The sequence below is a fragment of the Ictidomys tridecemlineatus genome, chromosome 8, assembly GCF_052094955.1.
Source record: "Ictidomys tridecemlineatus isolate mIctTri1 chromosome 8, mIctTri1.hap1, whole genome shotgun sequence".
NCBI classification, from domain to species: Eukaryota; Metazoa; Chordata; class Mammalia; order Rodentia; family Sciuridae; genus Ictidomys; species Ictidomys tridecemlineatus.
Window position 1 is genome coordinate 143824898 of NC_135484.1, and position 144179 is coordinate 143969076.

Below are 144179 nucleotides of genomic sequence, written 5' to 3' on the forward strand. Positions count from 1 at the left end.
AAGAAGGAAATGGAATTGCTTTTCAAAGGGTTCTGAAGAACAGAATGAGTGATGTGAAAATATTCAATAACCTGTTCACATCGCATTCCTACTTCCAGAGGGGAGGGAGGATGAGCGAAGGCTAACAGGACTTCTAAAATTTGTCCCTTCTTTAAGTGTGAGAAGGACCATTGATCAAATTAACAATGAAGGCAGGGACACAGCTCAGTGGCCAATGGCCAAGGCCTTACCCAGCAGGTGTGAGCCCCAGGTTCCCGCCCCAGCACTGGGAAGGGGAGCGGGGCACAATGGGATAATTTTTTCTTTCTTTAAAATAAAAATTTAGGAGAACATTTAACATGAAGTCTATTCTTAAACAATGGAGTCTTTGTAAATGGGTGTCTCATTTCACATAGACCAAGAATTTGTCAGTGCCCAATCTCACTCTTGCATAAATTAAATTCCTATTCATCCCTCTCCTGCACCTGTGTGCACCACAGTTTACACTAAAATGCTATACTGTACTTTATTGGAAGTTGAACATAAAAGGAGAGGCTCACTTGGCAGCCAGACTCTGAGAAGCAAGAAACGCTCCGGTTGCCGGGAGGAAGTTGCATTTGTTGTGCAACTTGTTGGTGACAGGGAGCGCCTGGCCTAATTCTGAGATATGGCACCTGTTCAGCCATTGCCTAACTCGGAGTCTTGCTCAACAAATATGAGCTCATTTGATTTTTAAGCACCGTCTCCATTCCTTTGGTCATCAGGAAGGATGAAGACACTCGGGAATAGACTGATTTAATTGATCTGACCGTGTCTCAGACTTGGAATTGGACTGCATGCCTATGAGGAAGGTCTTCAACCTCATACCTTTACAGTGGGCCACATGTTTGCCTTGTCCTATTTTTATGACCCCCTTGGCATTTATGGAAAATAGATACATACCTCTGTCTGTAACTGAGTATACACAGCACCTATATGTATTATGTAATATATGAAAAATATTTACTGAGTACACACATTGGATATAATATAAAAGTATATGTAATATGTGTATTATTATATACATTGGTCCATTTTCTGTTGCTAGAACAAAATACCTGAGATGAGACTTTATATATTTTTGTTTATCATTTCAGAGGCTGGAAATTTAAGATTGAGCGAGTAGCCTCATCTGTTGGGTTTCTGGCAAGTGGTCCCCCACCAGCCCCCTCAGCTGCTTCACAACATGGAAGAGAAGAAATGGAAAGGGAACTGGACACAGGTGGAAAAGGCCAAGTTCATGGGTGACCTTGCTTGATAACAACCTACTCTCTGGAGAATGTAACCTTGAAATGTACCCTGGTCAGGTGTAACAAACACCTGGGATACAAAATGAAAAGGTTTATTTGGACTCATAATTTTGGAGATTTCATTTCGTGATTGGTTGGCCCCATTGTGGTAAAGCAGTAGGTAGTGATGAGAGTGCACGGCAGAGGAAGCGGTGCCCAAGCCCATCCCTGACCGGTATGTGAAGGTCGCCCTGCGTGGACTGAGCAATGTTTGAGCCATTAGTCAGGGAAGCCTGGTTGGGGAACTCCCAGTAGGAATCCCCTGGTTGGAGAATGCCTAAATCACCTGGTGCCCTGTTCTAGCTCACCACTCAAGTTCAAGCATAGCCTCTCAGAGATGGGTGTGGCTTGTCCAACGCCAATCAACCTGTTTACTGCAGGACCCCTGCCACACCAAGAAGCAAGTGTGAAGCAAGACTCCGTCCATTGAAACCTCACCTCTGCCTTGGATGTATTCCCCTTAAATAAAGAATCAGGGCCCTTTTCAGTCTTTCAGTTCCAGCGCCTATCAGGACTGGAAGACCCCTCAGGTGCTCTGCTTTTTGAAAATCTGGCCTTTGGCTCTGTCTTTATTTCTTACTGGTTGTATCAGACTTCTATTTTCCCAGGCGACTCACACCTCCTGAGCAGGGCCCTGCTCTGTCAGGGCGCTGGCCACTCTGATACAAGGTGGCTTACCTTGTGGCCAAGAATGAACCAGAGAGAGAAGGAAACAAGGGGCTGGGGTCCCACTGTCCCCTTTAAGGGCTCACTCCCAAGGACCTACAGACCTCCCACCAGGACCCACCTGTTAACATTTCCACCTGGTTTCCTAAGAGGGCCAGGCCTTCAGGAGACATCCCAGATCTCAACCACAGTGAGCTCTGTTCTTGGTACCGATGGTCGTGCCAGGGTTCTGTGTTGTCTTCTGTCCAGGCCAGGGAAAGTCATGGGAAGTTCACAGCCTGTTTTGTAGCACTGTGAATTTTTATCTTTTTCTTTCATTCAAAGGTAAAGTCAAAGCAACAACAACAAGAAAACTTCAAGGACTAACCATCATTTCCATCCGTTCCTTAAAGTCAATGATGAAATAATAGTGTGCAACTAACAGCAGCCAGGAGGACACAGGGGGAAGAGGAAGGTTTACATACGACCATTTCCTCATGTTTCAGAGCTGGGATTGAAAAGATCACTTAGAGTGGCTACAACTTGGGAAGACTCCACAGAAACAACTGTGTTGAGCAGTAAGTGCCTGGGGACTAGGGGTGGAGGGAGACTTCCCTTTTCTTTATTAATTATTTTATTTGTTCTTTTTAGTCATACATGACAGTAGAATGTATTTTGACATATTCTACATATGTGGAGTACAACTTCCCATTCTTGGGTTATATATGATGTGGAGTTACACTGATTGTGTATTCATATATGAACATAGGAAAGTTATGTCCGTTCATTCTACTGTCTTTCCCATTCCCATATCCACTCCCTTCCCTTCATTCCCCTTTGTCTAATCCAATGACCTTTATTCTCTCCAACCCTTACTGTGTGTTAACATCCAGATATCAGAGAAAGCATTAGCCTTTGGTTTGGGGGGATTGGCTTATTTCACTCAGCATGATAGTCTCCAGTTCCATTTATTGGCAAATGCTGTAATTTCATTCTTCTTTATAGCTGAGTAATATTCCATTGTGTTTATGTACCACATGTTCTTTATCCATTCATCTATTGGAGAGCACCTAGGTTGGTTCCCAAGCTTAGCTATTGTGAACTAAGCTGCTATGAACATCCATCGATATGGCCATGTCACTGTAGTATGCTAATTTTTAAGTCCTTTGGGTATATGCTGAGGAATGGGATAACTGGGTAAAATGGTGGTTTTATTCTCAGTTTTTTGAGGAATTGGAGGGAGAATTTTCACTGAACATGCTTCACATGATTAGAGTTTTGAACCATCTGAATCTATTACATTAAAATAAAGTAGGAAAATTGAGGTAGATGCTTGCCCATCAAAAGAATCTGTCACAAGTCTTTGGAGCTTGTTCTTCAGAAGAAGTATTCTTTAGAAGGTAGCCATTTCCCAGAGAGCTCCAAAAATTTCCTAATATATACATAGGACAGTAATAAAAATTAGCCCCTACTGAGTATTTATAGCTCCAGAGTCCACTCTAAATACTTAGGAACTTAAATATTAAGTACTCTGATCCTCAGAATAGCTCAAGAAATAGTATAATGAAATGCACAGTATCCATAATGAATAGAGTCTATAAAATATATATGATCATAAAATGTAATTCCCATATTGAATACGATGGAACTAACGCTTGGAGAGTAAAGTAACTCATCAAATGTTAAGTGCTCTGTGCTGGGGTTGTGGCTCAGCGGTGGAGCGCTTGCCTAGCATGTGTGAGGCACCAGGTTTGATCCTAAGCACCACAAGTAAATAAGTAAAATAAAGGTATTGTGTTCATATACAACTAAAAAAAATACTTTAAAAAATGTTAAGTGTTCACATTTGGTAGAGCAGTAAAGTTAGAATTAGAACCCGGGTAATTTATATGTAAAGGTTAAGAGTCGACAAAATATACAATCTACCAAAATCTGATGGAGAAGGGAAGGACAGGTGGGAGGAAGTGAAGGTGTCTATTTTCAGAATTGCTTAGAGTGAATGGTCAAAAGATATGATGTACATGGAGGAAGGAGTGTCCATCATTTCTCTGGTGACTGAGATACCATGAAAAAGAAGCCCAGAACCAACCCCAAATTATAAAGAATGCATGAACAAAGCAAAGGAAACACTATCCATAACAATGAAATGCTTCTTTAAAAAGACATTGTGAAAATAGATAACTATGACACAGTGAATATGACATAGTTATTATTAACAAACAGAAATTGTCTAATTTCTTCCATTAAAATAGATGTCTCCTACTGCATTGCAAAGTCAGCGCAACAAGAAAACCTATAAAACAAAATGATTTGGAAAGACTGAAATGGCAAATGCTTAGAGAAATTAGGAGTCTTGCCTGACCTTATCATCCAACAAGATTAAATTAAATTTTAAAAATATTTTATGATCCCAATTAAGACATTTTTAAATGAGAAAGTAAAATCATAATTAAAAAGTTAAATACATGAATATCTGTTCTCTGGAAGACATAGATTCCAAATTGATAGAGCTTAAAATACAAAAAGTACAGGAAGAAACAGGCAGAACTACATTGTTTGCAGGAGACGTTCCTTGGCCCGTGTTGGACTGCGTATTTGCTGTGCCTACCCCTCTGCTCTTGCATCCTTCCTCGGAAGTAAAATATAATCCTTTATTCTGTTCACTTTAGGCTTCACCATGCAACCTGCTTTGGCCAAAGAATGTGAGTGACTAGGACATGTCAATGCAGGGACTATTATTTCTGGGCATAAGCTTCAACAGTGTGGTTTGACCCTGCACTCTGTCCTTGTACATTAGGGGACAGAGTAAGGTGAATACGCAAGTTTACCCAAGTGCAGGATGGGATTCTCTTCTTATTTAAAATTTTGATATTCCGTTTATCATGAATTTTTGCATTACTGATGATGTTTCAAAACACTGCATCGGGATATTATTCATCTTGATAATGAGGTTTTTTTTTTTTTTTTTAGTCACCTTAAAATTTGCAGGCAATAAAAGTATCCTGCTGTGGTCCTGGTTCCTTTCCTACATCACAAGAAGAGCATGCATGTGAAGAATGGCTACTTCTTCAGTCCTGAGTCCAAAATAAGACCTGTAGCCCAAGCAAGGAGTAAAATTAGTTGCCTAATTCAATGAGATTTGGAATTACTTTGCTTTGCAGTATGGGCTACTGGAACTGACAGCCTAAGACAGATGAATAGACAAAAATAAGTGAGATGACAGAAGACCTTTGGTAGCATAATAAAGATTGTAGATATTCACAAATTCTGACACTATGCTCTCAAAACAGAATACAGCCTTATTTTTTTGTGTACCCACTTACCCAAATTAACCATGAACTGGGCCACAAGGAAAACTTCAATAGATCCCAAAGAGTAGAAATGTTATGGTTTTTAACATTTTAATAAAATTGTAATTAGACTATCAATTGCTAACAAACATACAATCCTTTTTCTCCAAAAGCTGAAAATAAAAAAAAAAATAAATGTTCTTTGAAATAACTTCAAAATAGTTCAGTCCAAACTAAAATGATAGGGTTTCTAAACAATAATAATACAACATGTTTCTAGAACACTATGTATCAAAAGCTATAGGATATATAACTAAACACTCATTGTAAATGCAATCTTAAAAATGTATGTATGTATGTGTGCATATGCACCTACATGCTGAGGATTACTTACATACATGCTTAGGATTGAACCCAGGGTTTTGCACATACTAGGCAACCTGTAATATGCACATCAAAAACCAAAAAAAAAAAAAAAAAGAGGAGCCAAGCAGCTAATGTAAATATTGCTGAAGCAATCCAAAGAAAAGTTAAGAAAACTAATGATGATTTAAAAAGAAAAAAAATAAATTATTACAGAAAAATGGAAGACTGATAAATAGAAGACCTAGTTAATTAGAAAAAGCATAAAATGATCATTAAATATAATTAAGGTAAAGTGAAAGAAAATATAAATTCACAAAATAAGCAATATGTTGAGGAAGTTAAAAGAATCGTGAGGGGAAGATCCGCCCACACTGGCCTGCGTGGGACCAAGACTCACAGTAGGCCCAGGTTCATCCCTCCACCGGTGGGGAAACCCAACTACCCCCTTCCAACCAGCAGACTACTGCAGGAGCCCAGGCCGGCCCAGATCCACCCACACTGACTTGCACAGGACCCAGGTCCAGGGTAGGTCCAAGTTTGCTACCCCCGCCCCCCACCTGGGAGCCTAAGCCTAATCCACTTCCATCTTGGGACACTGCAGTCATGGCCACAGCCTCCCCCACACAGTAGCCTCTGACTTTTTGACAACAGACAGGGCCTAGAAGCAGCTGCATCTCAGAGCAGACATCCCAAAGAGAGTATGAGGCCCACCCTTTCAGCCCCATCTCTGTAAGACATTGCTTCCATCTTGGGACACCTCAATTATTATCAAGTTAACTCGGCTATTGCCACCATCACCTTTAGATACAGTAGCATACACTGAGGAACACTGGCAGATTTCCACAACAAGGAACCCAATCTGCATGGGTATTACAAGAATATAGGATAGAAACAGTAGTGTCTCAGATCCACACTGCAAGAAAGGAAAACACAGACAACATGAAAAATCTAGGGAGGAAAGTGCCCCAAACAAACCAGGACACTGTAATAACAGAACCCATGGACAGTGAAGTTGAGGAAATTCAGAGAAGGAGTTCAGAAGGTTCACAACTAAAATGATCTGTGAATTAAAGAATGACCTAAATGAGCAAATACAGGCAAAAATTAATCACTCCAACAAAAAGATAAGAGAGCAAATATAGGTAGCAAAAGATTACTTCAAGAAAGAGATAAAGACTCTGAATAAAATAGATGAATAGATAAAAAAATGTGGGATATATACATAATGGAATATTACTCAGCAATAAAAGAGAATAAAATCATGGCATTTGCAGGTAAATGGATGGAGTTAGAGAAGATAATGCTAAGTGAAGTTAGCCAATCCCAAATAACCAAGTGCCGAATGTTTTCTTTGATATATGAATAATAACCCTGATTCATAGTGGGATAGGAAGAGGGAGCACGGGAGGAATAGATAAAATCTAGATAGGGCAGAGGGGTGGGAGGGGAAGAGAGGGGGGCATAGGGTTAGGAATGATGGTGGAATGTGATGATCATTATTATCCAAAGTACATGTATGAAGACACAAATTGGTGTGAATATACTTTGTATACAACCAGAGTCATGAAAAATTGTGCTCTATATGTGTAATAAGAATTGTAATGCATTCCACTGTCATAAATAAATTAATTAATTAAATATTTTTTTAAAAGCAGTCAGAAATCCTTGAAATGAAGGATACAAAAAAAAAAACAAATAAAAAACTCAATAGAAAGATTACTTGGAAGAAAGAATGTCAGATAATGAAGACAAAGTATACAATCTGGAAAATAAAGTGGATCACACAGTAAAGATGGTAAGAAACCATGAACAGAACATCCAAGAATTATGGGACAGCATCAGAAGACCAAATCTAAAAGTTGTTGGGATAGAGGAAGGCAGAGAGTTTCAAACCAAAGGAATGCACAATCTCTTCAATGTGATGATATCAGAAAATTTCCCAAGCATGAAGAACGAATTGGAAAACCAAATACAAGAGGCTTACAGGACACAAATGTACAAAATTACAACAGACCTACATCAAGACACATTATAATGAAAATACCTAGCATACAGAATAAGGATGGAATCTTAACAGCTGCAAGAGAGAGGAATCAGATCACATATGGGGGAGACCAATTTTTATCTCAGCAGATTTTTCAACCCAGACCCTCAAAGCCAGGAGATCATGGAACAACATATACCAAGCCCTAAAAAGAAAACAGATTCTAAGAAAGAATCTTATATCCAGCAAAATTAAGCTTTAGGTTTGATGATAAAATAAAAACCTTCCATGATAAACAAAAGTTAAAAGAATTTACAGCTAGAAAGCCTTCATTACAGAACATCCTCAGCAAATATTCCACAAAAAAGAAATGAAAAACAATGATAAAAATCAGCAGAGGGAGGAGGTACTACACTAAAGGAAAATCTAATCAGAGGAGAAACCAAGTCACGTTAAATACCCAAAATAAACAAAAATGGCTGGGAATACAAATCATGTCTCAATAATAACACTGAATGTTAATGGCCTAAATTCACCAATCAAAAGATCCAGACTAGCAGATTGGATCCAAAAAAAAAAAAAAAAGCCCCAACAATATGCAGCCTCTAAGAGAATCATCTCATAGGAAAAGACATCCATAGACTGAAGGTGAAGGCTGGGAAAAGTCATACCACTCACATGGAATGTGGAAGCAAGCGGGGTTTCCATCTTCATATCAAATAAAGTAGATTTCAAGCTGAAGTTAATCAAAAAGGATAAAGACGGACACTACATGCTGCTCAAGAGAACCATACACCAACAAGACTTAACAATTATAAATGTATGTGCCCCAAACAATGGAGCATCTACATTCATCAGATATACTCTACTCAAGTTCAAGAGTCAAATAGACCACAACACATTAATTTTGGGTGACTTTAACATACCTCTTTCATCACTAGATAGATCTTTCAAACAAAACTGAACAAAGAAACTATAGAACTCAATAATACAATCAATAACTTAGACTTAACTGACATATATAGAATATTTCATCCTTCAACGAGCGAATATATTTTCTTCTCAGCAGCACATGGATCCTTCTCTAAAATAGACCATATATTTTAGAGAAAGTGACTCTTAGCAAAAATAAAAAAGTTGAGATACCACCCTGCATTCTATCAGATCATAAGGAATGAAATTAGAAATCAATGATAAAATAAGAAATAAAAGCAACTTGAACATCTGGAGAGTAAATAATATGCTACTGAGTGAACAATGGGTTTCAGAAGACATCAAGGAGGAGATTAAAATAATTTTAGAGGTGAATGAGAACACAGGTGCAACTTACTGAAATCTCTGGGATACCTTGAAAGCAGTTCTAAGAGGAAAGTTCATTGCATGGAGTTCATTCCTTAAAATAAGAAAAAGTCAATAAATAAATGACTTCACATTACATCTCAAAGCCTTAGAAAAAGAAGAACAAATCTAAACCAAAGCAGTAGAAGACAGGAAATAATTCAAATCAGAGCTGAAATCACTGCAATTGAAACAAAAGAAACAATTGAAAAAATTGTCAGGACAAAAAGTTGGTTCATTAAAAAATAAATAAAATTGACAGACCCTTAGCCATGCCAATGAAGAGAAAAAGAGAGAAAACTGAAATTACTAACATATGTGATGAAAAAGGAAATATGATGACAGACACTATGGTAATACAGAAGATAATTAGAAATTATTTTGAAAACTTGTACTCCAATAAAATAGAAAATATCAAAGGCATTGATAAATTTTTAGAGTCATATGATTTGCCCAAATTGAATCAGGATGATATACACAATTTAAACAGATCAATTTCAAGTGACAAAATATTAGATGCCATAAAAAATCTACCAACCAAGAAAAGCCCAGGACCAGACGGATACACAACTGAATTCTACAAGACCTTTAAAGAAGAACTAATACCAATACTCTTCAATTTATTTCAGGAAATAGAAAAAGAAGGAGCACTTCCAAATTCATTCTATGAGGCCAATGTCACCCTGATTCCAAAACTGGCAAAGACACATCAAAAAAAAAAAATACACTTCAGACCAATATCTCTAATCAACATAGATGCAAAAATTCTCAATAAAATTCTGGCAAATCAAATACAAAAACACATCAGAAAGATTGTGCACCATGATCAAGTGGGATTCATCCCAGGGATGCAAGTTTGTTTCAATAAACAGAAATCAATAAATGTAATTCATCACATCAAAAGACTTAAAGATAAGAACCATATTATCATCTCAATAGATGCAGGAAAAAAACATTTGACAAAATACAGCACCCCTTCATGTTCAAACACTAGAAAAACTAGGGATAACAGGAACATATCTCAACATCATAAAGGCTGTCTATGTTAAGCCCCAGGCCAACATCAGTCAAAATAGAGAAAAATTGAAGGCATTTCCTCTAAAACCTGGAACAAGACAGAGTTGCCATCTTTCACCACTTCTATTTAACATAGTTCTTGAAACACTGGCCAGAGCAATTAAACAGATGAAAGAAATTACAGGGATATACATAGGAAAAGAAGAACTCAAACTAGCACTATTTGCTGACAATATGATTCTATACCCAGAAGACCCAAAAAATTTCACCAAAAAAACTTCTAGAACTAGCAAATTAATTCAGCAAAGTAGCAGGAAATAAAATTAAAACTCCCAAATCAAAGTCATTTCTGTATATCAGTGACAAATCCTCTGAAAGGAACACTAGCCCATTTACAATAGCCTCAAAAAAAAAAAACTTGGGAATCAACTTAACAAAAGAGGTGAAATATCTATATAATGAAAATTACAGAACTCTAAAGAAAGAAATTAAAGAAGACTGAGAAGATGGAAAGATCTACCTTGCTCTTAGATAAACAGAATTAAAATTATCAAAATGACTATACTACCATACTACCACTATACAAATTTAAGCAATTCTGATCGAAATCCCAATGACATTCCTCATAGAAATAGAAAAAGGAGTCATGAAATTCATCTGGAAATATAAGAGACCCAGAATAGCTGAAGCAATTCTCAGCAGGAAGTGTGAAGCAGGTGGCATCACTATGCCAGACCTTAAACTATACTACAGAACAATAGTAACAAAAGCAGCATGGTATTGGCACCAAAACAGACTGGTAGACCAATGGTACAGAATAGAGACACAGAGACTAACCCACAAATTTACAATTATATTAGACAAAGGTGCCAAAAACATGCATTGGAGAAAAGATAGTCTCTTCAACAAATGGTGCTGGTAAAACTGGAAATCCATATGCAACAAAATGAAATTAAACCCCTATCTCTTACATGCACAAAACTAAACTCAAAATGGGTCAAGGACCTAGGAATAAAACCAGAGACCCTTCATCTAATAGAAGAAAAAGTAGGCCCTAATCTCCAACATGTGGGATTAGGCCCCAACTTCCTTAACAAGACTCCTATGGCACAAGAATTAAAACCAAGAATCAATAAATGGGATGGAATCAAACTAAAAAATTTCTTCTCAGCAAAAGAAACAATCTGTGAGGTAAATAGAGAGCCTACATCTTGGGAGCAAATCTTTACCCCTCACACATCAGTTATATCACTAATCTCTAGAGTATATAAAGAACTCAAAAAGCTAAGCACAAAGAACAAATAAACAAACAAACAAAAACCCAAATAACCCAATCAATAAATGGGCCAAGGACCTGAACAGACACTTCTCAGAAGATGATATCCAATCAACCAACAAATATATGAAAAAAATGTTCATCATTGCTAGCAATTAGAGAAATGCAAATCAAAACTACTGTAAGATATTATCTCACTCCAGTCAGAATGGCAGCTATTATGAAGACAAACAATAATAAGTGTTGGTGAGGATGTGGGGAAAATGGTACACTTATACATTGCTGGTGGGACTGCAAACTGGTGCAGCCAATATGGAAAGCAGTATGGAGATTTCTTGGAAAATTGGGAATGGAACCACCATTTGACCCAGCTATCCCTCTCCTTGGTCTATACCCAAAGGACTTAAAAACAGCATACTACAGGGACACAGCCACATCAATGTTTATTGCAGCACAATTCACAATAGCTAAACTGTGGAACCAACCTAGATGCCCTTCAGTAGATAAATGGATTAAAAAAATGTGGCATATATACACATGAGCAATAAAAGAGAATAAAATCATGGCATTTACAGGTAAATGGATAGAGTTAGAGAAGATAATGCTAAGTGAAGTTAGCCAATCCCAAATAACCAAATGTCGAATATTTTCTTTGATATAGGAGGCTGATTCATAGTCAGGTAGGGAGGGAGAGCATGGGAGGATTAGACAAACTCTAGATAGAGCAGAGGGGTGGGAGGAGGCATGGGGTTAGAAATGAGGGTGGAATGTTATGGTCATTATTATCCAAAGTACATGTATGAAGACATGAACTGGTGTGAAGATACTTTGTATACAACCAGAGATATGAAACTGTGCTATGTGTAATAAGAATTGTAATGCATTATAATGCATTCTGCTTTCATATATAAATTTTAAAAATTTATTTTAAAAAATCATGAGGGGCATTGATTAACACTGCAAATAATTTTAAAAATTGTATCACATAAAAGTATGTGCAAATGAAAAATTATAAAAGGAACTAAGAAGGGAAAAAAATACAAGACCAATTGCCACAGGGTGATGGAGAGTGTGATACTAAACAGAAAAAGTTGGTAAAGCGCTTCCTTCCCCAAAGCATTGAGAACAATTTCACAACTGAACTTCACCAAACATTTTTTGAAAAGATAAATCTAAATAAGAAAAGGTTCCTAATTATTTTGTATACAGCTAACACAACATCAATTGAAAAAAAGACTCACTAAATTAAATGACTCTAAAGAGAAAAAAACAGATTAATTTCACTTACAATATATATTGATGGACAAATTCTAATACTCATTTGAGACACAGAATTTAGTAGCATATTAAAAGAACATGAAGTCCTGACCAGGTGGCATTAATTCCAGGCATTCAAAGGAATTCAGTCATATGGTTGAATCTTTAGATGTTAAAAAGACATATTGAACAACCTTTCAAAATCAAAATTCCTAATTAAATAGCAATAGTTTAAATATTATTAATTTCTCCAAAGTTTATTATAAATGTTATATGATTTCAATGAAAATATAGTCAATAATGCTTTTAGAATTAGGATGCTGATTTTAAAGTTCCTCTGGAAAAATATACATTCAAGATCAATTAGAAAAAAATTAAAATGGCAAATTTAAAAGGGGGAGCTATGTTAGCTATATATTATACAGTTGAAGAAAATAAGAATAATTGGGGTAACACGTTAGACAGATAGATGGAACAGAATTGAAAGTCCAGAAAAAAGCTTAAGTCTATGTGACTTTTGTACATGACATAGCTGGTACTTTAGATTGGTGAGAAAAATGATGATTTATTCAATAAATATTCAGGAACAATTGAGTAATCATCTAAAAAAATCAGAACCTGTACCCAACTCCTGACATTAAAAAATTCCAGGTGGGGCTGGGGATGAGGCTCAAGCGGTAGCGCGCTGGCCTGGCATGCGTGCGGCCCGGGTTCGATCCCCAGCACCACATACAAAACAAAGATGTTGTGTCCACCGATAACTAAAAAATAAATATTAAAATTCTCTCTCTCTCCCTCTCTCACTCTCTCTTTAAAAAAAAAAAATTCCAGGTGGACCAAAGTTGTGAGCATAAAAAAAAAAAAAAAAAGAAAAAGGAAACCCATAACATTCCTAGAAAATTGTAGAAGATTTTAAGACATCAAGTCTGAGAGAAGATATTTTTAAAACATCAAGACTCAGATATCATGAAAGAAAATATTGATGGCATAAATGTTAAGACTTTCTGCAAAAGTATCTGTTAAAGGTAAAAGGCAATTGGCCAACTGTTAAAGATCTATCCAGCACATCTCACAAATGGTTAACTTGTTAATGATATGAAAGCGTCTATGCATCATTTTTTAAAAGATAAACTACACAAAATAAGAAGGGGCAAAAGCATAAATATTTAGAAAAGGTACTGCAAATGCTGAAAAAAATTACTTAAAATTTTAAATCACTTAAAATCAGGAAAATGCCACTTTCACCATTTAGTGCATGGCATATAGTGTTTTCTTATGTTTAGCTCAAAAACCAAATAATTTTAAAACCTAATCCCCTGTGAGGTTTGGATCATAATTCTTCTGGTGATGTTATATCAGAAGTGTGTGTATGTGTGTATGATTGTAGCAGAACATTTCCTTCTTTTTATCCTTAAAGAGTATAAATTCTTAGGGTTCAAATATATGCTTTCTCTTTTTAAGAGTTGCAATGATGGGCAGGAGCTATGTTGAGAGAGGGAGGTCCCCAGGCAGGAGATGGAATGTAAGTGGTTTGAAGCACAAGTAAAATGTCAATCTCCAAAAACCAAAGGCTGAATGTTTTCTCTGATATGCAGATGCTAATTCATAATAAGGGTGGGGGCTAGGGAAGAACAGAGGTACTTTGGATTAAGCCAGAGGGGAGTAAAGGGATGGGAGGGGGTATAGGGATCGGAAGAATAATATAATGAATCCGACATTATGACCATATGTACAACCGGTGTGATTTTACATCATGTACATCCAGAAGAATGAGAAGTTTTACTCTATTTATGTATGATGTTTCAAAATGCATTCTACTGTCATGTATAACTAATTAAAACAAAATTTTAACAAAGTAGAGGGGCAAATGGAGAGAGAGGCAACTATCTATCTGTCCTTTCATCTCAAACATCCCCCTGGTTTTCAAGATTGCAGATGAAGGTCAAATCCTATCACCAACATAGAGCTACCCCTCTACCTTTTCTAGGCTGGGGGGGATCCTTCAGCAGCCCCCAGATGGTAGCCTGATACCCTACCAGAGACACTGCCTACTGGAGAGATAAAACAGGATATATCTTTATTTCCTGGTCCCAGAAATTTCAGTTCTTAAATTCCCAAGGAGGACAACTTGGAATGATCCTGCTTTTGGTAGGTAGACTAAATACATCCAATTTCCACATTTCTATCTTTTTTTTTTTTAACATTGGCACTTTCAGAGATAGAAAATACCATTTATCTTGCTTCTTGGATGTCATGTGATGGAAATACCTCTTGACTTTAGTAGGTGTTTTGAGAAACATTTCAACATGTGAATTTTAGTGTGGCCTGTGTTTTAGAATAATATGCATATTTCTTCTTCCTCTCATATCTTTCATTTCACCTAATTTTATTTTCTTCCTCAAAAGACAACCAATAGAACTTTTTGTGTGTGTATTATCTGGGTATGAGAGAGAGAGGGAGGGAGGGAGGGAGGGAGAGATGGAGAAATGGAGAGAGAGGGGGGGATATGCACAGGAACAGGATTTGAGTAGAAATATGGGGGTGTGTCATTAGAAAAACAATCATTTCATGATGTTGTAGAGTTTTAACACTATTCTTTTAAAAATTAAATGAGCTAATATAGTGCTTGGTGCAATGCCTGGCATGACAAAGGAACTCTGTGATATTATTATATTTATTTTCAGTACTGGGGATTGAACCCAGTGATGCTCTACCACTGAGCTACCTCCCCAGTTCTTTTAATTTATTTATTTTTGAGAAAAGTTCTTGCTAAGTTGCCAAGGTTGGCTTGGAACTTGTGATCCTCCTCTCAACCTCCTTAGTAGCTAGGATTGCAGGCATATGCCACTGTGCCAGATAGTGGCACATGCTATATTTAAAAGGAGTACAAAAATTTGAAGAGATACTATGATTATTCCTATTTTGTGGCTAGTAAGGGTTGAAGCCCATGATCAAATCTTACTTCCCAGATGCGGATCCACTGAACCTACCCAGAGTTTGATACTGCTGAGAGTAGAGCAGGAAAGGTGGAGAGAGATGTCCTTGACAGTCAGTGTTTTCCTTAAAAGATCAATATCATTGAGCCTTCAAATTGATTGTAAAAGCATCCTTCTCAGCTCTCTCTATACAACAGAAAGATTATGGGTGTCTCTCACGTATAGGCAAGAAATAAACTAAGAACTGCTTGTGAATTGTCTATTGCATACTCAAGGGCACAGGGTTGAAAGGGACCTCTTAGGATTCATCTGGGATGTCCCCTGATTTCTTGCAGAAATGTGACTAAACCATTCCTGGATTTATGGTGTCTTAATTCAATATCAAAAATCTGCAAGGAAAGGCAGTCACAACTTTCATTTATGCCGCCACTCTCTAAATCAGTCAGGGTCACTCCAGGTGAATTGGGTTGGCATAAAATAATCACACAGAGACAGAAAAAAAATACCTTTTTCTTGGGTTTCAGCGATGGCTCCTCAGCCCCAGTTCCCACAAGGGAAGCAAGAGAGGCAGACAAGAGAGAGAGAAAGCACAACCGAGGTGGGGTCCACCTGCTCCCAAGCAGAAGCCAGTTGCACACCTCCATGGCTCAAGGCTAAGGGTCCTGCTCAGCTCCTTTGTGCTCAGCTCCTGTTCATTGCAACATGGGACACTTCTGTATTGACTCAGTTTTGGTTTTCTTAACTCTGGCCCTTGGGACAATGTTCAATTCTCTTAAGGATATGGGCTCCCAACATAGAGGGTATCATTTGCATTATCAAGGCAAAAGAAAATTAAATATAATTAATTACCCTAGAGAGTAGTACCTTATTAATCTTCCAATCCTACAGATAATGCCTCGCCCAGAAAATTACAGATAGTAGATGCAATAAATGCTTATTAATTTAAATTGAACTGAAAACTGGGTGAAGAGTGGTCTGGTTACCAAAGAGCATTATTTACTTAAGGCTTCTATCTCATTTCCAGTCATCAACACTTGGATTCCATCAAAAAAAAAATCATGCAAAACAAGAAAATGCTAACTTTTTAATGACATTCATTCAATCATTCATTCAACAAATATTTATGGAGCACCTTGCTGAAGCACTGTCCCAAGTTCTGAATGTTTTAAATGCATGCCACCATGTTTTGAACATCATTATGTAATCTTAGAACACCCAAAGACCACACTATAAGCTCACTAACTTTCTTATATGAGTTTCATGAGCTCCTGTTCAGATTCTGCTGTGAGCCCTTCATGTGAGTCAAATCCTGCAGTGGTACCATTAAGTAATTTCCACGTTCCCATTCAAAACTTTAAAGTTAGGGATTTAATATTGAATTGACAAAGAGTGTGGTTGCTGCAAAGAAAAATGGACTGGGAATTCAGACACTGAGTTCTAAAACAGTGTCACCTCTATCAAGTTAATTAATTCTTCAAAATCATTTTCCTGAGTGTAAAATAAAAATAACTAGAAAACCGTTAAGGTCTTTTATGTATGATATTCCATAATCCTGAAGTAACAGAACTAATTAGTTCTAAATTCGAGGAGTAAGGCAAACTCTGAGTTTTGGTTCAATTCTTATTAATGATCTCAAAATTTTCTTTTCCTGTTGTGAGATCAAAAAGAAAATACATATAAATAAATAAGAATGTGTGCATGTCATTATTATTTTTAAAGTAATCACCAAGAGCAGCAGTTGACAGGCCACTCAATCCTTTAGTGCTTTGCCAAGTATACTTGACTTTGCTATAGTATGTATTTCTTCACTGCCTTTTGTAAATTTTCTCACCAGATGTCAGAGGGACTTGAAAAAAGATGGAGTTGGAGCAGGGGTGGTCTAGTGCATATTTATGTTATTGCCAAATCTTAATTTTTAAAAGGTTTCAAACTTCAAGGAGGAGTTCAACTTGTGTAGCTGAACAGAAGGTGCTCCTCTGGCTAACCTGGACATGAAGAAAGAGCAAAACTGGGGGCGGGGGGAGAGAGAGCTAGGTTAAGTGCTGAGGGAAAAATAACAGAGACTTACACTTTGGATAGAAAGACTATGACCCAGAGTTAGAGCCCCTGAAGGCTTTGAGGATTAGGACACCTGCTGAGCCTCGCATCAATAGGTGATTACTGATCTCAGTACCTGGGGAGGCCCAAGTTCTCGCTGCAGGTAGAAAGGCCGGCTGAATGACCAAGCGGATCTATTTCTTAGTGGCTTTCACATGTATTCTGCCCGTAAGAGACTTTCCCATGTCGCAGAACTCATAGGAAAAAAACCCCTCAAATTAAGAAATCTAAATGTTGAGATATTTACACCTTTAAAAAAAGTTGCATCCAAACACCTTTCATTCGAAGGTGACCGTTCATGAACTGTCAGAGCATCGTCTCACCAAGTTTAGCAGCCCTCAGGGCGGGCCAGAGCTGCCCTACACCCAGGGCGCACAGCCCAGCCCAGCGCAGAAGCTCCAGCTCTCCCAGGGCGCCCGCCCTGGGACGGGGGCGAGGGGCGTGGAGGCGGTTCCCTTGGAGCACCCAATCGGCAGTGAGGCCCGGCGGTGGCGCCAGTGACGTAGGCCGCGCTTCCCTCCGCCCCACTGCGGGCGGACGCTCGGCGCTGTCAGCCACGGGAGCTCGAGCGCGAGGGGAGAGAGAGAAGGAGGGCTTTGGGACCCGCCGGCTGTCGCAGGACGGCGGGTCGCGGGGAGCGGGCGCAATGAGCGTGCGCAGCCGCTCCAGGGAGGGCGGGGGAGGAGGGGCCGCGATGAGCAGACGCGCGCGCGCGCGCGCGCGCACGAGAGCCCCGCCGGCGGCCGCGGGTGGAGGGGGCGGTTCCTCGAGTGTCGGCGACCCGAGGGCGTGCAGGCGGGCGGCAGGTGCCGCCGCGGCCGCCGCCGCAGCCTCCTCCCGGCCCCGCATCTCCTCGTCCTCCCGCGGCGATGAGCTGGGCCCCGTCGGGGGCTGCACCTGCTGGCTGCCCATCACCCCGGGCCTGCCGGTGTGACCTCGGCCTCGTCGCGTGTCGGGCCCCCGCGGCGCGGCGCTGCCCCTGAGAGGGAGCGGCGGCGGCCTCTCCGCCCCGAGTGCTCGCTCGGGGGCCGCGCGGGGACAGCGCCCGGCCCCCTCCCCTCCCCGGTCCGCTGTCCTCAATGTCTCCCCGGCGGGGAGGGGGCTGCCTGGGAGACACGCTGAGCGGCCCCCCCCGGAGGCTCGTTGGCGGCAGCAGCAGCGCCCAGCCCCGCGCCCCGCAGCCTCCGCCGGCGGCGGCGGCCTGGAGGAGCCGCGCACCCGCCGCCGCCCCCCGAGCCTCGCAGCCGCCGCCGCCCGGCGCCCCAGGAGAGGGCGGCGGGCGCCCCCCGGGGAAGATGAAGGCGGAGGGGGGCGACCACTCCATGATCAACCTGTCGGTGCAGCAGGTCCTGAGCCTCTGGGCCCACGGGACGGTGCTGAGGAACCTCACGGGTAATTGATGCGCCCGGGCTGGGGACGGGAGGCGGTGCCGCCCCTCGCCTGCTGCCTCCCGTCCGCGCCGCCCCACCCCCGTGCGCGCCCCTCTCGGAGCCAGCGGCCCGGGTCCTGGCGACGAAGGTGTTAATGGGATCCGCCGTGTGCGGGTTCTGGGGGCGCCGGCGCCCTACACCGTTTGCTGAAGCGTCGGGGTGCATCCGCGACCCCCGCCTCCTGCCCGGCTCCCGGAGGCTGCCCAGCCGGCGTAGTACGCGCGGAGTAGCGTTAGTGCTGAGACTTGAGCACAGTTCGCTTTTATGTCTTCACCCTCCCCCTTTCATGCACACATGCACGCACACCTCGCTTTTTGCTGTTTAGATCTTTTTCTGGTGTAGCTCTTTTTCTGGCAAATCTCAAACCTAATGCAGGACATAAATTCCCTGCTCACAATGATCCATTTGCTTCCACCGTTATTTTCCATTTTTTTTTAAGCGATAGAGATGACTAAGTAGATTATAGTGGGTCAGGGGCTGGGCCAAGGTCTAGTGCTTTTAAGCATTTTAGCTTTATCTGTCCTCTCTCCCTCTCATTTCCTTTTGTCTGTTTCTCTCCCACCAGCTTCAAGTTGCTGCTTCTGTGACATTTGATAATTTTGTATATTTCCCCTCATTCATCAAGATTATCAGGAATTGGACTTCGCTAAATTTTAACATCAATTTACATTTATTAGAATAGACATAATACAGATAATTATTTTTATCTAATGTGTAGGTTTGCTCTGTGAAGAAACTTCTGGGTTTGTTAACGTGGAAGTACTTTTGAGTTACGAATTTTAAAAAATAGATTCATTTGCAATTTGGTGAGTCCTCAGGAGCCGCTCTGCAAAGGAGAAAAGACTTAAAACCATATTCAGGATTTAATTCTCGAATATGTGTAACACTGTTAATTTCAAATGAACATTAATGTTTCAAAATACATAATGTCAAATTGGTTAATAATGTATATTACATATAAGTATCTGTGCATTTGTCTACTTTTAAAACATACAAATGTACATAGGTTTCTATATAAAAAATTCACATATTCATAGATCAAAATTTAATGGGCTTATATACCACAAGGACAACTTTAAGGGCAATAATTTCCTTGAATGTGGAAACTACATAATTAAGGAAGGTTCTGGTTTATTCATTATCCTCACTTTTAAGGTGTAGTTTAACTTTGAGCACACAGCCTTTACTTGGTGGCTACAGGTCAAGAACATGTTTTTTGTTTAGTTTAGTTTTTTGGTACTGAGAATTGAATCAGGGGCGCTTAACCACTGAGCCACATCCCCAGCTCTTTTATTTTATTTATTTATTTTTTAAAATTTTGAGACAGGGTCAAGCTAAGTTGCTTATGTCCTTGCTTAGTTGCTGAGGCTGGCCTTGAACTTGTGATCCTCCTGCCTCAGCCTCCTGAGCAGCTGGGATTACAGTCATGGGCCATGGCCCCTGGTGGAACATGTTTTTATACTTCTGAAAAATTAAATTGACGTAAAGACAATTTCATGATTTAGAGGTAGACAGCATTATCTTACTTATGGCTTTCCTTGTATTTATGCAAAATTTCATACTTCAAAAGTATCAGTTATGTTTATTAGACTGAAATAAGTAAGGACTTAACAGAAATGTGTATTTGTATATATTAATGACTAGCTTAGCTCATCATAGGGTATTTAGAGAAAGTTAGTTTTGGAAGCATGTAAATGTAACTTACCTCATGGCCAGATTCAACAGTATTTTAAAATGTAGAAGATTCTCATCCTAAATTGATTTCAATTCCACACATCGAGACCATTAGGTTCTTAATAGTTATCAAAGCAGGGTTAGCTTTAGTTATCTCCCAGTATGATCTTAATAATTGCCATTTGCTCATCGGTCATTTTCATTTTATAAAGGACACGCTGAACAATCAACACCAAGACTGAGGTGTGGGTTAGAGGAACAAGGTAACCTTTAGTAGGAAATAGCTAAGGTTTGAATATGCCACATTCTTTGTGGTCAGGGTGAAAGTGCAGAAAGAAACATGCTTTACTAGCAAGTGTAGAACCCCACATGATAGGAGCCACACATTGCTTACAGAAAGTGGCCTATAAGTGGTCATATCCCGATGGATGTGCTTCCTCATGACCTTAGTGCTAGTTTGTGTAATTTGACCATTAGTCAAGAGATTCTACCTACAGTGCCATTTCAACCCAGTCTGTTAAAAACAAGCAAGCAAACACCGCTCTTTCTAAAACAAGACAATTACAGTTTACTGAGTGCCTGCTATATACTAGGTACTTTACACTTACATTATAATATATTAGAGTATGTTTATGTATATTATTTCTAATCTTAAGAATAACTCTGTAAAGTATATTTGCAAGGAAACACGGGTAAATTAAGCTGCCCAGATCGTATAGCTAGTAAATGGTGAGCTAAGCGTTAGACCCAAGGCAGTGCCTCCGCAACTCCTCCTTTCCCCTCTACTATGCTACTTTATTTAGTTACTTCATCTTTACTCCTTCAGGCAGAATTAATTTCTTGCTTCATCTTGCTACTTCTGTTCCTTGTATATATTTTTTATTATATATTTTAATTACACTATAATTTCTATTCTTTCTAGAATATGAGCTTTTGGAGAGTAGGGCTGTTATCTTACTCGTCTTTGAGTTCTTAAATTCTAGCTTATCACAAATGCTAAATACCTGTTTATTGAATGGAATTTTAAAAATATTACTGCATGCTTACATAATTTAAACATTCTTTGTGGCATTGTTTTTCAGCTGCATCTCCTGAGTATGCAGGAATGAATATGAGATGTTTATGCAGGAATGAATAAGAGATGTTTATTACAGAGAATTGTCACATGTATCTCTAAAATACATACATGCTTGTTGAATACAGTTATTTTGTTGTGCTAGGTACTATGATTTCATGTATTGTATTTAATCTTTTCAATAATCTTTAAATGAATTATTATCAGACATTGAAGCAAAGAGTAACTTGCTTCTGTTTCATAGCTAATAAGTGAAAAAGTCATTTCTTTCAAATTACAGTGCATACGGTCATGTCAGAGAACATTTTTTATCATCATAATAAATTTGGAAATGAAACAGATAATAGAAAGGAGCATAATATAGAATCAGACTAACTTGTGTTTAAGAAATGACTGAAGGAATTACCATAAATCTGGTAATAGGTATTCTGGTTAATTAAATGCCAATATAAAAGGGAAATGTGCATTCATGTCTTTTTAAAGAATATATACACATAACAGATGTGAGATTCATCTCTTTGTATCTTATAGGCAAAGCGGCAGGCAAATATATTAACCTTTTAATCTTAGAGACTGACCTTTAGAAAGTAGCTTTGCATATGGATTACTTTGATAAAAATGAATTTAAAAAATAATGAGAACTAGAAGCATCCTAAAACGTTAGAGCTAGAGCTATTTCATTTTAGAAATACTGCAGTATCAATCTTTCCGTTTTTTAATGGCAAAGATAGGACTAGACCCAGGGTCTCCTGACTCTTAGTTCTGTGCCATACATCATCTTCACTCAAACAGGTATGAGAAATTGTGAATCTTGCAGTACTTAAAATTAGCTTGGTAAGCTGTTTGCCTCAGTGAGCTGGAGAATGTGTAAATGGAACTAGAATGTGTAAATGTATCCCCCTTATTCTGAGGGGATACATTCCAAGACCCCAATGGATACCTGAAACCACAGATAGTACCAAATTATGCATGGGATACAGGAACAAGGTAACCTGTTTCCTATACATACATATTTATGATCAAGTTTAATTTATAAGTTAATCTCTTATAATAAGTTAGGCACAGTAAGAGATTAAAAATAGTAACTAATAATAAATTAGGACAATTGTAATAATCTACTGTAATAAAATTGCCAGCAACATCACTACTCTTGAGCTTTTGGACCATTATTAAGTAAAATAAGGGTTACTTGAGCTCAAGCACTGCAGTACCATGACAGTTGATCTAATAACCAAGATGTAGTGTGAATACACTGGACAGAGGCATGACTTGTCCTGGGTGGGAAGGAGCAGGACAACACAAGGTATCATCATGCTACTCAGAACAGGGGCCAATTTAAAGCTTAGGAATTGTTAATTTCTGGCATTTCCATTTGATATTTTTGAATTGCGTTTGACCTCAGGTAACAAACTGCAGAAGATGAAACTTTGAATAAGGAGTACCACCATAATTTTTCCATTAAATAGAGAATGCTGGAAAAAGTAAGATTTTGAAAAATAATGCTTCCTAAAATTTATTACATATGTGTGTGTTAGTTTATTTATAAATGATATTTGGATGCCATCACCTTTGTAAAAGTTAGTGATCTAAATTATATATCTAGTTTTAGAAATTCTGCCAAGTTAGTCTTCTATTTCTTTTCTTAAACTATATTCAGACTGCAATGAAGGGTAAAAGGGGTGGTATATATGTCTACATTTATTTAGGTATGTAGATGTAAGATGTATACACAGATGCTCCTCAACTTCCCATTGTACATTGAAAATGCATTTAATACGGCTATCAAACACCATAATGTAGCCCAGCCTACCTTAAATGTGCTCAGAACACTTCCATTAGCCTACAGTTGTGCAAAACCATCTAACAGAAAATCTGTTTTATAAAAAAAAGTGCTGACTATCTCATATAGTTTATTATTGACAGTGGAAAACTGTGTGTATGCATATGCTTTTGTACCATCATTAAGTTGAAAAAACATAAATCATTAGCATTTGGGACTGTGTGTATGTATGTGTGTGTGTGTATATATATATATATATATATATATATATATATATATATATATATATATATATATATGCATGTGTGTGCTGGCTTATTTTATAGGATCTTCATAAATGTAAGCATTCCCTTCTGGAGTTTACAATTGCTAAGGCATTTTAGTATTAATATTCAGTGTCAGTAGAAAGGGGGAGAAAGTTGGTACCTACCACACATATTTGGAATAGTTCACACATAGCTGTGTAGCCTTCCTATAGTAGTGGTGCCTTCCTGTAGTAGTGCTCCCAAGCAGTCTTCTCTGTCACCCTGTGTTCCATCTATTTGGTTAGCTTCCTCCTCCCAAATCCTCTTTTAGAGGTCAGTTTATGTAGACAGAGTTATTTCAGTTGTCTACTGATGTTTTGTAAATGTAGCCTTAATTACATATGTTGCTTCTCATTGTGCTAGATGCCAGAAATTTACTTTTTCTGAAATTTAATTTTTAATTTTTTGTGAAAAATTCCTTACTTTTTGTGGTACAAAGCCACTTGATAAACATTTATTGCACTTGATAATACTTTATTGCATTTAACTTTTTACAGTGCTCACCTGTATATTTGAAGGAAGATGCTGTAAGTTTAAAAAATAAGAATTATCATCAGGTTTCTACTTTCTTGGTTGCCATCCATTATTTTTGAATCATGTATAAATTCATATCCTTTGGCAAAATGAATTTCAAGGTCCACATGACATTTCTTAACCTAATGCAGTTTCTAGATTAATCCTGCAAGTACTTAAGCTCTAATTTTGATTCTTTAGTAGTTAACTCTCAAAATAAAGATTTATTTATGTTTGTTTAGTGATTAAAAGGAAGGTCCAAGAAAGTAAGATAATCATGAAGAGGAATCAGAGTTACTAGAGGTGTTTTCCTATAGAAAGGAAACTTAAAATAGAAGAAGGTGGAGGAATTGGAACCAGGAGAGGAAATTGGAATTAAAAATGGCTGTGTGTTAAGAAGAGAGCCCAGAGAGTGTGGCCTTGGATTTACATAGTATCAGATGAATAGTTCTAATCATGGCTATATTTATTCAACACTCATTATGTGTCAGGTACTACATAAAGCATTTCCCATGTATCTCACTTCAAATAATTACAGTGACCGTATAATTTATTATCTTATCTCATGTTTATGATTATATAAGATGTGATAGGTTAATTATGTATTTTAATGACCCAGTATTTAGCAATAAAAATTAATCATGGACTGTACAATGGCTGTGGCAGCACATTTGGAAGAGGTCTCATTAGACTATCAAATTCCATCTAGTGACTTTGAGCTAAGTTGATTAAGCCTTGAAAGAAAAAGAGACTTTTTACAGACTTTATGCAAGAAGGAAGAATCATAGTTTTCATGGAATCCAGTTGCCTATATGATAATCTAAATCTTAGAATGTAGTCTAGGAGCATATGTATATGTACTGAACTAGGACTTGAAAAAATGAGAAAGGTTTTGAGGAATATAGATTGCTGTATCAATTAATATGGCTTATCAACATATTCCATTATTGCCCTTCATCTCTTATTCTGTCCCATGTATTTGCACATTAATTTTCAATTTTGGGGTGGGGGGACTGAGGCTATCTAGCTCAGTGGTGGAGCTTCTGCCTCACACACATGAGGCATTGGGTTCGATCCTCAGCACTACATAAAAATAAATAAAGATTGTATCCATCTACAACTTAAAAATATTTTTAACTCTTTTTTATTTTTTCATAATTCACCATGGTTGTAAATAATTAGCATATAAAGCAATTCATATGCAGGATTTCAGTACTAAGGAAGAAGAGTACTATAAGTATTATAAGTGATACGTACTTTTTTTTTTTTTTTACAAATTCTACTTTTTGTAGTTAACATTTCTCTAACTCTTTTCAGTGTGCTGGACATTGTTCCAAGAAACATTATATGTATTTTATTTGATCCTCAAGAATAATCCCATGAGGTAGGCACCATTATTACTTCTAGTTCTCCCAGTATCTGATGTTCAGAAATGCTCTTCTGGCTGGGCTCTTACAGGGTCCAGTCCTGCTGTGTGCTCTGCAGACTGGCGTGGGCTGGACGGCCAGCTTCTAGCCATGTTTGTGTGGCACTTGGCTGGAGATGGAGGGCCACACCACAGGTCTGCTCACAACACGGATTTTCCTGGAGCAAAAGACTGGAGAGAAAGTAAGGGAAAGCAATATAGAAGACCAAGCCACAGTCTTCTGTAACCTAATCTTGAAAGTGTTCTCCCCATCCCACAGTGGATCCGGTTGGTTCCGAAGACCAGCTCCAGAACCACAGGGGGCTGTGGTGGGGATCCCTGGGGGCTGCTGAAAGCTGGTCTTAACGAGGCCTGTAGGGGAAGACCAGAGACAACAGAGAAGAGGGTGAGGGGATGAAGGATCTGCAAGAAAAACAGGAACAGAAGGTGACAGAAAAAAAGTGTTTGATTGTTAGAACTGTTATATAAAATCGCATTTTCTAGCACTTTGAAGGGTTAATCTTTGTTATATCTTTTTTGATACCAGGGATTGAACCTAGGGATGCTTAATCATTTAGCCACATCCCCAGTCTGTTTTTTATTTTTTATTTTGAGACAGGATCTCACTAAATTGCTGAGGCTGTTTTTGAACTTGCAGTCCTCCTGCCTCGGCCTCCTGAGCTGCTGGGATTACAGGTGTGCACCACTGAACCCAGCAGTCCTGGTTATTTCTTCATTATGAGTCCTGTGCCAGTCTTTGTGGTAAACTCTGATGAACAAAGATGAAAATACCAATCATTGCCCATAGTTGCTCGTGGTCTAGAAGAAGCTCTCCTAACTTTCATGGCTTGTTGAATTCAGGAAGAGCCAGGCAGTGGGATTTTGATGATAACAAAAGAAGAGACAGAGAGTGGAAAAAGTACCTTTGTGTGGGGTGATAGGGACTGGAGAGGCGAATTGTTTGTGGAATGGACCACTAGTGAGTATGTGCTGCCAGGATTTCATTAGGTCTAAAGTTATCATATGCTGCTCTTGGATGCCTGTGTCTTGCAAAGAAGTTCATAGTAATGTGAAATTGGATTTTCATTACACAATAACATTCTCTTCTCTATCCCCTGTGGTGAATTACTTTTAATCTGTCTTGGCTCCTACGCCTTGCCACACATCAGAATAGCCTGGACTGGTTATACAGCTCCAGGTCCCCTGTCCTGTTTATGGAATTAAAATAAAATCTGAGAACAGGGCCTAGGAAGCTGCATTTTAAACCAGTTCTTAGATGATTTTTATATAGAGTGCCCAGGGATTTGGAATATCTGATTTTACAAAAACATTAGAAATTTTTGGTGATCAATTTGTAGCTATGTTTTTTATATAATAAAAATAATGTGGAATATTTAGTATGGCTAAAGACATTAAAATTTCAATGTTAAGTGCCCCATTTATTTCCAAAGGGTATGATAATGTAGTTTTTTTAAAAAATGACTATATTTTAACATTAGAGGATCGTGTCACACTTTATCTTTTAAAAACATTTTCTTCATGTATTAACTATTAGCCATAGAAAATTATCCCACTATATGATAGTATTTTAAAATTCTAACTGATTTAGTTTTATTAAATTTGAAGCATATGGAAGAATTAAATGTTAAAAATATTTGTGTAAATACTTACATAAGGTAGTAGTTATTGGAATTTCCCCCTCTTGGGTAACAGAGGGTCTGATAGATTTTTGTCTGCCAATAGTCTAAAGGAGTAAAGGAATATGAGTCCAGAAACAGTTTGTCCTTGACTGCTGCTAGCTAGCTTTTTTACTTTAGACAAACCACCTATTTCCCAGGCCCAACTTCTTCATCTGCAATACCATCTGATGCCCCTAATTTCCACATTGATACTAGGGGAAACTAGAAGTTCCTTTTCTTAAGGAGTTAAAAAAAAAGTTAGAAATCTTAGTAAAAGTTCAGGAAATAATTTATTCATTTGCATATAAGTTTATTTCTTTAATTTTTGATACTTGTTTTTTTAACTTTCTATATCTGGCTTATTTTATTTAATATAATATCTTTCAATTTCATCCATTTTCTGCAAACCACAAGATTTCATTCTTTTTTTTTATTAGTTACACATGACAGTAAGATGATCTTGACAATTCATACATTTGAATCAAATGGGATATAATTTCTCATTTTTCTGATTGTACAGTTTGCAGAATCACAGTGGTCATACATTCACCCATATACATACAGCAATAATAATGTCTATTTTATTCTGCTGCCCTTCCTATCCCCCTTTCCCCTCCCCTGCCCTCCCATCACATCTCTCTACCCAATCTAATGTGACATACTTCTTTTTTTTTTCTCCTCACAACATCAAACATGTATTCTGTATAACGATGAGGGTCTCCTTTCATCTTCCGTGCAATTCCCCTTCTCCCTCCCTCCTTTTTCCTCCTACCTCTCTTCCCTATTTAGTGGTAATCATCTTCTCATGCTCTTCCTCCCTATCCCATTTTGAGTCACCTCCCTTATATCAGAGAAGACATCCGGCATTTGTTTTTTAGGGATTGGCTAACTTCACTTAGTATAATCTGCTCTAGTGCCATCCATTTCCCTGCAAATGCCATGATCTTGTTATTTTTTAAGTGATGAGTAATATTCCATTGTGTATAAATGCCACATTTTTTTTATCCATTCATCAATTGAAGGACAACCAATAGGTTGGTTCCACAGTCAAGCTATTGTACATTGTGCTGCTATAAACATTGATGTGTCTGTGTCCCTGTAGTATGCTCTTTTTAGGTTTTTCCGAGAAGGGGAATAGCTGGGTCAAATGGTGGTTCCATTCCCAGCTTTCCAAGGAATCTTCATTACTGCTTTCCAAATTTGCTGCACCAATTTGCAGTACCACCAGCAATGTATGAGTCTACCTTTTTCCCGCATCCTCACCAGCACTTATTGTTGTTTGACTTCGTAATGGCTGTCATTCTTATTGGAGTGAGATGGTATCTTAGAGTAGTTTTAGTTTGCATTTCTCTGATTGCTAGAGATGGTGAGCATTTTTTTCATGTATTTGTTGATTGATTGTATATCCTCTTCTGACTTAAAGAGACCAATTTTTGATACTTCTTTTTTAAGAGGGCCTTTTTCAGACCTTTAATATGCTTATTTGTAGGGTAAGCTGTAGAACCAATAAAAATTTTAGTTTTCTGAACACCATTTAGTGGTTCTTAGAATTTAATTAGGCTTTAAATTTGGTTTGAAACCTCTGGATTTAATATCTAATGATCCCTTCCAGTTCTGAAAGTTAGTGTTTGTTTTTTAAATGCCAGTGCAGCATAATTGCTTCCTCAGGATTGGTTTCAGAATAACATTTAAGTTGTTCCTATTAGGACCTTGCTTTGCATTGCTCACTAGGTTTTCCTGATTGTGCTTTTATTTTCTGATCTACCATTCATTTATTTGGTCCCATATTTAGATTTAATTTGGGGTGTTATATTGAGAGATTCATTAAAAGTTATACTCATTGTCATTAAAAGTTCATTTTTTAGCATTCAGAATATATCCCTTGAAATATTATATCATGAAATTATGAATCATTTTATTCATTGTTCATATTTTTTAGGTCAGTATCTGATTCCAAAAAATGTGTTTTTTTCATACCCCATGTATAATTTAAGTAGCTTAAATTATATAATAATTATTAAATAATAATAATGAAAGTACTGTGTAATGGCTCTGTTATAACTTCAGAGTAGATTTATATTTTCACATTTAATTCTTATCCTTTTTAATAACTGAGTAAACTAATCAGTTATGAGGAAGAACAAATTTTAGGAATATTGTGCTATGGCTTACATGTAAAATAATTTTAAGCTATTTTTTTTAAAAAAATCCTTTAACATGATTTCTTTAAAGACAATGATATTTTGATTGTTTTAAATTAGGAAACTGCTTTTTTTAAGAACTCTCTTTTAATATTCAATTGTGGCTTTGTAATTTACAATTTGAAATTATACAATTAGTAAGCAAAGGGTAATTGAGCCTAAGTGAGTAATAAACAGTATTGTCAAAAGTTTTAAGAGGCAACATGTTAAAGCAGCTCTTGAAGGTATCTGAGTTTATTTTAAAAACTAGTGTTTTTTCCCTCAAGCTGCAGAATTATATAGCTATTAGGGCCTCCAGTATCTTTAACTTATATGTTGAATGAAGTTTCAAGTGGACAAATGCAAGAATTTAATTTTTGTGATAAAAAATAAGAAAGATACCTTTTATTTTCCCTTAATTTAACCTCCTTTGAGGTTCACTTCTTTACTAGAGTTAGGTTCCCACTGCTGTCCAGAGACTTTCTTTAGTATGATTTATGATGCAGGTCTGCTGGCAGTTGATTCTCCCAGCTTTTCCTCTTTGAAGAAGTCTTCATTTCACCTTCAGTTTTCTAAGATACTTTTGTTGGATGTAAATTTCTGGCTTTACTGCTTTTTAAAATTTTTAGTATTTTTAAAGATGTCACTATTTTCTTCTGATTTAGTTAGAATTTTCACTGCTGTGACTAAAAGACCTGACAAGAACACTTTTAAGGAGGAAAAGTTAATTTGGGGCTTACTGTTTCAGAGATCTCTGTTCACAGACAGCCAACTCCAATCCTTGAGGCTCAAGGTGAGGCAAAACTTCATGGTGAGAGAATGCCGGTCAGGAAGCAGCGAGACTCCACTCAGCAGATGCAAAATGTAAACCCCAAAGGAACACCCTTCAGTTATCACTCAGTTAATTCCCACAGGGATTAATCATTGATTGGGTTAAGACTCCATAACCTAGTCATTTCACTTCTGAATGTTCTTGCATTATCTCACACATGAACTTTTGGGGGACACCTAATATCTAAACCATGACATCTTCCGAATTGATACTTTGTACTGAGAAATGTGCTTCCTTATCTTTATTCTGATGTGTGCAGTATGTCTTTTCCTCTGAGAGCCCTCTGTATTTCCCCTTTATCGTTGGTTTTTAGTCATTTCACTTTAGTGTGTCAAGGTATGTGTTTTATGTATGTGGTTTACTTTTGTTCTGTTAGTGTTTTTCAGGTTTAATATAGTGCACTATTTCAGGATGTTTGGGGGAGAAGGGGCCGAATTATCTTGCTTTGGATTCTCAGAGACTCTTAGATATGTGGTTTGGTGTGTCTCATTATTTTTGGAAAATTTTTAGACACTGTCTCTGCAAGTATCTTCTTCTCATTCCTTCCTTTTTTCTCTTCTGGGATTCTAGTTACATAAATTATAAACCATTTCAGATTGTTCCCTAACTCTTGGGTATTCTTTCCTCCTCTTTCTCCCCTCCCTTTTTTTTCTTCTATTTTAATTTTAGTAATTTCTTTTGGTTTATCTTTAAGTTAGTGATTTTTTTGCTTACCTGTATCTCAGGTTTTTGGATTAGCCTGTTAAAAGAATTCTTCATTTCTGACCTTTTTTTTTTTAAAAAAAAAAAACTGTTTCTAGCATTTCCTTTTCACTTTTCTGGTTTCCATCTGCTGAAATTCTCCATTTGTTCCTGTGTTCCCCCATTCTCCTAGAGCCTTTAACATAGCAATGGTAGCTACTTTAAAGTCCCTATTTAGTGGTTCTACTAGTTGGGCTGTCTCAGTCAAGTTCTGTTGATTGCTTTATCTTCCAATAGTGGGCTCTTTTTCCTTTTTTTAAATGCCTCCCATAATTCTTTGTTGTTGAACATAGCACATGGTATATAGAACATTGGAGACTGAGGAACATATTATTCCTGGAAATGGGTGGCTCCTGTTAGACCAGTAGTATGAAAAGTTGATTTAACCTACTCAGGAGATGAGCTGAGTCTGAGTTTCACTGTTGCTAGGTTACCTTCAGTACACTGTGTGCTTCAGGTTCTCTAGAGGTTACTGGTGGTGCCTTATGCTTAGGATGGGAGCCGGGTGCCACGGGGTTGTAAGTTTCAGTGCTAGTGCTCTGTTGTCAGCTTCTCGCCAGCTGTATACTCCTCCCCACAGAAGGGTCTCCCACACACTGTCCTTCCCAGTGGTGGACTGCTGTTGCTTGTTACTTGTATCAGACTGTTGGGGGGCTGTCCTGGTCTTGTTTCGATCTTAGACATGCTCTGTGTACTAGAGTCTCCAGGCAGGGCCTTGCCAGCTTTCCTGCCTTCCTAGGTGACCACACTTCCCCTAGTGTTTGTGGGGGAGCTTGGGCAGGAGTTTCCCCTTCTTCCCTTAGCAGTCACCTGCCTGTTCTGAGTGGTTTTCTACTTCACCCCTAAGGACAGAGAATTTTTTCTTCTACCCTTCCCTAAACCATAGCTACAGTGGGTTTTTGCTGTGCCTTGGGTAACAGGATTTACTGTCCTCTGTTTCCAGAGGTATGTCTCCTGGGTCTCCTGCCTACCACTCAGTCTTTCCAGGGAGTGTCCATGAGTGGCCAGTAGGAAATAAGTGTGGATGTCCTTGTATCAGGTGGACTCGTTAGCCGATTTGGTCTTAAACGACAGTTGTAGTTGATTTCTTCTTATGCCCTTGTATGGTGACCATCTCCAACTCCTGTGCTGTGCCTAGGTAGCACGTTGTGTATGTCCCCTTTCTCCTTTGGGGGACATGTCCCTCTTTTGAATCTGTGTTGCTTTGTTGTCTTGCATCCTCATGATGGGATGAGGAAGAGTTATGATTCTGCGAGTTATGTCTTTCTCACTAGGAGGGAGTGATGTTCTTTGCAGCTTTCTGTATCCTCAATTCTGATTAAAATTTAAATATAATAACTTTTAATAATCATTGATTTTTAAATTTGACAATAAATAATACATTTGGGAAATTTTTGCAGATACTACAAACTTGAGATTTATTCATTTGGGCACTGGCATGAATATGTGGATGATATCCACAGATTTCTACTTGACATTTTCCTGCTTTTAGTTTCTTTATTCCCTCCTCCCAAACATTTGGACTGTATTGTAGATGGACCAAACATACTTTTCTATGCTTGTAAATCTTGGCATTATCATCTATCCAGCTGCTCTCACCAGAAATCTGGAAGGCCAGATGTGACCTCTCCCTTGCCCGTCATCCAGCATATGCCATCAGTCCTCCTGATTATTTCTCAAATTGTTTTCAATCCAAAGGTTGATGCCTAAGTCTAGGCCTTAATTTCTCTTTGGACTCTTGACATAGTCTTACTATCGCTCATCTCTTCAGTCTCACTTTCCTAAATCTACCTGAGTAATATTTGAAATGGCAAATTTGATTGTAAAATATTTTTATTTATAGATCATCTCTTTTGGTTTCCCATAACCTCCACAGTAAAGTTCATATTCTTTGGGTGCTCCCCACCCCACAGTTGCTCTGACTCCTGCACACCTCTATTCTTTGTAATCCTGTTCTCTGCAGTTTTGGCTTTGTCCCTGCCAGAGTTTTTGCAGGCACACACAGCTGCATGATTCAGATGACATGTCTTAAGAGCAGTGATTTCTCATACCTGGCTTTGCATGAGAATCCCTGGGGAACTTAAAAAAATGCCAGTGCCTAATCTGCACCCAAGACCAATTAAACCAGAGTTTCTGGGAGTAATATCGAGGCATCACCTTTTTTTTTGGAAGAGGGGTGGTGTTGGTTAATTTCTGTTTACTTTTTAAAAAATTTACTGTGACAGTGTCTCCTCTTGAGATCTTTCTTGGACCTTCCCACTCACTGAGGACTATGTATCCCATAATATCAGTGATATGCTGTGCTCTAAAAAACTGGATGCATTAGAATATAAGCCATCAGAGTATCGTTGATTAAATTACAAATGCTAACTCTTGATAAAATATAGAAGTACTGTGAGTAATTTTCAATGGGGATGGGTAGGAAAGCCTAGCCTCCAAGGACATTTATTAAGTCATCCAGACCAAGAGTCAGTAAACATTTTCTATAAATGAGTAAAATATTGTAGTTTTAGTACTAGTGTTTATTTTTAGTAAATAGCAAAAGAAAAATATTTTGGGGATTGGGGATTTAACTCAGTAGTCAATGGTAGAGCACTTGCCTGGCATATACAAGACCCTGGGTCAATCCCCAGCACTGCAAAAAATAAAAATAAAAGAAGGTTTTAGTAAATACAGCAAACATTCTTGGCTTCCTGGGCCAAGCCATATGGTCTCTGTCCCAACTACTTGATTCTACCATCCTGAAATGAAACACAGCAGGTTTTATTCCCAATAGAACTTTATGGATTTTGTGTACTTATTGGAGTTTTGTGTAGTTTTCACCTGTCATAAAATAGTATTAATTTTTTAAACTTTGCTAAATGTAAAAATCATTCTTAGGTCCAATACAGAAAAAGGTGGCTGGTCAGATATGGCTCATGGATCATACTTACTCTGCCAATCCGTGATCTAGAAGACCTTTCCAAATTATAAGTGCATCATGTACCAGAGATTCTAATAAAATCTAGAATGGAAAAATCTTGATCACCTAATTCAAACACAGAGTATTTAAAAATATAATATGATTTCTATAAGAAGGTAGGAAATTGTGAACAAACCCCAGATGTAGTCTTTTACAGGTGTGGTGTTTTCATCTTAATGCATAGAGTATGTTGAGTATATATTGAGTTTTTGCTATCAGCCTACTAATATTAGAAACACTGGGTACTCTGTGAGGATTAAAGAAAGTATTTAATTGTCTGAGATAGGTTTTGTTTTTATGACTTTAGGACATTTTAATAAGTATCTCTTATGAAACCTGGAGTAGTGATTTTCCAAAGTACTGTATATTATGACTATTTAAGAGATTTGATAAAAATTATAAATGTTTAGGTTTCACCTCCAAAGATTGTTTAATTGCATTTTAAGTAATTCTCAGGAGCAACCATTGGTCTAGTTAAGCATCTTCTCCTTTGATGGATTCAAAGATAAAGTGAAAACTAATTTTAAAAAATAATATATTAACTGGGCACAGTGGTGCATGCCTGCAGGACCATTGCAAGTTTGAAGCCAGCCTCAGCAACTTAGCAAGACCCTCTTTCAAACTGAAAAAAGAGCGAGGGATATAGCTCAGTGGTGAAGCACCCTTCGGTTCAATTCCTAGTATTGCAGAATTGATCATGATAATGAAAAAACAATATATTTGCAGTAAACATTCTTAAAGGTATTTCAAACTGGCTAAATAGGAATGTATAAAATAATATCATCCATCTGCCATCTCATCTATGAAAGTTGTTGCTAAGTCTATTTGTTTATAACAAGTAGGACTGTCCAATATCTACCATTTTTTTATTTGTTTTCATACAATATTTTTAGATATTTAGAGAAATTCATTTCTCATAACTGCATTTTTGAGAGATTTTTAAAAAGCACAGAAGATAATTGGTGAATGACTTTGTAATTGGGGCTGATGACAGTTGCAGATTGGGAGCAGAGCTATTTTTTCTAGTGTTGTTTGGAGTCTACTACCGTAATGATCCCAGGTTCCATTTTGTGTCCCCTCTTGCCATATATACCCAAGCCATGAGTCCTATTGGAACAAATGTAAAGTTAAGTGCAAGACCATGAGAGGAGGTCTTCAAGTTATTCAGGGCTCATATTTGGCTGAATTTACATGATGCAATCCATTTGGAGATAATGCTTTCAGATTCCCTTTTACTGCATATGTCAGAATGTTTTCCTGTTAACTGATATAATGTTTTAACGTTTGGCTTTAGAATGTTTTAGTACAGATATACAGGGGCAAATTCTTCAATTGATTACATTCTAGAGACAAATTGTTCAGTGAAGCCAACAGATTCAGAGAGGCTGTGGTATCCCCTCCTGTCCTGTTGTTTCTTCTCCCACTGAGGTTCATGGGTACCCCTCTTGCTCTACCCTCAGGATCCTGCAGCTCTCTTCACTTTAACTAGTCACAAGTTTCATGTGATTGCCGCTTACAAGTAGGTCCTTGGACTTGCTTACACAGAGTGGCCAAGATCTCTACAGGCCCATTCACAACAGAGTTACATTGATCTATCAGGTAATTCCCAATAATAGTAGTAATAAGAAAACTAGTGAAACTAAATATTCTCAGTAGAGTTCCGTTTTTTCCGTGATAACTACAGTGTGTCAGTATACCCCCTGGGTGTCCTGTAATTCAGTGTAATCCTGAAGCTTTCTTTAGACAGTAAGGGTCACCCTCACAGGTTGATGTGGGTCTTAGTCCCACAAGACTGCCAGTTCCAAGTCTGAACTTCCAATCCTTCTACCCTGCTTTACATAGCATTCCCATGCCCTTCTCATGGAGCTTGATCACTTGCTATAGTGGCTCCCAGAACTTAAGGGAACACTTTTTAAAACTCACTTATTATGAAGGACACGACTTGGGGAACAGCCAGATGAAAGAGGTGCACGGGGCAGGGAGTGGAGAAGTGCGAGTCATGGGCTTCTGTGCTTTCTGGGCATGCCACCCTCACAGCGCCTTCATGTGTTCAGCAACCCCCAAACTTAACAGATTTAGGAATTTTGTAGAGCTTAGCCTCCAGACCTTCCTGGAGGTGGATACTGCCAATTTTTATAATTTCATGGTCCTCCTGGTGACCAGTACCTCAGGAGGCTGTGTGGGTGCCTCAGTCACCTCACTGGCATAAACTCAAATAGAATATGAAAAAACTACTTATAAATAGCAAAAGGCACCTTTGTCAGGAAATTCCAAGGGTTTTAGAAGCTCTGTGCCAGCAAACATGTCAGAGACCAAGTATATTTTTTATTTCACCAAATAAAAGCTACCATTTTTAATGTATAGTTGTTAGGTGAATATTATGTATATTTACGTTGTTTTGCAACCAATCTCCAGACTTTTTCTTTTTATCAAAACTGAAACTCCACACCTCTTAGATCCAGTAACTCACCCTTCCTCCTGCTCTCAGCTCCTGGCATCAACCACTGCATTTTCTGTTTGTGTGAATTTGACTACTCTAGATAGTCATGCAAGTGGAATGGTGCAGTATTAGGCCTTTTGTGACTGGAGCATTTCTCTGAGTATTATGTCCTCAAGGTTCTTCCATGTTGAACCATGTGACCTTTAAAAATTGAATAATTTTTCATTATATGTATATGCCACATTTTGTTTATCCATTTGTCCATTGATGGACTCTTGGATTGCTTCCAGCACTTGGCTATTGTGAATAATGCCACTTTGAGCATGGTTGTGCCAGTATCTCCTGGAGATTCTACTTTTAGTCCTTTTGGCTATATACCCAGAAGAGGGATTGCTGTATCATATGGTAATTCTATTTTTACTTTTTTGAGGAACTGCCATACTGTTTTTTTTATAGCAGTTGCACCCATTTTAAATTCCCACCAACATTATATATTGGTACTTTAATGATAATTGGATTGGATAAAATGCATTTAACTAATTTATTTTTGTGCTCTTTATTTATTGACTTTTACGCTTACTAGTGAATGCTTAGCACAAAGAGTAGATGAGATCCATTGCATTATACAATGTGTATATACCAAGGATGATCTTCCTGGTGACAGTGAAACATTTTGAAATCAGCTCTTTTCAGTTATTAGTAATAGAAAATTTACCTTAATCAGTTTAAATAAAACAAAGGATTTTTTAAACAAAGAAACTGGGGTGTTATGTTTTAAAATAGTAATGTGACAGGACTTAAAAATTACTGAAATAAGGGACTTGGTTGTCTCTTGTTTGGAGGATCTCTTTTTCTTCCTTTATCGTGGCTTCATTGCATGATGAGGAAATTGATTTGGCTTCAGCTATTCAAGGACCATGGAGACTCTCAGTTGGTCCCAATCTTGAATTCCCAAGGGAGGAGAATCATTGGCCCAGCTTGGATTCATTGCTGGCCAAAATTGTACCTCACAAGTATGACCAGGGAGATGATTACAAGCACGCTTTTCATTCTCTTTCCCCTGGTACCTTGTTGCGTTCCAATCAATCCACAAGTTTGCCATAAATATTGATGCTCTGTTCTTGTAGATTCATCTCATTCAACCTTTCCACAAACCATGGGTGCTCACTGTTAAGTGAATTTTCTAAGATGTATTAACAGAATGGTTAATCCTTTGCTTTTCCTTTCAGAGATGTGGTACTGGATCTTCCTGTGGGCTCTCTTCTCCTCTCTGTTTGTCCATGGTGCTGCAGGAGTGTTGATGTTTGTGATGCTGCAGAGGCACAGGCAGGGAAGAGTCATCTCCGTCATTGCTGTCAGCATTGGGTTTTTGGCTTCTGTAACTGGAGCAATGATTACCAGTAAGTAGGTTTTGTTTTGTTTCAGGGCATATATTTTTTTATGTACTTATCATTTGGGTAAGTATTCTCATTGTGTTATAGATAGTTGTGCTTCACTATTTGAAGAGTCATTATGCATGGTTTTGTGGGAATTAGAAATACTCAGAAAAATTGGCACTGGGCAAAGCAGTTCAATGGTAATATTTATCTTATAGTTATTGTAGCTTCTCATTATCTAGAAAAGAAGAAAGGTAGGCACAAAAAATATGAAAGTGATAATTGTCATAAAAAATAGTGAAAGTATGGCCACTGGGTCTTTGGTGGTATCTGCCTGTGGCTGCAAAATATAATTACATTTCTTTTTAGAAGTACCTAAAGTTTTGTGACAGATCTTCTCTGGCCAGCTAGAAATTAACCACTTCAGAGTGCCCTCTAGCGACCACTATAAGTGTTCTGCGAGGCCACCTTGTGCATTCTACTTTTGTCCTCCTGAGCTTCTCTTGACACTGAACTTGGACCCCAGCTCTAACTTTGACTTCAAAATTAGTTCTGGTTTCTGCAGCTGCTAGTTGACAGAACTTGGATGTATCCAGACTCTGAAGTGCCATGCTGTTTCCTTGGTATGGCTCTGTTGGCGACTGGCTGCTTCTCTGTGCTGCCATTGATTCTGTCCCTGCTAATAGGTAATGGAGGCTTATAGCATGTTCCCTTCTGTCCTGCTTCCAGATGTTTGGGGCAGCTCATAGCTACCGCTGGATCTGTCTTTATGAGAGGCTTCTTCCTTTCAGTTGATTTTTGCCCCAGAAATAAGAGAAAGGCCTTATCTTTGTAGTTAAGGGCCTCCCTCCTTTACTTCTTTTGAAGTGGTTGCCCTCCTAGCCTTGAGAGGAAAGCCCTGCTCGTGTGTGTGTGTGTGTGTGTGTGTGTGTGTGTGTGAGTATCCTCTGGCACTGATAAGACAATCATAAAATACTCGTGGGAATTATCAGGTAGTCTCTTATCCTTTCTTCTTACTAAATGAAGAATTTTAATAAATTTGTTTTTTCTGTCTTTGTTAAGTTTTTGTTTTTGCTTTTGTTGTTTCTCATTAGCTCTAATTTTGTCACATGATGCCTCACCTATTTTTCCATACATAGGATTTCAAACAGGAACTTTGAGCCAAAGCACAGAGCATGCATAATGGGGTGGTAGGAGATTCAGCTGGAAAGAGAGAATAGAGCCAGGACCTAGAGGGCCTTAGAAAGCCAGCTGGAAAGTTTGAAGCTTTATCCTGCTGTCCATTGGAGACAAGTAGATATTTTTGAATGGGGCTGACAAGGGACATCCTAATTCAAAATTCAAAATTTGTTTGATTGCTAAATATAGAGTATATGTAAAAAACCAAGAAGAAAGTCTGGAAGGACAGAGACTTTGTCCATCTTCATCACTGCTATACCCCCAACTTTAAAAGATTAAAATCATGATAGATGTCCAAAGAGTACTGGTTAGATGGGTGGATAGAATAAGGGGGAAAAAGAAGGAAGGGAGCAGGGAAGGAGGAGGCGGAAAATTAAAGGAGAGAGAATCAAGAGGAATTACTAGTGAGCCTGTGCTCAAGATCTGAGATAGAGTAACAGCTGGGGTTGGAAAGGAAGGAGTTGATGTAAGAACTGTGACAAAGGACAAAAAATCCAAATCTGTTATTAGTCCCTGTGGAGGTATTTAGAAACACATGATGGGGGCCACCATGCCTTTGATGAGGGCTTGTGTTGTAACTGGAACCATGAGTGGAGGAGGAGGAGGAGGAACAGCTTCTCAGGAGTTGTAAGCAGTATGCACATATGTGTGCTACTGTCAAACTTCAGAGAGTGTGAAGAATGTAATTCCACTTCCATTTGTCTCTAATGATGTGTATGCACATATAACCCACTTTCAATTTAGTCAAGAATAAAATGAGCCAGTGATTTTAGAAACTGCACTGTTATATTTTAAAATCATTAAAAGTATGAAAGTCTTATAGAACTTGAAGTAAAAATTTGCGCCCACATTATCAATAAAACATTCAGATTTCTTTGGCTATTGGACTTGCAAATACTTAAATTGAGAAAACTAGTCAATATGAATATTTAGTTGTATTTTTTTCCCTAAATGCAGGTCATGAGTGCCAGCTTACTCATGTCTGTATATTCAGTTCAGCAAGCAAGTGCTGAAGATCCATATTCAATAAGACACTGAGTTTTAATCCATATCTGTTAACACTTGTTACTTCTTGGATTTTATTTCCAAAAGAGTAGCTTTTTTCATTTTAGTTAGTATTGATGGTTAATGTGGAATTGGCAAAAAAAAAATGGCTTTCTTTCAAAATAGTGCCTAATTTTAGCTGTTTATTTTAGCTATTCTAAAGGTGTAAAGAGACATCTCAGTGATGGTTGAATTTGCATTTCTCAGATTACTGATGCGGTTCAGCATCTCTTATGCTTATTTATATATTTAGATTTCCTTTTCTGCACAGTGCTTTTTAAAATTCTGTGGTTTTCTTTGGATGTTCTTATTTCCCTATTAAGTTGGATCAGGGATACTGGTCTCCTGTTGATTTTGGACTTTACAGATAACTTTCTCATTCTTTTATCAGTTACCTTTACCCACAATGTCATTTATTGAGTAGAAGGGCCTGTAATCAGCTTAAAGAGGTTATTCTCTTTTATAATTTAGGGTCTTATTTCAGAAGTTTTTGCCCCATACCAATCCTGATGTATTTACTTCTGTTAATTTTGTAGTTTCACCTTTTATATTAAGGTTTCTAATTCATCTAGAGCAGGAGTCAGCAGACACTTTCTTAAAGGGCCAGGCAGTAAATATTTTAGACTTTGTCAGCCAGTGGTGCCTGTAGCACTGTTTACCCCTACCATTTAAAGCGAAAGGAAGCATAGGCATATGGATGTAGCATCTGGTATTGCGGTCATAATCATATCCCCCTCCCCTCCATTTTGAGTGACCTTTGTCTTTGGTGTTATTTAGATTCTAGGTGGGCCTTTTCCCCTCTCACATAGTAAGTCAGTTCTTACCATCCTCTGGAAGTCTTTCATTTCTTCATTGATTTGAAGTGTCACCTTCACTGTGCATTGTGTTCTCTATGTGCAGGGTCTGTCTCCAAACTCTGTCGTTGCAACAGGGCTACATTTTTTATGCCTCTAATTTTGTCATATGTATTAGTATCTGTCAAGGATAGGGCCTTTCTTGTTACTTTTCTTTTTCAAAGTTAGTATAACTACTCAGGACCATTATTCTTTCATATAAAATTTTAATGTCTACTGAATCCCTAAAAAAGTATGTCTGTGATTTTATTAGGACTTCATTGGATGTGAAGGTTAATTTTGGAGGAATTGTCATATCAAATTATGTCACCCAAGAACGTGAATATCTCTCCATTTGTTGATATCTTCCTTGCGTTTTATTAGAGTTTAAATGTTTTATTCTAATAGGAAGGTTCCATATTTTGGAGTGAGGTAATTAATGATTACTTTTGATTTTATGGCTAATGTGCATGGTATCTTTTAAAACTACATTGTTTAGTCTTATGAAGTTTTGAAAGTTGTGCTTATGAAAGGTTAACAAAAAACTGGTATGTCACAGAGATAGATGAATAGACTGCTGGCATACTAAGAAAGTGTAAAATATAGGTATAATAGATAAAATAACTTTTTAGTAATAAAGATAAAATAAGGAATCATAAAAATAGTTTTATGAACAGCTACATATTTCTAAATATGAAATGTCAAGATTGTTATAAGGAGAAATGGAAAATATGATTAGAACAGTGATTATTTTTTAAACAATTTAAGTGGTACAGACCCTCCAGATTTAACCAGGATTTGCAGGTGAGTTCTACCAAATATTCAAGGAATAGTCAATTCATACTTTATCCAAATTTTACAGAAAAAAGGAAAAATGAAAGTTTTGCACAGATTATTTGCTGAGGCCAGCGTGAGCCAGTTGCTACTCACGATGAAAACTACATGAGAAGAGAAGAGACATGTTTAGACTCATTTGCCTTGTGAATGTTGTCTTGGATTGTGGAGAGGGTTCAGTGTCAGAATGGGTTAATTATTCCAATAAAACATTATGTATAGATAGCAACATTTGAATTTTATATAATTTTCCTATATCACAAGTATTCTGTAGATTGTTTTTTAATCCATTTACATATGTGAAAACCATTCCCAGCTTTCATGCTGCACAAAAACAGGTTTGGCCAGATTTGGCCTGTGGATTACAGGATACCCACCCCTGATCTAACTTTATGAATTGATAAATTCAGCACACTATTAAAATGAATTGTGCTCCCCTTTTTTTATTGCTGTGAGGAAATATGCTGGGCACATCCCATTGCTTTTCCGTGGAATACCCCTGCAGCAGTTTGTGCTGCTCTTTGGTGACACTCTTCACCACCAATGACTGTCCTCCCTTCCTAGGTTTACACCCTTTACTCATCTGCAGAGCGAATTTACTGTGTTGTTTTCTTTACTTCATATCCACTATGCCAGTCGGGTCTTGCCCCTTCATGCTTTGGGGATGTATTTCTAAATTTTCTGCCATTGTTCACAGTGGAAGTTCCAGACATCTATCATTTATTCTGAGCACCCTGTCTAACTTCTGTCTTTTTAATTTTTGTATATGAATTTAGCCTCATGTTTCACCAAGAAAGTGAAGTCTATGTGTATTCTTTCAACTGTCTATTGACCAGCAAAGACACCTTAGAGAGAGGGAAAACTACAGTGTATGTTGGGGAAAGCTATTTGTCAACATATATAAATGTAAAAAAGATTAATATCCAAGCTGTATTTTTAACAACAAAAAACCCCCTATGAGTTAAATCAGAAAAAAATAACCCAGTAGAAAAATGGATGAAATATTTGACAGGTGTTTCATAGGAGTAGAAATCCTCATGGCCAATAGTTTGTAAAGAAAAGCTTAATCACATTAATTGTCAGGGGATTGTAAAATAATCATAAAGATAACATCATTTCCCTACCAGATTGACAAAAGAGAAAAAGATTAAGGTATCAACACATGTACTCCTTCTATTCTTGATATGGAGTACCTGGGATTAAGTTGGTATAGCTAATTCAGGAAAGCTATTTGACATTGCCTGGTGGGGTCAAATATGCCCATCCCACCAGGGCACTGTGAAGAATGGATTGCTAAGAAATTGTTGACTGCATTTGTGGCTCAGGGGTCAAGTATGGGAGTGTTGATGAGGTTAGTGTTTGTGAGTTAAGTGTTGGGAACAGAGGTCACCAGTAGAAAAATGGAAGAGCTCTGGCACATTGATACTCAAAATTCTCTCCAACCTCAGGAAAGGAATAAACCATAGCTACATCCAAGGGAATGTATTTATTCTCTGTTAAAAGTAATGTATTTCCTGCAACTTAAAATCAAGAGTTCAGTAATCTTTTTTATTGTATAAATGTTTTTGTTTGAAAAATATGATTGAATGATACTTTGGCCTTTATCATGAAAATTTCTTGGAATTATAGGGAAGTTTAGGCAATTTAGATACTAAAATTAATTTTAAAATGTTTTAGTTATATAAATAATATGTCACTTTATTTGCCATGTTAAAAAACTATGGATAAAGTTCTTTGACTAACACTATCAAACATGTGCTCTTCTCAAAATTAATCCCTATTTTGAGTTTGATGTATTTCCCCCAGGTTCAGTTTCTGCATTATATTCAACCAACATGTGTATACATACATACATACATACATACATATGTGTATGTATGTTTGCACTAGTGGGAAGTGTTTATTGTTTTATTTTCTTTCTTGTATAACTGATTCTATGTCAGCTTATGTGTTTTTATTTTTTATTTTTAATTTTATTTTTATTGATTATTTTTAGTTATATATAATATTAGGATTCATTTTGACATAATTATGAGAGCATGGAATATAAAGTGCTACCCAGCACTTCCCTGTTGCCCCTCTCTCTGTTCCCCTCACTCTACTCTACTGATCTTTCTGAAATTCACTTATTTTTTTTTAATTAGTGTCTTGTGGATGGAGATACTTGATGTTGGGATTCATTGTGCTGCATTTATTATGTGCACATGAAAGTTCAGTCACATTCATTATTCTCTGTTACAAGTAAATGCATTTCCTGTTACTTAAAATCAAGAGTTCAGTAAACATTTTTACTGTATAAATATTTCTGTTTGAAAAATATGATTGGTATTTTGGCCATTATCATGAAAATTTCTTGGAATTATAGGGAAGTTTAGGCAAGTTAAATACTAAAATTAGACTTAAAACTGTCTTCCTTTTCCTATCCCTCCTCTGTTCCTTCAGCCCCCCTCATATTTTTCTTTTGAAATTGTGAGGTCCTTGGTGTGGACTTGGTATGGTTTATGCATCCTTGAGCTGATGAGCAGCAGTTTTGCTTTTGTTTACAGAAAGCACTGCACTGATACTTACATGCATGCACATGAATATACATGTGTGTCTGTTCTGAATTCTAATCATCTGTTTGTTTTACACTTAGCAGATATTTTTCTAGTCTTCCTTGACATCAAACCTTTATGATTTTTGGCTCTTTATTTGTAGTCTTTTTTTTTTTTCTCTACATACACAGATTTTTTTTTTTTTTTTTTTTAGTCTTAAGAGGATTTCTTTTTGGAAGGTCCTAAATATATTTACCTATATTTTGGTTTATATTTGTGGTTTATTTTGAGCATTTAGTTCTGAAATTTGTTTTGGGGAATGATGTGAAGTAGGGACCCAAATTTACTTCTTCCACATGACTACCCAGTTGTTCAACACCACTTGTAAAGATTGATCCTCTGATTGGGATTTTGACTACTAGCCCAGATTTTTGGAATACTTGTTAGGACCAGCCGCTGTTCCAGGCAATGTTATAGTAGTATTATCTCCTAAAGGTCAACCCTCACCTGCCCGCACCCCCACATTTTACAGCTGAGTGGGTGATGATTCTCCTATGTAGCATGCAGCTAAGAAGAGAAACTTGGATTTTAACCCTTGAGCCCAGCTTCAATCCCCAGGCTGTAGACCTTAGGTAAAACCAGAAAGGTTTAAATTTATCCTTTGTTTGCCATAAAAGAAAACAAACAAACAAACACCAGAGTACTATTTCTCAGGTTTATTTTGACATAATTTCTGATAAAAAAAGAAGGCAGAAGATCTTTTAAATTTTTTGAGAATTTCATCTAGTTTTAAAACTTGGGCGTATGACCAGTAGTACAACTGATTTTTATTACTTGATAAGTAAATATTGGTGTTTTATTTAATATTGAAATTACTATCAGTTGCTTCATGATTTTTCTGAATTCTTTGTTCTCTTGTACCTTAGCATAAAATAAATGGTAGAATGATTTAGAGATTTTTAACCAGATTGTCCTGCATTGAGATCCTAGCTGTTGTGCTTATGTATGTCCTTGAGTTAGTAATTAAACCTCTCTGAACCTCTGTTTTTTGCATCTTTAAATTAGGTTATAATACTGAGGGGGGGTGGTATGATATTTAAATAGGATAATATTTGTAAATTTGCTAGCAAGATACACAATATGTGGTAAATATGCTATCTTAATTTACTTTTAAACATGCATATGAAGCCCTTGGCATAGATTGGTGATTTGCTTTTCCCACTTATATCTCTTATAAAGAACTACTCTGAGGGATATAATAACTATTATTTGGGAGATTTTTAAAAAAATCTTGAGTGCATTATAGTTATGCACTAAGAGGGGGGTTCATTTTGAAATATTCTTAAATACATACTAATGAATGCATATAATTTGCTCCATTTCAATCCCCAGTATATTTGGGAGATTTTAGGTTAAGTTCAAAGAGTCAATACTTAGCTAATTGTTTTTAAATTGGCAAGTAATAATTTCATCCTTAGCTAATTTTTCTGAGTAGGTTTCTATCTTAAGTAATTGTCAATTCAATGTCTTTGAAAAATGTATTTCTATTCTTTTTCTTACGTTCCTTTGTTTAACCATCCTAGGATATGTAAACAGGTTTTTCCTAAAGAAGTAGTTTTAATACATCTCGGTCTATTATATATAATAATTTAAATGTTTCCTTCTTTATGATTTCAAAATGTGCTTTTAAAATTAGCCACTTAGGAGGCTGGGAGTATAGCTCAGTGGTAGAGCACTTGCCTGGCACATGTGAGACTAACTGGGTTCCATCCTCAGCCCCAAATAAAAATACCTAAGTAAAATAAAGGTATTATGTCCATCTAAAACTAAATTTTTTAAAAAAAATTCTTCGTCATTATATATAATATGTTAACATGAAGTACTGAATTAGGCCCTGAGTTTCTTCATAACTCTTGAGATTCTCTCATTCTGGGAAGGGTGCATAACCTAAAATATTTTCTAGAAAAGATATCAAGTTTATCTTTTACTAGTCTCCAAATAATTTTACAGTTGTGTGTTTCTTTTAAAAATTCAGTAAATTATTTTATATGGTGAAATTATTTTATATGGTGAAATGCATTGTTATATTTTATGTTACTGAAGAATGAATTAATTTTACTCAAGTAAAAAAGGGACAATTTTAAAATTTTCTTTTAAAATTTGGAAATTAAATTATGTAGTTTCTCTGCATTATCATTTATAATTATCAACATATTATGTGGCATATTTGTAGAAAGGCTGATCAGGTCTAAGCAGTTGAACGTCCAGGAGAAAGATGACGATAATGGATCATCAGTTTTTACAGTATTATGTGTATTATGGTATTATGTGTGCAGCTTAGACTGCACCTGCATGTCTTTGGGTTGGATAGAAAAGGCATCTTTTCAGTTAAGAGGTTAAATGGTTAAATGTAGTATGCTAAAGGTAGTTTTTACCAATCACCTGGAAACCCAAACAGTGTACCTCATGAGGAGAGTGAGGGGCTTTCTGCCTTGATGAAATGCGCAGGGGTCCTGTCCGGTGGAGTTAAGCAGCGCGCTTTGTCCTTCTCCCCTCTCTCCTCCAGGTGCCGCGGTGGCCGGCATCTACCGAGTGGCAGGGAAGAACATGGCCCCGCTGGAAGCGCTGGTATGGGGCGTTGGGCAGACCGTATTGACATTAATCATCTCCTTTTCAAGGATCCTCGCCACACTTTGAGGTTTCTGAGGGAATGTCTTATTTCACATAAGGAAGCAGATGTACAGATTCCCTGAAAATGGCATTGTGAAGGAGCTGTGGACCGAGCCAGTCGAAACGGAAGGAAGACAGACCTTGCGCTGTGTGGAAAGACTGCCCTCTGGCGTCCAAGTGATTGCACTACCGCACTGCACCTTACGTGCCTCCGTCCCAGGCAAGGTGCACAAGACCCATGTGAAGCCTCAAAAAAAAGCACCTTGTTTAGCTGCCAATCAGGTTAACATTGGTGTTGAAATCATTGTTCTTAACAGTGTTGTGTTAAGTTACAGGGACGTTTTGAGGAATTGATATATGTGCCAAACTTTTCTTTTTGACATTGATCATGTGACAGTTTGCAAGTGTAGATGTAGATGAGTGCTGTGAACATATTTGACATGAATTCAGGTCATGTGGTAAGATTTTGTTTTGTAATGCTGAATCCCCTATGAGTGCTAAATAACTCATTTAATATGGGAGAAATTATTTGGTTTTAATGTGGAGCGTTTCTGGGATTTAGGGCTTTTTAGGCATTACTATTTAATTTATGCGGAAAATAATAGTCTTCTTAATGGAAGATGAGCTAAACTGTTTTAAGGATTCAAAGTAGACCTGTAGGGTGCATACTTTTCACTAACTGGACACCCTTTTAATAGTTTTCCTCATGCATAAATATTTTATTTATATGAATTAAAAAAACTTTATGGGTCACACATATTGTCACTTATGTGTCATAAAAATATAATTTGAAATTTTTCTTATGAATTTTGTAAGAAAAAAGTCTGAAATGCATGTTGCATTCTTTGACCCTTCTAAAGAAAGTTTGCCTTGTATCTCATGGAGAAAACATCTTTGTCATTAGCAGCAGTGGGATTATATTACTTGTTGCATCTGTCTTGATTTTTGACAAAACAATCTTTCATTCTGGAGTATTAACTATACTGAAAGAGTGGCCTAAATTAGGCTCTGGAAATAAAAAGGCTCGTTTGTATATAAGTACCAAGTAAGTTATTTAGGAAGAATAATAAACTCTTCTTACTTTGGATATGTGGCAATGTCATGATTCTGCTAAATAAAAATTGGGGAATACAATAAATAATTTTAAAACTTGGCAGTCTTAACAAATCAGTGAAGTACATATATGTATATGTGTGTATATATTTATACACACACACACACACACACACACATATATATATATATATATATATATATATTTGAGTGATTCATTTCAGATGTTCAGTTTTTAAGTTACAATTTAAGTTTACTGGAATAAGATCACATGTATTAAAAGTGGCACTATCCTTTGTAAAGCATTTTAAGAGATTCTGTCAATACATAATTGTAAGAAGACAAGAAGTAAGAAAACACAGACCCTAGTCTGGTTGAATCTCCTAATGAGACTTTTTTGGCCAGTTGCAATTTATAAACATGCTAACTCAAAGGAGCAGCCATTATAGAGAATACAGAGAACAGTCCAGACAAAAGAGTCCCCTCGCTTCTTTATTTAAGTCAACTTTTAAAAATGTAAGTTCACTTTAGCTCCCATTCAAATTTAAGACTCCTGTTACCTATGCTACTTTTCCTCCATCAAAAAGAATATATTAATTTAATGTGAGAGTTGGGAAGGAGGATACTTTTACCTATATGGAAGCCAGTTTTAAGGGTTTACTGTCACTAGCTTAGAAATTTGTTCAGACAGCAACAACCAATTAGCAAATATTCAATCTTAAGATCTTTGAAGTAAATTTTAAAATTGATTCTTTTTATTTTGTACACGTCTACTATTAATTTATGTGTTCTTTATATTTCTAATGTTTCCTCAAATTAAATGTAGACGTAAATTTTCCAGGTCAATTTGATTTCTCCTTTTCTGTTGGACTTGAATTGTATTCTTTCTTTACTTTGGCTATCCTATCAATAATTTAAAGCATTTGTATTCTAGAGGAATTACCAATAATGTGAAAATTGTTTTAGAAGTACAGAATGAATTTTTTAAACATGGCAATTTTATGATTTAAGAAAATTATCACGGTAATATGGAGCACATGGTTCATAATCCAAAATTAGTCAGAAAATAACATGGACATTGAATATATTAATACGTGGACCAAAGAGATCTGAACTCTTGTTTGTACTCTAGAATGAAAGTATAACTCAATGGTTAATAGTTAGTCTGTAGTTGTCCTGCAGCTATCTCATTACCAAGTTGACTTACATTAAGGTTTGGGTGTATATGTGTGTGTATGTGTGTGTACTTTTAATTTGGGGGGATATTTTTGTTTCCGTTGCTGTTCTCAGTTATTCCCAGAGGGATTTTGTAGAACTGGCACTCTTTTCATGTTTTGAAATGCAGTTGAATAGTATGAATTTATGAAATTGTTTTAATAGCTATTTATATGCCAAGGTTTTTTAAAAGTGAGTAGTTTTCCTATAGAGACGAGATGTTTAATGATATGTATGTGTACACATATATATCATTATATACATATATAGAGAGCTATATATGAATACAGTCTAACTGGAAAGCTTTGTTAATGAACACTTTCATGTTCTAGTGGAGAATTTGATATATTTGTTTAGTTGAATTATCTTTTACATAGAGGATGTTTGAGATTTTTGAATTTTGGAAAAGTTTTCTTGGTTTAATAGTGCCGGAGACCCTTGTTTGGGACATGACAAAAGTCCTTATTGACATAGTTGGGTTACAATTTCTTAAGATTTGTATGTGATTTAGCAGTAAATTTTCTTTGTGACAAAGTGAAGAAGGAAGGGGTAAATCCTCTGCTGTTGACACTCCTTTATTTTAAAAATGTTCAGTAAAATATTGCTGAAAGTAAATCAATTCCCCACAGAAGGAACTCTACAAACCCAAAGTTATTTCTTAACATACTGGTTAGACATGGCCATAGATGTGTTAGCCAGGAGCCTCGTGCAAGCTACCAATTTAAAAACTTTAGAAGAAGGGAGGTACAAGTGGTCTGTCCCCTGGCATAGTTCTTTGGTCACCTAGGGTTGAGAAAGTCCTAAATGATGGCCATGTTCCCTGCTCACAGCTTAGTTTTTATTTTAGGTCATACTGCTTACCAAACAGTGTGGTAGTTTGTTTCCCCATCTCCTTTCCTCATATTTGTAGCACACATTTTCACTGCTACATTTCCAAACCCACATCACTTCTGTTTGTATTTTAAATGACAGAAAGAAATGAATTGGCCTGTATATTTTCTATTGGTGATGTAAGGAATAGGGATGATTTAAAATCAAAGAGTTTTTTGGAAAAGGTCTTGGAGCACCCTGAGGAAGATGAGGGAGTGGGCCTGCCGCATTAACATGCCCGGGCCATGCTCACGACCAGCTCATGCAGTTTTGTAAAGACTTTTTGCAGATCTAGGGTGTGTAAAATGCTGGACCAAGTGTTGTCTGCTGTACAGCAGAGATGACCAGGAGGGGATTCCTGTCCTCCAGTCCACCAAGAGCTGGCTTAGAGACAATTGCCAATCCTAAAACGTTGGGACTGTTGGCTTCCTGATTCTAGTTAGAGTCTGATCCTGTTGCCTGCGCTGTGATTCTGATTTTCCCACTTCATCCACTAAAAGAAATTTCAGTAACTGAGTTGTCATCGCCATGGTGCAGGAGAGGACTGGACTCTCAGCCAGCGACTTTGGCTTGAGTCCAGGCCCTGTAGCTTGTCGACTTTTTGATGTGAACAAATCACTTAACATCTCTGAGCTTCTGTTCATACAGTGTGAAGTGTGATCAATACTGCTTATGGTTTTGTGAGGATTATGTGAGATTATTTACAAATTCAGGCAAAGTAATATGTATTTGACAGTAAATGATCCTTAGGTAGTTGCCTGAATTTTTCTTAAATAACATTTTGCAAAACCCAGTTGCATATGTTTTATGAAATTCACCTATTTTTATTTACTTCTACATTTTACCTACATTTTTAACATGAAAACTAAAAGAAGAAAAAAAAAGTCTTTTTATAAGAGACTAGGTTATAAACCTAGTCCTTCACATTTTCTCAGATATTTATCTGAAAATGCCTCTGGGCTTCAGTGGTGGTGGGAGTGGCCAACAGGATTGAGTTACAGGTTCAGTGCCACAGGTAGAAGTGGGACAAGAGTGGAGGTTACCAGCATTTTCCCTCCGATTCACTTAGGATATTCATTAACTCTCTGTTGTATGCAAATTATTATCCTGGTTTTGGAGACAGAAAAGTGGGTAAGAGTCAGCCCTCTGTCACATATGTCCCCTTTCTTCCATGGACCACGGTGGATTGGGGTCCTGGCTGTTGTCGTTGTTTTGTTTACTGGTTGGGTTTTTTGTTGTTGTTTTTGACCATTATTTTAAATGTATGTTCATTTTACAATTCAGGAAGTAACAAGATACTAAGAGCACTTTTGGAAATATTCTCAAACTACTTCATTCTTACTATCCCCAAGTTTTCTCAGAAAGTCTCAAACAACTTCTTTAAACATCCTTATTTATTTTGTTTTCAAGATTAAGAGGAACATGCAAAAAGTCACTGAAGAAATTCTAGTAGACTTAGATTGCCGAGAAGTTTGGTGACACGTGTTGGATAGCTGGGTAAAGTCTTGTGATGATAATCAGGAGTGAGATTTTCCGTGGTTAAAATGGACGAGTCATTGAATGTCTCATTGTCTACCGTAATTTCCCATCTTTCTGAAACTCTCCAGGTAGAAGGAACATCATTTGATTAGGAGTTATGGCTTTTCAAATATGTGGTACCACTTTTTAGCAGGAGAAAGTTTAAAGATAGGAAATATTAAGGGGCCACAGGACAAACCTGTGACACGTGACTCTAGTTCCCCCCTTCTGTTAGGCTGGAGCTACCCTGTGCAAGAGTGTGTGCCGCCTGTTTACACAGCACGTGTACCTTTGTATGTGGGCTGCACTGAAGCAGCATGTGGTGCTAGGTCACCCCTCCCACTGGAGGATCTGGTGGTCACGGGCAATGCAGTGTTGTTCAGGACGTTGTTGAGTGAGTTATCTCAACACACATTTGTGAATTTGTTTGGGGCAATACTACATGAAGTATTTTCAGTAAATGTGGAGATATGCTGGTTAATTCTTGATTAAATTAGTGGTGATGCTCAAGTCTCTGAGCCGAGCTGTGAACTCTGATCCCTTCTCCCTGATTGAGGGGGTTCGTTTTGACATTCTTTACATCCCTTGAACATATGTTGAGCTTACATAATAGCCCTCCCTTGATTTTGAGAACTAATTCAGCAGTTTCTTTAAAATCTTCCTCCTTTTCCCAAACAGATGCCATATGTCATGGTTTAGACACACAAACAGTTTGTTGATGGAAGAGGAAGTGCTGGTTCAGAAGAGATTTTTCCATACCTGTGGTTATGCAACTGTTACTGAAAAATAACTGGGCAAGTCCAGACAGCATGACCTCTGCACATTTTTTTTTTTAAGATTCTATACTGTACACATATACAGTATATCACTCTTTTGTAGTAACTAGGCTGTCCCCTTTTGGGGAATTTAGGTCTTAAACCGAAACTGGAAAGTAGTGTGACAGAAAGACACAGGAAGAGTCACCGTAGTGCATGGTCACCTGAATCCCATCACTATGATGCCTTTTCTCCTAAATACATATTGTGATCACTAAAAAACATCATTTATTTTTTAGAGCCCCATTAAATGAATGTTAGCTTCAGAGTACTACTAATAATGAAAAGTTACCCCCCACCTTTTAAATTAAAGTGGGTGCACTCAATCATTAAGTCACTTTGGGATGGAACATTTTGAAGTTTTCTTCATAGACAGTAAGTCGAGGCCTTTGTTCAAGGGTAGTGAAAATGACTTCCCCTTAGTACTAGGTGAGCTGGGAGTCTGACCACTGGCCCTTTCCTGGTGTTGGTGACATCAAATGACCGTGGAGGAGCTGAAGAACATCCTGGCCCTCTTCTTAGCACACGCACCTTCTGACATGAGCTCTACGTGTTTAGATGAACAAATAGGAAAATTCACAGTGTTTTTCATTTTAGCTATGTAACTTGGTAAAATTCATCTAATTTTACTCTGAGTATTAGCCCCTGACTCCAGTCATTCTGGAATGAGGGGAGCAACTACTAAAATGTCTATTTAAATAGTAAAAGTACAATTTACCTGACAGGTATTAAGACTCACTTTCAAATTGTGCTAACTCTCAGACCACTGATGAATCATTTAGTTAAATCATAGTACCGTTCGTAAAAGCTAAATGATACCTTAGTGCCTTGAAAGTTAAGATACTCTTGCAAAGTGAATTTAGAGGTTCAGGATTGGCACCGATGAGTTGGCTTGGGGCACGTCACCTATGAATGGGAATCCAGAGTTCAGGAAGGGTGTTGTTGACATGGGCGTTGGCCACCGACTCCTTATGGTTTGGTGTGAGCCAGTAATTGAGCCATTGGCCGTGCCAGGTGACAGCTGCTTTCATTATGTTTTCATGATGTGGCATTTTCCTTCACTTTTTGCTTTTTCCAAGTATGAAATTTGGGAGGGGGGTGTAGTCAAGCAAATTAAATGTGGGATTTTAAAGTTTAGTTTTGTTGTAAACTAGAGATTCTAGTGTGAACAATGTTAGTTTTATATTGTAGTACAAGGGCAGACACTTTACGTAACCTTTAGAAATATGTTGACCATCAGGGCTTTATTTTTACTATAGAAATACTAAATGTACTGTGAAGCTTCAAGACGGGAGGGATCCACCTTGGAGGGGTAGTACACAGAACAAAAGCATATTTGACATTATGTGAACACAACTCCCCCCTTCTGTCAAGAGTATAAACTACGCTGTATGAGTATGTGTACTGCATGTTTACATAATAGTTTAATTTTGAAGGATTATTTAAAGACTATGTTTATATATAATACCTAACAAGCTGTAAATATTGTATACTATTGATTTTTAATTTTATATAAGCAATTTTTTATTTCCCAATTCATGTACAAATCCCATTGTGTATATAGCATAATTTCCTGGAAAACACAAATTTTGCAGTGAATTTTAAGTATTTTAATTGCAGAAAGCATCAAGTCAGCCTTAGAGATGTTGATCTTCATTTTAAATTATTTTTCACCACTCATTTTCTTCAAAGGGCAGCAATAAACATACGCAAGTTATTTTTGATTCTAGAAAGTTGGTCTACAGAGATCTAGGTTCCAGTTCATTGCTTTAAAGAAAAGATGCACAATTAATATCATCCAGTGTCTGATCACGGGACCCTTTCCGAGGTCCACCTGTGGCTCTCCTCTTTGTAATATACAGGGTGAACTCTGCCGACACACAAAACATCTGTTAAAAGTGAATCCAGCACTTAACTGTCATTACACAGAATTTATTGGATTAAAAATTTGTAATATACAGTATTTTAATAAAGTTTCTGTATTCAATTTCATGCACTTATATATAAATAAACCTGTCTTTAAAAGCTTTATGTAGTGTTTGACTCTTGGTGACGTACCGTCTCCACTCACCCAGGGTGCTTGGTGTCCTCCATGCCCTCTTGTCACTTTTCTGGGCCAGTTTTATGTATGGATTTTAGAGGTAGTGCTGAAAAGGTACACAATAAATCTAATGACAATGTAGGCCTCCTTTATAGATTTGCCTATGTCAACTCCTGGGCCACATAAGTATCTCGTTCTAAGAATTATTGTTTTAAGATGCATGCCATCACTTTTCATAATAATGCACAACCATTTCTTGATTACCTAACATCTTGTAAATACTTCATGTATATTCTTCAACACTAAAGGTAGTTAATTCAGGTTTCCATCCACATATTGAGGTTCAGAGAAGGTAGGAATCTTTTCAGAGCCACACAGCAAACAACTACTGAGCTGAGGATTTCCTGCTCTGTTACCTGTGTTTTTCCCCATTATTCTGAGTTGGTTTCTCCAGAATATTCTAGAAGCTCTTGTGTATAATGAGGTATACAAAGACCAGATAAAATTGTGGAGAGTTGAATTGTCAAATTTATGCATAATTTGAATTTTTGTTAGATTTTTAGGAAAGTGTTAGACCCTCAAGTAGGCCCAGAACTCATCCTACCTGAGGAGATCAGATCCAACAACCAGTGCCTGTAAACATACTCAGCCCTGATGGAATAAAAACTAGCTTAACTTTTTAAATTGTGCAAGTATAATGGAAGTAAACATGTTTTCACAAACACTGACATGGCTATCTCACATCATTACCAAATTGAAATATATTTTCTTTTTTTTCCAGGGAACATATTCATTCCATTATAAGGTTATAAAATTACTGAATATGTTTCCTCCTTAACCGTGAATCTTAAATTCTTGCACAAAATTCTTGGGATAAAAAAAAAAAATCTTGAGATCACAAGTTTTCTGTTTTGATTATTATCTTTGACTCCTGAAGTGATACTTTTGTAGTGTTTTGGTAATAGGTGAGCTGCCGTTGTGCGGGCATCACGGTTCAGATTTTACCCCCCATGCAGGATGATGATGCCTCTGTCACAGTCTTAGAGTGGCAGCTGAGCCCCTCATCAGACTTGTAAAGGAAGAATGTGTCAGGTTTGCTGAGTAGATACTGATGCCAGGAAGTGAAACCTTCATTAATTCACAGAATAGAACCTAAAAGCTTTAGGGTACAGAGAGGGAAGTAGAAAGCACCCAGGGCAGATCCTCCAGGAGTAGAAATTGGGTTTGTCTCCAGCTTCTAATGAAACCTTAGGAAGAAGAATCTATCCCATATCACCGCTCCTGTTTATTTGCTCTTAGTTTCCCACTATTTTTTGCCACCAGATATTTCTTTTGGCCAAGTTTATGAATATTCTTCAGACAGGAAATTCTGCAGACTGATTGCAAAACAGTTCCATCAGGTGAACTACTTGCAAGGCAGCGGTTCCATCACTAGATGGCACAATAGTCCTATTTTATTTCTCTCCTATTTTATTTCTTGGGCATTAGTTCTTCCCTAGGAACACAAATTAACTCTGCACTTTTGAACTCACTCCCGTAGGATGCATCTAACAATTTTTTTTTCTAAAATGTATGAGAATAAGCCAAACATGAGCAAAATTACTAATGAATCTTACTGAGGAAAGTTAAGATTCAGGGTTGTTAGCAAGTCAGAAAATCACTAGTATGATTTTTGATAAGCCATTACTCTGGCTAGATTTATGCATTTTTCTTAAATCTGTTAATGCATAATGACTTGTTACCACATTGAATAGTCATCACTTCTAGTAACAGGTACATAACCTAACAATCAGTCTTGAATAGTAGCCTGAGAGTTGATTTTAAGCTTGACCAAGCCAATCAACTTGTGTGATCTTCAGTTTTCATGTCAGGAAACAGGACAAATATCTCATGTTGCAGTAGTGAGTACCTTCTACATGTTCCACCTTGTCCTCTTGGTCTTTCCGTGTCTTGTCTGCACGAAACATAGAGGGATGATGTAGTTTTAGAATTGTCCTACATGTTTTGGTAGTAAGCCGAAATGTGTTCTGACACAGCACAGTGCGTTTTTCAGAGAGAATTTGTTTCAGATTTCAACTGTCCTCTTGAACCGTGGCCTGCTACTATTACAACAGAGCCTAACGAGGGAATTTTTTTTTAGAAACCTACCTCAGCAGGAAGGAGCCTGGTTAGAAAGCAAAATGGATAAACTTGCTCAGCTAGCAAATTCCTGGCATTCCCTAAGCCAAATATGTACAGGATGAGGAAGTAAAAACAGCCAACATAAATTAGTCCGCGGTTGGTCCTGAATCACCTGTCAACTGCATATCATCATCTGCCCCCTCAGATCCTCGTGCCAGTGAGCTTCTCTACTTTACCATTCTGTAGACAAGCTGCAGTCCAAACTCAGAGAAGAAGGGCTGATCTTTTCAGGGCCTAAGTTCCATTGCATAGTGTGGAGACAAACGAGCCCATCCATTCTGGGTCTTAAATCAGGACTGACCTTAGGACACCAGAGAAGAGGACCAAACATTTTCATGAAAGTTTTCCTGCCCCTTTCATGTTCTTTGGGAATTGGTGTCAGTGGTCAGCTCGGAAATGTGATATAAGACGACACTCTTATTACCTTTGATGTGGAAAACAGGAGATGAGTAAGGGCTGTAGTCAGGTTGAGGCCAACCACAATTTTAAGAGGCTGAGGAATTGCAAGTCCTGAGCATGCTACCTTAGTGCTGAAGGAATGGGATCCCGTCATCTTCCTGGATCTGACCCCTCGAACACACAGACCTCCCAATAGAACCATCTCTCTGTGCCAACTTCTTTTCAAATAAACATGGAAATAGATGGATGAGTCCTCCTGTCTTCTCATAAATAGAATTTGCCAGTTCAGTGGGACAGCATCAGCAAGGGCCTGTTTTCTGGGCCTTACCTAGACCAGGACCAGCTGGGCTTCATGAAGTTGATACGTGCATGTCCATTGTGCTCCTTGATCAGCCTGCAGACTTCGTACTTGAAACTTGTTTAACTTGGGGATCTGTTGCAAGGTGAATGAGAAGGGAGGAAACTTTTCAGTCTAAACCATAACTTTTGGTTCTGGTGTGTGGGGGCAAGTATCTAGAGGAAATATGTAAAGCCTGTATTATTGATAATCATTGCAGTCACATTGGCATTCAACTTTTATATCTATCGATCTATCATCTCATTTTTATCCTCATACTCTGTTCTGATTTGGAGGGAAGTAAAATGCCTTTTATTTTTCAGTGTTGGAGATCAAACCAAAGGCCTCGTGCATGCTAGGCAGATGAGTTAAGGCAGCAGCCCCCAATTTTTTTCTGAAGTATTATATTTAGGGGAGGGCAAAAAAAGGTCTTTCCTGAAAACTAGGCAGCAATTTTACAGATGTCAATTCCAAGAGCAGACCTGAGCTGGCCACAGCAACCCAGCAACCCATTGCTGGTCCTCTGATGATCCTTGGGGGCCTGAAGGAATCCATGAAAATGGAGCACTTCCTGGGTGTCCTGGGGCTAACTCAGCCTCCTGCTACAAAGCTTTGCTTTCAGTCTTTATAAAGGAGACAGGTGCAGCTCAGAGGTGGAGCACTTGCTTGGCATCTTGATGCATGAGGCCCTGAGTTTGATGCCAACACTTAAAAAAATCCAGAAAGACTGAAAAACTCAAATGTTCCCACACCAGGCCTTATTTGGGGAGACAGTTAACCTGTTTTCTTCTATCAGGAATATCTTATTTGTGAAAAATTCCATACCAGTAATGCTCAAATCAGTTGGCACGCCCCCATTTTTAATTAAGGTTGTTTTGTTTCTTTTTCAAGATCTGGCTGAACAGAGCAGACTAATTCTTTCACTCCCTGAACAACATTCTTGTCTGAATCTGGACTCGCGGTTGCTGGTTCAGCGCACACCCCCAGTTATCTGGATGGGAAAAGCTGCCAAGTCCAAGCACAGCTGTGTAAGCTTTCTCGGATATCTGAGTCCAAAACAGGCAAAGGAAAAATGGCTCACTTTTGTTATCACAGAAGTGGCACAGAGTGTTAGGGACAGTGGAGGCAAGCCTCAAGAATGTCCACCGCAGGCTTGTCGCCTGGGATGGGACTGTGGCCCCAGAGTCAGCTGGAGCAGAAACATCCACCCACCATGTCAGGAGTCATTGTCACACTAGAGACTGGACCAGCGAAGCTATTAAAAACCTGAACTGAAATTCAGAGTTACAATGGTGTCCATAAAAAAGAGCAGATCGACATTGTCAACTTCACAATAGAAGAGACAAGAGGCTGAGATAATATATTGATAAAAAAGAAAAAGAATTTGAACCACTTTACACATACCAGTTGCTATTCAAAAAATATTCCTATCTCAGATGCAGATAAACTTTGACTTCCCTTACTGTTTCTGGAAGTGCTCAAGGATTTCTTTAATTGCAACATAGATGAAGAATTAAGACAGGAATACAGTAAAATTTTTTCCCCCAAAGAACTGTCCCCAAAATGAACAAAATAAGCCCTCAAAATAGGTTCTGTCAGGAAAGCAGGGCTTTCTCCTAAGCTAAAGTGTGAACAATCAAGCTGAAAATTAGTAAAAATTGATTTCTTCTTAAATATAGATTCTGGAAAATACCAGATGTCAACTTGAAAAAAAGGATCAAATCATTGATCAGGATTCCAGATCTGTAATGGACTCCTCAAGAACTCTTTGGCTCTCTCAGCTGTTTTGAATGGAATCTGGTCTCATTTTTTCGTTGTTGTTCAAAACTGCCCAAACTGCTACCTTTTTAACATAATGAAAACTGCTAAAGTAAGGCTCCTACCTCTCTCTAAAATGTTCCCACTTTTAAGCCACAAAGAAATGTGGGTCAGACTAAATGCAAATAACATTTTTTTTTTAAATATATTCCAAAGAACACTAGAGGGAGAAAGGCTCTTGAGAAAAAGAATCCCCTGTCCAAAAAAGTTTGGTGACTCTTGCCTCTGTATTCCTGTCTTAGTCACAATTCACACATGGCATATTAAACACTTCAGAGTTTGGCACTCTGAGTTAAGACTCTATTGGGCTTTGTTTAATTTCTTGAATTCTCTGAAAAATGTCAATAGCAATAAGGAAAATCTCCCTAACTCATTCTGGGGTTCTCTGGAAAGCATTTGCAATCATATTCTCAAAGTGCCACTGCTGTCCCCACCCCAAAAGTCTCTGGGCTGCCACACTAAACCTGAAGCAGGGTTTTGGTTTCTAATTTCTCAGGGCCCAGTGCCGCTCCTTGATAGCCCTCCCGGGTCAGCATCCTGCCTGGACCCTGGACTCTGGTACCTTCTATGCTTGGCAAATCTAGGCCTGGAATTTCCTAACTTGCGTGTCCTTCTGAGACTTCCTGGATCCAAGCCCTGTGGCTGGCACTCTTTATTCATGTCCAAACCTGGTAGTCTGTGATAGGGGACCCTCCTGACACCCAAGGTTGCATCTGGCAAATGTCAAATAAGGGGTTCAGATTAGATGTGAGGACATTTCAATGAAGGGGCAAGTCCCTGGGGGCTGGAACATCAGGGACGGCTGCCCACATGACTTGGCCACAGGACAGGCTTTGGAAGATGAGTTTATAGAAGCAGGGGGCCCCATTGAAGAGGAAGAGCACATGGCTGTCTTCTTCAGGTGACCGAGCAACAGAAACCCATGTATGGGGTTCAACACGGGCAAAGGGAGTTATAGATAAGAGATGCCGATGCGAGCAATTGTTGAAGGTAGGATGTAAAGGTAAGCAGGGATCAGATATAAGAGCCTAGGGAACTAGGAGAATGAGCTTGAGTTTTATTTATAGGCAGAAGAAAACCATTGAAACTTTTTGAGAAAGAAAAGTATACCTCTATCACAAATTAAAGGGAAGGTGAGGGATCGGGTAGGGTCTTAGTCCATTTCCTGTTACTATCATAAAATCACTGAGACCAAGTCCCTTAGAAAGAAGAGAAGTTTATTTGGCTCATGGTTCTGGAGTCTGGGAAAGCTGATGATTCAGAACTGGCATCTGGTGAGGGCCTTCCTGTGGCATCTTGACGTAGCAGAGGGTGTCACATGGTGAGACAGAGCAAGTGCGTCAACTCAGGTCCTTTTCTCAGAAGGCCACTAACGCTACCACAAGTCTCACCCTCATGACCTCATCATCCATCCCTAATGACTTTCCAAAGCACAGAGATCACTAATATGTGAATTTGGGGATTAAGTTTCAACACATGGACTTTTTCATTTCAGTGTCTGTTCTAGGTCTTCAAGAGAAGGCTCAAAGACTTCCCAGTCAGAATCCTCAACCCACTTACTGGCTGGCTGACCTATTTTGTGTGTGTAGGGGTGTGGGGGTACCAGGGATTGAACTCAGGGGCACTCTACCACTGAGCCATGTCCCCAGCCATTTTTTTTTGTTGTTGTTGTATTTTATTTAGAGGCAGGGTCTCACTGAGTTGCTTAGCACCTCTCTGTTGCTAAGGCTGACTTTGAACTCTCCATCCTCCTGCCTGAGCCTCCTGACCCCTGCCCTGGCTGAATGATCTTGAGAACTTCATCTCCTTGAAGCTCAATTTGCTCAAGTAGGAAATGGTTTCAAAGCCTCAGCAGGTTGCTGGAGGCTTGACCAAGACAAAACTGGGAAAAACTGTGATCCTGGAATTGAACAGGGCTACAAATATACTTACTGCTGCTGAGAGCTCTAGTATGCTCTGTGAACAGTGTCATATCCCAAAAGATGAGCTACCTGGTCATCAGCCGGTCTTTTCCAGACCCCCTGAGCGCCCTCTGCCCTGATGGCACAGGATGGAGAAAATGGCGCTCTTCAAGTAGTTCTTTGGAACTGAAGTTGCCCTTGATTTGGTGGCTACTGGGGCCTTATCTCTCCTTTCTTCATTCACAGTAGCATTAGCTGCTGTCAGGGACACCAGGTGCCACCTGGGCTGACTCCAGGAGTATTGACTTCCTGAAACCCAATCTGTCCAATTATCTGCTGGTGCAAAAAAGTGGGTCAGATGGAGGTGAAACCAATTGACCCCAAACTGTCAGTTTTTGCCTAAAGCCTCCAAACAAAACTTCCCTTTGTAGCCTCTCTCTTCCTTTTCAAGTTAGTTAATTGGGAGAGGGAAGGCCTGATGGGAATTCTCTGCAATGTCTCTTATCTGAACATTACCTGGGGCCCAAGGTGTTACAAAAGAAGTAAAAATAAACTGACGTGAAGGGAGAGCTTATTTTAAACTGCAAGACGATTAGCAAGTGGTCACTACAAACCCAAATCGTATTGATGTCCCTCCATCTCTGGTTTCTGTCCTACCCTCTCTCTCTTGTGGATTTGACCTTCTCTGTCTCTGGACGGAGGACATTGTCTCACTCTCTCCTCGTGTGATAGTGCCTCCGGTGTGTGTCACCCTGTGTGTCACCCGGGAGAGACTTGAGTCAAGGGGAAAGAGGCCAGTGGACCAGGAAGGAAGGTGGGGACAGTGAGAGAAAAGAGGGAATGTTGATGGGTTGGTTCATCGTTGGGGTCAAGTCTCAAAGGACGAAGTCAGGAGGAAGGAAGAACTCGTTGGCTGATAGACTCCTCATGGTCCATTTTTACCTACAGGCCCAAACAAAAAGTCCCTTTGTAGCTTCCAGTGTCACAGAACAGGGGGAGGTAAGAGGGAGCGTGGCTGGGGGTAAACAGGTGGTATCAACACACAAAAGTGACACGGTGTTATTAGGAGATTATGACGCACACTGGACGCACTCATGGAGAGGACCGACCTGTCCCAAGGCAAGAGCCATGAGCCAGAGTGTTGGTGGAGAAGCTGTTGGCTCCTGTGCCTGTCCACGGGGCTTCCTGGTCTAAAGTGACAGTGAGACTTCTCCCAAGAGCCTTTCTCCCCGACTCTACGTCTTGCACGCCTCAGAAGCCCAATGCCTGCCAAGGCCTTTAAACTTGAGCCTCCCTCCTGATGAACTGCATCCACTGCAAGATCTTGGATCGTCCACGTCCACCTGATGAGAGTGGGACTATCAGAAAGTCTTCCTGGATTTATAAATATGTACTTAGAGGCTTCCAGAGCTAAAGCAATAAGCAAACTAAACTAAAAAAAAATATCTAAACCAATAAATAATTTAGGGAGCAAATAATTCATTCTTAATATTAAATTGGTGGGAAAGTTCTCATGATCATCTCTGCAATGAGTAAAACATTTTTCTTTGTTTTATTAAAGACATAAAATAGCTAAAGCTGCACTATTGGGATACACTGTGGCCATATTTTATGAATCATAGATTAGATTATCGTGTTGTATCAACATTAAATTTCCTGAATTTGAGAAGCCTTATCCTCAGGCAAACATTGGTGTATTCAGCAATAAAGGAGAGTCATGTATGTGACCTACTTTCCAATGGTTTAGGAGAATGCAAATATCTGTCTATCCGTTCATGTAGCTACAGAGAAGTATAAAGCAAACATGGCCTGATGTTAAAATTGTGTTTATCTTTGTAAAAGAGTATACCAGAGCTCTTTGTATTACGTTAGCATGTAACTACATACAATAACTTTAAATTATTTCAAATAAAATATTAAATATATATGTACACCCACATTTATAATATAGTTCCAGTTGGTATTTAGAGTTAAAAAAAATCTAAGTAAGCTCATTGATTCTAGCACAGGTATTATTTGAAATCTCAGGAAGTATTTGAATGACTGCCTTCTATAAATGTGGGAGTCTTGAGGTAGATTCCTGGGTTCCCTGTGGCGAGCAAAACTTAGTTACCATCTCTCCCTGTGCCACCTAATAGTTATGAAGTGAGAGCAAATGAGAGCTCCCTCTCTGGGCCTCTGCAAGATTTAAGCTAAGTAGCTCATTTGCAAATTGCTGAAGACAACCAGCAGATTATTTTTACAATAAAAACTCCTGTGTGGACAGATCTTCAAGAACTCAGGATTCTGATGAGTGTCCTCATGTAGACATAGTCTGAAAGGTGACTTCTGGGGAGTCAGAAGTGCTCTGCAGTGCAGATTTTTTTTTCTTTTTGAATTAACTTTTTCAAAAATGACAAATAAAAAATGATACATATTTATGGTGTACAGCATGATGCTTTGATTAACACACCATTACTTCATGTGTATTTGTAGCAAGAATAATTTTTCTACTTTCTCTTCAAGTATACATGGTTACTAACTAAAGTCACTATGTTTTATGTTCTTCCTATAAAACAGGACTTTTATAGCCTTTGACCAACATCTCAGCAAGACCCCCTTGCCTCTGTCGCCAACCCCTGGGGACCATATTCTGCTTCTCCCTGTTCTTTTTCAGATTCTGCATATAAGTAAGAGCATGTGGCACTTGAATTTCTGTGCCGTACTTCACTCACGTGATGTCCTCCATGTAGTCGTAAATGTCAGATGGATATCCTCCTTTTGTTTAAGGCTGGATACTATTCCATGTTGTTATGGTTTCGATATGAGCTGCTCCCCAAAGCCCATGTGTTATCTAAAATTCTATGCAAGAATTTTCAGAGGTGCAATGGTTAGATTAGGAGAGCCTTACCCTAATTAGTGAATTAAACCACTGATCAGGACTGACTGGGTGGTACCTGTAGGAAGGCAAGGGGACTGGAGGAGGTAGATCACTGGGGTTTATATGTGTCCCTCGTGAGTGGAGCTCTCTCGGCTTCCTGCTGTCATGTCCTGAGCTGCTCTCCTCCTCCACACCCTTCCACCATGATGTCTGCCTCACCTCGGGCCCAGAGCCGTGGAGTTGGCCCTCTATGGATTGAGTCCTCTGAAACTGTGAGCCAAAATAAACTTTTCCTCCTCTAATTGTTCCTGTCAGGTCTTTTGGTCACAGTGATGGAAAAGCTGATAATACAGTGGTGAACATTTCCACATTTTCTTCAGCCATTCCTCCATCGGTGGGTACTTAGGTCGTTCCCATGTCTGTCTATCAGGAATGACTGGTGCTGCAGCCAACATGGTCTCTCCAACAGACGTGGGAGAGCTGGATCACGTGGTACTTCTACTTGTAGCTTTCTGAGGAGCCTCCATTCTGTTTTCCATCATAGATGTGGCGACTTACATTCCCACCCACCATGCCCAGTGGTTTCCTTCTGACACATGGAGAATTCTCATCCAACCCAGTCTCCGGAGAGGGTTGGAGCCTTCAGCAATACCTGCTCCTCTCTGCCTTGGCCTACAAAACTGTCTCCTCTCTCCTTTCTCTTCCCATCTTTTCTCATTTTCTTCTTTCATCTCCTGTTTCTTCTTTTTAAGTTTTGACCTGTCAAGAGTAAATGAGCTAATCTTTTATGGGGGAGGGAGTACCAGGGATTGAACTCAGAGGCACTCGACCTCTGAGCCACATCCCCAGCCCTATTTTATATTTTATTTAGAGACAGGGTCTTTGGCGCTAGCCAAGGACCCTGCTGTCGGTTCAGTGAGAATCCCCTGCTCTCTCTTGATGTCTCCTCTTCCTCATTTCCTGTTCAGTTTCCCACGCTCACTCTGCTCCTTGGTCACAAATCTGCACTGACTTTGCAACTTCTCTGGTTGAACTCTCTCTCTCTTCCTCTAATCGGTAGCCCCACTGAGTGGATTCAATATAGCTTTCCTGGCCCTTTTAGCAAATGTTATAATAATTTTTTTTTCTTTAATAGTACGCTTTAGGTTCTAATGTTGATTTTAACAGAGATAATAAGACTGATCATGGCCTGGAGATACTTAAGAATCCAACAGGAAGAGGGATGCGCCATGGAAAGACAGGCATGCAAATAAATAAATAAGTACTGAAAGAGCAGCAGGGGTCAGTTGCTTTGAGAATCCAGAAGACAGAACCATTCTCTTGAGCATGTAAACTCTGTGCTGTGCGATAGTTTGGACCTGGAATGTCCTTCAAAGGTCCATGTGTTAAAGCCTGGTCTCGGGCCTGTGGCACTACTGTGAGGTGGTAGAACCTATAAGGGGTGGAGCCTGGTGGGAGGAAGTTAGGTCTTTGGGGGTGGGGCATGTCCTTAAAGGGTAGCTCTTACCCTTTCCTGTCTCTCTCTTTGCTTCAGGGATGCCTAGAGGTGAGTGACCTTCTCCATAGTGTGCACCCTGCCATAATGTCTATGCTGCCACAGATCCCAAGGCAACTGAATCAAATACCCATGGACTGAATCCCCTAAAACCATGAGCCAAAGCACATGCACCTTTCTCTTGTTAAGTTTCTTTATCTTGGGTATTTTTTGCCTGATAGAGGAAGGGATATTCCTGGAAGACAACACTGAGTAGGAATCTTCCATGTCTTAACCCAGATTAGTGATTTGCCAAGTAGAAATTCCAGGCACCATTTTGGGACACCCTCAAAGGACACTGCATGGTTGGTGCAGATCCTCCAGGCCTATCCGTGGGCAGTTGGGTGCTCTACTGAGCCTGGGGGATCTTGCCCAAGGGAGAGTCATTCCAATAACACACATGCCACAGTGCTTGGCCTTACTAGCATAAGGGGAGTTACTAAAAAAGAACTTGGACTCTTTAACTTCAAATCTCAAAGAAATGCTTGACTCTTCCTTTAAAAATAAAATCACTCTTTTGGTTCTTCTGAAAGTCACTGATAAGACCAAAGGGGGTAAGGCAAAGAAGACAAACATTGGCACTGGTGTCTGGAAAATGAATCCCTGCGGGTGGAAAAATGCTTCCCTCATTTCTTCCGGGCAAGACTGGAAGCAAAGGATTCATGCAGAAAAGCCCATGGAAAATCCGAGCAACACATTTTTAGCTGGTTGACCTTTCCGTAAGAGTAGCATCTCCTTTAAAAGGAAAAATGATCAAAAGAATGTTGTGACTAATATTTGGAAGAGAGGCAGGAGGGGGAGCAGGTCAGAGGTTAGGATAACCCAAGCTGGTGTTGTACGTTTTGGGGGCCTTGGTGCCCCCCGCTGGTCTCTCTGAACTGATGTTATGGGGACTTGCTCTTGGGTAACCAAGTCCCCACCAGTTGGAACATGTCTGGGGAGCCATTTCTGGATTCCCCAAATAGTCCCACAGAGCTCCCTCCCTTTCCTCCCTCCTTCCTCTCTCTTTTCCTTCCTCTTTCCCCCCCTATTCCCATCTCTCTTTCCCTCTTAGCTCTCCTCTCACCTTCTAGAACTCGAACTTTATTCCATCCCACCTGGGCAGAGTACTCTGCCAGAAAAAACCCAGAGCTGATTCTATTCTGTGTTCTTCAACATTCCCTGATGGTAGATTCTTTCTCAACATAGTCTATTGTCCCCCAAACGGAGTCAACTGCAAGTGACGTCCTGGAGAGGGCAGGGTCTGGTTGCTTTGGGTTTCTTTCTACCTCCTCTTTTTTGTAGGCTTTATCTCAATTTTTTTTCCCTTTCCACTCTAAAATCCCAAATACCCCGGGTCTTGTAGCTGGAAATTCGTAGTACAGCAGTGTGTTTTTTTCTGTTTTCCAAAATGACCTGTTCCAGGGATCTTCCATGGCTCCCATTCCCTGGCTTAGCTGACAGGGGTTGAATTTTTAGGAATAAGCGCAGTGTGGAGGAAATCCACCGACCTGGGTCAGCCAACCTCCCTTACTGCGTTACTCTCCCCCTTTTGATTACCTTCTGCCCCGATTATTACTGAAGTATGATTGGCAAATAGAAATTATATACGTTTAAGGTGTTCAACCTAAAATTCCAACGCACAGACACAGTGTGAAATGATTACTACCGGGAAGCTAGCCTATCACCCCATCACGCACCCGGTTACCACTTCTTCCCTCTTGGTCTCAGGGCAGACGTCTTAATGGTGGAATAAGCAATTGGAGCAGCACATCCTCAATTATCCCCACCTTGTAGGGAATTTCCTGCCCTTCCTTTCCATCAGGCTGCCTCCAGCCATGCCAGGGTCATGACCCCATGGCTGGATGGGGGCAGGGCAGTAGGGTTGAACGCTGGACAGGGGAGGTCTGTCAGATCACCAAGAAGAGATGGGGAGCCCGTGGCCATCTCTGCACGGGACAATCCAGTGGTCCAATTTTGCTGCTTGGGACAATTCTTGGAATGGACACAAAAGTCCACTTGCCAGAAAGTCTTGTTGAGTTCACAAGATGGCTCCCCCAGATGCTCAAGGCTGTGCTGTTGAAAGCCCCCGGGGACTGACCACAGGCTGTTATTTCAAGAGTTCTGAAGTCCAGGTCTCCTGTCCATAGTAATGTCTTTCCTGTTTAACCAGAAAGTGATTCCCAAACCCTTTTCACTCCTGCAAGACTCAGAGCTGCCTCTCCTGCCTCCAAGGAGTGGTGTTTTCCACTTCCTCTTAGATAGAGGCCAATGCCCGCTTTGTCTCCGACCTTGACCTTGAGTCCTTTGCAATTTCCATGGACCTTGTCTCATCTTTTGCGTGCTTTCTTGCTTGTGTGGATGCTCCTCGCCTTGTAAAGGAGTTACACCCACCGCAAGTGGAAAATGTCATAAGGTGGAAATGCACTTGGTACACCTGACCCACAGAACACCCCGGCTGAGCCCCAGCGTGCACTGCGGAGGGCCAGCCGTTTCCCAGAGACAGGATCAGACGGCACCTTGCTTGCCAAGGGAAAGAACCCAATTTGAACCTACAGCCCAGTTTCTGCTGAGTGTGTGATGCTTTCACACCTTCGTAAAGTCAAAAACCCAGCCGAGCCATGGTAAGTGGGGCCATACGAGTTGTGGATCTCTCCTGGATGGTGTCACACCTCCGTAAACTTCTACCCTGGAAAAGAAGTCCACAACCATCCTTCCTTTGAGCTGCCGCCACATCCCGGTTCTCCTTCCCAGAAGCTGGAACTTCTAGAAGTACAGTCTCCACATTCACAAAGGTCTCCTCCTCTCTCACCCTGATTCCTGCCACCGTGGCCATCTGGTAATGAGTCCAAAACACCGCCTCTGGATCCTGATCCTCATCCTCCTGCCCCTCCTTAGCATCCCCTTCTAGAAGCTTCCTGTTTTGCAAATTTTGTTGGCACTTCTCTGCCTTCATTTTTCTCCTGCTCTTGAGCTCACCCTGTTTACTGTGTCCTCGTATCCCCCTCCTCTCGCCCTTCCTCTCCTGGTCTAGGATCCCTTTCCTCTGCGTATGCTCTTGTATTATTATTATTTTTCTCTGTTACTGACTCATCTGTCGCTTCTGTGAATAACAAGTCAGTGGTGAGTCTAGACCTCATCTCTTCCAAACTCCCCATTCTCTTCCCTCTCCCTCCCTCCCTTCCTTCTTTTGATAATGCTGCTTTGAACCCAGGTGTACCGGTCTCTCAGTAAGTCCCCCCCCCCCAGTCCTGGGGCCTATATGCCCAGAGATGGAATTGTTGGATCATATAGTAATTGTTTTTGTTTTTTAAAGAAACTTCTAGACTGCTTTCCAGAGCAGTGGGACCACTTCACATTCCGACCAGCAGAGTACAAAGATTTCAATATCTCCATATCCTTATCTATACTTGCTACCTATTTTTTTTAAAATCGTGATCACCCTAATAGATGCGAGGAGGTTCCATGTTCTCCTTTTGAAACTTTTATGTTCATTTAAAATTAGCAGTGATTTTGGGATCCTTATTACTTAAGATAAAACCAGACATACCCATTCGAATGAAGTCAGTGTTTGTCTTAAAAAACAAAAGCTATGAAGAACCAGGCCCTAAAGTAGTGGTAATATCACCAAGCATAACTCCACTACCCGCTCCCCATTGATGGCTGGTTCTCAAGGAACCCACAGCTGCACCCCTGGAAGTGGGGACTTGGTGGGCAGCTCCCAGCCCACTGGTATCCATTGGGTCTGGTAGGCGCATTTCCGGTGGACACACTGACTTGTTGTTTGACATTGAGGATGTCAGTCCTGCCTAGGACTTGTTCCTCCCATGTAGTTCAAAATCCATAATCAAACCCTGAAACCCACATTCACGGAGTAAATTCCTCTTATATTACTTCAGACTCCAAGAGAGGATCTGGGCCAGTAGCCTGGGCCAGGGCTACCCTAAAAGACTTTTCACTTGGTTTGTTCAGTAAGAATCCCTTCCTCAATAGACTGCTCATGAGGTAAAGAAACCCACTCCCCACTGTTGTTCTATGCCCCCCTCACAACAGGAGTCAAGTCTTCCTTCTTTGTGCTGCCATAGAACTTTATTGAGTCTGTAATTACATGTTGTTATTATTATTATTATTATTATTGTTATTGTTATTATTATTCTTCAACATTCTGTCCTTTCTTAGAGTTATTTGCGGTGTATCTTTATCATTGCAATGACTTTAGTGATGGCCACAAATTCTTGCATGGTACAGGCCTAAGATACAGGTTCCCTGAATTCCCCTAACCTGACCACGGTGGCAGGCAGTGCTGGCTGGATTGCATCCTGCACCCGTCTCAGCTCCCTACAACATCGAGCAACTCCGAGGACACCCACGTTGCGTTCTGTCAGCAGCAGCCATGTAGCTAGTGACTCCCTTCTGGTACCAGGCAACGGTGACCAGGGCCCGGAAGCTAGTCCTGCCATTTAGAAATGACAGAATTGCTTCTTGGGGTCTCTTTGCTCTAAAGTCACATGCAGGGATTAGGCCTTTCCACAGAGGGATCTCAGAAGCAGAAGTTCTTTTATTGGAAGAGAAAATGGCGATGGGAGATCTAGTTTTCCTTCTGAAATCTTTTTCAACAATCTGAAATAATTTCCTGATGGCCTCCCTGAGGCTGAGGCATAAGAAGCCTCCAGGTCCCCATGAGTGTCTGCTTGTCCACGGTGCTATTGGGACTGTTAGTAGTGGCCAGGCCTTAAGTTTGCAAAGTCTTGGCTGCTCCATCCAGGGAGTTGGTGGAGAGACATTTGGATGAGGATTTTGCCCTGGAGAGCTGGGCCAAAGCACCTGTAACTGATCAAGATGGCAGCAGATAGAGTAAGAGAAGTAACAGCAAAACCAAGAAGTTGCCCTCCTAAGTTGAAGCCAGGCCCAGCCTCTTTTGGGGGGTTGGACAGGTTGTGGTGCAGCTGTCAATCATGAGTCCAAGTCTCAGCTCCAGGACGCCACCCAGTGGTAAGAGTGGGTAACACCACTGCTTTCTCAGAGGGTAGCCATGACAGTTTTTATTTGAGGTGGGAAATTTAGTCCCCTGGAAAAAGTGGTAACCCCGCGAGGATATAAATCAGTAGACAAGGTGGAGCAGGAGGGGACATGGGAAGTGGAGAGGACAGATGGCTCAGGAGCTGTGCTGTGGGTGCTTCACTTGATTTCTGTCATGGTTAGAGGCAGGAAGCCCTGGCTTCTTTACACTCACTAAACTTTGCCTTGCTTTAGAAGTTTTATCACATGTAGCTAAAAGACTCTGTGGGAGAACAGAATGGTTTAAAACTCCATTCTGCTTCTGAGCCTTCAGCAATGGATTTGGGTCCATTCTAGAACTTTCCATTTGGAACATCGTATTAAGCAATGCATCAACTTTATGTTAGGGGCTTGGAATGTATCAGACTACAAAGAGCTCACCACTGGAAAGCTACAGACAGGGCTTCTGTATCCAAAGCTAAGCATGGAACCACCACCTCCGGGAACCCGAGGGCAGAATGACAACAGCCAAACCCAGGTCTCCTTTGGAGTCCTGCAGTCCAGGGGCAGGACTCACTCAAGGGTCACCTCCTACCCTTGGCCTGGCTGCTCCAAGGCTGGGGTTCAGGGGGAGCCCTGGGAGCCCTGGGAAGGATCGCTACACTCATGTTTTGTTTCCCTCACTCAAGTCTGGGCACTTATGGACACCATTGGTTTGAAAACAAAGGAAAAACTCTATCTGTTGTGAGTTCCTTGTGAGCCTGACTCAGGTGCCTGACATGGGTTGGCTTGATTTCTGGGAGGCCTGGAGCTGCACGTTCTCCCCAGGGGCGAACGCTTGGTATAGACAGCAACAGCCCACAGGGCTGCCAGGAACAGCACGGTGGCTGGCTTTGCTTTCTTTGGAGCCACATTCCTGCAGAGATAAATATACAGAAAGATGCTGCGTCAGCACCAGGGCTCCAGGAGAACAAAAGGGTTATCATGTGCAGTGGCTGAAAATAGAATTTGACGCTATCAGGACCAGGGAAGCAGCAGAGGCCTCCGGGGAACAATCTGCAAAGAAAACCTGAGCCTCCCAGGAAAGCAAGCTCTGGGTAGAGCGGGGTGGAACCCAATCTGCAAAATCCATTGTTGAGGAAAACCACCGAGCAGCAGAGACAGGGGAGGCCACTACTCTCAAGTTTTTGCAAGGTAGCCTAAGTAAGGCAATTTGTAAAACAAAATCGTCATAAAAAAAAAAGCCAACTTTGTTTCTTACTAAGATTACACACACACAAAGCCACAAATACTAACCATGTTACTTAAATTGGCATTTTTTTCTCAAGAGCTGCCCTGGGCTTAATGCAGTGTAGCTGGGTCAAGGTGGGAGGGTAGATGGTTCTTGGAAATGAGCCATGCTAACCTTTTGTGCAGGAAGACTGCAGAATAGCAGCTATGTGGTGATTGTTTTTTAAAGTGGGATCTGGTACATTAATTTTACATTCAAGTCTCTTTTTGTAAAGCACATACTCTCCTCTAACTCCTTTGGATTTTTTTTTTTTTTTGGCAAGCTTGCTAAGATTCAATGCACCGAGTCAAGGCCGATGGCTTGCCCGGAGTGCTAGCTGACGTGGTATCTCTGTTCCTTGCAGATCAAGCACCTAATGAAAACTGGGCTGGGGAAAGGTCGACTGCTCCTTTCAGACTCCATGTCAATGGGTAGTTAACCTTTGAGTCAACCCAGTCTGTACCCTTTGCAGGCTCCTCCACCCACCCTCTTTAATTAGAGTACATCTTGTTTACAGGGCACAGAGCTGGTGCCTTAGAAGATCCAGTTGGCCACCTGCCCTCCCGTAACCAAGACAGCCGACTGAACTTTGTGAAGAATGGGTCAGCTGTACGTGGAGCCAGTTGGATGAAAAAATTAAGGGCAGGAAGCTGCCCTTTAAGACCCCTCAGCCTTCTGATTAAAGTAATAATTAGGTTGTTATGTCTATTAGGAAGGCCTTCGGGTTGGCCTGCTAACTTTGCCAAACAAACGTCCTTAGCTCCAGATTCCAGCCCAGTACCTCTTCACCTGTGTGCCAGGTTCACATGCTGTGATCAGCGCCCATCGCAAGCAAAATGGTTTAAATGTTAAACACGCTTGTCATCTACCTGCTTCTGCTTAGTGTCCCCAACGGGAAGTAGGGCTTCTTCATTCTGGGCTTGGCTTTGAAAACCAGAAATGACCTTCCTCCTCAAATTCTATTCCAGGTTTGATTTCAGGCCATCTCTGATTATAAAATTGGTGTGTATCGACTTCTTTTGTGGCAGCTGGTGAGGGTGTGGAGTTTTGATTTAAGGAGGAGTGGTTCTCATTCTTGACAGGATACATTTCTTAAGGATAAATACACATGGTCGCACGTCCCACCCCTGGCCACAATGCCAACAGTGATCCTCACGTGTGCACGTGTCTTTGTGACAGATGAAGATCTGCATCTACAAGTCCGTCTCGTTCAGAGAACCCAAGGATTGTTCAAAGTTCTCACTGGCCACTTGCCTTCCTGAAACAGAGGTGAGCTATGCAGCTCTGCCCTGACTCTCTCTCTCTCCAGGCTTTCCTGCATGGTTTTGACCTTAACCTCTTTCTCTCCATCCTTCCTTGGTCCAAGTCCAGAGCCTCTCTCTTGTTAGCCATGAGGCCAGCATCGTCAGGAGGTCTGATGTGGTGTGAATTCCTGCCCCTGAGGAGATGGACAGCAAAATGCACATAACCTGAGAAGCAAGAGCACTGGAAGATTCTGGAGAGCTCTCCGTCTGCAATGTGAAGTCTGGCACCCTCAGCGTCTGGCTTCAGAGGTGTCTCAGGGTGGAGATGCCCTGGCGTGTACAGGAGCTCTTGCCTGTTTTGTCCCCAGTGGTCCAAGGTCTCCTGTCTGTCCTGTGGCAGTCTATTTGTTCAATACCCCTGGAGCCTTCTTCTTTCACAACTTAGTTATGTGTCTGAATTTGAGCCATCTATCTTCCAGAAAGTACCCTGTCAATCCCAACTCAATCTTCAATTTAGGTCCATACTCACCAGAAGTTGGTGTCCTGTAAATATCTGGTATTTTTTTTTTTTTAATGTGATGCTGAGGATCGAACTCAGGACCTCTCTACCACTGAAGCCCGCCACCCCGCCTTGTGGTGTTCTTGAATTTTGGAAATGAAGGCAGATGTGTTTATTCTTTCAAAATAATTTTGAGTATCTAGTATGTACTAGTCACCTGTGTTCTGGATTATAGAAGGAAACAGTAATGAAACATTGTTACCTTCGAAATTTACATTAAAAGGGAGAGAGGGAGATGAGGGGGCTGGATTGTAAACATTGAACAATAGATAAATTGCAAGGTACATTAGATGTTAAAAGTGCCATGGAAAAAAGCGCAGTAGGAACTGAGGATCCAGCATGTAGTTGAGGCTGCTGAGGGAGGATTGCAATCAAATTTTCAATTGCTATTTTACTGCATCAGGGAGAAAACTGACAAATGAGAGTTTCTATTCTTTTTTTTTTCTTTTTTTGGTATTGGGCATTGAACTCGGGGGTGCCTAACCAAAGAGCCCCATCCTTAGCCCCTTTTTTATTTTATTTTGAGACAGTGTCTTGATAAGTTACTGAGAGCCTTGCTAAATTGCTGTGGCTAACTATGAACTTGTGATTCTCCTGCTTTCGGCCTCCTGAATCACTGGGATTACAGGCCCAAGAGAGAGTTTCTATTCTTAAGAATGGGTGTTACCAGTAAACAAATGTTAGGAGATGTATGTATACACACACACACACCCCTACATGTATATATAAATAATACGTACATATATATCCTAACATTTATAGATAATATCATACATTTATGTGTATGTATATATACACATATAAACACACATCCATCATCTCGCAGAATGATAGTCTGTAGATATTTGTATTTATATTTACTTGTGAAATAATATTAAGAATGATTTTATAATTAGATACATTATATGATTATAGAATAATCATACATATACTGTGTGTATGTGTGTATGTTTGTACAAATATGTTACAATTAAAAACTGCTGGGGATACAGCTCAGGTGGTAGAGTGGTTGCCTTGCATGCACAAGGCCCTGGGTTCAATCCCGGGCACCACAAAAAAACAAACAAACAAAAAAAACTTGCTGAAACTGTCTGTGCCTCAAAGCATCTTGATCTGCCCTTCAGGTCAGGTGGCTGTTCAGGAAATCCCTAGTTCCCCAGATGGTCTTTCTGTTCATTCAGGAAGGACTTTCTAACCTGACCCACTTACATCTCTGGGTGACGTGGATCACCAAGCTTCTCCCTGTGTCTGACCTGTCCATCAGGCCTCACGCTGGAGCATGCTGGCCATCAGCCTGCGTGGCTATGGGGGGGTGGGCAGCGCACGGCTGGAGCAGGCCCTGGCACGAGGTGTGGCGGGGCAGGTAGCTGTCCCCCATGGAGGGAGGGCATTGCCTGGCGACTTCCCCGCACACTATTCCTGTGCTGAAGCCCAAGTCTGAACCCTGGCTTCTGGTTTCTTTGAAAATCCTTGGTGCACAAATAAGCAAATGAGGGACAAGGAACGTCCAGTCATTGTTTGAGGAGTTTCTGGAATTTGGAGCATTGTGATGCTGGTTGTTTGGAAAAGCGCTGGGTTGCCTGTTTATCATACAGCCCAGGCACATGCATGACTTCCTGGGGGACGGGCCGGCATTCTTGGTCCCCTTGGCGTCTCTTGCCCAGCAAGGTTCATTCAGGGCGTCTTCCCAGCATCCTGTCTGGGAATAACCTTCTTTTCTCCACTTACTAAGCTCTCGAGTCCTTATTGAAATGACCTCCTGCACAGGAAGGCCCGCCGTGGCGCCTGGCAAGAGAAAACAGCCCTGGTTTCTAGGAAGTCTCTCTCTCTCTCTCTCTCTCTCTCTCTCTCTCTCTCACACACACACACACACACACATACACACACACACACACTGTCAAAGGCCAAGTGTTCTTCCGAAGGCCTAGTACAGAAGACCAGCAGACATTTCAGCAACGTTCAAAACAGAGGCAGAGACGGGCACAGGACACATGGGTGTCACAAGTGGCGTCTGCAGTGGCCACAGCAAGCCAAAGTGGGCCTGAGGGGAAAAGAAGGGCAAGCCCAGGTCTCCGTGTAGACATGGGGCAGATAGCTGTCCCCCACAGAGGAAAGGCATCTCCTGCTTGCAGGCTGAAAAATTATTCACTGAGATGTCTGCAAAGCCAGTGGCACTTAGAAGAAAAATAATTGTGGAATTTATGTAAAAAGAATTTTGCTCCATCTCCAGTGCAGAAAAACGAATGGCTGTCATGTTCTCAAGCGGTCAGAACATTTTTTTTTCATTTTTCTAAAGGATACCAGTTGTTTTTAAACAAATTTCATTTTGCACTGGGCTCCACAAAACATATAGCTGGCCCTGCTGGTGATAAACACAGATTTCTGTGCAAACACACAATAGCCTTGGCAATGGATGTGGACAGCTTGTGTCCACTGGGGCTCACAGCACGTTTACATAGAACTTCATGTTAATGGTTGTTTTTGTTTGGATTCCCTCAGAGATGCACCTTGGGATAAGGAATCAAATCAGGAGGATTATCTCTGAAGCCAAGAGGGGAGCAAGCAAAGCAGGTGAGGAAGGGAAGACAGTCAACAGCCATGTGCCACAAAGGTGTCACCCCTGTGGGGAAGGGAGCTCCTTCCTGCTGAGGAAATCATCCGGGGAGGCAGTGTTATCCCAGATTACCCCAGACCCAGAACAGGGAAGCTGGAGCATTTGCCGGCTCTTGATGGTCAGTTACTCCTGGAGATATTAATTCTCTGCCATTTCTAGTGTGGTCTGCTCCTGGTTACTATGGCCAGAAGGAAACACCCTAAGAAGAGAATCCCAGGTATAGAGAGGGTACCAACAGCACCTATAACATCAGTCAGGCTGAAGATACGTGTTAAAATTATTAGCGAGACCCTGGAAAGCCGGGTGACAAGATGCACAAAGAAGAATAAATGATTTCTCTGCCTGGATGAAGTGTCACAGGAACACTCTAAAGAGGCACTCACAGAGGTGTCTTGAGATCCAAGTCTTCCACTTGGATTTATAGAAATTGTAGGTAATTGGAAATCTATTTGAACATGAAATGAACTCAGGCAGTTACCACACGAAATATGTACAATCGGCAGGCTCATAGCAAATCCTCATACTCTGCTTTCTGTAAATGCATGTACACTCAATGTATAATGTTTGTAAAATCATATTGATTTATTCAATCTTATGTAAAGGCAGATATTACTTTGAATACATTTAAGAATTTATGTCAAGTAAGCAAAATGTTAGAGTGTGTATACCTGTACTTATTTTTTTTTAAGATCAGGTGACTTTTACTATTTTTATTCTTCTTTCTCTCTCTCTCTCTGCAGATTAAACCCAGGCACTTACCCACTGAGTCACATCTGTAGCCCTTTTTATATTCTATTTAGGGACAGGGTCCTGCTGAGTTGCCTAGTGCTTCACTAAGTTGCTGAGGCTGGCTTTGAACTCTCCATCCTCCTGCCTCAGCCTCATGAGCAGCTGGGATTACAGGAGTGCACCACCACACCCAGCTTTTTACCCCATTTTCGCTGTTGTGTTATGTTGGTGTTGGGCCCGAGTCTTGATTTTATCATATATGTGAGCTAATAAGTTAGTTTGTCACTGTTTCATAAAAGCTTGAAGAAGCCATGAGGCTCTTGGGTCAGAGGAAAAGGCCTCTATTACAGTCATTTGTAGCATGTTGTCTCCACCAGAGCAATACTCTGTGTTTGTACTCTTTAGATGCCACTCAGTCAGTGAGCTTGTGTTGCAACTAAGGAGCACGGGCATTGGGGAAACCATTGCTTTTATAACAAGCAGTAAGCAAGCCTGTTCAAAGTTCCCAGCTACATACATGATCTCATGAGATTTCCTGGTTAAAAGAATGGCCTGACCTTGTCATATTGGCACACCAAGCTAGCCAATCAAGATATTAAAGCATCTATTGTAAATACAACCCACACATTTAAAAAGATACAAGAAAATATGAAAATATTAAGACCAAATATTAAATTTACATATTGTTCAAAAGGCAGAATCAGCTGTTTATATATGAAAAATACATTGAGAAAAAATTACAGTGGTTGACAGATTAGAAGCTGTGAAGAAAAATATGGATGAACTTGAGGACCTTCAATAAAAATCATCCAGAAGGAAACACAGAGAATAAAAGATGACTGGGGTGGGTAGGAGTGAGCTGTGGGATGAGCACAGGTGGCCTTATGTACTGTGAAAGCCATTGGTGAGAGGTCAGGAGCATTGGGAAGGCAGACCAAGTGCAGTGATGTGAAGTAGGGTTACTAGAGCAAGGTACTGGAAGAAGTAGGGGTGACGGGGGAGCAGAATCAGGACCTCGTGAGCCTAAATAGAGACTCTGGGCATATTAGAAAAAGCACCCATTTGGAAACACTAAGAAAATGTGCTTTAAAAACATGAAAAAAAATTCTTAAGAAGGGACTTGTGGACTCAGGCAAGTGGACTCAGGGCTGTGCACAGTATCCTTCACCCCAAACCCTGGCATCTTTGGGCAGAGCCCAGCCTACAGAACCGCAGTGTAGTGGTCTTGAGGAGAGACAACCAATAGGAGGCACTAACTGGAGAATACGGATGATGCAAGGCATGACAAGGAGTGAAATCATCCCAGGGGGCAGGAGGAGTCGCAGAGAGGGGCTGCAGGAGAAATGCATGCATCGTCCCAGGCAGAGATGATGTCCCTCCTCTCCTGCCTTCCTTAGCCCATCACTTGTGGACTCTTGGCTTTCACAATTCATGCAGAAGGAGGCACACCTGCAATGGTCACCACAGAATCGCAGGCTGAATTGTGTCCAAAATTTGTATGTTAAGTCTGGACTCCCAGGGCTCCAGAAAGTGACTCTACTAGGAGACAGAGATTACTTTAAGACAGTAATTAAGTTATAATGAAGGCACATGGGTAGGTCCAATCCCACCTGACTGGTGTCCTCATAAGAAGAGGAAATGAGGACAGACACACACACAGAGGGAAGACTGTGTGAAGATGCCATCTCCTAGGGAGGCCTCAGGAGAAACCCACCTGCCCACACCTTGAGGTCAGGCCTCACTCTCCAGAATGGAAAGAATTTCTGTTGTTTTTAGCCGTGCAGCCTATACTTTGAGATTGGGAAGGCTTGGCAGGGATGCCACACAATACTTTTTTTATGGCACCTCTACCAAACAAATGTACATGATGAGGAAATTTTACATGGGACAACTGCGCAGCTAGGTTCCTTGCTAGATGGGCCCCGGAAGAAAAGAGTGATATTAAGCAAAAATGGAAGGGATTCTGTCTATAAGCTTGGCTCAAAAAGGGTTCTGAAGGCCAGCTCTGCCACTTCATAGATTTGTGACCCCAGGTAAATTGATTTCCAGGTGTCCACTTGTCCTTGACTGCAAAATGAGCTTCAAATGGAGTGTACATTGTAGAGGTGCCACCAGGACTCAGTGAGATAGCACGGTGCTTGACATAAGCTAAGTGCTCAAGGTATTAGCTCATCTCCTTGTTCTCTTGTACGCAACCTGAGCTCCTCCAACGCTAGCATTGTGTTTTCTTCTATCTTTGAAATAAACTAGAAGCATTTATTAAGTGTGAACCTCTTACTTGAAAGAATCAAGATGTGGGGAAGTTGAAGTCTAGTTAGGCCAGGTTGCTTAAAGGATTCTTTTAAAGCCTTCCTCCATTGATGTATGGAGTGGCAAATGGATGTCCAATCCACTGGTACAAGGACTATTAGAATAAAGTCTTCTCCCAAATTACTTCCTAATAATCGTGTGAGGCAGGACTATCACTAATAGCATTTTATATATTAGGAAAATATGACCCAGGAAATGCTGGAGCATGCAAAGATACCCAGAATTAGGTGCAAAGTCGGTTCCAGAATCCAGTGACATTTTATGACTATTGGATAGGCAGATACTGATTAAATAAGTTCTTAATAAGTGATGCTGGAGATGATGTCCGTGCCCTATGGGTAGATGGTATTACAAAGGGTGTTTTCAAATGTCACTCTTTTTGTGTCGGGTGGGAGACATCCATGTCAGCCATGATCTAAGGGCTTGGCTCAGCATGGGTTTGGGGGTCAGACGATCAGGAGTTTGGCTCTGGCTCTGCTACTAACTGGCTAGATGATTTTGGGCACTTGGCTGCTCCTGAATTGTGAATTGAAGAGATTGTACCTAATGATTTCTCAAATCTATTAAAAACTGCTTCTGCAAAACAGAACTTCCGAGACTAATAAGAACGCAGAGGCATATGGAGATAGAGATCTCCCCCACTGTGGTCTGAGTCCCCACCACGGACAATGCCTTTCAATGGCTGGAAATGCAGGGAAGCAACTGTACAGATAATGGTGGGGAGGTGGGGCAAGTCCTTCTTTAAGTCTTGGTTACAGGAACAGTGTACTGGGGACTTAAAGGAATCCAACTTGCACCCTTAGGATTAGAAAGTACAAATTCTACAAGAACTCCCTGGCGACAGAACAGAGAGTCCTAGAACAAAGCCTGTTTTGATCCTTTGTCTTGGTTTGGGGTGATACCATATCTACAGCAGAAACCACGGTGCTTGTATTGTTTGTGTGCCAGGAATAAAACAGGAAAACACAACCAAGTGGTTTGGTTAGTTTTGGCACGCACAATGCAGGTTGGGAAATGCCCTTGGATTCTGGCTGATCACCTAGCATTTAATTTTTTAATAAGTGTGTTGCTTTCAAAATACCAGAGGTTGTAAGAGTGGTTGTAAAGAATTGAACATCCTGGTATTTGGAACAAACATTCCAGCTGGTTGGCATCAGAGCCTTTACTGTAATATCACTGATAATAGCAATGACCACAACAAGAGCCCATGTCGGGTCCCTGGGGATTCCCCCAAGGAAGACTTTCCATTTATGGTTAAAAAAATAATAATAAAAAAATAAAAAGAGTGAAGAAGCTGGGATTTGATGTTAAAAACTTGACAACTTGTGCTTGTAATGTTGGAATCACTGGTCCTCAAAGTGGCCCTGGGACCATGATGATCTGGTTTTGGAGTTCACTGTGTGATCTTGAGTTGACCTTGGATCTAGCTTTGGGATGCTTCTGCTTTACTGATTTCAAGTTCACTTTGTTGTGGGGCTTCTATATTCTATATTCTGATCATTAAGTCACAAGGTGCTATTGTTTGGATCATGACTACCCCCAAAGACCCATGTGCTATGGGAGCTAGAACCATTAGGAGATGGGACCTAGTGGAAGGAGGTTAAATCATTGGAGGCATGCCCTTGAAGGGGACATTGGGACACTGGACCTTTCCTGTCTGTTTGCTCTCCAGCCACTATGAGGTGAGGCAGAGGTGGAGCAAAGCTTTTCTACCACATGTCCCCCACCATGACGTGCAGCCTCACCAAAGGCCCAAATCCACAAGGTCATGGGTTATGCATTAGAACCTCTGAAGATGTCAACCAAAATATACCTTTCTTCTTTTTTTTTTCTGGTAAATACATTTGCTTTATTTTTTAACTTTTTAATTATTATTTGTTCTAATTAGTTATACACAACAGCAGAAAGCATTTCCACTCATTGTACACAAATGGAGCATATCTTTTTATTTCTCTGGATGTACATGATGCAGAGTCACATCATTTGTACAATCATCCATGTACACAGGGTAATGGTGTCCATCTCGTTCCGCCATTTTTCTACCCCATACCCCTTCTCCCCCGCTCAGTGCCCTCTGCCCAATCCAAACTTCCTCCACTCCCCCCTACCTGCCTTATGGATCACCATCCACATATCAGAGAAAACATTTGGCCTTTGGTCTTGGGATTGGCTTACTTCACTTAGCAAGTTATTCTCCAGCTCTATCCATTTACCTGCAAATACCATAATTTCATTCTTCTTTAAGGCTGACATATTCCATTGTGTATGAACACCACAGTTTCTTTATCCATTCATCTATTGAAGGGCGTCTAGGTTGGTTCCACAGTTTAGCTATTGTGAATTGAGCTGCTATAAACATTGATGTGGCTGCGTCCCTGTAGTATGATGATTTGTGTGTAATGAGGAGTGGGATAGCTGGGTCAAATGGTGGTTCCAACTTTTTCTAAGGAAACTCCATACTGTTTTCCACAGTGGTTGCACCAATTTGTAGTCCCACCAGCAGTGTATGAGTGTGCCTTTTCCCCCACATCCTCTCCAACACTTTTCATTGCTTGAATTCTTGATAAGTGCCATTCTGACTGGAGTGAGATGAAATCTTAGAGTAGTTTTTATTTGCATTTCTCTAATTGCTAGAGATGTTGAACATTTTTCATATATTAGTTGATCAGTTGCATATCTTCTGTGAAGTGTCTGTTCAGTTCCTTAGCCCATTTATTGATTGGGTTATTTTTCTTTCTTTCTTTCTTTATTGGTGTTAAGTTTTTTGGGTTCTTTACATATCCTGAAGATTAGTGCTCTGATGTGTGGTGAAGATTTTCTTCTATTCTGTAGATAGCCATCTTTTAAAGTTGATTATTTCAAGTATTTTGTTATAGTAATGGAAAGGTAACATGGGAAGCATGATTTGATACCTGGTTTAACAGTGTCCTGGGCCCAGTGTAGCTCAAAGACCAGCTGCATCGGCACCCCTCAGGGGCTTGTGAGAAATGGCCCATCCTAAACTTACCTTATCAGAACCTGTATGTTACAAGACCCGAGGGTGATGCATAGGCACTTTTCAGTTTGAGAAGCTCTGTAGTAGAGCGCCTCAGTGGCCACTCTAACAGGTACAACTGGGAGATAAATCGGCCCAGGACAGTTTGGTTATAAGAAGAAAGAGGAAAGGACTTAATTTTAAAAATCTGGTTATAATCAGAAGTTTTCTGTTTGATAGTAGTACTACTTTTCAACCCAAAGGAAAGTTTCATTTTCCAAAAGTAAATAAATAAATAAAGTATGGGATTAATTTTCTCTCTCTCTCTCTCTCTCTCTCTCTCTCTCTCACACACACACACACACACACACACACACACACAGCAGAGAAGAAAAAAGCAATAAAAATCACCCTTATCTCACCCCTTGGAAATATATGATAAAAGAAGTCCCCAGTTTTCTAACCACCCCTCACTTAAAATTACCAATGTTACGTACATCCTACTCAAAATACTCGTCTGTTTGTGTATCTACAAACACAGTAAAATCCTTCTTTATCATCGTTTTTGGGAATGCTTTCTAAGCTGGCACAAGGAAAGAGTGTTGGATGGAGCCCTCTGAAAGGCCCCTCCCATTTAAGCCTTTAGCTGTTCTGTTTGAAATGCATTTTGCATTAAGAAAGGGGAAAAGAGGCCCCATGCAGAGGGACAAGGCGAAGGAGACAGGAGCCGGGTTCCAGTGGAAAGCGGCTCCCTCTGCTTCTCTTTCTGCTCTCTTCACCTCTCTCACCAGCTCTGGCTTCGAAGAACACATGAGACTCCCTCCAATGACCCCTGCCCTTCTGGCGTTTGCAGGTGGTGGCAGGGCTGGAGATCAGAGAGGCTCAGGCCATCTTCCTGGTGAGGTCACCAGGGAGCTCCAGTCCCTGCCAAGGAGGGGTTCTATCTCACCGAGTGGTTTCACATGTCTTTTTTTTTAATTGCTTTTATTTTTAAAATACATGACAGTGGAATGCATCACAATTCGTATCTCACATACAGAGCACAGTTTTTCATATCTCTGTATATAAAGTATGTTCACACCCATTCATGTCTTCATACATGTACTTTGGATAACGATGATCATCACGTTCCACCATCCTCGCTAACCCCCCGCCCCCTCCCTTCCTCTCCCACCCCTCTGCATTCTAAGCTGGAGCTTTCATTCCTTCTTGGAAGATTTAGGCCATAATTCAGTTGAGGTCATTGTTTTTCCAATTCTTCTCCAGTATTTATTTGAAAAACTCTTCATTTAACTTTCCTGATTAAATGTGATTGCTCTGAACTTTTCTAAACACAACACACACACACACACACACACACACACACACACACACACATACAAAAAAAAAATCTTATCTGAGAAAGTGACACAGTCACAGGCCAGGGAGACTGTTATCTTTCCTTCTTACACATAGGGTTTAGAGAGAAAGAATTTCTCCTTTTTGGGACTCACAGCCCAGTTTTCATGATTGGCCTTTGTAATGGTTTGCTATTGCTCCTTTTGCAAATTATCCCATACTTGGTGGCTTTAAATAATTTGTTATAGTTTTGCAACTCAGAAGTCCAAATCTTATCTGATGCACTGGATTAACTCCAGGTACTCTCTGTGTGCAGAGGTGCAGGGGTTCCGTGGCTCGTGGCTGCATAACTCCTACTCCAACCTCTGCCTCCCTCTTCACATTCCCGTCTCTGATTCCGATTCTCCTCCCTGTCCCTCTTTGGACCATATTGATTGCCGTGGACTCGCCAATAACCCAGGATAATCTAGGGATAATCTCAGTAGCCTCTCTATCTAAGGATTCTCCACTCAATCACATGGATAAAGTCCCCTTTGCCATTTAAAGTGACCTAGTCCTAGATCCTTGGGATTAGGACTTGGGCATCTGGAGAGGGCCATCTTTCCACAGCTGACAAGGCCAAAATACTACAGTTGTGCCCCTTGAGCACATCTCACCAGCTAAGGGAGAGTTTATGGATTGTCTCCAGGTTAAGCTGCTTGAATTCGCAGCACAGAACAATTCCCAGACTCCTTGGAGAGGGGAAGGCAGAGTGGTGCTTTTTTCAAAGAGCTTACGGATGTGTTTTGACAAGCAGCCAGTCAAATGAAGGAGTGAGGAGGCAGAAAAGTGGGATGGGGGAGGCTGAAACCAAAAGAATAAGGAAATATAATATATACTATAATGAACAATATAATGTACATCTATCATACAAACACAATAATCATCTCAGACTCTCCACTCCATTCCACATGCCAAGCACAGCGCAGGACCCTCTGCAGACATCATTTCATTTAATCTGCACAAAAAAAGTCAGCAAAACGGGCATGGGCGTCTTTATTTTAAAGATGAGGAAACTGGATTCTATCACCATGATGAGCTCTTCGTCCACTCTTGTGGGGTCTCAGGGGTCACCTTGCACAAGGCCCTGTCAGCAGAGAGGATGCTGTTTTCTGAATGTGGTTTCTAATAACTAGAATTATTTTCCCTGAAGAAAGTGCTCATAGCCTTCCCGGAAGCCCCTGCTGTTGGTAAATTTGGCCTTGCCCTAGAGCATAGGTAGAAGGAGTCTGGCTTCCTTAGAGAGGATGGTGTTTATCTTACTTTCCTTCCCCACTTAATGGACCAATGATCTGTAGAATCTGCTTGACTTTGTCAGAACAGAAGCCATAGAGTGTCTTAATGGTGGGCATTCTGGATCCTGTTGGAAATTACATTCATATTTGATTAACATTTATTGAATACTTGTCATGAGCTATAGGCTGAGCAGGGTTCCTGGTAAACAGCTCAATAAGCGTTTGGTGGAAATGGGGCGACCCTAGGACATGTGCTCAGGTAATTCGATGGTCAAGTGGCTTATGGTGATGAGGAGACCTGATGGAAGGTCTGACTCTCTCCATTATTCTTTAACCAGTGCCTTCAAGAAACAGATGACTGGTCCTTCTTGGTTTGCAGTAATTCCCTATCATTGGAAGTTGTTTCAAAATATGTGTCTGTCTGTTGTCAGCCTGGGTCCTTCTGTTACAAATACAGAGAGAAGAAAAGATAAAAGAAAACCCAAATGCAGGAATTGAAACTGATTGCAGCTCCTCTTTATATTGCTCGATGGCACCCAACTAGGAGTGTTAGAGCCAGGCTGAGCTGGCCCAGGGAACCAATTGACTTTCCAATTCCCTGTTCAATGACAGTAGGGCCATAGCTTGATATTGGCCATAGAACTATTCACACCATGAAAATCTGTAAACATTACCATTTAGGGCATATTTTTCCCCTTCTAAAAAAGCCAGTTTATCCGCCTACCAGTGTCCCCAGTACATATACTTTGTGCGAGTGGTACCATAAATGATTAAAATAAGTATTCAATTGGAAAAAATTGATATTTGTTAACATAGTTAAGGAATGCTCACAGAGGAAACATAGAAAATCATAGATCCGGGTGTTGGAAGAGACAGTAGACATTAACCAGAGTATGTGTCCATTTGGCAGATCAGGAAACTGAATCGGTCCCGATCAGAAGAGCTCTGTACCTTCCTCCTTAGATCCAATCCAGATCAACCTGGAGATGCCTTTCTGCGTTCTTCCCTAATGGCACAATACTTGGGATTTAAAAGTGGGTGTCCCAGAACAGGGCATTCAGAACTTCATTGCAGAGGTCAGGGGGAGCAGAGGGGGGCACTAAACCCAGGATGCAGGGGTTAGGGTGGACATGCCGGGGATGGTTTGCCTCTACCTGTCCTTGTAACAACTAAACAAGGAAAATGATTGCTATTTTTCACCAATCCTTTTTTCATTCCAAACCACTTTTGCATACCAAGCATGGTGATTCTCAGGCCCAGAGATGGGGTCAACTACTGGCCATTATAGGACTCTGAGCTGCAGAAGCTCCCAGGGCACATGTATGGGCACAGTCTCTCAGAAAAAAATCCAGGACAGAGGAGGGTGTCTTCACTGTGCCAGTGTTGTTCAGGAAATCCTCTTTCCATGGCTAACCAGATCAAATGAATTAATTTGTTTTAAAAAAAATTAATAGAAGCAGAAAATCTACCAGAAAACAGCCCGTGAGAAGGTAGGTTTTTGTAATTAGTGCCTAGAGAAGAACATCCAGATTGTTTCTTCTCTCGACATTCCCCTGCTCAGTTCTTCCTGCTCTGCTTTGCTGGCCTCCACCCCACACTGAGCCTGTTGAAGCATGAAGCTGGGGAGGTCGAGCATCTCATATGGACCAAATCCCGGATGTCACTTTCCTTCTCCAGCCCACAAGCCAGTGAACCGTGCAGGGCAAAGGTTGGAATTATAGTCCTTGGCTATTGTTTTGTGTTTCTGAGCGCTCTCTTCTTTCTCCACATCTCGCTGGCCTGCATATGCAACACCCCCGCCCCGCCAATACCAAATCTTACAACAATTCTTGCAAAAATAAACGAGCTTGTAATTAATAGCTTTCATATGAACTCTGGCATTTTCCAGAAGCTAAGTTCTTGTGTTCAACAACCTAAGGGGATGTTGGTTCGTTGTACAGTTGTCCCTTGGTATCTGACAGTGAGGATTGGTTCCCGGATCTCCAAGGATATTAAAATCCTTGGATGCTCAAGGGCCTTATATTAAATGTGGCTAATACATGCCCTCTCATTAATATCAGGCTGTTAATGCTGTCTTTAAATCTTTTCTAGATTACTCATAATGCCTAATACAATATAAATGCTATGTAAAATGTTGTTATCCTGTATTTATTAGGGAATAATGACAAGAAAAAAAAAGTCCTAACATGTTCTATGCAAGTGAAATTCTTTTTTTTTTTTTTAGCATTTTAGATCTGCATTTGAGGATGCATGACTTGAAGACACAGAGGGCTGATGGTTATCATACAGCAGCACCTGCAAATGGGGTTTCTGCTCTTAGGGGACCCCCCCATAGCAATGGCTATAGATGAGTATAGCAGATATTTCTAATATTTTTTTTTTAAATCAGCCTTTCCTCTCTCCCTCCTTCTGCAAACTTCCCAGCCATGGCTTTCAGGAATAAAATTAGCTCATTCTTGATCTCTCAGAGATCTTGAGTGTTGAGAAGGGGAAATCGGCAGCAGAACCCATCAGGCAAAGGAGTGTAGAGGTCAGAGGCAGGGAGACTGTGGGGATTCCCACCGCCCGAAGCATGGGCTGCCTGTGATCATGGTGGCCTGAAGATGGGGAGATAGGAGAGGCATGCAGAGGGAAAGACGGGAAGGATTTTGCCACCGGTTGCTACTGTTTTAGAGATTCAAGAAGAAGGAAGAACTGAGCATGATTCCAGAGGTTGGAGCCTGAGCCCTGGAAGAACATGAGTACTAAAGTCAGGTCATTAAAAGGCAGATTCCCTGTTTCTAAAATCTGCTCTGCAAGCTGCTTCTCAGGTCGAGGACCTGACCTAAAATGACCTTGAAGGCCAGAATAATGGAGAGCCTGGAATTAGAGGCTCTCCAGGGAGAGCCCAGTTACAACTCATCGGAAGGCACTCCCTTACTCTCGGATGTTTAAATTTGTTTGCTATAAGTCTACTGGGGAGACAGACTTGAGAGTTTCTCCTGTCTCCTTATCAGTCAGCCTATAATGAAGCTCTTTTTTGCAAAAAAATTGGTGTCATGGTATGGACTTCTTTGCCCACTGGTCATGAGCCCTAGCTACGAGTCAGTTCTGTGATGCTTAACCATGGTTCTCAACTTGGTTGAATCGAGAGATGCCTAGAAGATTGTAAAGCACACTTCTGGATGTGTCTGTGAGGATGTTTCCAGAGACAATTGACATTGGGTCAGCAGACTGAGCAAGGAAGACCTGTCTTGAATGGGGGCAGCCGTGTCCAGTAAGTAAGGAGCCAAATGGAGCACAGAGCGCAAGAGAGAAGCTCACACATGTGCCTGTGCTCCGTTCTTCTTTCTGTTGTCGTTGTCCATGGACATCAGACTCTAGAGTCTTTTGCTTTTGAATGTGGACTTGCATAGAGAGTCTACAGCAGCTTATAAGCCTTCAGACTCCAAGTGGGGCTGCATCATTGCTCCCTCTTATTCCAGCTTCCAGCTTCTTGGGCTGAGAAGCTACTGGTTTTTCCAGGTCTCCAGCCTGCAAATGGCCATTGTGGCTCTGCGGATTAATCAGTCTTAAAATTACACACACACATACAACACACACTCACTCACAATATTGGTTATCTGCCATGTTCCTCTGGAAATCCCTAATACAAGTACTACTGGCAGAAGTGGAGAGAAATAAAATACCACTGGGGCGAGAATGACTAAACGTGGATTTGGTGGCACCAGCCCACAGTAGTTGTCTTCCTAAAAAGAAATAGCAATTAAGCATTAACCTGTTGCAGGCGAATGTGCTGAAGGCTGAAGAAAGCAAAACACAAAGGCTTTGTCCCCACTTTCCCTCTACGTGTTATCATTGTTGACAGGTTACTATTACTGTGCATTTATAGCTTCTTGGAACAGAGCAGGATTCTCATCAGCTACTCTATAAGACTCTGTAGCAGAATGAGACCATGTGGGGACTCCCAGTTTCAGGTGGGGAATTGCTATGATTTGGATCTGAAACACCCCACAAAGGTCCAGGTGATGAAGAACTTGTCCTTGGTGTAGAGATGTTCAGACGAGGGGCTTTGGGAAGTGATTGGCTCATAGGGCTCCAACCTGATCGGTGGATTCATGCATTTAATGGATTAACAATTGGAATGGCCCCAGGGAGCGGTGGCAACTGCAGGCAGGTGGAGCTTGGTAGGAGAAGGTAGGTCACTGGGGGTGTGCTTGTATCTTGTCCCTGGCCCCTTTCTCCCCCTCTCTCCTCTCTCGTCTTCTCTTCCTGGCTGCCATGAGCTGAGAAGCTTTCTTCTACCACACCCTTCATGACTCTCAGCAGGCTGACTGTGCGTCAGGGGCTACTATAACAAAGTGCCACAGCCTGGGAGTTTTAAACCACAGAAATGTTTTCCCTCATGGTGGTGGAGGCTGGCCAACCAAGATCAAGGTGTGGACGGGTTGCTTTCTTCAGAGGCTTCTCTCTTGGACTTGTGGGTGGCTGTCTTTCTCCCTCTGTCTTCACAGGGTCTTCCCTCCATACACGTCTATATTCAAATGTTCTCTTCTTACACAGCCATCTGGGTGAAATCCTACCCAGATAACCTGATTTTACCTGATTAGTCTCCTTGAAGACCCTGTATCCCAATACAGCCACATTTTGAGGTACTTGGGGGTGAGGATGTCAACATAAGGATTTGAAGAGATATAATTCAGTCCATAACAGGCTGTTCCCGGATTGCTCTCCTTGACAGGGTATATTTTGAGGGATGCTTTCTAACTGGAACCGCCCCCCCCCATTCCAATCTGAGGAAGGCCAAGGCATGGACATGAGGAGTGAGCATCTGAGCTAGTTACAAAGATCCCCTGACCAGGAGGAAAACCCACTGTGGCATGGGCAGGCCCCCGTCCCCCGGCCTAGGGTTCTGTCTCCTTTGTCTCTTGAGAGCTGCGGACATTCTGTTTTTCCCCTTATACAAATGAAGCGATGGGTGTGATGTGATGTGTTGTGTCTCCTGAGAAGAGCCACTGGCCCTGGGACTTCCCACAGTGCATGGGACCCCTGGGGGCACCCTTCCTGCCTACATATAGGGTCTTAAGGGCTTCTCCATCTCTTTCTGGGTCTCTGGAGCAGAGTCCTTCCCTCTCCCATCACCGACATCCGAGTTGCCCATTGATTCCTCTTCAGCCAATATTCTCTGCTATTTAACATAAGAGGAGAAAAAAAATCTGATTGATTGAAAGAGCCAGCGTTTCTAGTGGTGACCAGTCATTTCTCTTTAGCATGACCACAAAATCTTTCTCCGAGAACCTCCTGGACTCCTTTCTGAGACAAGGATCTTTCTTTCCTCTGGAATATCTTCCCTGCATCAAAGCTCAGGGACTTCTCAGGGCTGGACGCCTGGACTTTCAGATGCAGCTCTCCTCCAATCATACTTTCTAAGTTCAAGTCCTTGGCTCTAAGCTTTTCTCAGAATTCACAGATCTTTATAACACTCTTCCATTTCTTTTTTACACCTCTTCCCTAGAGCCACCCAGAGTTCTCAGTCTCCCTGGGTGGCATGGAATCCCAACTCATGGTTCCATGACTCAGACAAATGTTGTTTCAAAGTCATTTTATCCAAAGTCTAATTTGACTTTGATTACCCCAGTCCTAAACAGAGCCCATCTGGTCGTGAGTACACCTCTGGTCAGAGAAGGGTGGGCCAGCACGCAGTAGAGAGAGTGTGTATACACAGGGAATATTTTCCTTTTGGAAGGATAGGTCCCATGAGCTTACTAGATCTTTTTTATTTGTTTTCAAATTCCAATATTCATGCCTGAATTGCTGACAAAAACGGATCTTTTCCAGGAGGGTTGGCAGCAATGTTTAACAGTGTTTAAAAAATCAGACAATAGGTTGTTAACATTTAAGCCAAGTGGTAAAGGTTGAAAGAACCCACGGTAGGCCAGCAACTCACTTCAGTCCTTTCTTACCAAGCTAGTATGGGGTGCTGCTTAAGCTCAGGCTTGGTGTCGGTGCTATTTTTACAAAAGTATTTTTTAATTTATTGCTTAAGGAGGATAAAACTATTTCCTCTTAAAATTGAGATCGCCTTAATGTGAGCATGTTCGACTGCAGGCTGAGGATTGCCTTTCTTCCATGTGTAATCAGGACAATGTTTTGCAGGTTGGCTTCCCTGGAAGAAGAATTTGAGGTGGAGATTTGCCTGAGAGGTTGACTAGGGGATGCTCTTAGGATCTACACCTGTGGGGACAGAGGAAGAAGTTGGGATGCAATAAAGTCACCACAAAACCTCAGCTGACAGCTTGGGAGGCTGAGGCAGGTGGATAGTGAATTCAAAGCCAGCCTCAGCAAATGGAGAGGTCCTAAGTAACTCAGGGAGACCCTGTCTCTAAATAAAATACAAAAAGGGCTGGGGATGTGGCTCAGTGATTAAGCGCCTCTTGGTTCAATCTTGTAACAACAACAACAAACAAGAACAACCAAAAAACCGCTCAGCTGACCCCAAGGGGATGATCCTTCAGATATCCAAGGTGGCGGAGGGGACCAGGCATATACATATGGTGCCTTGGCAGCTATTGGACTTGTGCTATTGGCCCAGGAGGGTGAGTGACCTTGAATGAGTTCTTATTAGCAAAGCTAGTTCCCAAGAAGACTGAGAGCATCACTGGGCATTGCATTTTTTTATTTTTGAGGGGGAATCCGGGTAGTAGCACAGTATTTATGACATTTTCCTATGTCTATGGAGGATTATTGAGGAATTTGTAGATTTAAATACAAATGATAAAATATAGTTGTACCCTATGCATGAGAGGTTGGTCCCCTGAAGATAATTCCAGTCTGCCATATCTGTGGAGGCTCAAGTCCTTCCTATAAAATAATGTAGTTTTTGTAAGCAACCTATGCACATACTTTTATTTGCTTTATGTCATCTCTAGATTACTTACATTACCTAATACAAAATACAGGCAAACGTTTGCTATCTTGTATTGTTTAGGGAATAATAAGAAGAAAAAAAGAAGTCTGCACATATTCATTACAGGCACAATTTTTTCAAATATTTGCAAGGTACAGTTGGTTAAATCCCAGATGCAACACCTGTAGAAATGGCTGGCTGACTGTAATGGCAGAATCAGGAACACAAATAATAGAAAACTTGACTACAGTGGATTAAACCCAGAATGCTTTATTTTGTGCTATGCAGGCGCACAGGAATGCTACCCAGCTCCTCGTGTTTGTTTCCTTGTGACTGAATGCTTGCTTCCTATTTCTAGGTAGGAATGAGAGGAAGAGCAAGTGCTTTATCCTGGTGAGTGTAGTTTTTATTTTGAGATGGGACATCCTTCTTGGGGACATCCTTCTATCTACAGCTTAATGGCTAGCCTGGGTGCACATTGCCAGCCACTCCTACCTAAGAAGGAAGATGAGAAGTCCAGTAATTTTAGCCAGGTCCTTTGTTTCCCCAGCAGAGTCTGATTCTGCTAATCAGGAAGAAGGGAAGCATGGTTACCATGGTTACTCTGCAATCAGCAGAGTCAGTCTGCATCCCGGGATACAGGTGGAGCTCTAAGAATCCAGTGATGGAAGTTCCACAACCTCAACTCCTTTTCTCTTCCTCCCTTCCTCCTTCCCTTCCTTCAAACACATTGACTCCGCACCTATTTAATTGGATAAGAGTGTAAAGGAGAGGAAGTTGCCAAAGGTGACTCCTAGACATTGCCTTTGGTGAGCCAGTGTTGCTGGTCCCCAAGGAGGAGGAGGAGGAGGAGAAGCTCCTGGCTGGCTACTGCAGAGAGTAGGTCCTGAGAGACAGGCAGGTGGAGATGCCCCCAGAATCCTGTCGATGACAACAATGAGACGGGAGAAGGAAGTTTGGGGCTAGAGATACAGATGGTGAAGCCCTCATCCGTATGCTTGGGCAAGATGTCAGAAATATGAGAAGAAGGCCAAGAACTAGCAGAGAACCTTCTCTTCGTTAAATTGAATCCCACCTTTGCTGTGCACGAAGAGGGGGTCGCTCCCTTCTCTTTAGGGCTTTCATCTCTCTCCCGCCCACTTGACACTCGCCGTAGACTTCCTAATAGAATTGCAGGTTAATTTCCCTCCAGCTCAGGCTGGCCCCGTGGTTATGGGAGACCTGGATACTTGACGGATCCGCGTCCACGCGGCCCTTGAGCTTTTTTTCCTGTGCCTCCACCTCTCTCAGTGTTCTCTGAGGTCTGTTTATTGTATCTCAATAAAAAAAAATGGTGGAGGGCAAGGGTGGGATTCAGGAAAAGTGGAGAGAGCAAGGGAGGGGTCCAAAGAACTCCACCAAGTGTCTGGACAGGACTCTGAAATAGATGCTGAGATAGAGGCTCCATGGCCTGAGCACACAGTGACTCAGGACGGAGGAAGTTGGGTGAAGAGGCTGTGGAACCAGAAAGGATCATGTGGGCCCAATCATGGGGATGATTTGTGACTAGAGTGATCTCTGGGCAGCCCCAGGACCCCGTTTTCCAGGTCAAAACCAAAAAGGAACAGGACATAATTTGAAACCCTGCCACATTAAGGGTTGGGAGGCAGGAGGAGAGGAAGTGCACTGGGTGTCCTTGGTGCATCCTGTTAAGATTGTTCTAGAAACTAGGGCAAGGCACACAGGTGGGAGATGAAGGTGCTCTTCAGGGGAAGTGGTCACAGCCTTTCCTGAAGCTGTTGATGTTCCTGCATCCTTCATGGCCTCGTCTGCTGTTTCTGGAACCTTCTCCTTGCACCTCTGCCTTTTGGAGGGCTGGGAGGATCCCTCAGTAACCACAGACCCTCTGGGTCCCCAAGAGAAAATTAAAACTTCCCTTTTTTGCAAAGGTGTGGATCAATACCCAGGTTCCGGGCCTAGAGAGCCTTGAGTGTCCCTCTTGGGGAACTTTAGAATGTGACCTTGTTTGGAATAAGCATCTTTACAGATGTGATTCAGGGGAGGATTTCCAAGTGAGGTCGCCCTGACTAAGGATGGACCCCTGAGGGGGTGTCATGATACAAAACAGAAAAGGAGGGATTCACAGCAGCCCAGGGAGAAGAACGTAAGTGAGGATGAGGAGGAGGGAGGAGTGTCTGTGGACTGGGGAACACCAAAGATTTCTGGAAGCCACTAGGAGCTAAGAGAGAGGCATGGGACACGTTCCCCCCTACAGCTCCCGGAAGAACCAAGTCTGCTGACACCTTGATTTCACAATGTGGCTTCCAGAACTGTGAGAATTTCTGGTTTTTAAGACACCAGGTTGGTGGTAATTTGTTGCAGAAGCCCCAAGAAATGAACGCAGGACTGGACCTAAAAAAATTCCTCATTTTTTAATCATGTATTAGGCCTGTGTGTCCTCTGAAGCCGCTCATGGGGAACACCATGAACCCCCCACTCGAATATCCTGAGTTCCCGTGGTAACTGACTTTGTCCATTTCCTCTGTTGCAGGTCTGATTTGTAAAAACAGGTCTCCTGGAGGCCGTCCTAACAGCCCTAGGGAGGTGGGCACTCAGATGGCCATCGAGGATGGCATCTGCGACCCATAATAAACCAATTTATAGGCTTCAAAGTGCTCTCTCATATTTTATTCTCACGACAACTCAATAAGGAGACAGGCTGAGAACAGTTACTTACTTTACCCAGGGGAAAATGGAGGCTTGGAGAAGGGGAACTATCTTACTTCTCCCATTATCTGCTAGTACCTTTATGATAAAATTGGCGGGGATCAAGTGATTTCTCTCCCCTGCATCAGATAAGGGAGTATTTGGAAACAAATCTGAGAAATATTGACTCGTGATGGCTTTGGGAAGTGGGAGCTTGTTCACCCCACAAAGTAATAGCTGGAGGAGGCCAGAGTAGGGTCGGTGTTCTGTTTTCCACTGTGTTCACTTAGCACACGAGGCTCTCCTGACCTGCCAACCCTTGATTTCCAGTGTGGCGCTGGGCCTCCAGGCTGCACAGAAGAGAGACAGGGAGTGGCCAAGGGGCAGCAGAGTGTGAGACTTCCTCTCTGCACTTTATTCTTAGATGGCGCCTCTTCCCAATGACTTCTGCCTGCATATCACCGTGAGAATTGTGTCCCCTGAAAGATTGCATCCCTGCGGACTCAAGTCGAGGAGGATGGGGTGGATCCTGGTGGATGGACAGCCACGTGTCTCAGCCCTATTCCAAATGTTGGCTAAACATGGAAAAGGAAGTTCCTCTACACCTGTAAAGATGGCTAATACTTGGTGCAGCCAATTTGGAAACCAGTATGGAGATTCCTTGGAAAGCTGGGAATGGAACCACCATTTGACCCAGCTATCCCTCTCCTTGGTCTATACCCAAAGGACTTAAAAACAGCATACTACAGGGACACAGCCACCTCAATGTTTACAGCAGCACAAGTCACCATAGTTAAACTGTGGAGCCAACCTAGAATGTCAGGAAGGCCTCCTGATTGGAAAACTCACCAGCGTCAGTGTTGCGGTATCCTTTTCTCCCTAGTTGGCAGTCAGTGAATTCATTTACTCATTTAAAAAGTGTTAGTGTGTATGCTTGAGGTTTACCATCTGGTATCGTGAGTCTCACATAGCACAATGGCTAGTACAGTGGAGTGGATTAACAAATCCGACATCTCATAGAGTTACCTGTTTTATGACCAGACCCGCTGAGGTCTACGCATTTAACAAAAATCCCTGATACGATACAATTTTATTCACTTTAGTCTTCGTACATTTAGATCACTTATTCTGTATATCTGGCATTTTGTATCTCTTCATCTATGTCTCCCTATTTCCTTCCTAATAGTCACCTGCTTCATTCTTTGTATGTATTTGAGCTTTTCTTTTTCTTTAAAAATTCCACGTCTAAGTGAGGTCATGCAGTGTTGCTTTCTGTCTTATTTCACTTAGCGCCACACAATGCTAGTTAATTTGTGGCAAATGGAAGGGTCTCTTTTTTAAAGTTTGTATCATATTCCACTGTGTATATGTACCACATTTTCTTATCTATTCATCCACAGGTGGGCATTTAGGTTGTATCCACACCTCAGCTCTTAGGAATAATACTACAATGGACATGGGATTATTAACATTAAAATTAATAATTTTCCAATCAAGAGGCCTTCCCTGATATTCTAGGTTGGCTCCACAGTTTAGCTATTGTGAATCGTGCTGCTATAAACATTGATGTGGCTGTGTCCCTGCAGTATGTTGTTTTTAGGTCCTTTGGGTATAAAATCATTGCAGCACAATTCACAATAGCTAAACTATGGAGCCAACCTAGATGTCCTTCAGTGGGTGAATGGATAAAAAAAAATGTGGCATTTATACACAATGGAATATTACTCAGCAATAAAAAAGAATAAGATCATGGCATTTGCAGATAAATGGATGGGGCATTAGAGCAGATAATGCTAAGTGAAGTTAGCCAATCCCCCCAAAAAAACAAATGCCGAATGTCTTCTCTGATATGAGGGGGTGACTCAAAATGGGGTCGGGAGGGAGAAAAAGGGAGGAAGATTACCTCTGGATAGGGAATAGGGGTGGGAGGGAAAGGGAAGGAGAAGGGGAATAGCATGGATGGTGGAAGGAGACCCTCATCATTACACAAAATACATGTATGAAGATGTGAATTTGGTGTCAGCATACCTTATATACCATCAGAGAGATGATAAATGGTGGTATAAAGGCGAATAAGAATGGTAATGCAAGATAAATAAATAAATTCTATGGAAAAAAGATGGCTAATACTAAAAAAGAGGCAGCAAGAGTTGGCAAGGGTGCAGAGAAAGAGGACCCTAATGCATTGTTCGAGAGATTATAGGTTGGCATAGCCACGGCGGGAAACTGTAGGGTGGGTCCTGAGGAAATTAAAAATAGAATTCCTGTATCATCTAGCAACCCTTTTTCTGGGTATATACCCAAAGGAGATGAAATCAGTTATTTTCATTTCACTTGGTGAAGTCTTAAGGAGAGCCGTTAACTTATTGTGAAGAATATGAATGAGTCCCGGTAAGTATAATGATGATGACGTTGAAAAGAGTCATCACTATCGACTTGCTCATGAGGCTCTTTCTCCTAAACTTCAGCAACACGGTTATGTTAGGTAGAAACAATCAATACGGCCTTGTCCATTAATGTGCGATGTTTGAACCTTTGACATTTTTTTTTTCAGTAGGGAGAGAGAAAGCATTAAGGGCAAATATTTTTGACATGTTGTTTAAAAATTAATATCTTCTGACTTCAGCTCATTACAACAACAAAATGTCATCGGCAAACTATTTTGTTTTCAAAATACACCCATTTCTGTAATTTGCTTTGCTGTGAAAATTTCAGATACCAAACTGAAACAACTAGAGAAAGTTTGACTTCCAAAAATAACACTGCGTCTTTCCGGAGACCCATGGGAACAGGCAGAGGATGATTTGGTGGGGTGCATATTCCTGTCCCTGCTAGTGTCAACCTGCCATCCTGCCTTGGTGCTTCGTGGATGACCAAGTTATGGGCTATGGGTGGGTCTCAGCTCTTACCCTTGAAGAGAGACCACTTCTTGGTGGGCTTGCTGGGGAGGCATGAGATTTTGGCTTAGTTGAAGGAACCTGGATTCTGCAAAGACTTACATATGCATTTTTGTAAATCCCGTTTACAAAAATGACCTTCATCTGACCTCCATCTTCTGAGATGCCACCGGCATCTGCCTCCCCCGCCCCCACCTGTGGCCCCGGGCATGGGGGCATTTCTTTCCTTCATGGTGTCTATACCCCTCTGGGCAGCAAACTCCCTGGGTCAGAAGAGGCAGCCAGTCCCCTACAGTTGGATTTTGGATGCTTCACTCTTGACAGGCCTGCACAGGCAGCTGCTCTAAGAAGGGTGTTGATGGAGGAGCCCCAGGTGGGGCAAATCAGTGCCACTCAAGGATCAGAAAAGAGGCTAAATATGTATCTTTTAACATGAAATGAAGTGTCCTTGGGAAAACTTCTTTGAAACCCCAAACTAGAAGTGGATTATCCTGTCCCTGGGCTCCCAGACATCCTGACCCCGGTGAGCTCATTCAGACCTGGTTCATTAAGATAACAGCGCAGATCCTGTGTCCTTTATCTGGAATGCTTTGGACCAGCAGAGTTTCAGATTTCAGATTTTTTCTCAATCTTGAACTAATTGCAAACGCATCATGAGGATAGGAGCCAAGTCTGAACATCATAAAATTTTTTAAATTTATGTTTCGTATACACCTTCCACAATAATCTGAAAGTAGTTTTATACAATGTTTTAAATAATTTTGTTCATCAAACAAAGTTTTGTGGTGTGGAAGTTTCCTCTTGCGGCATCTTGTGGACACTCAAAAAAGTTGTCAGACTTTAGATTTTGGATTAGGGATGCTCAATTTGTGTGTGCTTATAGTTTCATCCCTGTGCGTTCCTTAATTATGTTATCTTTTATCCCCTCCACGTCCACGACCATCCTTCTCAATCTCTCTCTCTCTCTCTCTCTCTCTCCCTCCCTTCCTCCTTCTCTCCTCCTCAAACAGGTGAGTTAGAAAAAAGGATGAGGATAATATGGTGTCTCTCTGGAGAGGCCCTCGTCATGGGGCTCTCCTTGTAGGACTGTCTTCCTTCACAGAGGGGTTGGGGGGCAGCACCAGCTTCCTGAGTGGCATCTCCAGGTGATGATGGACAGCAGGGAGCCTGCCATCTGCCACCCCATCCTCACTCAACATCTCCCCCTTAAACCTGCATCCATTTGGGTGTGAGAGTTTTTTCAGGTTTGAGTCCTGCTTTTAGATATAAATCCTCTGTCTTGGTTAACAACTAATGCCTTAGCAGGATATTTAAAGGAATGAGATATTAGACACCAAAAAGACGGAGGTCAGAGAAGGAGGAGAGGCTGCTGTATCAGTTCCAGGAGCCTGTCCTGGGTGGCTTCTTGGATCTGGGGGGTCAGGCTCAGAGCCCCCAGAGCTTCCAATCCTGGCAGACGCAGCCCTCAGCACCCCCTGAGAGCAGGCCTGGGGCTGGGAAAGTCATGGAGGTCAACACACAGAACCTAGAGCATCATGTTGGGCTCTTCTGGTGGACCCAGCAGTAGGTGACACTCAGTGACCAACTGACATCACTGCGCATGCGTCTCTGAGCAAGCCCAGCTCAGAGCACAGTGGGGAGCAGGGGCCCTCACTTGCCCAGGGAGAAGTCCAGCCAAGAAATCATCAAGTCGTTCAAAGCCAAGCTCCTGGTGATTCAGACCATGAATATCACTTTGTGCGGATCCCACTATCCTTCCTGGGTCACCAGGGTGCCCAGGCAGGCCAGCGCATTCTGGGAGCCTGGGCTGGGAAGCAGGAAGCTATGATCAGAGGGCTCAAGTTTGAGTAGAGGAAATTGAGTTCTGGCCTGCTCACCTCCTCACATACCGTCCACACCAACTCAATTACCTTGTGGTCAAACACTGTGACCAGCCACCATCGGTGTCGGGCTAACCTGTCTCTGAATTTTGTTTGATTATGACTCTGAGTCGGCTTGGGTCCTATTTTCTCCTCACGGAGCATAGTCTTTCAACAATCAAAACAGAAACTCTGAAAAATAACCTGTAACAATATACGTTAGCGACAACGGTAACTTCATCCCAGGCTGGAGCTGCTGGGTTATTTTGAGTGCCACCTACACACTTTATTTATATTTCTGTAAAAACTGGCATCAACCCTCCTCCATAGGATTTCCATGAGAATTAAATGAGATAATTGACTTGGAATGCTGGGCTTGGCACACAGCTAGCCTTTGTTAGACCATAGTCGACGCTAAATTAATAATTGTTTCGTATAATTACTAATCAAAAAAAAACCCCAGCAATATGTCCAAGGCGGGCACAGCGCAAGAAGGGGCCAGCTGGGGGATTTCTGAGTTGAAGTAAGATTTTCCTGATGAAGTCAGATGGGACTGGCTTGTCCCTTTCAGGGATTTCGAGGGGTATCAACTCAGCCAGCTGATAAGACGTCCCACTCCTAGGCAGGCCACTCTTTTCTTTCAAGGTGTGTGCAGTTTTCTTCTTCATGTTTGGGGAAACTGAAACATAGCAGCCACTCTTGATTTTCTGGACAAAGCTCACCCTCTTATCCATCCCCAGCATCCCTAACCCTTCCCAGAGGGGAGTATCTTCTGAAATCCCTGTTCTCATAGACAGGGTGGCTCTTGCCTGGACAGCAGATAATTTCAGAGTCCCCCCCAGCAGAGAGGTACCAAGAGGGCTTCTGTGGGCCTCGGCCAGGTGAAAGGAATGTCAGGCCAAGCTCAGGCAGGAGCCAACAGGGCCCCTTCATAGACAGGTGTCTGCCTTGCCCAGTGGGCTGGAATGGTGGGTGGTGACCTGCTCTCTCGCTGGCTGCCCCCTGCAAAGCCCTGAGCCACAGCAAGCAGATGAGTGTGGCCAGCAAGCCTCGCAGGTCCTCCAGCTACTGAGAAAGCCTGTCTGGGCTTGAAGGCATTAGGCCAAGGTGAAACCTTTGGCTTTGAACCCGTCTGCCTGTGGCTATTCAGGTGATTCTGGCCTATCTGTGTCCTTGGGCACAGTCAGTCTTCTGCTCCCAGCCTCGATCTGCACCTGCAAATTCAACCAACCATGGATCAAAAATATTTGAAAAAATTTGCACCTGCACTAAACTTGTACAGGCTATTTTCTGGTCATAAACTGTTCGGTATAATCACCATTTACATAACATTTACATTGTAGTAGGGGCTACAAAGTTAGCGAGAGGCGATTTGAAGTACACGGGAGCCTGTGCCCATATTCCACGTGATGTGCATATATCCTACTTTATGCATCTGGAGATTCGGGTATGGGTGCAGTTTTAGAACAACCCCCCTATGGATACTGAGGGATGACCAAACATGCTCCTAAACAGAGAAGCTGGAAGTAGTTTAATTAAAGCATAAATCTGTGTCTTCATTAGAAATGAAGATGAAAATAGAAGACAGGGGCATTAACAATCCTTTCTGCTTTGGCCTCAGCAGGGACAGCTCAGGTCCACAAGTCGGTCCTAGGCTGAGCTGAGCAGGTGAGTGCGACCTATTTGGATCACTAATTTGACCATGGCGTGGCTCATTTCCTCTTTCCCTCAATTATCATTTTTTCTACTAGTCTCTATTAATTGCCAATTGCATGTCCAGCACTGTGCTAGGCGCCGTGGCTGCTGGACCCTGTGACTCGCCTCAGAAACTTCCCTCAGAAACCTAGATTCCTCCCTTTCTTTTAAAAATCAATTTCAAAGTGGAGAATGAAAGAAGTGTCTGGTTTTCCCATGTGACTGACAAGCCAGTAATAAAGAAAGATCTCCAAGAACAATCCCAAAAATAATGTGGGCAATGGCAACGTGGCGACTCCTTTGAAGGACAACACTTATTTGGAAACAGGTGTGTTTGTGAATAGGTGAAATGAAAGCCACACCTTGTACAGGCCAAATCTCATCGCTCTGGGGACCAGGAGGGACTCTGAATGAGCTGGAAACTTCATTGGTGGGACACTGATTCAGTCTCTAACGAGCTGATCATTAGCTGGTGCTAAGCAATATTTGGTCACATATTTTTCATTGTAATTAGGACTAGGCTTACACTTAATTTATGTAACAGTTTTCAATGTAGTCTTTCCTGGATCAGGGATACATTGAGACAGAAACAATGTATTAGCCTTTTCCCCCTGAACACTGGATGTGGTGTCTGGCAGGGATACCACGTGTCTGTTGAATTTGTAAAATAAAGCACCTAGGCAGAGATGGTGCCCGTTGAACTCATTTTCCACAGGAACTTTAAAATGAACAGGTTTATTTTTATTAGAAATTCAAACTGAATTTTCGATTCAAATGAACTTCAGAAATATGTCGGAAAGCCCCCTAAGTAAAAAGAAGAAAATAATCATAAAACAGCTGCCGTCCTGGGTTTCCCTCCGGTGCCCACGTGCAGGTGTCTGTGTCACCCACGTGCCTAGGTGATGGTGTCCTTGGGTCTCAGGTCGAGTGTCGGGGAACTTGGAAGGGCTTGGCTGTGGGTGGTGGGCGAGGCTTGCCAAGGCCTGTCTGCAGGAGGAGCCACCCAGGTGTGGGCTGCAAATACCCTGAAGGAAGAAGACAGGCTGCAGCATGCGTTGGGCCCACCCACGGAGTGTTAGGTGTAGAGAGTGGGTGCTCCAGGCCCGGGGTGCGCGGCTTCCTCAGTTTACCTCCTGCCCAGCTTCTCGCTGTGCTCCTGTTTCCTGGGCCCCCTGGAGCAGGACTAATGGGGAGCCTGAAGAAGTCACTCCCAGGCGTATTTGAAGGTGACTGCGGAGGGTTGGGAGTCTCAAACAGCAAAAGGACTCAAAGCCAGACATTTTAGCTACTATCATTAAAGTGACTCCATTTCTCCCCCGACGCCGGGAGGTTTAGGTGCTGTAGGCCTGTTGTGTCTGAGTGTCTGCGTGAGCGTGTGGAAAGTGTTTGCTTTGAACCAGATGAGCTCAGGTTGTACTTTTCACCTCGTAAACTGGCTTTCACAGCATATGGGGGACTCTTTCAGTTTCAACCCTACCCCCTGAGAGCGTTGTGTCAGTCCCCCAGGATCCGAAACCCCACAGTGGGAACCGTGGGTGAGTTGCTTCACTCTTTCAGCCTCCAGTCTCTCCTCTGTGAGTTAGAGCTGGTAGGAAATGTTCTCTGGGGCCTTTTTCCACTAGAAGCCCCCCCCCTTCTCCAACCCCCTCCTCACACCTCTGTTGACCCCTTCTCCAACCCCGTCCTCACCCTCTGAGCCTCTGCCCGGTGCCCTCCGTTGACCGACGGCAACTCTTCCTTGGGACCTTGGTCAGAGGGACAGTTGCCAAAATGTTGGCAGTCCTGCTGCCTCCGCAAGGAATGAAAATAGGGTGTTGTTTGGAAAGAAAGAGAGGAGGAGGAGGAGGAGGAGAGTAATTAAAGATAATTATGGAAATAACAAGCTAGAAAGAAACGCCAAGAGGAGAACAATCCAGCCCCCATCACTGGGTGGGAGAGGGGGTTATCCTGGTTTGGAAGTCCCAGTTCCCTGGAGAGGTTTGGGGGTGACCAGGGAGGGTCAGAGAGCAGCCCCGAGGTTTCATTTTTAAGCCACAGTAGTTTAATCATTAACTGCTCAGAGAACCGAGGACAAGGACAGAATAATATTTATACAGCAGCTGAGCAAACCCCATGATTCTAGCTGGTTCCTCCTCAGCCATGGCTGCTTCCAGAATTCCATTCCCCGGGCTGGAGGGAAGAGGGTTTTGTTTCAGCCATAAATGAATGAAAAGTACACTGAACACAACCTGCTGGAGTGTACTCTGCACTCACGAAGAGCTCACTGAAGTCTGACTGCTGCCGGGGCCAAGGTGCATTCTGAGAGAGGAAGGATGACATCAGCCACCTACTCCTGGTGGTGGAACCTTCTCTTGAGGACAGAGGACAGGTGGATGGTACAGGAACCCAGAGGACGGGGTTCTGCGAGCCCCAGTGCACCCTCCCCCACAACACGGCCCGCGACCCTCTGGGGAAGCCCTTGGCCTTGATCACGCAGTTAATTTCAAACACTCACAGAGTCCAACCAGTCCTCTCGCACACTCAGAAGCACCCATTGAGCACCGATGGTATGCATGTTTGGAGCTTAAAACAAAAACTAAATACAGAAGGTCTGCCACTCTTGCTGGTGTCTCACTCAACTGTGCTTCTGTGTCTGAGGCTGCTTGGCCCCGTGGTGGCTCCCAGAAGAGGAGGGCAGGTGCTGGGGGTTTGCACTTTCCTGCTCCCTTCACGGAACCTGCCTGATTCCTTTTGCCTGCCGCCTTTAGACGTAGGATGAACTTCATGGCTCCCCCATGGACAAGGGGAAGATGGAGTCCAAGAATCGTGAATCTGGTCCTAACAGCCTGGGATACATATGTGGGCGTGTGTCTATAGGTCCATGTGTGTGTGCCTGCATGCGTGTGGATATGCCTGTACATGTGTGTGTGGATGTGCCTGTGCCTGTGCCTGTGTGTGCATGTGTGTACATGTATGGTGAGTATGTGTGGGCCTGGTTTAGTATGTATGTGTGCACGTGTGTGTGTGTGTGTGTGTGTGTGTGTGTGTGTGTGTGTGTGCCTGCCTGTCACAGCCTGGGAACGCTTTTTGGGGGGAATGCTCTTGTCACTTGGTCGCTTCCTGAGCCCTTTCCCTATTTCCGGTAGAGGAAACTTCCATTTTCCTCTTGCTTGACCTTATTTTTTCCATATGGAATGCTTCTCTAAACCTTCATAAACTGGGTCATTGGCAGTGAGCTTTTGCTGACCCCTTTGAACTCATAGTTGGGTAGAGAGAATTGTAAATTCCAACAGCATTAAAAAAAAAAAAGAAGAAGAAGAAATCCTGAGCTTCTTCCAAACCTTTCCCTCTCTATATAACCATATACTTATTGGAAATAAATGAAAATCCAAATTAACAATTGTTCACCGGAAACAATAATCAAAATGAAGACCAATATCATTTTTTTAATCTTTTGCTTTGAGACAGGGTCTCACTAAGTTGTTTAGAGCCTCGATAAGTTGCTGAGGCTGGCAATGAACTTGTGATCCTCCTGCCTCAGCCTCCTGAGCCACAGGGATTACAGGTGTGTGCCACATGCCCAGCAAGATCACCTGTCTTTGTTGTTTTCCAGATCGTTTTTTTTGTTGTTGTTGTTTTGTTTTGTTAGAAAGACCCCTATGTGACTGTGACTTTGAAAGAGGACAGAGTTCCGTTCAGTTCTGTCTTAGGAGTGACACGGGAAAGTGACAGTGTTGATCTCCATCTAGCACTCCTTCCTAGAAAACATTGCCTGTGGGGTTGAGTAGGAACCCAGAGGAACAGAAAAGAGACAGAACTGCAGCCCCCAGGGGACAAGGGGCAGAAAAGGCCAAGTAACCTCCAGGCAGGGGCCAGAATTCTCCAGCTAATTACTTTACAGCTCCTCCCTTGGCCTTTATTGGATTCCGGGTGCAGTTAAAATGATCAGGGACATTTTGACAGAGTTGCCCTTTTTCTGCAGAGACATTTCAGGCTAGGAATCAGAGACAGAAAGTGACAGTTGTAGCATCACTCACCAACTAATAGCACAGCACACAAGCAGTCACGGGTGATTGGCAGCCTATCCCCCATTCCCTCAAATCCTCAGGACTCAGCAGAACCTCAGGACCCAGCAGATCCTCACTTGATGAATAGCTCGTGGGTGGAGGTAGGCCAAGGGCGGCTGCCTCGGATCTTGCATTTTCTCTATTTTTTTTTGATTCTAGAGAGTGCCCATGAAACAAGCCAGGACTGTAAGATGCTTCGATCATGTGTTCCATCTATGAAAATGTGTTCGTATCCTCTCCTTTTACACCAAGACGGACCCAGTTGAGATGGCTGCTCCTGGGGGGGGGGGAGAGGATTTGCTTCATTTTTATCTCACTTTGTGATCTAGAGGCAGGAGAATGTGTTCTGCTGTTGTAGAGGCCCATCCGGTCTGACCCTTAAGGCCCCTTCCCATTACTCAGAGCAGAGAACAGCAGGAGCGAGTGGAAATACATTGTGTTAGCAGAAGGAGATTGATGAGAGCTTAAGATCTATTTGCAGATTGATAATATTCCTCTGAAAATCCTTGCGCTAGGAATAAAATACAGTTTCCCCTGTTGTGACCTGTTTTGGTAGAATCGTAGCAGGTCGTGGCTGGAAGACACCTTAGAAAACCAACAAATCCCTCATTTGAAAATGAGAAAAATAAAGACTGGAGAGGTTAAGCCCAAGGTCATAGAGCTAATTAGTGGGTCTCCAGAGAGAAAAAAAAAAGGGGGGCTCCCTTTTCTTTTTAAGGAGGTCTCAATGGCTCCGTTTCACGGGGGGACATTATAAGTGCTTTTATGTGGGAATATTGGAACTTTTTAGTAGAAAAGGAATTCTTTCAAATGTGAAGCCAATTTCCTCCTTGCCAAGAAATTAAAAAAAAAATAACAGCAATGAGTTAGGACATCTGTCTATCATTGGAAATTTGGGAGGCAAATATTTTCACAAAACCTAAATGTTCGAACAAACATGAGTAGCAGCAAATATGGTCTCGACTCCAGCGGAGCCATGAAAACTTGGACAGAGAAGCAAGGGGAAATGGAAATGGGGGGTGAACAGGAAATACAGGGCTCTGGGGTTCTTGCACAGATTATGTGCTAAGCGAAGGTCATGCAGAATCAGGTCTTTTTAAAGACATGAACACTTTGCACCGCTCCCATAATCACTGATTTCTTGGAAAGCAGAGAATCTTATAAGTCTCTCCTTTGGATTGTAGGTTCCTAGTTGAAGAATTCGCAGAGCTGGATGAAGAATTGTGGCAACTCCCGTGAAGAGCCCTCCCTGCTCCTTCCCTGCGGGGTTGGCATGGGCTCAGAATTGTCAGGTGCCTGAGTTGGACCTTCATGTGCCTACGGAGCTTCGAGTGAGAGGCCTTGATTAGGCAAGTGGGTTCTTGGATCAGAAAAGGTTGTGTATGGGAAAAATGCCAATCTAGGAGCAGGAACAGCAAGAGCCAGTGGCCTGAAGGAAGACAAAGATGGGGTGAGAGAAGGAACAGAGGGGTCTAGACCTGGGTGTGATCCTGGTGTGTGTTTGCTGGGGATACATGGGAAGGAGCCAGTAAGAACAGGTAAATTGGACTTTGAGTCTTTAAGCACTTTTCAGTGTGATCTTTTGGTTCTTTTGGTGCATCCCCATCCCCCCTGCCAAAATACCATGAGCTCAGGGTGGCCAGGAGGACCTGTCCCAGAGCAGAGGGCCATGGGAGCCCTAAGAAAAACCAATGTCATCTGACTGTTCCTCTCTCTGTGGTGTAACTGTACCCTGCGGGCATCGAAAGAGACCCGATTTCTCCCTGCTTTTTAGGGAAAAAAAGTTGCACTCTTTGTAGAAAGAGAGGCATGATATTTTTAGTTGTTGATGGGCACAATACCTTTATTTAGTTTATTTTCACGTGATGCTGAGGATGGAACCCAGGGCCTCACATGTGCTAGGCAAGCGCTCTAACCCTGAGCCACGACCCCAGCCCAGAGAGGCAGGATTCTTCACCACCCCTTGCCTAGATATGGGAAGATCATCTTGGGTCCCCTAAAAATTTAGAGTGAGCAAACTAAATTCCCAGGCTGATGGGAAACACTAGGTGGCTTTCACACTTGACTTGAGGAGGCTGAAAATATGGCTTCTTGTTTTAGGCAGCTTCTTCACCACTGTGATTAAAAGACCTGACCCGACCGATTGTAGGGGAGGAGAAGTTTATTTAGGGTCTCTCAGTTTCAGAGGTCTCAGTCTTTAGACAGCTGGCTCCATCCTTTGGGGATCAAGGTCAGGCAGAACATCATGGCGGAAGAGTGTGGTGGTGGGAAGTGGTTCACATGATGATTAGGAAGGAGAGAGGGAGAGAGAGAGAGAGAGAGAGAGAGAGAGAGAGAGAGAGAGAGAGAGAGAGAGAATCTCCACTTTCCAGATACAAAATATAGGCACCCAAAGCTACGCTCCCCAATACCCACCTTCTCCAGCTACACCCCACCTGCCTTCAGTTAGCACCAAGTTAATCCCATCAGAGGATCCATTCACTGATTGGGTTAAGACTCATAACTCACTTGTTTCTCCTTTAAACTTTCTTTCATTGGCTCACATATGAGCTTTTGGGGGGACACCTCCCATCTAAACCATAACACTCCCTAAATCGGGGCACTGTCTTTGGAATTCCACCATCAGAGATGTGTTGCTCATTAGCATCCCTGACAGCCCAAACAGAGAAGCTTTCTTTTAGAATCTGAAATACTGCTGGGGATAAAGAACGCATCAAATCACTATCACATCAGCGTGACTTGACTCACGGGTTCCGAGACACAGGGCTGTGGGACAGCTCTGCGTGAGGCTGGAGGGGATGGAAAACTAGGAGGTTAAAAGCAAGAGGAAGACTTAAGAGAAGAACAGACTCCCAGGACAAGGTCCATTGATTTCCCGTCACTGCAGAAGGCAGCCCTGGGAAGCAGTGCCATTTGTCTGGTTCTGATAAAACGCAGAAGGACACGAGCAGACTCAGGAAGCACTGCAGTCTGTATTTCCATTAAACAGAGTCACTTTGCATTCATAGGGTAATCAAAATTTTCCAGTGTGCTTCCATAATCCATACTTCACTTCCGTCCCTACCCTGCCAAGTGCTTTCATGGAGTTTATGAAGATGAAATTCAGCTGCTTGGGAGGTTAACTGGTTCCCTAAAGCCAGAGGTCCTCTGACTGCCCGATGCACTCCTAGGTGATCTAAGGATGAAATAGGAGCGGTGGGGTAAGGATGGGAGGCCCCCAAAACTTTCTACAATAATATTTAAGCTTTATTTTGTGCAGGTTCAAATGTGCGTATTTGGAGGGGGGATATTGAGGATTGAACCCAGAGGTGCTTAACCTCTGAGCCCCACCCTCAGCCCTTTCTGTTGTTTATTTTGAGACAGGGTCTCACTAAGTTGTTTAGGACCTTGCTAAGTTACTGAGGCTGGCTTTGAACTTGTGATCCTCCTGCCTCAGCCTCCCAAGCTGCTGGGATTACGGGCCTGCATCACCCCACCTGGCACCAATATGCATTTTTTTAATTGAAACTATTTACTACATTCCCAAAGTGGTTCTGCAACCACAGAAACTTAAGACCTTAGGACTTTTCAGTGCATAACTAGAGAGGTATGGAAAAAATTCACCAAGCACGATTCTTTTGGGAAGAGATGTGAGCTCATGATCGGGGTGGGACATGCAGGCTGGAGTGGCAGTGCCTGCACTCCAACACTGTTTATGGCCATGGTTGGGCAGCAGGACATCCCTAGATGGACATGACCGTCCATCTTCATGATCTAATGATGACCCTTTCTGGAGATTCTCCAAATACTCACCTGTCTAGCTGGAACAGTGCCAGCATATTGTCACACGTAAGCCTAACTTTAAGAAAAGTCAATCAAAAATCATTTAAAAGATAAATGTGGGGTGGAGCAATTATTTACACAATAAGGCAAAGTATTTTTTGCAATCATTCTAAGTATAAAGTGTTTATCTAAGGGCTTCTTGTTCCTGTAACTTAGAACGACCTGAATATCTATATGTGGTGATGTTCTGCGTTACTTTGGCTTAGGTCAACCCCAAGTGTCAATCAAGAATGCCCCCCACCAGGAGGTGGTCAGTGGCCAGCCAGATTGTATCAGTAAAGCCAGACACATGTTTTACAAGCCTTCTTCTTCTTCTTCTTCTTTTTTTGACTATTGTTCATATCAACACTGAGTCTTTGTTTGATAAAACTAGTATCTTGCTAGTTCTTATTGATGAAATTAAATTCAAGATGTGTAGATTAAAGCTCAGAGCCGCTCCATTTCCTGGAATAAATCAGGACCTAGATATCCACTCAACCATGGACCGGCTCCCTTTAGGGATATTTTCTTATCTTGAGCCCCAGTTAGTCCTCTGTATGGCCATTGTTTCAAGAGGTGAGATAATGCAGATTACAATGTCTGAATTTTGCCCAGGAATGTCACTATGTCTACAGTGAGCAAGTCTTTGACAGGAAATGCTTGGAACACCTAATGGGACAGAGCACCAAAAGCTGGGACCTCATCAAGTTTACAGAATCCATTGAACTGTTTGAGTCTGCTTTTTTTTTTTTTAAAAATGAATGTTTATCAAATTTGGTCTGGGGTGTGATTTCATTATAACTTGCTAGTAAGGTGGTAGAAGAAAATGAATTGTTGCCCCTTATATTTTCTCGAAGGCCACTGTGATCTATCAAGTCAGAGCAAACCTCACCAATCTCCAGAAGTAGCTCATGACCAAACCGAATTAAATAATTTGCAATAATGCTATTTTTTGGGGGGGAGGGTGTACATGGAATGTAGAATTTAACTACGTGGATGGAGATATTTTTATTACTCCAAAGGTAGCCAGAGCCAAAAGGCTACTGTGGGAAAGGATTTAGTGAAATGAGAAATAAGAGAAAGGGGAGAAAGAAAGGAGGAAGGAAAAGACAGAGGAGAAGTGAAGGTCCTGGGAGGTCTTTAGAGAGTGGCTGAAGATCTGACCTCAGTACTGGGTGGGGAGACCAGAGGGATGGGGAGACCAGAGGGATGGGGACCTCACCCCTCGAAGGAAGCAAGGAAAATGGAGGAGAGAAGTGCACACCTTCCCCACTGAAGAGTTCCAGAAAGAAGGTGATGTCATTATTTCTTCATTTAAGAAATGCTTCAATATCTACCTCGAGAAATATTCTAACTGAATTGTAAGTAGAGATCGATCATCGTGTTTATGAAATTTTTCTACCTCCATTTCCAGAAATCTCTTTGAGAACTGCACCATTTAACTTAGCCAGGTGGGGCAGAGCTTTTCAGACGTTTCCCAAGTTCCACTTTCAGTAAAGGTAATCAATAGATCTTTATTTCATGCCTATTCTGGTGGTGCTGGGTAAGGAGGGGGATGGCGCAGACCCAGGAGACTCGGTTCTGACCTTGAGAACCAGTTGCAGATGCTTATTTCGTAGGATTAAGTAATTAACCACCCAGTGTGAGATTTTATGCTCATTATTATTGCTAGCGTTGAACGTGCCCCATCCCTGAAGTTTATATATTGTAAACAATCCTCAGATTCACCTGTTGACGGTGTTTGGAGGTGAGGCCCTGTGGGAGATAATTAGATGAGGTCCTGAGTGGGGGGCTACCCGGATGGCACTAGTGGCCTCAGAAGAAGAGTAAGAGTGACCCAAGTTGGCATGCTTGCTCTGTCTTGCATTCAGTGTCCTCTGTCATTTTACGATGCAGCGTGAGGTCCTCACCCAATGCGGAGAAGGTGCCAGAGTCATGTTCTTGGAACTTCCCAGCTTCCAAAGCAGAAGCCAGATGAACTTCCACTCTTTATAGATTACCCAGTCTCAGGTATGTTGTTACGACAACAGAAAATGGACTAAGACAGTCATGATTATAATAGGACTCAGAGAAAGGTAATATCAGTATAGGTAAGTGTGAAGACTTCGAGGTCACATCTGGGTCAAAGCTGCATTCTAAAGGCATACATATTTTTTTTCTTTTTTAAAAAATTTTTAATTTGTTTTAATTAGTTACACATGACAGTACATTTTTTTTTTCAATGTAGAAAGGTGATCTTTGGATCAGAGCCAAGAGGCTGAGGAGGGGAAGAGCTGAAGCCAGCAGTTGCTACGTGAGTGCAGCCATGCACTCATACATGTGAGGTCTTGGGAGACAGGGCTATGTCTTCCACCCCAGACCAGTCGTGGCTAGATTCCATGTGTCCGTAGGCCTCTGACCCAGACTTTATTTGATAGACCCCATACTCACTGCCATTAAGTCAAAAAAAGGTCAAAACAACAATAAAATTCACATCCAGAACAGTATCCATTCATAGGCCAGACCTCACCTGCAGGTCGGTGTTGTCTTGGGCCAGGACGTACCACTAATGGGCTCCCATCACCCAGGAAGGGCACTGAGAAATAAGAACTAGCTTGGGAGGGGAGGAGGACTGAGGCGACCTGGGGTTCTCTGAAGAGGCTTCCTGGGTCCCCCCATGGCCCCAGAGAGCCTGGTTCCCAGAGGTCAGAGGGCCGATCTCAGCACCAGACCCACCCAACTCCACACGGGGAAGAGGCTGTTATCAGCACATCAACAAACCAAACTCATTTAAAACACTTTGCTCTCATTGAAATCAAACACAATTCACTTATTATTTTAACTACCCTGCGGAGTCTGTGGTTGAACTCTAAATACCAAGGAGAAGAATATGATAACTTTTGGAGCATTCACACAACGCTCAGTCCCTTTTATCAGCACAATTGTTTTGGAGGTCACTGTTTTCTGAAAGAATGGAGGGTGGGAAGGTCCTTCAAGGTCCACCCTCCTCCTTTGACAGGTGAGGACACAGAGGCTGGACACCAAAGGGACTGACTCCGTGACTTGGCAATTTTGAGTAGGGTCAACATTAGGACAGGACTGCAAAGATTCTGGGTTTGACTTCCACCATTGTGTAATTAAATTTGCCAACAAATGGAAAACCCAGTTAGCCTCATAGTCAATTTTAAGTATTCAATGAGTACTCAACTGACCTCAGAGTTTTTAAAAAAGTTGTGTTGAGATATAATTAACATAATATGTAATTTACCCATTTGTAGCATATAGGACAATGGCCTTTGATATAGCCACAGGGTTGTGTGTCACCCCAGAGGGAAACTCTGCAGGGCTGCCTCTCTCAGCATCCCCATCTGGCCATTTCTGCCCTGCTTTGGAGAAATATGCATTCAAGATGCTTTACCCCTTTTTTTCCTAAGCAACCACTTCTTTCTGTCTGTCTTGGCAATTTTCTAATTCTGGACATTTTATAGACTCAAATCATATTATATATATGGACCTTTGTGACAGGCTTTTTTCAAAGTTTACCCATGTTGTGGCATATATTGGTGCTTTTTTTGGAGGGGTTACTGATTAATACTGTATTGTGCTGATTTTTTCACATTTTACTTTCCCATTTCATCAGTTGACTGGCATTGTGTTCTTTCAGAATTCTGATTATTATGAATAACCCAGCTATTCTCTCTTGTGTGGGCATATGGTTTTATATCTCTTGGGATACATACCTAGAAATGGAAGTACTGGATTTGTTTTGCCACTGAGACACCCCCATTCCTTTTCTTTTTTTATTTTGAAATGGGGTCTTGCTAAGTACCTGAGGCTGGCCTTGAACTGGTGAACCTCCTGCCTCAGCCTCCTGAGTTGCTGGGATTACAAGCATGTGCCACCATGCCTGGCTAGATCATATATTTGACTGGACTAGGAATAGCCAATCTATTTTCTAAAGTACCTATATCATTTTGCATCTCCATCAGGAGTGTGATAGGATTCTGATTTCTGAGGAGAAATTCTTGCTGACAGTTGTTATTTTCTAGCCTCGTTGTGAGTGACCCAGTCTCTTAACATGGTTTTGATTTGCATGTTCTCAGTGGTAATGACACTGAACATCTTTTTATATGCTTGTACCTCTTCTTTGGAGGAAAGTCTATTCTGATTCTTGACCATTCTCTGCTCAATTTATTTGTCTTGACTTTTGACAGCTCCCGACGTATTTTAGATCCAAGTCCCTCAGGCGATGCATGATTTGCAAAACTTTTTTCCCATTTTTGTAATTATTGTTACACAATTGATCAAGGAAACAAAACTATACTTTCTCAATGGTATCTTTTAAAGCATCTACATTTTAAATTTTAATAACCTCATGGGTTTCTAAATGGTGAATTATTTTTTTCTCTGTCTCTGGGTCATCGACAGACATTAACATACATGTGATGATGTATATCACACACGTATATGTGAATTGATCTAAACGAGGTTGTTTCAGCTAGATATTATGAGAAAAGGTGCATAAAGCTGTAACATTGAAGAAAACAGTAAAAAGTAGGCTTTGGTGGTGGGCGACATCTGAAGGTTTTTGCAGTCTGATATCATCTGCAAATCGCTCTGCTTGCCTCCTACAGAAGGTACCTACTCAGTGTCATTGTGAGAAGAGCATATCCTTAAGGAACAGGATTGTAAATAGAGACAATCATGGGAGGCTGTGGTTTATACTTTTCTGCATGCTCGTGCCCAGAGTAAATAGAACTCCCTTAGCAATAACTGTGTATTAATGAAACCACATGTCAATTTATTGCACATATAAAACAAAGAACTCTGTGAATGTGTATTTGTGTATGAGTGAGCAGGTCCATTTCACTTGTGGATGAAGCCAGAGTTCTAAGTTGTTATCATCCTAGCCTGAGTAGAACAAAGTTGTTTTTCCTTCTTATTTTCCTGGTCTTTCTCCCTTTACCTCCCCCCCAAAACCCTGCCACTTCCCATCTAAACACAGGAATAGACTAATCAGGGAAATATGCAGTGCTGTTTAGTAAAGGGGTCAAATCCATTTGGATGGAATTCCAGGCTCAACATGCTAACAATGGCAGGAAACTGGGTCTTGGAGCTGGCTGGTCTCAGAGCTGTTGAGAGATGGATTGTTGAGAGAGCCAGCCCTGGGGTATGCTACTTTGGCGCGCTGCTTTGTGTTTGGAATGCCGAGTTGGTTCCAGACACAATGAGGGGTCTGTCTGTCCACACAGGAGAAGTTGTAATTACAGGAACAGAAGTTAAATCACTGCTCTTAATTGCTAATGATTCCAGAGTGGTCCATATACATCTCTACTAATTTGTCCTCTGGGTTTTATAGAGACAGACCGGATTTTTAATTTCACGTGTTTGGTGATGAGGGGAGCCGGCCTCCCATCTTAGATCCACCCTGAGCTGCCATTCCCTGAAGATGGCGCCAAGGGTCCTTGCTCCTTCAAGTTCATACCTTCCTGGACTCATTGTCCTGCTGGGTTTTGATGACTCAGGCTGGCAGGTGGGGTCCCTGCTGCTGCTAAGAAGACAGGGATTTCAAAGCATTTCTGACTTTGGCGTCCTCCAACCTTGTCTTGTTGTTGTTTCATGTGGCGATCATAACATCCTGCAGAGAGGTCTGCTTGTGTACAGCACTAAGGAGCCGTTTCCTAATTGGGACAGAAGGCTGACATCTGGCATCATGTTCTGGAAAAGGCAGCTACAACCAATCAGTGTTTACAGCCAAGTGGTGCTGCCAAGTGGGGATTCTTTTTCTTGTGGACTAGGACCTCTGTCTCTTTGTCAGTCCGGAAGCACCCTGGGAAAACTCCTCATTTGGGATGGCTTGACCCATCCTTCATTCACACAGTCACTCATTCATTCAACAAGTGTCATTTGAGGGCCTGCTACCTTTTTTTAAAAATTTTTTTAATTTCAATTTTATTTATTTGTTTGTTCTAATCAGTCATACATACCAGTAGAAAGCTCTCCGATTCATGGTATACAAATGGAGCAGAATCTTTCACTTCTCTGGTTGTGCATGAAGTAGAGTCACACCATTGGTGCAATCATACATGTACTTAGGGTAATGATATCTGTGACCACCCCCAGGTGGAGAGGGCCTCCTATCTTGCCAGGTGTTATCGTAGGGATGGGATGAAAGGCGATATCAGGAAAGGTCCCCTCCAGGAGCTGGTAGACTCTGCAGGGACCATAACAGATGCATCAAATAAAGCAGGCTGACGGCGTTCACGGCAGAATCACACACTTGTTATGGGAGCTGCAGATGAGAGGGATGAAAACCCTTCTCAGGAAGAGCCACCCACCTTCCATTGTATATCACTGGCCAGAGTCAAGCTCTGGGTCAGTACTGAACCAGTCCCTGGCAAGCTGGCACGGGCCACCTCTTAGGTCAACCAGACCTGCTCCACAGGCAGCTCTCCTCGAAGCACAGAGAAAAGGAGAGAGTGTGGGGCATTGGGTTAAAATCTGGGTTGTGTTTGATGTGGGGACAGCAGGAGGGTGGAGGACGGGTGTCGATCAGGGGCCGAGGGAAGGCAGGGGAATGGGCAGCAGGTGCCGCAGGATCAGGGAGAAGCGATGATGCCTGAGACCCAAGAGGAGGTGGTCACCTGGGAGAGGAGGGCACACTTCTGGGAACTGCAGGGAGAATGGATGACAGCAAATTCCTAAACACTTGTGAGCCCTCTGAGGATCTGGTGCCAGCAGGTTTACGCTAATGTCAAGCCTGATGATGTGCCCTGCTGGTGTCAATGTGACCTCGGTGGCAGGGAAGCTGGCTGACCAGTCCTTTGTGAGGGCCACACAGTCCTTGATTGGGGTTTGCAAAACAGAGATCTCTAACCACACCACATGGGAGGAGGAAGACCAAGAAGCAACATTTATCAGTTGCCGGCCACCTGTGTCACGGGCCATGCCAGATGCTTCCATAATAGGTGACCTTCTGAGGTCCCTGAAGCTGGTGGGAAACCCGAGATGCTCCGCGCATGGCTCAGAGTCCCGACCCTGGAAAACGCTGGCTCTCGGATTCCAGCCTGGATTTGTGTGAGTCCCCGCACCAGGTGCTGCCTTCCACGTTGCCATATTTGGTCCACGTGTGAAGGGCTGTGATCCCCAGCTTCCTCTTTCCTGGAATCCGTCCCTGGCCTCTGTTTGTGCAGCTGAAGGAGACACTCAGGACCTCATGCCTGACAGTTTTGGGAGCTGACAGCAGAACATTTAAGGCATGACATCAAGTGGCTTTCCTCAAGGTCATTTCCTGCCAGTGGTCTCTGCAAAGATCACATTCCTTAAGGATGTGTGTGGCAGGAAACAGACCTTATTCTGTGAGAGATGCCTGGGGCAGCTGTAGTAGGCAGGCTTGTGTGTGTGAGTGTGTGTATGTGTGTGTGTGTGTGTGTGTGTGTGTGTGTCTGCATCCCCCACCGCATGCTTTGCAGATGAACACACTCCCCACACTTGGCTAAAAACAAATCAGGTCTGCTAAGAGCTGCATGACTCACGCTTGAACCATCTTCACCCCAAGACAATACTTCTCATTTTAAAGGCAAATGCTGAGCTCAACAGCTACTGAGGTTAGGCTGCCAGGTGACTGGGGGAATCGGTGCGTCTTAATTTGGCTTGTTGGAAGCAGCACCTGCTCCCTGCTAGATGCAGAACTTACTTAAGTGGACCCTCACTGTCTCTGCCTCTTTATTACTGCTCAGATCTCCTAAGGGAATCTCTGCTTTGGTGAACTGTAAATGCCAAGAAAAGCTATCTGGGGACAGGAACTGATGAATCAGGGAGTCCTGATGTCATATGTGGGTTTCCTCCTTTATCACCACACAGTGGTGGGCAGTTCCTCCACCTGAGCATCAGTCTACTCTTCTGTGAAATGGACAGAGCACACTATCTTGGAGAGTGTTGATGGGATTAGGAGGTGCTGTTTGCACAGTGCCTGGTCCAAAGTAGATGCCCAACAACCCAGAGGTCAATCTTCCTCTGAGCTGAGCTATTTTATCCCTTCATTTCAACATAACTTGGATTTACATCTTTGGAGGAGGAAGACGTTCAGTTTTGCATAGTAGATTAATTTGCCACCTCTCCTGTCACCTGCCCAGTTTTGTATCACCCTATTGGAGGGTGCTAATTTGTGGAGAGGAAGAATCAGGGAACAGGAGACCTCAACTCTGTCTAGTTCTGCTCTGACACCGATACAGGACCACAGTGGTTATCATCTAAATGCTAGGGGCCTCCATTCATGTGTCTGTAAAAAGAAAGTTTTGAACAAAATAATCTTTGATCCCTGCAAGATCTTGCTGGGCTATTTCTGGGGGCATCTCTGTCTGCAGTACTGCTTTGAATTTGGGTGATGAATCAGTTAATGCGTGGAATACTAACTACCCCTTTGCCAACTCAGGTAGATTTTTTTTTTCTGTATAAGCTGATAGGTAGAACTGTGTTTCCTATGATTGGTAAAGAGGACCAGCACTCTAAGGCCTTTGCTATAAATTTTCCTCCAGGGCATGAACAGACAGGGCTGACTCCCAAAAGAGACCTCCATACTTCCAGAAGATTCATTATTTTTTTTTCTTTCTTGTTCTTAAGACACATTGCTTGTGAATGTGGAGAGTCTTGCATGCAGCTGATTTATAAAGGGGTAGATTTCTCTGAAGCGTAATTTCTGTTTATGTGAGCCAGTTAAAATTGATGTCTTAGCATGAGCTTGTGAAGAGGTTAAATATCAATTCCTCTTGCTTTTCTCACACTCAGGAATAGTAGGTTAAGAAGTTCAATTCTAGTTCATAAAAACATCAGAGGGACTAACTGGGGTCTAATCATGTTTTACTCACGGGTATGGGGGATGTGGGACTTTTCTGAAGATAAAAGCTACCCAACTGGATCAGAGCGCATTGTGGGCCCACGTTTTGAATGTGAGAAACGTTCCCAACTTTCTTAGAATCCGAGTACAGTACATTCAGAAGGGGCTTAGAAGATTTCTGAGCAATTTACTTCCCCTTTTCTTGTGCCCAAAGAATTATTTATAGTTCCGACCCTTCTTTTAGCTCTAAAGTGAACTCTGCATAAAATATATCACCCTAGAGACACTTCTCACAGAAAGCCACCTGTTCGGGAAAACAAACATCCCCATGTGGAGTGGCAAAGATCAGAGACAGGCCTGGGTTTTTCAATGAGAAAACAAGGGATTTCAATTCTCTATATTCTTAGAAAAGTACCAATTAGTCACATCAGTGTTTTCCATAGTCAATTCAGCACCGGAGGCTTTTAGAGTCAGAATTCTTAGAAGTTGGTGTAAGTCTTGCCAGCAGATGGCAGCAAATGTTTTCATTCGAAAAACAGCACTGCTGAAGGGAAATCTCCTCCGCAGCCTCTCTCCAATTCAAACAAGCCTTTCAAGTGAGTGTTGCTGGTTCATTCACCCAAATTCAGGAAACGTATGCCTTTCTTATTTGGTAGCTCTTTGGCAGTACACTGTGGTAGTTCAGGGTGAGTTATTTCCTTGAAGTTTGCTAAAAGGGAAGTGTGGATGAAATTAAAGACTGGAAAGAAAGCCCTCTTAGAGTCCTGCAGCCTAATTAAAACCCAGCCCACAGACTCTTGCATGGGCCCCTTCTGGGCCTGCAGCACACAGGATACTGAGACAAAGGACAGCAAGAGGCCGGATGGCTTAATCCCCGCCCCCACCCCTTTTTATTTTTTTAATCACTTTCTGCACAGTTTTTTTGGGGGTCAGATTCCCCAAATCTGCTTTTTACGGTATGGTTTAAATTCTATTCTGTTTTAAAAAGAGAGCATTACAAAGTGACCTAGGGGACCCAGGCACTGTCTTGGGACCCATTCATAGTTTCAGACGTGTGTTCACAGGAATTATTATTATTATTTTTTCTATCTCTGCTCACGTCACCGGAAGAAAATGTTGCCCCACTAAATGTCCTGAAAAATATTAGCCAATTGGTGCCAAATTTCAACGTTTATAAGACTTTTGAAAGAGTAAAATGGTATGTGCATGTTATCTATTCATTCATTCCATGAATATTTGCTTAGTATCCACCACGCTGGGGTTGTACCCAGGAGCCAGAGATACAGTGGAGAAGGAAAACATGTGGACCCAGCTCTTGGGGTCCCATGGGCAGTGGGGGACATCTGTCTAGGAGAAGAACAGGATATTCATCAAGCCACCCACAGGAACATACAGCAGCAACTGAGGTAGGTGCTTTGGAGGAACAAAACATGGTCCCCGATGATGTCGAGCCAATGAAATTGACCTAAGTTCAAGGATTGATGGGGATAGGCAGGGTTTCCTAAGAATTACCTTTGAGCTTAGATTTGAAGGTTGGGGAGGAACAGATTAGCCAAAAAAGTAGGAGGAGTGTTCAGAACAGTGAGTAGCATGTTCGAAGGCCCTGAGACAGGAGGCAGAATGAGGGTTTGATGTAAGAGAAATGAAAAGGAACTCAGATGCTGTTATATGAGTAAAAATTCACGTAACTTATGATTTTTGCACTCAGAAGGCCAACAACACACACATATGCACATACAAGCCCATCAAAACTGCTAATCACTGACTCCAACGAATCCCCTGGTTTTATAAGTAGTTCGTGGTACTACCAGTGTTCAAATATTTCCAGAAACTTTGGGTACTGTCCTTTCCCCGTACAGCAACCCATGTAAATGGTTACAAGCACCTCTGGAGGAGGCTAAGAGAAAAAAATCTCACAGCATATTCTTCATAGAAGGCTCCGTAAGCATTATTTTGCCTTTTACGGGAATACTGGTGTGTGAACAGAGCAGCATTTAGAAATGGCCCCAGCTCTCCAATGGATACGTGTTGATCCTCCCTGCCCTGAGAATATGAAACCTGAAATGTCCCCAAACCAGCAACTTTCCAAGCACCAACATGACAATATTAGTGGAAAACTTCACATGGTTTCATACATAAAATTATTTTTAAATCTTGTATGAAATTACCTTCAGGCTATGGGTATAAGGCATCTATGAAACAAATGAATTTTATCTTTAGATTTGGGCTCCATACCCAAAATATCTCGTTATGTATATGCAGATAGTTCATCATCTGAAATTCCTGAATCAGAAAGTTCTGATCTCAAGCATTTTGGATAAAGGGCACCCCACCTGCAACGGCCTCCATCACCCATCTGAAGCTTTTGCAGTTATGTGCACCAAGCTGCGCAAGGATCCCCACCATCAGTTTACCACACTCCCAGATCCCTGCAGGTCAATCCACTCTGATGAGCCCTAATGTCTATTAAGGGATGCGTTTGTTCTAGTGTATGCTGAGGTAGCTACTTGTTCTTTGTCACCTCGGGAGCTTCCCGTGTTCACTGTTATTAAATGGTCCTTTTCAATGGTAGCATCTTGTACCAGGGTCCACAACCCATGGAGAATAGCCACTCTGTGCCTCTGCAAGTTACTGGCATTTCCCTCCCCCATGTATATCCCAGACCCTGATGACGGACACGGGGCGGAATCTATAGGCACAGCCCTGTTTCTCAGCACCTCCAGTTCTTTCCTTATGTTGAAATTCTCCATTTCTGGCATCTCAACTTTCCCTAGACTGCACTTTGGAAGGAGCCCAGGTCTTCTTGGGCCAGCAAGTGAGTTCTCAGGACCCCTCTCACTGTTCAAGCGAGCACTCTAGATCCCACAGGGTGGGGAAGAGTACCCACGGTTGTCCTGGTCAACACGACGTTCCTCCTTGATCAAGGGTCCCCAGCACTCCTTCCCTGGCACAATCCCACATCTTTGTCCGTACAATTAAGTACAGTCCTGGGAGTCTTCAGGTGGGTGCATCTTGCTGTGGGTCTGACTTTGTGGCCTCCTCCTCTCCTGGGCCATGCTGGGGTCTGAGGATGGGCGTGTATGGGTGAGCAACGGGGCTGGATGAGGATGGAACATGAAGGGAATCTATTGCCTCTTTCAAGGTGATTAAAGGCCACTGGAGAAGGCAGTGTCCTCGGGTCAGACCTGCAAAGCCTACTTGGACAAGGAGGGGGTAGATGCTGAGTAGGTGTGGGAGGCTTAGCATGGGTGGATGGTGGGGACATGGAGGTCTCTAGGTCCTCTCCCGTATTCCCATTCCAGTTTTCCTTTTCTTTCTTTCTTTCTTTCTTTCTTTCTTTCTTTCTTTCTTTCTTTCTTTCTTTCTTTCTTTCTTTCTTTCTTTCTTTCTTTCTTTCTTTCTTTCTTTCTCTCTCTCTCTCTCTCTCTCTCTCTCTCTCTTTCTTTCTTTCTTTCTTTCTTTCCTCCTTCCTTCCTTCCTTCCTTCCTTCCTTCCTTCCTTCCTTCCTTCCTTCCTTCCTTCCTTCCTTCCTTCCTTCCTTCCTTCCTTCGATTAATGTCCTAACATCTACAAAAGACATATCATGCGGCCATCAGTTCAACTATAATGACATTTGATAGCTTCAGACCAAGCTTCACCCCTCGTTTCCAGCCACCTCAGCCTCATTCTTTTGGCATATGTCAGAGAAATCCAAGATGGAAGTCCACGACTCACGCTCTTCATGTGTCTTTCAAAGTGCTATAGTTTGGATTTTGAATGTCCCGCTAAGACGTGGTCACCCCCCTGCTGTTGGGAGGTGGTGGAACTTTTAGGGACTAGAGGAAGGAAGTCAGGACGCTGGGGAAGTGTCCTGGAAGGGATATTTGGACACTGGTCTCTCTCCTCCCTCTGTCTCTGTCCCTCTAGTCTCTCTCTCTCTCTCTCTCTCTCTCTCATCTATCTGTCTATCTATCTATCTACCTATCTATCTGTCATCTATCTCTGCTTCCTGGACACCCGAGGTGAGCAGGTTATCCCCACCGTGAGCTCCCCACCTAGATGTTCTGCCTTGCCACAGGATCAAAGGAAACATCAACTGACCCATGGACTGAAACCATGAGTCAAAACAAACATTTCCTTCTTTTAAGTTGATTATCTCAGTATTTTGTTAGAGTGACAGAAAGCTAACGCACAAGGTCAATACCCCAAACACACCCCTAAGCCCTTTTTACTTTAATGCACACACACCAGAGTTCAAACTGCCTGCATTTGCATCTCTTTTGCTCTGGCTTCCAGAGCCCTCTCTGCTCATGCATAGCTGACCAGATGGGCAGGGAAGCTCTACCACTGGGGCACCTGCTTAGCCAATAACTGGTGCAGGGGAAATCTGGCTGCTTTGTCTTGTCCCTGGGGTGGGACAATTCTGAGGTCCATGTTTACTTGTTTCCCTAGGGTGCCTCCTGCAATGGAGCTCAGTTGCCCGCCGTGGTGACTTGCTGGCTCATGCACATTTTACTGGCTTCCTTCTCCTCCCTGTTTCACTTCTCCACTCGCCAGCTGGTGTGTGCTGGGACCACCTTCTTTTTTTTAATTTATTTTTCATTTTTTTATTTTTATCTTTATTTTTTTAATTGGTTGTTCAAAACATTACAAAGCTTTTGACATATCATGTTTCATACATTAGATTCAAGTGGGTTATGAACCCCCATTTTTACCCCAAATACAGATTGCAGAATCACATCTGTTACACATCCACATTTTTACATAATGCCCCATTAGTAACTGTTGTATTCTGCTCCCTTTCCTATCCTCTACTATCCCCCCTCCCCTCCCCTCCCATCTTGTCTCTCTACCCCATCTACTGTATTTCATTTCTCTCCTTGTTTATTTACCCATTCCCCTCGCAACCTCTTATGTGTGATTTTGTATAACAATGAGCGTCTCCCTCCATTACCATGCAATTTCCCTTTTCTCTCCCTTTCCCTCCCACCTAGTGTATCTGTTTAATGTTGATCTTTCCTTCCTGCTCTTCCTCCCTGCTCTGATCTTGGTTGTTCTCATTATATCAAAGAAGACATTTGGTATTTGTTTTTTAGGGATTGGCTAGTTTCACTAAGCATAATCTGCTCTAGTGCCATCCATTTCCCTGCAAAATCCATGATTTTGTCATTTTTTAGTGCTGCGTAATATTCCATGGTGTATAAATGCCACATTTTTTTATCCATTCATCTATTGAAGGGCATCTGGGTTGGTTCCACAGTCTAGCAATTGTGAATTGTGCCGCTATGAACATCAAAATGGCGATATTACCAAAAGTTCTCTATAGGTTTAATGCAATCCCAATCAAAATCCCAACGGCATTTCTTGTAGAAATAGATAAAGCAACCATGAAATTCATATGGAAAAATAAAAGACCCAGAATAGCAAAAGCAATTCTAAGCAGGAAGCGTGGGACCACCTTCTAAACAAACCACTTGCACTTCAATATTTGTCTCAGGGTCTGCTTCTAGGCAAGTCCTGATGAAGAAAGAGCCTTATTGGAAGAATTTCAGGTAGCTCACAATGCATGATGATCCAGACTGTAAAACTGGGATGGGGAGTCGACGCTGGGGAACAAGGTATGCAGACATTATTAGTCCATGCACACATCTGGTTGAGATGCCCTGCTGGACACCAGTCTTCTAGACCACACATCCTCAACAGGCCAGATATCACCCCAAGGGGTCAAAATTGGTTCTTAGGAGGGGGAGAATCCTATTTTTTAATTCTGTTTCAAGCATGAATATTCGTACAACATAGGAACAGATATTCAGTACAGTAGATCTGTCTTCTTAAAATTTCACGCGAAGCAATTAGGGAGAAAATGTCAAAAAAGTGTCTTTCAAAGGGCAATAATGGAAAAAGGTTTAGAAACACGGCTCTAAACATGACTTGATGAATTCAAAGTCACTTCTCCTTAATGCTGCCGCCTTGAATTCTAATTTTAGCACCACTCAGGATCCTGGTCTGATGGGGACATCTGATTGGTAGAGCACAAGTCACATGACCTATTCCCAGATGCAGGGTGGAGAGAATGGGAGCCAGAGCTCCTTCTCCTCACATTGTGGCTGGCAGAGTCAAGCTTCCCTGAGGGACTCACAAAATAGGCAAGTTCACCATGGAAGTTCTGAAGGAGGAATAGAAGGCAGGCAGTCCCCAGGTGTCAACCGGTCATCTCTGAGCAGTTGTGTGCCTTGGGGAGTTTGGTGGCTCTCTCTTGGGAATCACTAGAACTACTTCCTTCCAAAACGGAGGATTCAGTCAGAGGTTCTTATGGGGAGACATCAAATATGGTCTTGGATTATAAAAGTTTACCAGAAGTTGTATGAACTATTTATCAGGACAGCTCTTAAAATAAGAGACCCTCCGTCTGGCTGGGTGCTTTTTAAGTGAAATATGGGAGATAAGAAAACTGTACTTTCCAGTGTCCTTTAAAATTCAGAATTTTAAGTCCATGTACATATGGTCATCTCTTGGTATCTATCTGTAGGAACTGGTTCTGAGGATACCATGCTGAGGATGATGCAGAAGACCTTTATATTATATGCATAGTTTTTGCGTATAACCTATACACAATCTCTGGTACACTTTAAATAAATTCAATACTACTTATATCTAACATAATGTAAACTCTCAGTAAATAGTTGTTTTACTGTATTACTTAATAAAGAGAAAAAGTCTACAGGTTGAGGGTCAGATACAGTTGTTTTTTCCTGGTTGTATTTTTAAAATATATTCTTGGATTTGATTTGCTATTTGTTAAGGATGTTTTATTTTATGTCATGAAGAATGTGGGTCTGTGGTTTTCATTTTCTGTATTTTCTTTCTCTGATTTTGCTATCAGGATAATGCTGTCCTCAGAAAAGGAGGTGAAAAATATTTTGTCAAAAACTTTTTTTATGTAAAAGCTTTTTTTTAAAAAAAAACATTCAATTTAATTAATAGATATAAGGCTACCATAATTATTTAGTTGTTCTTGAGTGAGTTTTGGTAGTTTGTGTCCTATAAGAAAAACTCAGCTCTATGCCAGAGTGTGTCCTGAGGCTTGTCATTGAATCACAGAAGCTGAGACAAAAAAAAAAAAAAAAAAAAAAAAAAAAAAAAAAAATTTCCCTAGATTGGAATTCAACTAAGTGAGTAAAATAGATTTTTCAAAAGTTTGGGGTTTGGCCTTTCAAAGTCATTAGTGAAATTTTATAATACAGTTTCTAATTAACTTTCTTAGATCAACCTGGTGTTTTTGTAGCTCTTCTTTTTGTTGCTGGAGCTGATCCTCAAGGTCATATTAATTTCAATAAATGCAAATACCCTGTAAATATAAACCTATTGTCGCTTAAGAATCATCTTATGGAGATAAGGATGGGCAGAGTACAGATTAAATATTGACACCTGTGTGAGTTTTCAGTAATTGATCACAGCACAATCAGGTGCCTGCTCTGTTGAGAAGCCCAGGACTGGCCTTTGTTTCCAGGTGAAGTTCTCTTCCCATCTGGGAGTCAAAGCCCTGCACGTTGAGCCCGGAGTCCCAGAACTCATGTGTTCCCCAACTGGCAACCACCCCGAGCCCATCTAGACTTCTGCCTGGGTACTTTGTTTATCCTTCCACTTCTACCTTCTTTGACGCATTTATTCAGCAAATATTTAAGTGCCTTCTGTTTACCTGGTGTGAGGTTACTATGGAAACCAAGTTGTCTATGGTTCGTGTCCATAGCTCCTGGGAGCAGAAGTCACTAGGTCAACACACGTCATTGTGGAACCATGAGCTGTGGGAAAAAGAAATTACAGAGTCATGCGAAGGCTATGTAAAAAGAGCTGGACCCAGATTGCAGCTTAGAGGGGACATCTCTAAGCCAAGACCTGAAGGGTCTGTGCAGAAAGAGTCTGAGGAAGAGAGAACAGTGTGAGACCCTGGGATGGAGCCCTGAGGCACAGGAAAGAGACAGCAGCAGAGCAGGGGACAAGGATCATGCCACCCCTCATGATTTTTAGCATTCAGGTAATAAACAACTAAGGGGGAACCACACAGCTTTACATATTCTGGGACAGCACACAAATCAAAAATTAATTTTATTTAAAAATAATATATGAAACTAAAAATATGGCATCAAAGACTATCAAATATCTGGGCACAATATAGCAAAATATATCTAAAACCTCTGCGTAGAGAGTTGTAGAGCAATCCTGATAGAAACTTTTAAGTCTCAATTCACACCCATAGATTGGAAGACTCAATGTTATAAAGAAGGTAAATTTCCCCAAACTCAACTAATGATTCAATGAAATTTCCAAGTGGCCAATGAATCTGCGAAAAGGTGCTCAGCCTCATAGCATTCCTGGAACCAGGACCACAAGATGCACGATGGACCCTCGAGCAACAGCACTGTGGTAGACAATTTGTGGCACTCAGCTCTGAGGGCACGTCCCAATGACATAAGGACCTCCCGCTAAGTCCCACCCCTTAAAGACTATCCCATAGCACCACTCTGGGGACCACATCTGCAACTACAATCGACTTTTTGAGTACACTCAAACCACACCCAACCCACAGCAATGACCAATGAAGTCTATTCCTGGGGTGCACAGGTGTCAAAATTTGAAAAACAGTCGGTATAATCCTCCACATTGAAAGGTTAAGGAAGAAAAATCATGAGTGTATCAACCAATATAGAAAAAATGCTTGACATTTTCCAACACTCATGCATGATCAGCCAATAGGAGCAGAAAAGAACTTTATTAGTTTTAGACCCATTGAGGTTTGGGTGCTTTGAAGGTAGCTAAATAGAACTATTGAGTCAACTATCTGGAACTCAGATTTATGTATTCAAAGGGCAGAACATAGAAATGGGATTTAATGCCACTGGGCGAGCCTACGTTAGGGAAAGAATAATGAGTAGAAAAATGGAGGTCTCAGGATCAAGTCTTAATAAATCCTAATATTTAATAGCTGGTTAGGGAAGGGCGTGGTGGGCAGAGGGTTTTGAGGAGGAATTGTCAGGGGAACAGGAGAAAAGTCAGAAATTGTGGTATCAGGGGAGCTGAGGGAGGAAAGAATTCAAGGAAGCAGTTCTCAGCACTCCCTGGTCTGAGAAGCCCAGTCGGATCAGAACTTACAGCAGCTGCTGGGTTTCATGATATGGACATTATTAGTGGCCTTATTGAGTGCCCTTCTCGGCCTCATGCAGTAGTGGAGTAGATTAAGGCACCAGTGGAAGGGAAGACAGTGGAGAGGATGAATATGTTGAATTTTTCCTGAAGTTTAGTTGTGAAGAGACAGAAGGGGCTACAAAGGAAGATTTTCATCCGTTTCTCATTTGTTTTGAGCTAGAAGAGATTTAAAATGCATAAATGACAATGAAGGAGGATTGACAACACAAAATTAAAAGGAGGCCATGCAGCAACTGAGAAGCTGGTAAGCCACAGGGTCCAGAGCACCTGGAGGCAGCAGGTGAGCTTTCCCAGCTAGAGGAGGCATCTCTCCTTCCGCAGTGGCTAAATTTTGGCTGTAATGGTTAATTGTGGTAATTGCTTTGACCCTGTGCTATGCGTTTGAATAGCATTCTTCCCTTGAATGACAATATGCTAAAGTTAGAAGAGATGTCAGGCATCACCTGGCTCCACTGTCCACTTCTGCAAATTATCAAGCTGAGGCTTGGAGGGGATGATGTTGTGTTGGAAGTTGGCTTCAACCTCTAGGACTCCTTTCATTCATCGCCAGCAGGTCACTGAGCATCCTTGAACCTCGGTGTCCTCATGTGCGTGGACCATAATTGTTTGGGACCATAACCTGCTTTTTTGGTTGCTACGACTTTGTAAAGACAATTTTGCTTCTCTGGTCACCAGCCTTCCTGCTTGCAGCCTGTAGACCTTCTATGTAAAACTGGTCCAGCTACTTCATTGCAATAGAATGGTTGAAGTACAAGCAGTGCACTTGAAATATAAGCAGGTGACTGGTTTTTAGGTGACTGTTTTAAAAGGATAGGTCACTCACTTTGACTTGGGAAGACCGGCCTTGATACCCAGGAGTTTGGCTAAGACTTACTCTTAAGTGGCCCAAATGACATTCAGGTCCTTTGGATCCCCTTGGCAGGACAGGGGCCTGTTCTGTGTGTGCCTCTGTTGTGTCTGCTGAACCCAGTGGTGGCAATCCTATGCTTCCAATTGCCATAGATCCATGAATCAATTCTATTTTGTCATTTGCATAGAAATGATCTCCTTCTCTTTGATGGATTTATCTCTTTGGGGTTTTGCTTATTTATTTGTCTTAGGGATGTTTTAAACATTTGCACCAGAATAATTTCAGATTCATCACAAGTTGTAAAAATAGTTTTTAAAAAACCATTCATATGCTACTCTTTTCCCCGTGTCTACAAATGTAGTCACAATACAATCATCAGACTTTATTCAAATTTTGCCACATGTCACACCAATGTTCTTTTTGTGATCGAGAATCCAAATCAGTATCCTCCAATTGCATTCCTTGCGTTTAGTTGCATGGCTTCAATCTGGGAGTCACGTTTTCCTTCTGGTGATCTGGACATTTCTGTCATTTTTTGCCTCTCAATTTGAATTTGACTGATGTTTCCCTGTGATCAAACTTAGGTTCTGCATTCTCCTCCCTTGTAAGCACTGGTTTTCGAGAGTTTGTGAGCTACTCATTCATCATAAACCCATGCTGCTTTTGAAAAGCACATTCATTTACAGAAAAGGACCTTCTTTTGACTCCACATATGGAGCTAAAACATAATCATCAGTGCAACAAATAGAACACTTATGACTCACCTCCAGGGTCTTCATGAAATAAATCTTAAGGCACAATGATCTTTAAGTGTTATATTATTTAATATGGTACTTAAAACAGCCGAGTTCCTGAAAGTGTCAGTTCTAAATGCCTATTGTCATCCATCATTAATTCGATAAGAACACAGCTAAATAATCAAAAAGTAATGCTTAGACCAAGTACTGAATCAACCAACATTCCTATAGACCAGAGCCACCCATAAACAACTTCACGGGATAATAGCTCCTTCTGTCAAATGCACTAGCAATCAGTCATAGGGCATTTGTGAGGATCTGACCCTAGAAGATCTTCGACTGGAGGCTGAGTACCATCATGAATTTGCTCAGAATGGATAGGGAAAGCTGACGACAGGAAAAAAAAAAATTCTTTCAAGTTTTTAGTTCAAATGCCACAGGAAAACTGCAAATTGGCCAGCAATTAGAAGCACAGTTCCAATCTTTCCACTTAATTCTGTTACCTTAGTCAAGGAACTTACCCCCCTTCATTTATTCATTTTGACAAGCCATGGAATGTTTTCTATGTGCTCATCTCTATGCCAGGCACTGGGCATCTTATGATGAGTCAAACATATCAGGAGTTTATTTACCTAAAGGGAGAAAGAACACTGTCGAAATAAATAGTATGATCAAGAGTCTTTGGCAGAGGGGAGTCAGGGTTCTGATAAAAGACCAGTGTGGCCGGGTGACAGAAAAGGGACAAACAGAATATTAGCTGCAGCTGTGGGGTAGGGAAGGGTAACCAAGGACACCACCGTAGGCATCTGGAGAGTTCTGTTTGATCCCCACAGTAGGAGAATGGCACTGATGGGTGCTGTTATGGTTTGGATATGAGGCATCCCCCACAAGCTCTGAGAGCTGTAACCTCATCAGTCTGTCCTGCTTTGAATGCACCAACCGAGGGTAACTATAGGCAGGGTGTGTGTGGCTGGAGGAGGTGGCTCACTGGGGGCCTGCCCTGAAAGGGTGCATCTTCCCTGTGTCCTTTCCCCTGCTGCCTGCTACCTGGTCACCATGAGGTGAGCAGCTCTCCTCGGCACAGCCCTTCCGCCATGATGTTCTGCCTCACCTTAGGCATAAGGTGATGGGATTGTCAAATGTGAACTAAATTTCTGAAAATATGACCTTAAAACAAACTTTCCCTCCTCCACGTTGTTCTTATTGGGTATTTTGGTCACCATGACACAAGGCTGACTAACACAGGTGCAGAGCACTGAAGCCATATAATCAGATCTGGGTTTTTGCAAGATCACTCTACACAATGAAGAGAACAGGTTAGAAGTAGGTGTACCAGTTATCCGGTAGCTCAGGCCAGAAATGATACCAAAGTGAGCTAGGGTGGTGTATGGAAGTAGACGAATTTGAAGAGAGGCGTTAGCATTTCCATAGGATCTAGATCAGACTGCTACTTTTCACCCACTTAGTCCTGTGACCTTTAAAACTTGCTGTACCTCTCTATGCCTCAATTTCCTCATCTGCAAAATGGTCTAAAATGGGGTTGGGGCTGTGGCTCGGTGGTAGAACCCTTGCCTGGCATATGTAAGGCACTGGGTTCAATCCTCAGCACCACATAAAAATAAATAAATCAAATAAAGGTATTATGTCTATTTACAACTAAAAATATTTTTTAAAAAATCCAACTTTAAAAAAAATTGTCCAGAATGATGGTTCTTGTGTCATAGAGTTATTGAAAAGAATAAATTAACAGAAGTAATTAGAAAGGTGTTTGGTACATAATGATTATACACGTGGCATGTATATGATATATATGCATATATATGTGTAGGTACATATGTAAAGATACATATACCCATATAAACTTACATGCTTTGCAATTAAGATATGCAAAAGATAAAACTGACAGGACTGGGAGATAAATTGAATAAGGTTAGGAAGAGGGAGATGTGTATCTGCCTGTCCTTTTTATTTGCAAGCCATAGATCCTACTTCCTGCCAAAATAAAGTTAGAGAAGCTAAATTTACCTTCCTTCCTGAAACAGTTTTAAAAATGGACAAAATATATGAAGGAACATATTTCAGGATTTTTGGATGTTGGGCAATGAAGGACAGTTGTCACTAAGAGATGGGGAAAAATAAGGGGGGGCTGTCTAAATGTCCCCAAGCTTGCTGTCTTGAGAGGTTTTCTAGGCTCAGTGCAGAGAAGATGAACCCAGGAGGAGCTCATTGGACACCTGAGTGGGTGGAGCCTCCAGGTAGTTCCAGGTAGGTGGAGATTTCAGGGGAGAGACCCAGAGAGGAGAGAATTACCCAGAATGATCATGGAGATGTGCACAGTTCCCCTCCAGCATTCAGCTGTGTGCTGAGCAGCACCCAAGCATGAGGCAACTGCCTGAGGCCAAAGACGGAATCCCTGAGGGTTACAGAGTGGTTAGAGGGAAAGCATCTGCACACACAGGCGGAGAGAGGTGCCGTGCCCCGTGGAAAGTATCCCAATGAAACTCAGGAACGATCAAAAGACAACGACGAGAACATGCTGATCTGTGGGACCATGCCAAGCCCCCACAATACACTTAGGAAATGAGAGAAGAAATAAAGGAAAGAAAAAATAATACTTGAAGAGGCAAAGGGTGAAGATTGCCCAACTATAACGCAGACCTTCCATTCAGGTGTCCAAGATGCCCAGCCAGCCCTGGGCACAAGAAACACAAGCCTCATCAAAATCAAAGTGTTCAAATTAATGACAAGGGGAAAAATCATAAAAACAGAGAAAAGGGCCATTTTTACAAAGGAGCAGAGAATGAGTGACAGCAAATCTCCTATTAGAAATGATGTGATCAAAGTGGGGGAAAATTGTTTTCAAGTGATAAAATGAATAAAAGCAAATGTGTCAGCCTGGCCCTCGGCACCCCGTGAAAACGTCAATCCAACATGAACGTGAGGGCTGGCGAGGAGCTCAGAGGTGGAGCGCTTGCCCGGCTTGGGCAGGGCCCTGGGTTTGACTCCTGCATGTATGCACTTTGATATATCATATATAGGTGGGATATAATTTCTCATTTTTCTGAGTGCACATGTTGCAGAATCACATTGGTCATGCAGTCACATATATACACAAAGTAATAATGTCTGTTTCCTTCTACTATCTTTCCTATCCCCACATCCCCTCCCCTCCCCTCCCCTCCCCTCCCTTCACTTCTCTCTACCTAATCTAAGGTAACACTATTCTTCTCTAGTGCCCCCGCCCCCGCACCCCACCTTATTGCGAATTAGCATCCGCATATTAGAGAAAACATTCGGCCTTTGGTTTTTTGGGATTGGCTTATTTTGCTTAGCATGATATTCTCCAACTCCAGCCATTTACTAGCAAATGCCATAATTTCACTCTTCTTTAAAGCTGAGTAATATTCCATTGAGTATAAATACTGCATTTTCTTTATCCATTCATCTATTGAGGGATACCTAGGTTTGTTCTATAGTTTAGCTCTTGTGAATTAAGCTTCTATAAACATTGCCGTGGCTGCATTACTGTAGTGTGCTGATTTTAAGTCCTTTGGGTATAAAACGAGGAGTGGGATAGCTGGGTCAATGGTGGTTCCTTTCCCAGTTCAGAAAGGGTACTTATGTTTACATGTTTCATATTTTTTCTTACTCTTAAATGTCTCTTAAAAGATTCGCAGTGGACTCTGGGTTTTATCCCATATGTAAAAGGAAAATGTATGGTGATCTGCATAAAGCCTGAGAGAGATCAAAGGAAAATGTCATATGACAGGTGTGTGTGAAGGGGCCATAGCATTACCACACAGAAGACTGTGAAGTTAAAGATATACATTATGTATATGCAGAACTGCTAACAAAAAGATCTAGCTCAGAAGCCAACAATGGAGAAGAGTAGAATCGTAAAAATGCTCAGTAAGTACAAAAGAACACAGAAAAAGACGAACTACATAAGAAAGAACAGAGAGAAAACAAATAACAAAATGATAGTTTTAAAACTAACCACATCAGTTATAAATGATCACATTTGATGTATGAATACCTCAATTAAAAGACATAAATTGTCAAATTTTACAGGGTGTGTGAAAATCCACATTTAATACAATGATTCAAACATGGAAAAGATATACCATGCTAATATTAAATAAAAGAAAGCATCAGTGACAATATCAGATAAAGTAGATTTTAAAGCAAAGAATATTACAATGAATAAAAGTCATTTTGTAATGAAAAAGTGTCAATTTATCAAGAAGGTATCACAACCTTAAACGTTTTTGCACCATTCAATCAAGTTTCCAAATCTATAAACAAGGAGAAATAGACAAATCCACATTTTCAGTCATAGATTTCAATACCCATCTCAACATTTGATGGAACAAGATGGAAAATTTGCAAAAAAATAGAAAGTTCAAGAACCACAATCAGCAACTTGACATAATTAGCATTTTTAGTGCACACTGAGCAACAGCATGGTATTTTTTTTTTCAATGAGTGTGGAATGTCTACTAAGACAGACCATATTCTGGGCTACTAAATGAGTGGTAATGAGCTTAAAATGATTCAAATTATGCAAAGACATATAATTCGACCTCAGTAGAATTAAATTAGAAATCAAAGTAAAGACATCTGAGAAATGCCTAAATTTAGGAAACAAATAATACTTCTGAATCTCCTATGAGACAAAGGAGAAATCAAAAGGGAAATCAGAGATTCCATAAACATGAACAAAAATGAAAGTGAAATATATTTAAAATGTTTAGAATGACACTAGAGTAGTAGTTGAAGAGAAATTGATAGCCGCCAATGTTTACCCAGAATAAATGCAAGCACGTGCCCATACAAAGACATGCACAGGACTCTTCAGAACAGCTTTCTCCAGAATAGCCCAAGCCTTTCTCATGAATAGCCTAAGTTGAGAGATCTTTACTTGCTTTAAAGCTAGAGTATTCAAAATTGGCATAGAGATTAACAAACAGCTCAATGGAACAGAATAGGGAATTCAGCAAAGGGTCCGTAGTATTTTGGCATCTGATCCTTGGTAAAGGCACAAAGGCTTAATGGTGTAAGTCAACGGAATATCCAAGCATGTGTACACACATAACTCACAATCCATATCCATTAACTCAAAATGGATCTTGGGGCCAAATATAAAAACTAAGACTACAAAACTTTTTAAAAGAAAACAGGAAAGCTGGGTGTGGTGACGCACACCTGTAAGCTCAGCAACTCCGGAGGCTGAGGCAGGAGAATCTCAACTTCAAGGCCAGCTTCAGCAACTTAGCAAGGCAGACCCTAAGCAACTTAGTGAGATCTCGATTCAAAATAAAACATAAAAAGGACTGGGCTGGGATGTTGCTCAGTGGTTACATACCCTTGGGTTAAATAGAAGAAGGGGGAGGAGGAGGAGGAGGAGGAGGAGGAGGAGGAGGAGGAGGAGGAGGAGGAGGAGGAGGAAGAGGAGAAAGGAAAGAAGAAAGCATAGGAGAAACTCTTTCAGATCTTGAGTTAGTCAATGATTTCTTGTATGTGATTCTAAAAGAAGTCTATGGCAGAAAAAGAGATGATAAATCACAATTAAAACTTGTGCTTTTTAAGAAGACATGCTTAAGAGAATAAAATGGCCAGACATAACTTGGAGAAAATGTTTGCAGATCATTTATCTGATAAAGTATTTTTTGTATACAGTATGTGTATACAACTCAATAGTAAAAACAAAACAAAACAAACAAAAAACCTGATTTTTTTAAAAAAGACTTAAACAAATACTTCCTCAGATATATATATGAAGGCAGGCAATCACATGAACAGATACTGAGCATCATTATTTATTAAGGAAATACCATACAGAGAAATCACTTGATAGCTACTAGAAAGGCGATGTTTTAAGGAGACTTATCCCATGTAGTAGAACGTGAAGGGACTGGGCCTCTGCTGCTGGTGGAAATGTAAAGTGGTGCAAACACTTTGGAAAAATCTTGGCAGTTTCTTCGGTTAAATATACACCTACTATATCATCCAGCCATCCCACTCTAAATGTTTATCCAGAATAAATGCAAGCACATGCCCATACAAAGATGTGCACAGGACTCTTCAGAACAGCCTTCTTCAGAATAGCCCAAATCTGGAAACAACCTATGTCCCATCAGCAGATGAATAAACAAACTATGGTCTATCTATAAGTTTGAATACTACTTAGCAATAAACAGAATTAATCATCGATACTTGCAACAACATGCAACATCTTAGGATAATTATACATTTTAAGTATATGAAATATTAACATAATTAAACATTCTATTTATATAAAATTTGTGGCAAATGCCAACTAATCTATAGTGATAGAAAATTGGTCAGTGGTTTCCTGGGAGTAGAGGGAGAATGAGTGGGAGGGAAGAATGACAAAGGAGCATGGATTCTTGGCAGTGATGGATCTAACCACTGTCCTGATGGTGGTGGTAGTTCTACAAGTGTAGACAAACATTAAAACTTATTAAATCATACACATTGCATATGTATGGTTTTCTGTTCAATTATACATCCGTAAATCTACTTTTTTACGGGTCGGGAGTTCTGTAATATCAGTGGCTCAGGCAGTTTCCTGGAGGCCTACCGTACTGCCAGGAGGCTGCATAGGGAGCAGTGCTGCAATTATACTGCACAGGTGTCTGGTGAGGGTCCCGTGGTTGCTCAGTGGGCCCGACGTGTCACATTTTGGGCTCCGTACACCAAGACTGAGTTGCACTAGAGATATGCCCTTAAGCATACCCACCATGCCCGAGTTTCCTTAGCTAAGAAAGAAGCATTTCAAGATTTCACAGCATTTCCTTTCTGTAAGGGTCAATGAGATCATATATATGGAAATGTGTTGCAATTTTCAATATCCATAAAAATGTTATTCTTAAAACTCACAAAACTTTGAAACTGAACTATTTTTGGCCAACAAAAACCTTAATGGAATACACAAGAGTTTAACAACTGAGGGAGGAGGCCCAGAGATGGGACAGCAGGACAGTCCAGCCAGGTGACAGGAAGGCCTTGATACCAGCACTGGCTTCACCTGTTGGTAGCAGGAGGAGGGAGAAGATGGGACCATATGTCCCATTGTCCTATATACAGGTAACTGTGTGGGACTTAATGGGTTCAGGACATTCTTCTACAGCTATTTCTGTAGCTTTAAAAATAAGACAGGAGTCTTAGCAAAAGCATTACAGTTAATACATTTATGTATTTATATGCCTTGTACATGCCTGTTATGAAGAAGTTGAATAAGAATATCTTTCTGCCATCGTAAAATATTTTTGCATTAATCTGTTTGCATTCTGCCTAACACACATTACCAGTTCAAATCTGTTATTATGGTAAAACGTTATTGTTTCCATTCCAATTTAATTTTTTGTTCTATATCATCCTGACATGTTGACTTATTCCCCATATTAAATTTTTTTTTCATTATTCCAGTGGAACTGCTTATGCTTCAATTGTGTCTTTTGGCTTCGCATTTAGTTTGTACTCCAAAGGCCAATAATGAAAATAAAAGCATGTGTTTTATAAGGACCTAATAATTGGATTTAGAGGACTACAAATCCAACAACACTTGCAACATAATTACAAAGTAACATTAATTACTTTAGGTATGTATCTTTTCTACCTGTTTTTGTTTTTGTTTTGTGGTACCAGGGATTGAACCCAGGGGAGCCCTACCACCGAGCTGCATCCCCCACCCCTTTTTACTTTTTAAAAGTTTGAGACAGGATCTCTCTACATTGTTGAGATTGGCCTTGAACATGCAATCTTCCTGCCTCCGCCTCCCTAGTAGCTGGGATTGCAGGCATTTGCCATTGTACCAGGCTGCTATGTGTTTTTTTTTTTTTAAGTGAAATTTTTAAGTAAAATGTAGGATAATTTTAGAACTGCAAAAAAATTGTGGAGAGAGAACAGAGATCTCTCATTATGCCATACCCAGTTTCTCCTATGTTCATGAACTTCATTGGGCCAATACTTTCGTTAAAAGGAGCAAACTCTTCATTATTACTAAGGTCCATATTTTATTCAAATGTCCTTTGTTTTTAACTTAAGCTTCTCCCAGTTCCAGGATCCCATCTGGGACAATGCAGTGTGGTGAGTGTCCACATTTCCTCAGGTACTTCTTAGCAGTGACAGTGTCTCAGACTTACCTCGTTCTTGATGACTGTGACATTTTGAAGATTCACAGGTGGTGTTTTGTAGTTCACCTCTCAGGTGGGATTCTCCTGATATTGTCCCCCTGTTTAGACTGGGGTCTCGGGCTCTGGGGAGGAAAACCAGAGTGCTTTGCTATCACCTCCAAGCCACGTGCTCTCAGCCTGTTTCTTGTCACAGGACTTGTCACTGTGCATGTGATATGGGCCTTGGTCGCTAAGCTAGATGTGCCCTGCACTGTGTGTTTACTCTGTGCCATCGCTACGTGTCTGCCATTTAACTTTCTTCATTGTTTTTACATTATTTTATTATGAGGATTCAAAACCACACAGCAAAGTGGAAGTTCTAAGTTCTTGTGATAATATTTCACACGTGTCCCCAGCAAAAGAATTTGAGAGGGGCACAATGCAACCCATAGTAATATTCAAATTTATTTATTTTTTATAACATAAATGAATTTGAAACAATTATTTACCCCTTGTAGATTTTAAAATTGATATTTAGCAATTTAAATCATAGGTTTAAACAGTTTCAAAGGATAAAATGTCTGGCATTTTGTGAATACTGATACTTTAAAATAAAATGTTTCCTTCACTCTTTCAAGTGTATCTACAGGAATCTAAATACCACAACAATTTGATTCAATAATCATCATTTATTATGCATGCACTATCTCATAGAATTTTTTTCCTATGAAGAATTTTATGCCTTTTGTTTTCTTTTTTAAAATCTCAATTCTCCCTCAGAATTTCATCTTAATATATTTTTGTGCCAGAAAATCATTTTGAACCCCCTGTCATACTCCTCTTTGATAAAATTGTGGCTAGATATCGAATTTTTTTAAAAAGTTTTATTTCTTAGGATCATGAGTCTGTGTTTAAAAATTTCCTTCTGGGTTGAGTTATTGTTACACAATTGATGAAGGAAACAGAATTATACAACGAAACAAATTCTTTACTAGTATATCAAACAGAAAAAAAGGTAACATTTCATTGCAAATGCTTCTTTTAATTATAAAAGGGGGCTTCCCCCGCCATGAAGTTGGGGCAGAAGCATCCATTGAAGAATGACGTCATGCTAGAACCAGACTGCATTTATTTCACCCCTGCGCTCATTTTAATAGAATAACTGGTGAGAGAACATATTCATGGTAACAAACAACTGGGAATAGCAATCTCATCCCAACTCTTTGAATTCCATCCCGGTTATGTGTCAAATACCACCTCGGAATTTATCATTGAAAATATTTTTAGTGCTGTCTCTGAAAAAAAATTCTATTAAGTTCGTCTTTAAATTCATGAGTGTTGAAAACCACCAGGCAGGCAGAGACTCTGCAACCTAATTGAAGACTTAGAGTCCTGTGTTCTGGAAGGACCCCAAAAGGAGTTTGCAAAGACTTGTCAAATAGCTCTTAATTATACCTGTTGACCTTTCGCTTAGAGGCTGCTTGCTTAGAATGGGTTGGTGTCTTCATCTGGGTTCCCCCAAAGCAGACCCTAAAGATGAACTCTTGAGTTCGGGAAGTCTATCCGAGAGGTGATCCCAGAAAGTCCAACTGAGGCAGGGAGGAAATTGAGACAGAGGAAAGCAACTGAGCCCAATCCTACTTCCTGAGAGTTTTGCAGAGTGTGCCCCAGAACTCCCTGGCTCTCTCTTTCACTAATCACCCAGCACAGGCTTCTCGGTGCAAGGCTGAGGACCAGAGAGAAAGTGTGTCCTCCTAACACTGACGACAGAGACCTGGGTCGTTAGGACTAGAAGGTGCAGTGAGCTCAGGTGAGCCACTAGGACCCAGAGCAGGACCGCAGCTGGGAAAATGGAAACGTTTTAAAATTTATTAGTGGTAAAATATTTCACATGTTTTGAAATATATTTTCATTAAGACCTTGAAGCTGCAGATTTATCTCATTTAATTTGTAAAAAGGTCCTCCTTATATTGGCAAAGCCAGTACTCTTTGTTAAGCCTATCAGCAAGATAAGACTTTTTTTCCTGACAAAAATGGTCTAACTTTATTTTTAATTACAATAAGTATGTTAATGTAAAATGAAGAAAAGTCATCAAGTGGTTCTTGAATCTAATTTGCATTTAATATTGAATAAATATTAAGCATTACTAAAACTATGGGAAATAAGTTTCAGAATGCATATTGTAAAGAGATTTAAATGATGTAGATATAATGGAGTTAATCTATTCGCTTTTTAATAAGTAATAAAAACAAGAAAATGAATCACAATGCTCTTCTCATTATCTATAAAAATGGATACTGTTTAGCTTAAATTGTAAATTATATTTAAAGAGAGGTACATGATAAAAAGCACTGTGTTTCTTTGGCAAATGTATGTGGGTACATATTGATTGTGTTCTGCTTTGGGGGATCATTAAATTAGAACCAAGTGTAAGTATCATAAATAATGCCATAATTTCTAGACCTCAGGGTAAAACTTTCCCTAGTATTTAAAGGAGGAGAAAGCCACATAATGCTAACACTCATCAATCTGAATGCAAACATGTAATTTTATTTAATTATTTTTGTTCAGAGGAGTGGAAAGCATTAAGCATTTTATAAGTAAAACTAGACAGGGATGAACTTCAATTGGAAGATATGTTTAGGGGCTGGGGTTGTGGCTCAGCAGTGGAGTGCTCACCTAGCATATGCGAGGCCCTGGGTTTGATCCTCAGACCACATAAAAATAAAATAAAGGTATTATATCCAACTACACCTAAAACAAAACAAAACAACAAAAACAAACAAACAAAAAATATGTTTAATGATGTGCTTTTGAATGCACATTTTAAGTGCTTTATTAATTATGACACACTGATCAGAAAGAAATATGAAAAAGTCTCATTTGTGAATTTTATTCAATACATTTTGGGAAATTTGGTAGATCCAGAAAGCACTCAAAGTGTGTTAAAAAACAAATAAACAACAACAACAACAACAAAAAGTCACTGACATATTTCCTTAGGCTATTTCAAGGCATAAATACTGAGAGTAGTCAAGAGGAATTGCTACACATAAATACATTTAAAGAGCCATAGGATATTCAAACTACTTCACCCATGATTTGCTCTCACGGACTCTTACAACACCACCACTAGGAAAGGTCCGAATACCTCTTCTCTTCTTTTGTGGTACTGGGGATTGAACCCAGTGGCACCCTACCCCTGAAATACATCTGAGTCACCTCTTTTTAATTTTTAAATTTTATTTTGAGACATGGTCTCACTAGGTTGCCCAGGCTGACTTCAAACTTGTGATCCTCCTGCCTCAGCCTCCCGAGTCGCTAGGATGACAGGTGCACACCACCGCATCATTAGAGTTGCAAGTTTAAATAGGATTGCATCCTTTCCACCCACTTTGCCAAGTAAACGAGTATCCCATCCCACAGAGCCTCCCTTAACAAAAATGTGTGTGAAACTCCAAGACTTTATTGCCTGGAGTAATCACTAGAGGATGCAGCTGCTTTTCCAGTTATACTAAAGTTGCGGAACTCAGGGGCAATGCGCTCAAGCAACATTTGGATGAGGGTGGAAAGGGCTTTCCTGAACACGGGCAGGCTCTCCAGCCAATCTGGCAAATTCTCCGTGCTCCTGAACCCTGCTGTGAAGTCCCCAGATGCCTGGATGCACCCTTGCTTGGCGGCACTGGATATTGCTGGGTCTCTCTCCCAAGGCTGTTCTGTGATAGAGGCTTACGTTTCCCCAACCAGTGAGTGAGAGTGCTCACCGTGGAGGAGGTTCTTGTCAACCTTATGTCCTCAGACTTTGAAGTTTTGCTATTTGGGCAGATGGGAATATTACTCCCTAAAGATTTTACTTTTTATTTTCTAAGTTGTTAATAAGTTTGCCTATTTGAATCTCTACTACCGTGAATTTCATTTTGTATCTTTTCCTCATTTTTTGGTGTTTCTTGAATAAATTTTGAAGTCATATATATTCTATATACTTACCCTCTGCCTCGTCTATGTTGTGAAGACTGCCTCGTCATCTCACTCTCTATCATTATCATTGTCTTCATTTTTCTTTTCACGAGGTACCAGCAATTGAACCCAGGGGTGCTTAATCACTGAGCAGCATCCTCATCCCCTTTTTAACTTTTTATTTTTAGACAGGGTCTCACTAAGTTGCTGAGGGCCTCAGTAAGTTGCTGAGGCTGGCTTTGAGCTCACCATCCTCCTGCCTCAGCCTCCTGAGATGCTGGGATTACAGCTCGCATCCTGCATCATCATCATCATCATTTAACACTCTTCCATTATTCAGTAAGTAGTGCTAATAACTGTGTCATTTTGAAACATAGAGTGCTTACATGGAGCCAGACCCCATGTAAGATATTTCTCGTGTTGCTCTGTTTAATTCTTACAACTGTTCTCTGAAGTAGTTTGCTCAGTATATCCCTGTTTTATAGATAAGGAAACAGAGGCATAGGAAGACCTAAGGAAATTAATCACGGTTGCTCAGGCAGTAGGTGGCAGAGGCTCGACTTGAACTTTGCCGCTCTACTTCCAGAGCGCTCATCCTTGGTTACTACACTGTCCCTATAACTTCACCTAAATCCAGTGTGAATGGTTCAGGAATCTTCAGATAACTTCATTTTGGTTTGTGGTACATCAAATTGAGTTCTAGTGAAACTGGGCTGCTGCCCACTTGACTTGCATTGTTGATGAAGTTCCTTTAGTGGGTTACAGATTATGATACATTTCTGGATCAGGAAAACAAGGAAGAAAAAAAAAATCAGACACACTCTCAAAGAGCTCACAAGGTGGGAGGGGTGATAAGGACTGTGTGATGAGCCCTGTGATGCAGTTTGTCCAAGGATGCCCACAGAATATGCAGAAGGGTCCCCAACGTGCTGTCACACGTGTCAATACAGACAACCACGCCAGATGAACGGTTTACACACTGAGTATTCCGTCCACCAACACGCCCCATCTTGATCCCACTCGCCAACCCGTCCTCATCTGACTCACTCGTTTAGACCCAGGAGTCCTAATTAACCTCCTGGTTCTGCTTCTCAAGATGCTTTTGGACTCGGACTTGCCCAGGGAAAGGTTTGAGCTAGCATTTCACCATCATGCCATTCACAGTTAGCTTAGGTGACTTTATCTCTGCCACTTTTCAAGTCACTCACTGCCTCCACATTGATAAGACCCCTCGTGTAGAATTGACAGACAACTCTGGAGGCCACACCAGCCACTCCCCAGCATCAGGCAGGTTGCTCCTCCACTCCTCATCTGCTCCCAGGACTCGGAAGGGTGCAGTGGTGGAGGGGGCAGAGTCAGGGGGTGGGGTGGCGGCTGGGAAGTGGCCGTCTCTTCTCTGTCCTTCTTCTGTATCATTTTCCCCTCAGTAAAAGCTGAATAATGTCTTCAAGAAATTAATGAAGCTTCAAGTTTTGGGTTGAGTTGCAAATGACAAGACATCACATGAAATACCGGCACCTCAATTTATTTATTTATTCCTCTTGAAAATGGAAAAGGGGGATGCTGGTCACTAAATGAAAATTTCGAATTCCTCGGAGTGTTTTGGGGGAAGAAAGACTGGCAGGTGAGGGCGATTGTTTTTGCTTGCAAACGTGTGGTTCGGAGTGGGAAATCATGCACTCGAGATTGACGTGCTCGTGACTTCAGATCAGGGCAGGCGTTGCCTTATCTGGATTTTTCCTATGATGTCATTCCAGACGGGTTATTTTTAAGCACACGAACACAAACATTTATTTCTTGGCTGCCGGCGTTCTGTCTCACTTCGGTTGCTATTTTAGCAATTGTCCTATAAATGGACAGTGCTGTGATCTTGCAAGTGAAGGGAAAGGGAGAAAAGAGAGCAGGGACCATCCTGACGGATGGCAGGAGAAGGAAGCCAGAGTCTGCCATGGGTGCTGGTAGCGCAGAGGAGACAGGACAGTGAGAGGAAGAAACTGGAAAAGCAAAAAACAAAACTCAAAAAAACCCAAAACGCCCCTGAGTGGCTTTCTGCCACTTGTGGGGAAGAGTGAGGGTCTTTAAAACAATAAACAGTAAAAATATATGAAAGTAGCTGGGCGTGGTGGCGCATGCTGTAATCCCAGTGTCTCCAGAGGCTGGGGCAGGAGGATGGCAAGTTCAAAGTCAGCCTCAGCAAGAGCGAGACCCTGTCTCTACATAAAACACAAAATGGGGCTGGGGATGCGGCTCAGGGGTCAAGTGCCCCTGAGTACATCCCTGGTACCCACTCTCACCCCCTCCCCAATAATACATAAAAATTCTTTAATATTTTCACTAACAGGAGACTTGGTTTTCTGCATGTTGCTGCCAACTGATCTCTGGAAGTTTCTATTATTCCCTGTTCCCCAGCATGAGTCACTCTAATAAACAGTGGAGGAGGATCCCTCTGGAGAAGGCTTGGAGGAAGACTTACAGGATATTTTGTTCCAGTTTTCTTCCTCAAAAATGAACTAGTCTTCACTTCAGAGATATTTGGATCAGTGAACTGGCTTGAATCTAGAAATTGGGAGAGAGACCACAGTTATCCACTATGGGATGAATCAAGTCAAGTTTGTACCTCTTGGATCCGGAGTTTTATTCCATTGATCAGAGATTGGGTACAATATGGTCCACGGCCATATCTGATCAGTCACCTATTTCTGTATAGCCCACGAATTAAGAAGGGATCTTATATTTTCCAAGTGGTTACAAAAATCAAGAGGAAATTGAAATTTGTAATTGATTACAAATGAACAATTTATGCACAATGTCCACAAGTAAGTTTCATCAGAACACAGCCACACTCGTGTGGTGACTTGTGGTCTCTGGATGGTTTCATGCTAACATGGCAGAATTGAGTGGATACCACTGAGACCACATATGGTACTTTTGTCACTTACATAGTGATGTTCAACACATTGCAAATTACAGTGATGCAGTTGTAACTCAACAGTATTTTAAGTTTTATACATACCATTATGTTGTAAAACATATTTTATCACCAGTTCGTATAATCATGACATGACAAGAAAACAAGAGAAGTGAACTTTGCGTGTCTGCTGTTGAGACAAGAATCAAATGAAAATGGCACAACATTGTTTTTATTATGCAATGATGCTACAGTTTCCAAGTGGCTCATTTATTGCCCAAGACAAGCAAATTTACTGATGGTAAGTTAATTAAACACTAATCCAGTGTAACCTGGAGTGGAATCTGCTATGATGTGTTACGATTGAGAGTGCTAAAAAGATATGTGAAGCAGAAAGAGGCTTCAACAAATTTACAAAGCTTGTGAAAAGTGTAAAAATTTTAAGTTTGTGTTTATTTATTGAATTATCCTTTAGTAGGTACTGTGTGGAAAATACATGAATCTATCATGTGTTATTAAATCAGTAGAGTCAATGGTGAAGTTCATTTTCTATTTCAGACTTACCTATGGTCAGTCAGTATCATGAATTTTTGTCAGAAGTAGAAATCATGTAGCTTCATGGTTTAATAGTCATCAATGAGCTGAGGGCTAAGAATGCATTTTTTTTTTCAGAAAAAAAAAAAGAGAACTGCCTTAAACCACAAATTTCAAAGTCTACTTAACTGTGCAATCGGACAATTTGCACCAATCTTTCATTGCAAGTGGTTAATTTGCAATTTAATGACCTGCTAAAAGGCAAATATGGTCATGTACTTCATAATGATGTCTTGGTCAATAATTGCTACATATACCATAGTGGCCCCACAAGATTATAATGAAGATGGAAAATTC

The 144179-nt window shown here is 41.4% G+C and overlaps 1 protein-coding gene and 3 long non-coding RNA genes across 7 annotated transcripts; 2 read left to right on the forward strand and 2 right to left on the reverse strand.

The window, feature by feature from the left end:
* The first annotated feature begins 18592 nt into the window (after positions 1-18592).
* Tmem170b (transmembrane protein 170B) lies at positions 18593-96293 on the forward strand. Of its 3 annotated transcripts, none has more exons than XM_078020543.1 (3): positions 18593-18905; positions 37759-37929; positions 94826-96293. In XM_078020543.1, exons 1-3 carry the CDS (start codon positions 18593-18595, stop codon positions 94843-94845), a joined length of 504 nt encoding a protein of 167 aa, XP_077876669.1. In that variant the 3' UTR covers positions 94846-96293. The 3 variants fall into 3 exon arrangements, with proteins under 3 accessions (XP_077876669.1, XP_077876667.1, XP_077876668.1); XM_078020541.1 differs by lacking the exon at positions 94826-96293 and adding an exon at positions 46896-54501; XM_078020542.1 differs by lacking the exon at positions 94826-96293 and adding an exon at positions 47008-54501.
* Positions 54382-58039, reverse strand: LOC144366359 (uncharacterized). Its single transcript, XR_013425429.1, has 2 exons — positions 57911-58039; positions 54382-57524 (listed from the first exon to the last, which is right to left on the reverse strand). It is a non-coding gene; the product is annotated as an uncharacterized LOC144366359 (long non-coding RNA).
* LOC144366356 (uncharacterized) lies at positions 72029-79415 on the forward strand. Of its 2 annotated transcripts, XR_013425427.1 has the most exons (3): positions 72059-73057; positions 73155-76162; positions 76946-79415. It is a non-coding gene; the product is annotated as an uncharacterized LOC144366356 (long non-coding RNA). The 2 variants fall into 2 exon arrangements; XR_013425426.1 differs by lacking the exon at positions 76946-79415 and having other exon boundaries at positions 72029-73057; positions 73155-73472.
* Positions 96294-101571: 5278 nt separating the features above from the next.
* Positions 101572-102893, reverse strand: LOC144366357 (uncharacterized). The gene is made up of 2 exons (XR_013425428.1): positions 102542-102893; positions 101572-101877 (listed from the first exon to the last, which is right to left on the reverse strand). It is a non-coding gene; the product is annotated as an uncharacterized LOC144366357 (long non-coding RNA).
* Positions 102894-144179: the final 41286 nt, after the last annotated feature.

Excerpts from the sequence above, each read along its gene's own strand:
- Tmem170b (XM_078020541.1), top strand. The coding sequence starts at position 18,593 with ATGTCTCCCCGGCGGGGAGGGGGCTGCCTGGGAGACACGCTGAGCGGC. Across the intron at positions 18,906-37,758 it reads GGTGCTGAGGAACCTCACGG|AGATGTGGTACTGGATCTTC; the intron begins GTAATTGATGCG and ends TTTTCCTTTCAG. Across the intron at positions 37,930-46,895 it reads AACTGGAGCAATGATTACCA|GTGCCGCGGTGGCCGGCATC; the intron begins GTAAGTAGGTTT and ends TCTCTCCTCCAG.